Source organism: Haliotis rubra, unplaced genomic scaffold (genome assembly GCF_003918875.1).
Source record: "Haliotis rubra isolate DU_JTF1 unplaced genomic scaffold, ASM391887v1 Scf202, whole genome shotgun sequence".
Taxonomy (NCBI): Eukaryota; Metazoa; Mollusca; class Gastropoda; order Lepetellida; family Haliotidae; genus Haliotis; species Haliotis rubra.
In genome coordinates, this window is record NW_025766026.1 from 313,781 (window position 1) to 457,959 (window position 144,179).

A 144,179-nucleotide genomic window follows, 5' to 3' on the forward strand; every position below is an offset into this window, starting at 1 on the left:
GGATATGATGATATGCATCAACCAAGTCAACGAGCTTGACCATCCAATCCGCATCTTGTAAGAAGCATGGGTTGCTGAAGACTACTTCTAACACGGATCTCCACGGGTCAGATGTACCTCTTAGAGGGAGGAAGTGAGTGAATTGGGTTTAACCCGCTCCTAGCACTATTCCAGCAATATCACGGCGCCATCAACAGCAGGAGCATCGATCTACACGGATACGATGTCTAGAATCAAGTTGAAACGGCGAGAGACATTGCCTTATGTTTAACAAACACAATATATAGAAACACCCGAATGGTAAATATGACACATAGCAACACAGACAATAAGAATGCATAGTATGAAGAGAGGTCCATGACCAGCCAAAGCAATACGTCAATGACATTTATAACACGAGAGGGCAGCTTTCGTCACTGTGGCAATGTATGTATCATGTATGTATGTATGTAACATCACGGCAGCGAACACCATCCGATGAATCGAAATCGGATACTTAGCGACATTTATGATAGGCTACGCAAGCACCCCTTGTTAAAACCAAAACCAAAACAAGTGAGTGAGTGAGTATGGTTTTACGCCGCTTTTAGCAATATTCCAGCAATATCACAGCAGACGACACCAGAAATGGGCTTCACACATTGTACCCATGTGGGGAATCGAACCCGGGCCACGGCGTGACGACCGGACACTTTAACCTCAAGGCTACCCCACCGCCGTTGTTTATCACAAACTGATAAGAAAAGACGGTGACAGATCAAGGATTGTGAAGTTGGTAGGTAAGTATGGGAATCGAACACACAATCACTATGGCATCTAATGGACTATGACCATGCTGATTCCATGAGGACAATTAGAGAACAGCACCAATCGACTCCCCCTGCCGGATATATCTGTTTATCACTTTCACCCAAGTCACGCAATACAAAGTCTAGATTTAGACAAGTATCGACTATACTTGAGTGCCGAGTTTGTCTCCAGTCTCCCATAAATTACTTCATGTACTGCAACACACTACTTTGTCCCTCACGGAAGGGAGCGTGCATATATAAAGACTGGTTCTCTTTGCTAACAATATGTATATGTACTGTACTTCTGTACTGATAATTAAACCTATTGATAATTTGAATGGCATTTAGAAGTGATACACATAAGGAAGAGATGTTTTTTTAATGGATGTCAACTTCTTTATCGTGAGGAACAGAATGTTTCGGAGTATATCCATTCATTCACCTGATGAAGGAGTAAGGATATACCCCGAAACGTTGTGTTCCTGATGAAGGAGTATGGATATACTCCGAAACGGTGTGTTCCTGATGAAGGAGTTGTGTTCCTGATGAAGGATATAAACGTTGTGTTATACTGATGAATGAAGGAGTAATGATATGCTCCGAAACGGTGTGTTCCTGATGAAGGAGTAAGGATATACTCCGAAACGTTGTGTTCCTGATGAAGGAGTAAGGATATACTCCGAAACGTTGTGTTCCTGATGAAGGAGTAAGGATATACTCCGAAACGTTGTGTTCCTGATGAAGGAGTAAGGATATACTCCGAGTAAGGATATACGTTGTGTTCTGATGAAAGTAAGTTGTGTTGTGTTCCTGATGAAGGAGTAAGGATATACTCCGAAACGTTGTGTTCCTGATGAAGGAGTAAGGATATACTCCGAAACGTTGTGTTCCTGATGAAGGAGTAATGATATACTCCGAAACGTTGTGTTCCTGATGAAGGAGTAAGGATATACTCCGAAACGTTGTGTTCCTGATGAAGGAGTAAGGATATACTCCGAAACGTTGTGTTCCTGATGAAGGAGTAAGGATATACTCCGAAACGTTGTGTTCCTGATGAAGGAGTAAGGATATACTCCGAAACGTTGTGTTCCTGATGAAGGAGTAAGGATATACTCCGAAACGTTGTGTTCCTGATGAAGGAGTAAGGATATACTCCGAAACGTGATGAAGGAGTAAGGATATACTCCGAAACGTTGTGTTCCTGATGAAGGAGTAAGGATATACTCCGAAACGTTGTGTTCCTCATAATAAAGAAGTTGACATTAAAAATTATTAATAATTTGTCGAGGCAGTTTGGTTAAAATACACTGTCATATTTTCTCAATACTTAACACGTCAGTTATTCAGGTTGCTTGGTAATATTATTGAAATGAGTTCAGAATTCGTTGGTGAGTGAGTGAGTTTGTTTCTTTACTGCAATTTTCGCATCTATACCTCGGAAAGATGTAGAGGAAAGCCCGAAGCGATGCAGGTCTTATTCGTGTACCACTTTAGCGACGAGCATTGTATTTAAACAGCAATTGTAAAGATCTTTAAACACAAAATGTTTGAGTAATGAGTGTATGACCTATTGATAAACTACCAGAAAGGAAATGACTGCTTACCCTCGTTCTGCTCCAGTACAAGGACTTATTGCAACCCTTTCATTTATGTGTGTATATATATAGGTGAGTCCGTTAATTCCGCGCGTCCAGTAATTCTGCGCAATAGCGTACTTCCGTATCGAGGTATACATCGTCTGCTACCACATTTACGCTTGAAATCGGGACATTTCTACAAGGGACTGGCTTTTAATCACTAAAGGTAAAGAAATAACAGTCATTGACAGATAAATTGACAGTTTTATGAAAATTCGTTTTCTTCTGACTTTTAAACCTTTTTCTTCATTATTCATAATTGGACTTAATATGAAACACTCTTCCTTACATTGATGAAGTGATTTTGGAAAAAAATCTGGCCCTAATACGCTTCCATTCTTCGGATCTCCAGCATGATGTTATTATGCGCATCAGTTGATGCGCAGAATTACCCGGACAGCAAGCGATGTCGTCATAACGCCGGTAAGGTCAACCGTATGGCATAATGCAACGTTAGAATCTTATAGTCGTATTTCTAGGTAAATATGATGCATACCAGCATGTTTAGTCACGTAAACCACAAAAAATAAGAGACGTTAGTTGCCGTGTTGCGATCGATGTACTTAGGTGCGCGGAATTACCGGATGGCATTGTACTATATATTTGCGCCATGTAATCGTCATCATCACCTTCGTCAGCCACTGCTAGAAATCAAAGGTAACTCCTTATATCAATAGAGCACTATGGTCTTTAGTATTATCCTACACTTCATACTGCATACATATCGTGTTCATAATCGTGCTGAACTTGCTCATAGTATCTATATTTTTCTTTTTGAGAAATGTTTGCACTTCCTCATGTGTCTCAGTATAGTAAATGAGTGATTATGGTTTTACGCCGCTTTTAGCAATATTCCAGCAATATCACGGCGGAGAACACAAGAAATGGGCTTCGCACATTGTACCCATGTGGGGAATCGAACACAGGTCGTCAGCGTGCAGAGCGGACGCTTTAACCACTAGGCTACCCAACCGCCGCTGTCTCTAGTATAAGTAATAAAAACAACATTGTACTAACCTTGGGGTGTTTGACTGACTTGGGTTCAATGACACTTTGATCAGTGCTCCAGTTATATCATCGAGTGCCAGCTTCATGGGGGAGAAAGACCCGAAGTATACTTTTACCACTTGGCGGAACCAACAAGCAAGTGTTGGTTGTTTAACGGCGCGCTCAACAATATTCCATCCATATGGCGGCGGGGTTTAAAAAAGTCGAGTCTGGACCAGACAATCCAGTGATCAACAGCATGAGCATCGATCTGCGTAATTATGATACAATGACATGTATCAACCAAGTCAGCGAGCCTGACCACCCGATCCCATTAGTCGCATCTTACGACAAGCTTGGGTTACTGAAGAGCAATTCTAACCCGGATCTTCACGGGCCTCAAGTGTTTGGTGCTGACAAAACAAGAGAACTATTCAAGGCCGACTGGGACTCGAACCCATGATTACAGTTTTCTGATGTCAACTTCATAAATCAATGTCAGAATCAATAATGCTTCATTATTCTCGGCTAAGATATCTCGACTAAGATGTGTATATGTTACAGGGAATGTGTGCACCCTAAAAGAGTCAGTTATTTCGGGAAATCACTGTGACCCCCAGGGAGTTCATGTATTCCCTAAAATTTCATGGAATTTTATGAAATTACTAAAATATTGGCTCAGGTATTTCATGAAACCCCTACCAGACTTTACTGAAATAGAGAACCAAATTTATATTTCCAATATTCCACTGACATGAACCTGCCCTATTTGTGCGAGATAGGGGTTTTTATCCAATAAATGAGATTTCTTTCCCACAATACTGGAGAAATGTGACATCTACCTTCATCGTCTTTCTTCATCATAGTTGCCAACTTAGCATCCAATTTTTGTGTGCGATTTCTGAGCTTTGAATCAATACATTTCCCAGTTTATGTGATTATGATACCGAGAGATATAATTCCAGTCACATAATCGTCAGTAAAACCATCCGACCCTCTTCACAACTAAGGCTCGTATCTAAAATCGGACGTTGACATTACTTTGATCTCGGATATTGCTACAAAAACAAGGTTTACTTTGAAATGTTTTAAAACTCAGACCGACAAACAACACCGAATGTCCATATTGATAGACATTCCCCAAATATCAAACAAACTGCTTCTATAACTTGCACTGAAATCATATTTATGAGTATATGGAACGGAGGGTCCCATCAATTCTTTTTTACTAAGTGTTTTCTTTCCCCTGTTCGGTCCACAATGTCTGGGCTCTGGAACAGAAAAGGGTTTGAGTGCCCTCAATCACGCTGCGAACCTCAAAGGCGCTCTATCGCTACCAGCCATGAGGAGACCCCCTCAGTCCGCCGTGGTTGTCGTCGTAATAGAAAGAACGTAGACGTTCACAGCCGGACAGAAGCCTCAAACATACTAGTTTCAGCAGCCATCGATTGCAGGCACAGAACGCGTTATGCCATCCGAGATGCTCAGAAAGGAATGCATAGTTTTATATTTCAGACTGAAAGGCTTTGGTTTATTGAATTCTCCGAAAGGTGTCAATACTGCATTGAGACTGATGTGCTCCAAAGTTATTGGATAAAAGTAGATTGGGAAAGTGTCATTTACAATCCAGAAGACGGTTCCACTATCTGTCGTTGTTCGGAGACTCCGGGCAAGAATCGAACCTGTCTTTAAAAGTTTCCTTGAAAGCTGCAAACGATGTTTTGGCAGATAGCCACGATGAGTGCCTCAGTACTTCTATGTTGGACTCAAAGTAGTATCTAACGATTAACACAGTCTGTTATTTGTCCTTTTTTCAAGAAGGGAAAAACGCCTTAGAAGTTTCGGAAAATATTTCCGTCCGTGTGTGTTTTGGTAAATTGTTTACAAAATACTGTATCCGTATCCGTCTAAATGTCTAGCTCTACACCAACGCCTATTAGGGATTTCTTTGTAATTCATTTCAGCTTTAAAAATATTATCTGATGCAACAATCATAAAAAATAATATTTCCTTTTTGAAAGTCTTAAATACGAGTGCGTCGTAAAAACGGCTGGTACAATTTCGAAGGACAACTTCCAGAACAATGAAATCCTCCGAAACTGGAAACTAATAGCATTCATAAAATGCCTCGACAAAAGTATTATTAAGGCAAGGATTTTGTTTAACAAATAGTCTAACATGCATTACGTATCGTGATTCAAAACGCTTGTATATTCAAGATTGTATATCAAAGATTTCAGCATCCAATGAATGTGTTCCAAATTTAGTGTAATTATCCGTAGGCGGATTGCAGAGCTGTAGTAATTACGAATTTGTCTCTGCCTTAAATTTCAATTAATGAGAGTAAGGTTCCCTGAGCGGCCTTCCCTGCCACTCAATGTGGTCTTAGGGCTGTGTAGGACACAATCAGACAGGACACTTTGCACTCTAGTCCTCACCGTGAATTCACGTGGTTCATATTGATCTAAAACACACACTTGAGAGAATTCAGTTCCACTGATTACAAAGTGGAACGGCAGATTATTTTACAGTGTTTTGAAATGCAATTGAAACTGAAATTAATTGTGATATGGTTAGAGTCGATTTCTCGTAAATTTCATTAAACGCCTTGCTAAATGTGTCATTGCAGAAGGGCGAAGTCGGTCGACGAACGTATTGTATCTAGTGAAAGAATTGAAGTACGTTATACTTCATGGTAATGTTCAACTAGTTTAATTCTCACGGTGATAAAAGCAAGTGAACTGTGTGGCAAGAACCGTTTACGGACCTGGCTAGCTATTCTCGAAATGTTCGTAGCCCTACGAACTTCTTAAGCCCATTCTTAAGACATTGGCTACGATCAAAGTTAAGAATTCTTAAGGCTACGAACGTTTCGAGAATAAGGGCCCAGGATATGTGTGTTTATGTGTGTGTGTGTGTGTGTGTGTGTGTGTGTGTGTGTGTGTGTGTGTGTGTGTGTGTTTGTGTGTGTGTCAGTGCGTGCGTGCATGTGTGTAGAACATCCGTGCAGTACATTTGGAAGATGTCGTTCGTGGAATGCGGTGATTCTGAGTTGGTGCTTAACCCTTTCCACTGTAGACAGTGTCATAACATTTAATACTAATATTTGTCTCTTTATTCTTGATCTTGTTAACAGTGAAAGCGGTAAGATGTTTGTTGTTTACTATAAGTAGTAAGTATTATTAAATATTATAAGTATTTCTTTACTAAAAGACCTGTGAAAGTCAGGGTTAGAATATTTATTTTCAGTAACCCATGCTTGTCGTAAGAGGCGACTAACGGGAGCGGGTGGTCAGGCTCGCTGACTTGGTTGACACATGTCATCGGTTCCCACTTGCGCAGATCGATGCTCATGCTGTTTATCACTGGATTGTCTGGTCCAGACTCGATTATTTACAGACTGCCGCCATATAGCTAGAAGATTGCTGAGTGCAGCGTAAAACTAAACTCACTCACTAACTCTCACTCTTTACTAAAATGCATTTCAGTTATTTCAGTGTGGGGGATTAATTTGAGACAGTAACATGAAGGTCGTACAAAAAACGTTCACATGCGTGGTTAATCACACAAACTTATTACTGACAAGGGAGAGAACCGGTGCTACTGTGACACTGAAATCCTGGTGCAACAAAGGGACACAACTGCACAGACAATTACGTCTCGTTATTTGGTCTTGTCGTAATCAAACGCGAATACGACATCTTGTATCTTGATACTGTTTTAAACTCCATGTACATCGGCTGTGATATTGTTTGGATTCCTGCACATGCTGGTGTAGCTGGAAACGAAGTAGTTGACAAACTTGCTAAGATGGCTTGCAACAGACCATAGCAAGATATTCAATCAGTTAAGCCAATTCCAAGAGATTACTGGTTTGTCATTTCATCTTCAATAACTGCATCTTGGCAAAATAAATGGGACAATGAAACTACAGGTAGACACATGTACTCTACTTGTCCTGTAATAAACAAACATTTTAAAATTCGTCGGCGTTGTCGCAGAGATGAAGTTGTTTTAACTGGCCTCAGGCTAGGATATTGTGGATTAAAGGCATATAGAAGTATTTTAGATAAAGACTATCTCCTCTGTGTGAAAGCTGTAACTTACACTGCCCAGAAACAGTTCAGCACTACCTCATTGAATGTCCAGCTCATGAAAATCAACGTAAGGCTCTTAAAGAAACTGTGCTTAACAAAACCAAAAATACTTTTACAATGAACGCAATATTTGGCGATGATTTAATGTATGGTTGCATACAAAGAGCTGTATTAGTCTTTCTCGTTTTAACAGAACAAAAATATAACAATTTGTTAAGTGTTGGGCGCATATAGGCCTATTAAGGCAGAAGGTCGCCCTAAAACCTTAAATACCTACCTACCTACGTCTCGTTGTGCAGCTGGGCTACTCGTGTCCACACGGGGTTATATCAGTAAGGTGAAAACGTTTACCTTGCACGTCTTACCAACTTATCATAATCGGACCTTACTCTTCCGTGATACAAAGAAAACAACATGACATTCGGAGAGGAATGTATGAATCAGCAGAAAATACAATTATAAGCCAGCTGTGAACTATACAATAGAGTGTTCATCAACACACGACTGCTGAGGGAATGCAGCAGGAAATGATTTCGTCCATATTATGTTATGTTTCGGGCTGTAAATCGTTTTCTAGCAGACGCATTTCTCAATTTGCTATCTAAACAAGTACACATGACAAACCGGGTCAATATTCCACATGATTCATCATGTAAATATTATACTGATAATTATGGACAATACAAAATCGATTCATTGTCAGAACGGAAAAGGCGCATTGCCTGGTAATAGGAGAAAATAAAAGTGTGTCTTTTTAAGGATGCTTTTCAGTATCTGCGATTAGGGTTGACTCGATTTTCAAAACAAACATTTCAACGAAGTTAACGACTCCGGAATGTAGAAAAACTCTAAATATTGTTAGTGGAAGTATTCATTCGTTTGCGTCGCATGGGGAAACAGTTTTTTAGCAGGTCATTACAGAACGAGTTCACGGGAATACAGTAGAGAGGATGCTTGCAATACGCTTGGGCTGATTCTCGGCGCGCATCACAATTTGTCTTAACCCAAGTTGATTTTATCGCATCTCTGTAACCACGTAAAGTATTTAACTCGAAGGACGGGACAAAGAAGTTTGGCGGAATAAAAGTAATCGTTTCCTTAACGCCACAGAATTCACGTTTCCAGTACACGTGATTGGAATACGTCAAGGGGCCATTTTACATGAACTGTGTTGAAAGGTAAATAATGCGCCTGTTGTCTATACATGTCATATGTGACAAATTTGATTTACTGTCCGACTGAGATAAAGGTTTTGTATATACTTGTTGAAAACGTCGGTTCCGTTTACGTAAGCCAGGAAATAGGTATCATCAATTTTATAAAGAAATAATCAATGATACCTCATAATCTCACTGGAATCCAGTGTCGTTTCGATGTGTTTACCCTTAGTGAGTGAGTGAGTGAGTGAGTGAGTAAGTATGATTTTAGGCCGCTTTTAGCAATATTCCAGCAATACTGGCTTCACACATTGTGCCCATATGGGGAATCGAACCCGGGTCTTCAGCGTGACGAGCGGACGCTTTAACCAGCAGGCTACCCCCACCGCCCGTTTACGCTTAGCATCACATAGTGTGAGATGGGATGAGTGAGTATGGCTTCACGCTGCTTTTAGCAATATTCCAGCGATATCAGGATTTCAATAATCCAGGAATGAGGTTCACTAATTATATCCACGTGAGGAATCGAACCCGGGTCTTCGGTGTGACGAGCGAACGTTTCAACCAATGCGCTACCCAACCGCCTATGGGTGAATAGAGATTAACCCATGCACCGAGAGCGAAACATGTCGAAAACTGGACATTACCACGCCGACAACAAATGGTATTTATGTATCCGCGCACCAATACTGGTTGGTATGAACCAATTCCGGGCCCTGTTTGTTGTCGGCACCGGCATGCACACTAGGCAGTGAGAAACCGGAAACTGGTATTCTGAGATTGTGCTTGCTGTGGTATCATTGTAATGCATTTTTTATATACTTTGAACAGAGAGGCTTCCAAATCTGCCATGAACTTAAAACCAAAATGTTGTGAACATTATTTTTTATAAGACAGACAGTGTACTGTATTATCAAGTTTATAATACCTAAGGCGTCTCAATAAAACCACATTCGCTTTGGTTCCCTGTTGGCATTCCATGTGAGTATATAATCAATTTTGATGTGAAGATATTTATATTGTTAAACTAAATCAATATTTTCTAAATCAATAACAACAGGAAGAATTTCTGTCTTTTTGGTTCCTAAATCTAAACAAATCACTTCCTTTGAAAACATTTGGAGTGAAGAATTATTGTTGCACCATTGGACAAATTTTTAAAATTTAGTCAGATAATCAATACCAGACTGCTTTATGAATACCGCTAGCGCTGCGTCATCTGCAAAATGGGTAAACATGTGTTAAATTCACTGATACAGTCACTTGTACACAAAAGAAATAACACAAGAGAAAGCACACAACCTTGAGGGGCACCCATTGGCAGTTTCAATCTGTGTTTGGTTTATCAGAAAAGATTCTACCCATGTAATAAGTGCTGAATCAACAGATATGATAGATATTTTTGCATACGCAGGCACTACGATGTTACCAGCCGATAAGTAAACAAACACGATACGCACAAATGATTGTTGGTTTGTTGTTTTACGCACAATCAGCAATATTCTAGCTACATGTCGGTGGTCTGTAAATAATCGAGTCTGGAGCAGACAATCCAGTGATCAACATAATGAACATCGTTCTACACTATGGGGATACGATAGCATGTGCCACCCAATCCGTGAACCTGATCACCCGATCCCGTTAGTCGCCTCTTACGACAAGCGTGGGTTACTGAAAACCAATTCTAGCCCAGATCTTCACTGGTCTCGTCACAAATGAAATGGATGTGGATATTTTTAAACAGTGTAATCGTGGCATCCTCTACTCCGTTACGGGCTCTGTGGGTCCACTGAAGTGGGTCAAGTGAATGTTCAGTTTGTATTAAAGTATTGTTTAATATAATGTTCAAAGCATTTCATAGTCATGGGTATCAAAAGCAACTGGAAGTAATGACATTAGAGTCAACAGGAACTTGAATTATTCTTTGAAAATATGACAGATTTGATCATGACATTCTATCAACACCAATACCGCATAGATTTTCTGAACCAGTGGTTTTTGTGGCCATCGATTTCGGAAGAAAAGATTGTACACATGAATGGTAACGTTTCACAAGTTCATAGTGTCCAATCACGCATAGAACATATTCAGCTTTTTGGCACAGTTCAAACTATCTGCACAATCTATTTCTGTTCGTTTCTTTTCTGTCCCAAATAGTTTTTTTACGCCTTTCAAGTCCGTCACAATCAGCAAACTATGTCTTTCTATGTATGCTTGAACTGAAGTTCATTTCTGTTTCTTTTTTAACGTCTTGTGTCTGTTCAACTTGTCCCCTGCTCGGACTGGAGCATATTTTGCCCAGGGATTATTGTTTGAATAGGTCTGCATTGTTTCTGTGGTCACAATGCTGTCAACAGACGTTTGTGTGATGAGCGACAGCATCAAGCAGCTCGTGAAATTACGCGAATTCTCGAACACGTTCCATCAGTATAACTAAAGTACCCATTCAACTGGTTCAGAGAATGAAGTGTCCATCAATTTACAAATAAACGTCTTTTCAGATTTTCTGGTGTAATTCGGCATGTGGTTTGCTGGTGTAATTATGGCTTACCCAAATGTTTCTATGTCCGGACATCGATTGATTGCACAACAATGCCCTCAAACATATATTGATATTAAAAAAGGCAATTGTTACCAGTGCATTTCCGTAGCCCTCTTACCCGAACTTTCACTTGAGAACCACCATATCGATGACCTACGCATCCATGTATATACCGAAGGATTCTAATAAAGCCTTAGAAGACTCTTAGTGAACGCTATCGTCGCCCGGCTTCAAAGCATCACAAGAGGTCTCAGGCTACCTCAAATGCACTGTTGGTTTGGCTTCGAAATGAGTGACGTCATATGTCTCATTATAATTACTTTACCAAGTCTGGGTGGCAAAATTTGGCAAAAAACAGCGAAATCTATTTTTCCAAGTTAATATACAATTAAATAACATTAGGAAGCCACTGGTATATATATATTTCAAATTGGGAATGGAGAAAGAAAATATTTTATCAAGTGAAAAATCAATACAATATTTCTGAGACCCAATGCCATTTAAGAACCTTCAAAAACCATTCACAATTGCAGCACACTCTGTGTACAATTGTATGTACATTGCCATTTTAACTATTTAGTGGACGTAGGACCCACAAGGTATTGGACGAGAGCATCGCTCGGTTGTCCCGTTATCGTTTTTAGTAGTACAAGGTATGAATGAAAGGATTATAGTACAACCTTAAGCACGTATTAAGCACAATTATGTAGTCTATGACTACAGGTTGTACATGATCCAATTATACAACCAAGCAGAATATTTAGGGGTATCGACGTTACTTGGTATTCTCTCCTGATTAAACTAGATCTAATTGACCAAGGTGCTTTCACCATGAGCAATGTATCTCAACCTGAAGTGTCTCCAATATTTAGTTATTATGGTGTCATGGTGGTAACTATAGGGAATGTCTTCTTTCGCTACTGTTCCAAGGTCCTGATCAGAAATTATCCAGGTGATCCATATCTCATGAGAATATCTTTGGAGCAGATACATCATATTTTGTTGAGCTATGTACAAACATGTATGGACCATGGGCTCACCCTATCAGCAGGAGTCTAACACAAAGCTGGTAACTGCAGTGGAATCTGAAGGAGAAGGAAATCTGTGCGATCAAAAGGAACTGAACTATCAAGCGAAAGGTCAAATAACTTATGACCAGTGTCATGGTCATGTGCTTCGGCGACTGCGGGGGAATACTCAGAGCAATATGTCATGGAAACCTCATGAGAGGTGTCTTGTTTTGCAAGGACAATGTACCTGTCCATATCTGTCGTCGCCATGGCTGCAATGAATTAATATGGCTTTGAACTTATTGAACATCGTCCATATTCACCAGATTTGGCAACCTGATAATTCAACCTCTCCAACGTTCCAAATAAGAGGAATTGCCTTGAAGTTGTCATCCATGAAGATGTATGTTTCATTTTCGACTCACCAAATTCTAAATGCTGATGAAACAATTAGATCTAAGCACTGTATACCAAGGAAAATGGCCGTAGTATCGCATCTATGACGTTACAGCTCGACTTCGCCAGAAGCTGGGATTACAATATGCATACGGGATTGCTAATCGTATTTAGGCAGTTATTTGTTATTTTTTTAGAATAGAATGAAAGCAAAAATGTCTTTTTGTATGTATGTGTGAATGTATACTTTGTTTGATCCTTTAGAACTGCGACTAACGGGATCGGGTGGTCAGACTCGCTGACTTGGTTGACACATGTCATCGGTTCCCAATTGCGCAGATCGATGCTCATGATGTTGATCACTGGATTGTCTGGTCCAGGCTCGATTATTTACAGACCGCCGCCATTTAGCTGGAATATTGCTGAGTGCGGCGTAAAACTAAACTCACTCACTCCACTCCTTTAGAACTTATTTCAAACAGTGACTCAGTATATCTCCTTTAAGCAAATGACGACGAATTCAGTTCAGCTGTGGAATACGTTTTAGAGCGTCAGAAGGCGGCCTTCCAAGCATCCTCAGTTGCAGTGTCAGCAACCAACTCCGATTACAGAACTAAATACCACAATGCATCTCTGTCGAGCCTTACAGAGAGCAAGCTTCAATTAAAGAATGTGTACCTGGTTTTGATATGATGTCGAATTCTCAAACGATTGGAAACGTAACTTAACAATATCGCACCATTATCCGTTATTACTGTGGGTTCGAATCTGTTTTGGGAAGCGCCATATCTGTGTTCAGCGGTTTAAACCATATCGTGAACCTCATGGAAATATTGAAAAAATGACTTACATAAACGAGACACGCACGTTGGTTCATCTGTTTAGTATTTCGAGCTCTGGTCAATTCAAATTCAGAGTGTCTACAACAGTTACCTATTAAAAATTCAGTTTGACTACTAACCATTATAAAGCTCTCCAAAAGACATGTCTCCATTGTGTCGAGTAATTATTGTGTACATTCTCGAGTAAGATCTAGAATGGTCATGTGTGACCTACGACTCTTGCTCCAAACATATTTGATCAGGGCCTTATAATCAGTGAAGTTTTCAAACTTCTTTGGGTGGCATTTTCAGAAGTTGGAGAGTCAGATAAGTACCAACTTTATGGATGAACAACTTCCTTATTCAGGTGATGCGATGTTTCGATACAGATTCTTGTAACGCTTTGAAACGTTTTATGGCAGGCGCGTGGAGGTATCATAACTGTTTGGTAGTCATTCACGAGTTTTATTGTGTATGTTTTTCAAAGTTATACATCGGACTCTGCTTTTGGCGGAATGTTTTATAATTATAGGAGAGGTTGTTTCCATTTCATTGGAAACTGTTACGTAACTCTGCTGTTATTTAAGTGTAAAATGGTATGCTATGGTATAAATAAATGCCTATTTGGACCTGCAGAACGTTTATCTTTGCTATCTGGATGACACATGATTCAAAACTGTAGCACTTCCTACGCACGTTTCTAACTGTGTGGGGGTGGTGGGATAGCCTAGTGGTTAAAGCGTTCGCTCACGCCGAAGGCCCGGGTTGGGTACAATGTGTGAAGCCAATTAATGGTATTCCCGGGCGTAAACTGGTGGGAAATGTATAAAAGCGGCATAAAACCATACTCATTCACGTTGAATGTGTGGCATCTGCGCTCTTTAAAGCTATCATGCGGATACCTGGCTCCCGTTATCTGTTTGGAAGTTATTCAGTGTTATGGATGTTTCATACTCTGTTTGAAATTTCGAACAATCAGTCAGTTTCAAGAGCCAGTGCCTACCGTGTTAACATGACACAACACGCGCAGAAACAAGCATACTGATTTAAACAGCTGTCGCCAAACCCTTCACTGTCGACTATGGGCGCTTATAAATATAATGATAGACTAAGGTGAGGAGCTAAATCCTCCATCATTACATCTGCAGGCTAGCATGCGCGGTACAGATTTCCAATACATTTTCGGTTTGAAGGAGACATTCAGCAGCGTAATGATAATCAATACCGGGAGAGTATTTGTGTTCCTGTTAGTGTCAGCATGTGCCCAGTCAACACCTTTTCACCATGGTGTTTGATAACATATGTATGCTTGATACTATATGTTATGTTAGCGATTTGTTTTCAAAATGTTACTGAATGGTGGGATAGTGGTTAATGCGTTCGCGCAGCACACTGAAGACGCGGTTTCGATTTTCTTTGTTTTGAGGGGAGGTGAGGTGAAATTGGGTTTAACGTCGTGCTTGAGAATATTTCGCTCATATGACGGCGTGCATGCGTGTGTGTGTATGTGCGGCTGCTTGTACTAGCCCAGACTTAAGCTGGTTTTATAGTGCTAGCCCACTGAGATACCATGCCGCAGTGAAGCATGAATACCCCACTCAGACACATTATACTGACTCCGAGCCGACCAGTCCTTGTTGTAGCCATTAATGCCGAGCGCCAGGCAACGACCAACAAGTACCATATTTTAAGGTCTTTTGGTATGACGCGGTCGGGGATCGAACCCGCGACCTTCCGCTCTCCGGAAGGCGGTCTCTTTGTTTAGAGGGGTGGTGGGGTAGCCTAGTGGTTAAAGCGTTTGCTCGTCACGCCGAAGGCCTGGGTTCGATTCCCCACATGGGTATAATGTGTGAAGACGATGTCTGGTGTCCTCCGCCGTAATATTGCTGGAATATTGCTAAGAGCATACTCACTCACTCTTTATTGGGACGATGTGCGAAACCTATTTCGGGTGCTTCCCACATCCTATTCCTGGAATACATCTAAAAGCGGCGTACAACCATACTCACTCACTCAAGATGAAACTCTGGTATAGCATATTTTGCGTAAGTGATGCGATCTGTTTATTTTGGACAATGTTATAAAACGGATTCTGATTTCTGAAAGATTTCAAACTTTTCTCCTTATATAAAGATTTTTCTTTATAATGCTTTTGTTCCCAATCACCAGTTTGAAACAAAATGACTAGGCGATTCGGCTTGCCGAAATGAAATATCAAATTAATCAAATCTTCATTTTTCATAAATATGTTTGTAACTCTCCCGCTGAAGTTCAAACTGTCTTATAACACTAGCAATAGGCTCAGTTACACAGTGGTTATAACCAAAGCCCGCTTGCAATGCATGTACTGTTTCACTGACAATTAATGAAAACACGCATTGCGTGTGGAGGAGATAGATTACTGGGAGGATCTAACACTCTTGATCCCAGCAACCCTGTTATTAGCCTGACGTCACATGGCAATGTTTCGCTTATGTATATTGCAACAAAATAGTGGTGAAGGGGCCTGTTCCTTAAAGCGATCTTAGCGCAACGGCAGTCGGAAGTCTGTGTTAAAAATTGATCACCATATCACTGTGTTAGCCTTGTCAAAGGGACTCTGAATTCTAAAGATAGGCAGTTGCATGGTATATAAATACGTGTCACCTTTTGACATGTTTGACGTATTATTCCGTTAAATTCAATTAGATTATGCTGTGGATCGTGTAGATGTGTCTTGTTTCACACGACAACGATTTTTAAATGTTATTAATATAATGCTATTATGAATTTTAAATAATTATATGACTGTTTTCCTACGGGAAGTGATAGATAAAATACTAAATTCGCTCCTGTGTAGTAACAATTTCATGAACAAGTGAATAGTTCTGGCATCGGACGAACCGAGCGAGGAGCTCGTATTCTGTTCTATATTAGAGCGTCTTGTTTCCAATGAAAATAACTTAGATACATTTCCATGTCGATAGGCTGGAGGTGGTGTAGTTTAGGTTATGTTACTGAATGTTACAGGCCAACAAACATTAATAATGCCAACGGTCCAAAATCTAATTTGAAACAGATGAAAAACAACATTTGAAAATACATAATTTTGAAATATCAAATATGCAACATGTTTATTAAATTCAGGAGATGGAACTTGATTGTACGTGTATTGTTTGCATAGTTCATCTTAATTCGATATTTGTGGCCATATAAACGGATGCCCCTCTGTACAATTGGAAATTTATATGCTGATGAACATGATGCTAAATTTTTAAACAAAACATCCACTAGTGCTATATTTTTACTGTTAATGTTTTATACCTCGGTATATTATTTACGTTTCTTCTCGATTGCGGAAGATCAGACGATGGTTCATAATTACAATCCGTTGACATAACTGTATAGATTTGGTGTCAATGCTTCATCAAAGAATGAGATAATAGCTGAAATATTTTGATCAGAATTGTTGTTAAGCTCACCGAAATCTATATGTTCGATAACCCAATCCACACCACCATCCACTGCACCCATACAGATTCCGGGTTAAAATAGGTCCCATATAGATCAGGGGTCCTGTCACGAAGCAGCCTCTACCAAGGTTAACCTTAAGTCCCATTCTTTAACATTGCACTAAGGTTACCTCAGCTATAGTGACGTACGATCACCTTATTGCTTTGTGAAAGGAGGCCCAGGTCTTCAGGCACGTGTGAGGTGTTATTGTCTCATCGCGGCGACATGGAACCTCCCATGATATTAAAATAGGTTTGTCTGGTCAAGTATGAAATGTTTACAGGTCGACGCCTTACAGCTGGAGTACTCCCGAGCGCCGAGTTAAACTACACACAGGAAACCATGGGTGTACTTGAATGTCCAGTTTCAAGCCACACAGGACCAGTTCTGTATTCAAGGACTGATACATGGCAATACAGACCAAGGAGTAACAGTAATTATACATCCTGTCTCTGCACCTGCACGTGTCCATCTGCATCAGGCGCTCATTTAAAGACAATGAACGTTACACCCGTCCCTTGTAAACGTCTGTAATATCCCATCATTGCCCGGGCTAGCATACTAAAGCACAAGCACGCTGAAATTAACTGGAATTAGTCTACACCTTGTAAGAGTTAACCAATGTCCAAATTTGATTACATCCCACGTACAAGCAGATTAATTCTACCTTACGGCCATCCACGTGGATCAGATGATTCTACACATATTGCAAGGATGCGGACACGAAGTTGTGGCCTATGGATTACTGAGCGTAATAGAATTACAAGAGCAATAGATGAAGGCTGAACTGAGGGCAGACAACTCTTCAAGGCGTCATTAGTAGGCAATTGACGTTGTAATAACCCATCACGTTTTCTTTTAGTTTTGTGTACAATATGTTAATCAACAGCGAGAAGAAGATTAAATGTGAAATTGAGTGGTTTGACGCAAGTGATCCCACACTTTTGACGTTTTAAACGATCATCTGCGCATAACTGAAATGCATTTTTTATAAAATATGTGCAGCAGAAAACGGTATAGTTAATGCGTGTCTTTCAAGCTTTCAAGAAGAAAAGTTTAGTTTCCTTCAAATGTTGACACTAAACTGACTATAATAGGTTTCATTGTGTATGGAAATTATTCAGGTAAATATGGTAAAAATGTCCAGCAACAATGCTACCTTTATAGGCAAGAATATTCCCATAAATTCAGAAATGTTAACCTGCTTTTTGGAAGCGATCTCACCACTTGACGTACCACTGCCCGATTACTGAAACCCCAATTGAATTTGAACTGCCATTCGATGCCAACATTTATATTTCTAACCTTAAAAACTTAATACTTTCTACAAACATGTATGCTGTCAGTAAATAAAAAAGACGACTTCGAAGAGCATTCGTACAATGACACCTTTTCTTTTTTAATAATGAAAACACGAACATCGTCATTGTAAAAGGTTTATTTTTTACCATGAACATGATGCTATATATGCGGTGACGATTCTCGCTGTTCAAAATGACCCACTCCACATGGTCAAATATTCTCCCATTTATTAATATATACTTTACATGAGTGTATATATAACTAAATATATACTCTCGGCATACTAATAACATTGCAAATAAACAACTGTACAATATGATATTACAGGTAAAATGAGTTTGTAGGCGAAGGTTTAACATACAAAGTCAAACTTTTACTTAACTTAACCTTTTACTTTTTCAATACGGTGGAGTCAAATTGTTTCTCCGTGACATGACTATTATGTAATCTTGACAGAATAGTCACTGTCTTAAATTGTCACTAAACTAAGCGGACCAAGGGAATTACATTTTACCTTTGAATCGTTCCTCGTATACTTACTACGTTTTGTCTATACACTGTAAGAACACGTAAATTCATCGAAAAGACATACAAATATCAATTAATGTACCAATAGGGTGACTGAGGTCCGACTTGTGGTGATGGTGTAATCATAAATCTTTTCATCAAGAATGTTTTCAGGACTGTGCCTCCATTTCCAAACACCTTTTAAGCATAAATTGTCTGTAACCATTAACAACATAACCAATCTAGTGAACAGAGTCAGTATGGAAGGAGCACGGTATAAACCATGCCCATAAAAAACAAACTTCAAAATAGGACAAATATGACCATATGTCTGTACGGAAAGTGATGCGCACAATATCGTACACAGCTGTTGGCCATAGTCCCTAATACTTGTACTGGTTCCTGTGTATAGCAGTGTATTGCTACTATGAATATATTACATACATCTGTTTCATGAAATTGATTCAAAATACTCCACTGTGTACAGGAACCCTTTCAAAGGAGGTGATCACTGTGAATAACCAACGTCATTTTCAAATTTGTTTACGATTAAAACTTCAACACGGTGTGGAAATGTTATAGAGACCAACACGGTGTTGAACATGTTATGCAGACCAAAGGTATAATGAATATGAAGCAATCAGACTTTGAGGATCATATTACCAAACGGAATCTTGATTTTAAAACAATTACTCATACTTTATCCAACGTATAGCATACTATCAGATATCCAAGCAATGGCATATGACAGGTTTGTGTACCTTTGATAAAGGCTTTGGAGATAAAATATAAACGTGATATTTTGTATAACAGATTTTCTAGTTTTCAAACACAACATAAATTGGCTCATAAACCTGTACATGTATTGCATTGTTGGAAACACAAAATATCGGTACAGATACAAAACTGTAGAAAAGCACTACTGTGTTCGGCTGAGCTCTCTATGTACAATGATGGCAAACCTCAGTGTAAGCCATTACAAATGTGACTTTGTTAGCACTTTTGTGAAAAAAAACCTATAATAATTATTGCAAAATATCTTGAAAATGAAAACATGGCATAAAATCATTGATCATATTTGCACTAATTGTGATTGTGATGACTACAGTGCAGGTCGATATGTATACTCATGTTCAGGTCAGTCACACAATAAGCTCATACAGTGCAGTCTCACAAACCATGTATTCCAACATGTGTAGCACCAGACAATAACAATCTGCCGGTGTCTTACAAAGTTGTTATATAAAACTGATTGCTTTAAATTTGTGTTTTAACACCGCAACTGCAAAAACTAACTGCCTCATTTCTCAAAGGGCGTCATCGACAGTGGATGTCTCCGGTAGATTACTCAACTTTAATATGTAGAAGGGTCAAACGCCTCATAAACGTGAGAGTGATCGCCCTTTCATCATGGACATGTCAAGTGACCTTCAACTTTCCTGACTGTATCCTTGACAACTCGGTGGGAAGACTTTGGTCATGTGACCTTCAATGTGCACCATGGCAACAACTAAATTGGGCCAATGGCAAGACGTTATAAAACCAGAGTGACTTCTTGTTTTGTTTCATCTTGGAATGAACTTCGTGGCGTGGATGGGTGCGATCATCATTTGATGAATGGAGCCTCGTTTTGGAACACACCGGCATGTAAGGATCTTCCAAAACGCTCGGCGAAAGTTGACGTTACATAGAGCGTAACACAGTGGGTTGATGGTGCTGTTTATATAACACAACCAGTAACCTGTGGAATGAAAACAGAACTCATTAATAATCATTATAATTTATGAAATCACAACATGATTTCCAAATCTGAGGAAAAAAATACAAACAAGAAGCAAGAGAAACTCTTTAATCTCCACTGTGACTTAAAACCCAACGAAGTTACGTGAGATGAGTTGGAAAACATATTTCACCTATGTTTTTATTATTTTAAACAATATATATATGAATGGTTGACTGATGAAATGACCGTAGGTATGTCCTGTAAATGACGTTTTTAATATGGGCAACGAATTATTTCATAACCTTCATAATTGCATGAAGCAAAAATAATGATTCTGGAATTTTATATTTTGATAATACCACACCACATCTTTATCCCTATTAACTCTCGATCTCGTTTTCTCTTGACATATATATTAAGATGGGTATTGCATGCTCACTACATTGTCCTCGTATTTACCAATACAGTATGTTCATCATAATATAACATAAATATATATTGCATATCAATCCCTATACTACTGATAACGGATACATGGTCATATTGGCAGATTCCGGCAGAATCAACATGGGAACCTCAAGGAGGCCAATGTAAACCGATAGATGTCTCAATTGGTTTCAGAGTTTCTGTTATCGACTGGAGAAGGTAATTACACGGTCATTGGGTTTGGGATTGCGTACAAACATCCAGAACAGGAGGCGATAGTTGAGGGCGCTTCGATATTTGGCGGGGTGATTAGCGTCTATAACGGCTGGGGTACACAAAGGGAACCTAGTATTTGTCAAGTCCAATATTTAACAAGTATCTTGTCAGGTTAATGTTGCCTCATTTATCAGGGATGCAAATATCAACATTCATACGACTACATGTTTACGATATCATGTGGCCTTTTCTTTATATATTTTTCGTATGTTGTTACGACTTCTGCAGGTATTTGTTAACGTTGTGGACTCGCACAGGAGTGGATGAAAGCTGGTTAACGTCTAAATCAATATGACGTTTCTCTAAGATTGACAGTCAAACTAGTCATTACATGTGAAAGAGCTTCTTCAGACGTGGGAACGTCCATGTCAGGTTTGAAGACAAATTCGATACCCCAGATCGTTCTAAATATGCCCCCGCAAAAGTAAGTGATTTGCTTAGGGCAGTGGACATTTTCCACTGTGTAACACGGACCTACACATGTATCACTTCATATCAAAATAAATATAACTGCAATGTATCGCAATGGAAATATTTAAAATAGCTTCCTTGATGTTGACTAGAAATACATGGGCCTGAAGAGCGACCATTCTCTGTGAAGAGTTGCATCAGTCCCTTAGGCAGGATCGTAGGTTTGACTCCTAAGATATCCCATGATAATGTTCCCTGCAGGTTTGCTACCAGTGGTCCTGATTCACCGCCAGTAAATGTCCAAGAAGGTCTGCATTACTTCGGATTCCATTTAAAGCTTATATGATCGTAAAGACAGTATGCAGACTCACTCATATTTTTCTTCTCCCATCATTCTGACCTTTCGATTCCCACTTTTGTTGTCGCCTAAACATCTAATGTAATGAAGCCCGTTTCTTTAGGTGCCTAATACAGGTATAAATTAACAAATTAGCAACTCCAGTGTCCTCCAACACCAAGACCGTTATCTAACATTCATTTGTTTGTTTGTTAATTAACACCTCACTCAGCAATATTCTCGTTAAACGACGGAGGATTGTACATAGTTGTGTCTGGAAGTGACAATCCAGTGAATGACATCATGATCGTCGATGTACGCAAATTGGGTATGCGTAGATATGCATCAAGCTCGTCCACGATCCTGACCACACGACCCCGTTAGTCGCCTCCTATCACAAGCATTGGCTGTTGAAGATCAATTCTAACCCAGATCATTCACTCTACGTTGGCCGGAAATGATATTCTAACATTCCATGGCTTTCAAACTGATTAATTCATCGCTTAATTATTTTTTTTACTTCCAATGGCCTTAAAATGATGTCATTTTTCAAAGAAATGCATAGATTAAATACACGACGCTGTTGTATCGACTGCCTCAGATTATCATTTTCGTAGACACTGGCAATGTCCTCGAATTCATATTTCTGTTCAAAGCCTTCCGTAACTGCCGCCTTCAGTCAATACACGACATCGCATTGCCACAACGGACACGCAAAACAGCATGTTTTATCCACAAGCCCATCTTCAGAAAAACACAATCCTTAGAGGAACGTGATTCATCTACCATCTGAAACCGTAACTGCGTCTGAAACAGCCATATTATTCTTTAACTAGCAATTAGATTTCAAGATGCAAGGGACAATTGTCGTGCCCTAGTGCACTCTATAGACTGTTTATGACTATCATTTGCACTATAAAATCATTTTGCACGTTGTGAGAGTTCAATATACCAAGTACAGCTCAATCAATAGCTTGCTGCAGTGTTCTGTTGCAGGAGTTGCTTGCCAGTGATGTTCTCACAACATCTGTACTTGTCGCCATGTGGTATATTCGGCGTGCTGCCGTTGCCGGTGAAATAAGTGCTTATTGAACGTGTTTCGTGCTGGTATTATCAATGAAAATACACCATAAACATGTACTCATTGTCTTGATATTGACGTTATGTTTTATAACGCAATCCTCGTGACAAGGGTATAGACAAGATGATAGTATGAGAGACGCTTAAAGTCTAAAATTGATAAGTTGTATCTACAGGTGGATGTTTTAAAGACAAAACATATTGTGATAAAGGGTATCGAGCTTTTGTTGTTTCGTTGTTTTCGTACAAGGGAACTGTGATGGAATGAAATCACATTGTAAATATTTTGCAGTCATTCTTAGTGTCCATATCTAGAAAACAACTTTTCTATTGATATATTTATCTTGTGATGTTTCTAATGGCACCCACACGTCATTCGTGAAATACACCTAGGTGATGGATTCATCTCTTATCCTGTAGCCTGAAATGACAATTCCTAAACATTTAGGCATTTCCCTTCAAAGTAGAAAATCCAAATCAGTGAAATTATTAGAAATGCTTGTTGAATGATCAACTGCTTTAGGAGCGTTAGGAAGAGGCTACTAATACATACGTTTGATGTTGTGTATACATCTATTATCATGCCTACGAACAATAATAATCACTCGAGAATGTGCATTTGAACGCACTGAGAACTTATAATGAAGCAGCTCGTGTTACTAGTCATACCAAAAGGTAAGAAAGAAGACACCGCTCCAAACGTAATACATTTCACAAACTGAGAAGTTGTATATCATCTAAACATCTCAACGGTTTCATAACAACTTATAATCTTAGAATTCTAACTTACAAACGATCACATATAGAATCCAGTCCCATGCCAAGTCATTTCTTCCTGATACGATTAAACTTTGGAACAATCTAATTCACGAAATATCTAATGCTAATTGAAAGAATTTAAATCCTTAATGTAGCGTCCTGATACAATCGTGAAAACAATTGTGGTTTCAGGTTTTGCCACGATAATATCAGAATGATGTAATTTTAGAATGTATGGGTGCGATCTAAACATGGCAGTCGTTCCGTCAGTAATAGTTCAATGAACATGGTCATCCAGTCTGTTCACGACTTCACTTTAGTGTCGAAAGCAATATTTTTGAAATTGGAAAACTGTACCATTACATTTCACAGACACCAGTGTCAGCAATGAATCGGTTCGTGCTCTTCATCGGTGTACTTTCCTACATTATGTTGAGCACAGTCTTGCGTAAAACCAGCCGTTGTTAAAGTAAGATGAGGAGGAGCATTAATATAAGCACGTGTGGTTTGTTTACTTATCCAGGTATGTTTAAACCATAGCTGCTTCCTGACAATCTTACACATAACACATCTGGCAATGTCGGAGATGAGATACCCGTAGACAATGGACGTTCAACACATGCTGTTCCACCAAACGTCGTACATGAGTTACATATAGAAAATAGATTCATTTTATTCTATTTTCCGAAATGGTTTGACCTTATTATACCCTCACCCTGGGTGTTTTATATGGGATAAAGAGCTACAGCCCATTGCGTTTTGTGGTTATAGTTTGTCAGACTTAAGCGGAGATTACAGAAGGATGCTTCTCGAGTGAACAGGGCTCTATAAGATGGATGATAGGTAAATACTTTTAAGATGACCGACATACAGAAAAGTTACATGTTGCGTGGAAACTATCTTTGATATATCGGTGTTAGTGACGTCGAGTGTATAAACTATTTGTACTGGTCACGCCATCAGTGTAAAGGGAACATGATCAAGTTTGTTGCGTCATTTGCAGAATTTCCATCATAATGGCAACAGGTTTAGAAACAAGAACACCGGAAAAACACCGTACACTAATGTTGTTGTGAAAACGACATTCCAACCACAATCAACAAGGTCATCACGACTTATAACTGTAACCTTTCAAGAACTACTGGCAGGCACGTTGAAGCAAATAAGTTAGGTTTACGTGACAATGAAGACGATGATCTGCTTCGAGATGTGAAAACCTGGTAGAGTGTACTGGCCAGTCTGTACCGATCTACATAGCTGCCCAGTACTTCCATCTGATGTAGAGGTTAATGTTACACCATCCTACACTCAAGCCTCTGCTGGTGGACATTTTCTCCTACACCAAGATGGTAAGATGCTCATCAACCATCGACAACCCGAGACATCTATCCATGTCCGATAAGTACTTCAGCAACGGTACCTTTGCCACCTGCCCAGAAATCTGCAAACACGTATATACCATCCTGCCGTCATCAACGACACTTGTTACCATTAGTCCACGAGCGTCTTCCTGACAAACTGGAGGCAACGAAACAGAAACTATTCTAAACCGTGAAGCAGAAAGCTCTTGAGATCAACATTCATCTGGCACCGATGACGACGTTTACTGCGAGAAAACTGCCCAGAATGCCGCCCAAAATGTATTTCAGCGCCAGCTAAAGGAATGTTAATACATTGTAAGTGAACCAATGCCTCCAACACTACAAGCCATTTTATACATTTCGATTTCAGAATATAAGTTTCAAAATATATGTGTCTGAAGATACATGTAGGCGTTAATCTTGTAATGCAAAACAATGCGTAGTCAATTGAAATAATTACTTCCAATACAATATCCATCTTAATATGTTTCTTGGTATGTATCTTATTGAATGTATCTTTACCCACTGTGAGGTGTACCAACACATGCTCCAACACACACACCGGACCGGCATATATTAATTACATGTATTCCAGGAAACGTCAAATGTGTTGACATGTACGGAGATACTGAATTCATCATGAGTTATATTGTCACATGTCATCCACGAATAGCATAAAACCGGAAGATTTCCTCTTATGTTCTGTCCCAAAACGTAATATTTGTTGAGTTGAGGTTTTTTCTCATTTGTTTTTCCGACACGTCACATGAAATTTATGTATTCAGTTAATCGATATTATGTTATTTCAGTAAACATCATTCACATAATACACGTTACGTATTGATTCATCTTATGCAATTTCCGTAACTGCCATTGATGGGATACAAGACAATGGACTTTCATATGATGCTAAAGTTGCGTCCTCAAGGAAAGCCGGAAACCTGTATGATTGGGCGTTCTAATCGCGCCCTCCCGTGTAACCGATTCATCCTTCGTCTTATGGTCTTATATTACCTACAGCTTGATAGATTAATGACATAAACGGTTTTAAGTCTAATGCTATTTCCTAAAACTGTAAGACGAAATCTACGCAGAGAATAGATTCAAATGTTCCATTTCCAAAATCATCATACTTGTTGAAATATACACGAAAAGGATTCATTTATATTATTTCCAACGTAAACCAAGTTCCATGGAAAGTCAATGTCTTCACTGCAATGAATGCGACGTTTCGGTTTAGATACTAACAGCGATATCAAGCTTGTTAGTGTCTACACTTGCCGAGCTGCAGCTGTTGGACTGATGTTGGGAATCTATCCATGACATTGACGAGCGAATGTGTTAACGTATACGATACACAGTCGGGTGTGTCTGTAAATAGTATTAGTGAACCAAGTACCATATACAGGCATACAGAAACTAGGCTACCTTACCCAAAATAGTCATAAGGTACCCGAATGATGACGCTATTCCAAGGAACTATGTTACCTAGTCTTAATTTGTTTATGTTATACAAATGGACAACCCTATACCACCTTAGGAAACTAGGTAGACTAACGACTAGTCTCTGAAATGAACATATTTTACAGAAAAAAGGCTCGTAGTGAAAAACACATAATATAATAAAAAGGAGCCCTGAGACTTTCTTCAAGCTGTGGAAATCTAGACGTGCCACATTTTCTAGACTTGCGTGGGATTTCTTGGATATATTTGCTTCAGGGTCTGTATGGCAGACTAGAAGTTAGGCTACCCAAAGCCAAAATGCCCTGAAGTAACACAAGTGTTGAGGCTACAAAAAATGGAAGCATTGTACCCAACTAGAAATAACCCTAAGTAATACAAACTATTAATCTTACGCCACATAAAGTACTTCGGGTACCCCGCCCATAATAGACAGAAGTAGCATTAATGATGAAACCTGCACTCGAATACCTCCAGGTGACACGTACGTAAACAGTTGTACATGTTCAATGCATCAATTATAATGTTTAAAAAATTAGAAACTAATTTCATCATCTATACCATGCCATATACAGAGAGTGAGTAAAAAATAAAGATTTATTTGCCTAAAGGGCTGCGTCAAACCATTTGCCTGAACAACCACAACGCAAGCTGCGTGTAAGCTTAATGATCGAAGTGCCGAGACGTGTCTAGCAATGGAAATAGGTAATCCAATATTTGTATTAATAATTAAGCTTAAGCGGCACTTCACACGCACAGGATATATCTATATAGGAGCTTAGCTATAACCCAGGACACCCTGCTCCTACTTATAGTCTATCATCACAACATATGTATTATTTACATACAGGATCGATATTATTGATCTCACTGTCACCTGGTAAGACATAACAAGACTCCAGACAGAGACCGACAGGTGTTACTCAAATATCGCTCCCGGGTGTGCATGGTACAGCCAGGGATATAGTAAATCGAAAACTTAAAGGTATATCATACATCCTGCTTGTAAAGCCAAAACAGCAATATCAGAGTAGAAGACTACAAACATTCATTATATACTTATCTGCATTAAAAACGTAACGCTTTGACATTTTTTTCAAAACACCCGTTACCAATTCCATGTGTCATGTAACACGAATGTTATGTAATATTGAGAGACTTTAGTTTCCTGAGTGAGAAATGGGTTTTAAATAGTTCATCAATGATGGGAATCAAACCCGGTCCGGCGTAAAGAGACAACTGTTTATAGACAAATAAGGAGTTGTAATGTAGAGTATTTACATTGATAGTGATATAACAGTCGCAAATATCTGTGCATGGTTTATACACCCTTAGAAGTATCAAAATGTTGCGAAAGAAGGCTTGTTTTTTTGTCTGACACCGCAATATTCCAGCTGTATGTCGACGGTCTGTAAAAAATCGAGTCTTAGTAATTGTTTGTCTGGCTCTCGGCAGGGTTCATAAAACACTATCCAATGATACCTTTGAAATATTTGAACCTAAGAACCACGAACTTCGAAACGCTTTGAATACAAAAGAACCATCCCAAGTGTACCGCTTTCATTCCTTAGGCTTGACCCTCTCCTCTACTCTTTCAAAATACTTGGATTGACCACCAACTAAACTAGGTCTCTTTTACTACCATACCTTGGAGACATATCAGAATAAGTATCACCTTTGAGTATTATGCAATCAACTCAGAACACCGTGGACATCAACAACAGTATGATTGCCACTGTTACTCCTGCTGTCTAAGTCGTGACTTTCACATCAAAAGCGGACCAGGCTTGCTTGGGGATTATACCCAAAATAGGCGTAATCAAATGTTTCCTGAAACTATTTGCCTCCTGGAGTTAGTTGCTGCAAAGGCAACGTTAATCCTCCTGCAAGGGATGAAAGAGTTCTTGTGAGAAGGTACAAGTAGATCGTTGACAGGTGTTTGGACTGACAGCTAAATCGCAATTTCACTTCCGCATTATAATCAATTTCTTTAGATGTATAATATTTTTATTTGTTGTATTTTATAGTTATCCAAATGCCGCCTATGACGCACGTTTCGCGCGTTGATCTTGCTCTTGTTCTTGAGGGAGGTCAACGTATGTACACAAATACATGTCATGAAATTCCTTAACATCGGTACAAGAATGAAAAGATGTGTGTAAACTTTTATCTTGATTCTCGTACGAATGTGGATAATATTCAGTGATCAAACTCAGCTAGCTCTCTGAATCAAATATCAAATATTTCTGATAAGATATCTCATCGTTACACAAATCTAAACCTTAATTTAATATTTTATCACATAGGTGTTATAAATTTTATTATTCACCGTGACAATTATTCAATACTTCATGTGTATGTGTATGATAAACTATCTGTTGACAACAGTAACAAAGGGACGCGAACTTGCTGATAAAATAGTCCATTACTTATTGCTCGTGTCACTCTGTCCCCTAAGTAAGTTCGTGTCTACGCCGGCACTTTTAATTAAAGTCCAAACGATAAGATTGATTAAAGCTATTTTCAACCTGCCTGACCTAAATAGACTCATGGTAGATGCTTCATGACAAATTACCGTAAAGCAGTATTCCCATGAGGAAGGAGCCACGTTCATCACAGCCTGGAACCTAAGTCCCCACTGGAACACTGTCACTTAGGTACACTGTCCATTGCATTCAAAATATTAAATTGGTGTGTTTTTAAATTATATTCAGCTCTGTTATACAAGTATCTGTGTTTCTATGTATTATCCTTGAACATCTACTGACATAATTATATAAACGCACATGTGTGTGCTTGCGAAAATGGATATACGTTAATATTCGATTTTGGAATAGGAATTCTAGATCGAATATGTGCTGTTTCAGGATAGTTAACACCTGACAAGTGGGTTTTACAAGCTTAATAACATTTAAGATTTGAATCATTTCAGGCATTCCTCCATTACAATGCTGACACGTTGTTACGCAATACTGTCCAAGGTGACATTAAACCAGACACACTTACTCACTCACTCCAAATATCTGCTGAATAGGTTGCAGGCTGTATTGTATGGCTATCAAACTCCACTTTCACACTTGTTTATATTAAAATATTTTATTTTTTATATCACCCCAGAAAATATCATTTTTTCGTTCCTTTTGACTTCTTCTAACCTTTTCTCCCACTTCTAAGAATTTCCCTTAAATGTGCTTTCTTTAAAATGCTCACAGACCTTATCGCAAACAATATATTCACCGGCTCTTGTAAGCGCAAATCTTACCGAAATCCTTTGCACAAATTTCATATTCTCAAAAACTCAGGGATATTTTATTGCACAGGAGGATCGTTTATCATCTGACACGGAGCCACGCTTGGTGAGTCATACGTTCTTGAAAAAAAATACAATCTTAAAGCCAAAGCTAAATTGTTTTCAATAATAGTTATACAGAGAAAGCCGTCTCAACCAATCAGGAAACGAAATCAGATTTCTCATTTTGAAGCATTTACTGTTTAAAGGTAGGTGAAGTAAATTATATCTATTCATTGTTCTCGTTGCACTTGAAAAATAAACCACCACAGCGATCATCATGACTTCCAAGTCATGGCCTGAGTTGAACAGTTACTTGATAAAAGCAGGTTACAAAATACTTCCTTTTGAGGTGGACTTTGAATCGCTCTACATGCTGCTGCTTATGTTTGGTGTAGGTATTTTTGAAAGGGACTACCTCACTACCTCTTCGAGTGATTGCTCGTTTTAGAAAGTGGTGTTTGAGGATTTTCATCAAACTTACGCCTGTCAATGCATTTAGCCATGTTATTGTTTTATACATGCTCGGTATATTATGATGCTTCGGTAGAGCTTCTGACTGCAAATATTTGTGAACTGTCAGTATGGTTAAGTTAGATTTGAGCTTATAACTGCCCTGGCGTATAATTCATTTGACTCAACCGTAATGTAGTTTGCATAATTATTGCAAGCTCAATGTGACATTTGATAATGATTACCTATTTGTCACTAATTAACCAGCCAAAGCAAGTTCATATGATTACAATGCCGTGTCGAATCAAGGAAAGCAATAATTTATTGCTATACTGACGTACAAAAGAAAGTACACATCTGATGCTTTGGTAAAATGTTTTCCTGAAAACAGCATAATATTTCGAAAAGTGTTTTGATTGCGACTCACAAGTCACAAACATTGTGTACGTGTTGCAATAACACCATAGATATCGTACCCAATTGGGTACATTGTTAGCAAAATATTTACGTTGTTTAATAGTCTCAAAGCTTTCTTTTGTACATCAGTATAGTTGAACTGGAGGTAAATCACTGGTCATTGCAAGGGAATAAAAAACATGTTACACTTTACCCATCTTGGTAATAATAGAATGTGCTTCATCAGATGAGTAGTGTACAGAGGATGCGCGTAATATCAGATACAAGAATAGGTGATATATAGAATGTGTTACATGTAGAAGGTTAATATGGGGAATTTGTTTTGTTTTGATGGGTTATTTAGGGACGTGACATTAACTATATGTAATATGTAGATTGATGATATGGGGAATTTGTTTTGTATTGATGGATTATATAGGGACGTGTCTTATTCAGATAGTAAATATAAGGAATGCATTCTATTCAGATGTGTTATATAAGGAATTGGTTTAATCCAGCTAGGTAATAGTTATGGGAATACGTTCTATCAAGAAATGTGCCATAAGTAATGCATTTTATCAAGTTGGGTAATAATATAAAATGACTTTTAAGCAGCTTGGTAATATACGAAAATAATTTTATGCAGATGGGTTATTAATTAAGTGAGCGTTCTCCAACTGGAATATATAAGAAATGTACTCTCTCCACTTGGGTTAATTGTGGAATGTACTATTACAATACCTACATTGTTGGGAATGAACTCCAGCTTCTCAATCTGGTTGCAGTTACAGCTGCCACATGACATAATGACTATCCCATGATGGCATACAGATGGTTTTCATATGGCAGATATGACACGAAGATATCTTACACATGAGACAAGACGAAAAATGAATCTAATTGACAGCGTCAATCAAATCCAAAGCAATGACGCAAACATTAAATGTTATCAATGGAACCGTATATATGTTACTGTATTCATAAACGGTAACATAATGACCGCACTAAATCAAAGATACAACGATGATTCCAATAACTATAAACGGGACAGTGTTCATACAAGTGCATGAAATGTAAAAGAAATATTAATTCCAGATTTGAAGGTGGTATTATATGATCGCTAATGTCAAAGGACAATCTGGACCAAAATGGTATTTTGAAATGAGACCAACCCAACCCAAAGTGTTACCTACTCGCCACCTTGAGTTTCAAATTATCACTTCCATGTGAATTATGGTGTCAGTCCCTGCCCCGGGCTAGGCACTTACTCTTCCAAAGGACAGACGACATACGAGCAACACAACGTAGTTAAGGGATAATCTTCTGCACTGAGAATTGAGCGACGTGTCTGCGGTAAGACTGGCCGCAGCAACTAACTAGAAGCAGATGCTGCCTTGATATCAAGAATAAGATAACTTAAGTTCCACAAAACAACCGTGAAGGTATCTAAACTTTGGAGGTGTGACGATACGGAAATGTCACGATACGATACGTATCGCGATATCTTGGAACGATACGATTCGATTCGATTCGATGCAAATCACGATATGCTATCTTTAGTTATTTTCTTTAAAAATTTAAAAGGTATATTCTGATTGCAAGTAACAGTGTAAATTTTTACATAACCGTCAATTTCTAGTAAACATTAACATCTTTTAGGTCAACGATACATATCACGATACGAACAAAAGTATCGATATACATATCGTCAGATAAAGTTGAACGATTATCGATACTACGATATATCATCACAGCTCTACTAAAATTGAGTTTAAAATATACATATGATCAGGTCTTACAAGCAATTCAGCACATTGAGTGAGTCTTGTTTAACGTCCCCTGGAACAGTATTGCAGTTAGTCACAATGTGTTAGCATGATGATGGAGGAAAGCACGATGCAGATATAAGACATTTCCCACTTGCTGACTAACCTAGAAACACAATCGGGACGAATCAGGAATCTAATCCACAGTGCTCGGGTTAATCAATGTGTAATTTGTTTTAGGGGAGTACACACATGCACGTGTAATTAGTATCAATAACGTTAATCAAAGCTACCTTTGTTGCATTGTTTTGCGAACGATAAAGTCAGAAATGTACCTCAACGAACTCGCAATATACAATGACCAAATGAGCCAATCTTCTCCATATTTTTATGTAGACAAACTCGATACCGTGGCTGAACTTGTTTTACATTTGTGAAATACAGCGAATGAAAGCCGACGAAGCATATGCAAATATGGTCACTTATATAGTCGTAGTAACTGACGTTAAATGGTATTAGGGTCGCTTAAGTACAAAGAATGTCTATTGCTGCAGCAAACAAAATCTATCAGTAAATTCATCAGGACAGTAAGGTAGGAGATTATGCAAACGAGTCACGGTACGAAATGGTTTACCGAGTCACGGTTACCGGTTTATAACTGGTAACAGAATGCGGTGTGGGGGTAGGTTTTGGTCTGGTTACCGAAGATATGCTTGTACAACTTCTACCCTTTCACTTTAACATGCGTAACAGTTACATATAGAGCGTACCTTAAGCAAACAATTCTTCGTGAACAGAACACTCATGTTAACATTCCAGCACACGTTTTACCTTATCATCTGTTCCTTCGTTGTAACCGTTGCGGTTTAGCTTCATAGATTTAGATTTCATTTGAAATACGCATCAGAGATAAGGCAACTGCAGATCCTGACATGGCTACGGTTCTTACGAGTATCCAAATAGGCAGTGTTACCAAGATGTAGATTAGGGCCTATTTGGCAGCTTTCATTACATCCTGGAACACGGTGTTACTATGCACCGAACACGCATACAGGGCAGAATGAAAGGGCTACAACTTGACACTGATTTAAACAAGATCGTATCTGCTTCTCTGGATAATCAGGAGCTCTATTGCCATTGTGTTTATGTGTTAGAACCAATATAACACAGTTAATTATGATTGTGGCTTATCCATCTGGTTTAACTCAAATATTAGACCTCAGTATAACTCTACCAGAAACGAATACCAGAAGATAAGAAGGAAATTTAAGATGGTTATCAATATGTTCAGATAAAACAGTTGAGAACAAAGGATAATTAAAAATCACATTGCATTCGGCAATGTATGCTTTGTTGTGGTGGAAAATGAACAGAAAAGAATGATATATATATAATTCAAACAACGAATGAGGTGTATAAAACGATGTCATATATGATCTGGTAATATATTTACAACTGGCTGAATACACGTCGCTGAAAGTACTGTTACTTCAATCACTATCAACAATCAAATAGTTTATGGCAAGTTCTAAGCTTCATTTAACCATGAAAAGTCTGTCTTCAATGCTCACAATGGTGACTGGTGCTTCGTATCGTCTTTATGATGACCACAAAACCATATCGAGGAGGTGCTTTAGGCAGTGGCTTGTAGTAAAGCTCCTCCTCAAAGCCCAGTTTGCTTTGATCATATGTAATACACCATACACATATGCTACAAATGTAGTTTCAGATTACTCAGCTTTTCCAATTATTTAATATGGTCAAATGTTAAAGATATTAATCGACGACTTATAATGTATGTACAAAGTGCTTAAGCAATGAGCTGCGAATATCAAATAAGACGAAATGGTTTACTGACGGCGCTCTCGGGCAGGGGCGCTGATTAAATTTCATTATCCGATAAGATAAGTAAACAATTGAATTCCTTGTAGTTCATAGTCATAACACGTTCCCTGTATGTATTAAAACACCACTTAAAAGTTTGTAATCACATATTATCATCTATGTAGCTGTACATACAATGACTAATGAATAAACCTTCCAATGTCTAGGAAAATTAAATGCTTTCATCTTGTTTTTTGATTGGGTGGTGCTGCCAAACATGGACCTGTTACATAGAATGGATGGATCGCATACCTATAGAAGCGTATTAGTGCCACAATATAAACAAAATTAGCATCTACGTACATGACACTTGACGTACATGACGTACAATAAACTTTCATCTACAAAAAGATTCTTTCATCTACGTAGATGAAAGTTTCATTTACAGACTGTGGCATTAATACGCTTCCAGAGAATTAACAACTTAGATACCTATTTAACGATTTTACAACACAGAAATGTATTTCGCAATTTGTGCTAAAAACCTCTTGAGAACGACCCATATATGATAGATGAAGTTTAAAGGTATTCTCGAAAACCTTTCATTTCAGAAATGTCCTTTAACAAAACCAAAGAATATCTTATACCTGGAGGAAAATATAAATCAATCTTACCAATGGCATATAGAGTCTCATCTATACATCCATTGCAGAAAACCATGGTGACGGCAAAGATGTTATAGGGTGTCCACGTTACTATGAAAGCCAACAAAATGGCCGTCAGCGTTTTCGCCGCTTTTTGATCCTGTCTCCGTTCGTGGCGCTTTGAATGCATTTTGTGTCGTGCTCGTTGCTTCCGAACTTTGTTGGCTACTTTCATTGCCATGCGTTGCTGCATGGCATGTCTATTCTGGTCATTGCTTTGAGCCCGCCTTCCCAAGGCAGGGGTTCCTTTTGGTGGTGGAAGGGGAGGTAATCCCCTGTCTCGGTCAAGGTCGTCGGAGTTGTCCGCTTGGCTGCCGTCACTAGAATCACTGTCAATGTGGCGTGGAACAGAAGGCGTCAACTCACAAATACTATCTGCATCGCTATCGGGTATCATTCGTATAGACGGTTTGTTTTCCGAATCCGTCGAATCGTCCCGTGGAAGTTTTATCAGGACAGTGTACATTGTCTCCTTTCTGTTGTCTGATGCACAGTCTTCATAAAGAGGAGGGGGCGCAGACGGCGCTTTGTTTTGGCGGGAAAATGATGTAGTGATGTCGTAAGGAGGCGGAGGGCCAGGTGAAGGGAACGGAGAGGGCGTCTCCACCGGAAGTAAGGGAATCATTGATCCACTGCAGCTCACACCGTCTGTTTTAGGGGTCCGGTTTAAAGCTAAACTATTGCCAGCACTATTTTGTCGGAACCGTGACGGAAAATTGGCCCGTAGAATACTTTGACCAGCACTGGTGGTTGATGTTGTCACCACGTTAGAATTCCCCGGCGAGGCTGGAGGGTCACTTGTACTGGATTCCTCTATGTAATCCGAGTCTCTATCAATTTTGAGACACGACAACAATTTACTCCTACACGAAGTTCTTTCAGACCTCCGAGAATACTCCTCGATGTCTTGAAGTTCTGGGGAGGAATGACTTCGTTTTTCACTGACGCTTGAGTAACCCTCCTCGTCGCTGGATATGGTGGACTTTTTGCTGCCGTAATATCTCTTAACAGCCTGGAGCTTAGGAAGATCCTTCTGTCGTTTCTGGGTTTCAAGAAAAATCCTATAATAAAGAATCACCATGATGGACACGGGAATATAAAAAGCCAGTGCTGCAGTTATGATCGTGAGGTATTTATTTGTTTTCAAAAACTGAATATAACAGTCATTATACTTAACGGTCCTCCGCCCCTCGATATAGGGCCAAGCAAATATCCATGGGGTCCACATCATTGCTGATATGACCCAAGCACAGAAGATCATTGTCAAGGCCTTCCTGGAGGTCCTGTTGGCGCGATAGGTGAGAGGCCTTGTCACGGAAAGATACCTGTCAAAACTGATGATGATGAGATTGGCCACGGAGGCATTGCTCATGGTATAGTCGAGAGACAACCATATGTCACACAGCTCAGGACCCAGAGGCCAGTATCCCATCACAAGATAGACAGTATAAAAAGGCATGGAGACGACACCGATGGTAAAGTCTGCCACAGCCAAACTTAATAGGAAATAATTACTGACAGTTTGTAGTTGTTTCTCCACCTTAAAAGCTATGATGACAAGCAGGTTACCTCCCGCCGTCAACACACACAACACTGACACCACGATAGAGATCACAACCACCTCTAGGGTGCTAAACAACGGCCCTGTTGCTGTCGAGTTTGATGGATCGGTGAAATTAGTTGAATTATAGTAATCAAACGTGAGGTTGTCACTTATGGAAGTGGCTGTCGTATTCCATTGCGTAAAAGATTCCGTGAAGTTAAGAAACTCCGACACGGTACTGGTTTCCAGAGGGGCACTTGTGTTAACATACGCATCCAAACTTTGAAAAACTTTTGTCGCATTGTAAAACTCCGTACTAAGAGAAATCTCGCTGACCGGCACCTCAGTAGTGACCGATAAATCCGTCGTATAGCTGCTTTCCGTTCTTCCGTTATGGCTACTGCCAGAATTCCTACCTGACATGGATGACACATCGTAGGTAGTACTGTTAGAGTGTTCCATTGTCCGCACATTGCTATCACTCGATGCCGGACAGAGAGCGAGGCACTAGTTCCGAGGAGTTGATTCCCTCCGAGTAGAGCATGAACGCTGGAACATCGAGCTGTTGGTTGGTCGGCCTACAGTCTTGCGGGCACAGCCGATAATCTCGCTACTCGGTCGACAGAGCAAGTCCCCTACTGCACTGGGCGATGGGCTCTCATTTACTGCTGACTGCCGGCGTTCGGATGACATACGGAATCTGCAATCCAGAAATTAATCAAGATCGATTATTCATTACCACATCATATTTTCCTGTCTAATTTTGCACTAAAGCTGTCATGTTATAATACAGTGTTATTCGACTATCAGAAATGTTGCAAGCAATAACAATAAATTGATTTTCTATCCTTTTTCGATAATGTTTATCCCATATTTCAATGTTTACTTTTGTACTGAAAAATCATAAACAAGTCATATGTAAATATGAAGAGTGCTCAGTTTGGATGAAGTTCCCATCACAAAACACAGTCAGCTCACATGATTGTTCAAATAGTTTTCATATACCAGTCGTCTTATCCTAATACTCCAAATACTCCATAGCCAGATCATTGACCTATACCTCTATATAGTTTGTGTGCAATAACCTAATGTTCCAATGTCAATGAGTAACTTGTGGGCATTGGCACTTCATTAGGGTAATTGCAGTTGTACCAAAGTAATGCTGTTGACCGATTGACCCCGGTATCGTTTAACGAAGACCCAAATCATATTACCTCTTTTAATACACCTGCATTATCCTGTATATAATACATAACCTCGTGAGTTTCAATTGAAAATTGTTGTGTGATAAATATACGACACGCTTAACCTTCTTTCGCTAATTTCGATCTATTTGCCTAAAGCATATGCTTACAGACTCTTTGGCGCAAGGGAGATGAAATTATCTAAGCTTCACGGACAGAAAGGTCCTACTTTGGGTAAAATCTACAAAGGTTCATGTAATGCAAAGGTAGTAATTTTCAGTTGGTCTTCCGCACCATTTCAGCATCTTGTCGGAGTGGAGATGAAATGTACTGATTTTCAGAAGGAACTATTTTCAATCATCGCCTGAGTAGCTGAAACGTGAACGGTGTAGATTAATGACATTTCATACCACGAGATATCGATTTATATTAATCAAAGCAGGCATAATCATTTTGACATGTGACGTTTACAACGAACTTTCAGATAAACCTTATCTGTCCCTGGCCTTTTGAAGGTGAGGCAGTTTTTGCAAAACAAACCCCATACAAGACCTTCATGCATGATCAGAATTCAGGACTCAGCGGGTTATTTACACATAAGTAGCTATTACCTTGAACATACAGGTTCCTTTGATGGGACTAACGAAGAGGCGCTCCCGGCAATCTTGTACAGTTTCTAAGACTTGTCAAAGACATATTGTAACAAGATTACATGACGCGAGGGACATTCAACGCTTACAAGTCTGCAGCTGACGAAGCATAAGGTCGATATTCATAGTCACATGTATGACACGTTTCATAGAGGGAGTGAAAGTACATTGGTTTAACACCTCTCCTTGTGAAGCATTTCAGTTTTACACCGCCTGTATGCTGACTTTGGAATGAAGATCTCAGACCTTTACCAATTTGTAAAGTGAGTGCGTTTAGTTTTAAGTCGCACCCAGCAATATACCAACTGTATTGCGGCGGTCTGTAAATAATCGAGACTGGACCAGACAATCCAGTGATCAACAGCATGAGCATCGATCTACGTAATTGGGACTCGATGACATGTGCCAACCATGCCAGCGAGTCTGACCACCCGATCCCGTTAGTTGCCTCTTACGACAAGCATGGGTTTCTGAAGATCAATTCTAACCCGAATCTTCACGGCTATACCAATTAGTAAATGTAAAATATATATGACGTCATTATGCCACAAACTGATATTTGAAACATAACACACGTTTACAAGACCATATAACTGGTTCATTTTCTTGTTTTATTGTTGTTTAAACAACATAAATTGCATCGTCACTAAGGAGTGGCGATTAATTTTCATATAATCTTCTCCGGATGAACACTTGTTTATAAATTGATAATTACATATCCTAAGTATAAGACGCTCTAAAAACAATGTATTGATAAAACTCCTAACAATAACTAAATGTGTGTGGTATTTAATAACATGAGCGTTGGTCTTATCCAGTGTAACCATTTGTGTTCTCAAACAGGATCTCGCTAATATCTCGCGGCCTCACTAAATGATAACAGTTTAGAAGCGTTGTTAATATTATCAGTTTCTTACTGCCATTACCCGAGGGGAGAAAACAAACCTTGAGCGAGATAATACCGAACATATGTTACACTAAGTTACGCATCCCTACAGCATACACACTGAGAAAGATCATGTGTCGTAATATCATAGTGAATTTGAATTGCTTGTCTTGAGGGTCTCAGGTGGCCAAGTCGTCTTAGCTGGTCGCTATATTTGTAAAGCAGCCGTCGTTAAATAGCAGACCTTGAGGCCATTCGTTAAAGGCGACGCAAACCACCGAGCAAAGTTGAGTCTCTAAGGAGTCCCAGGCACCAATGACAATGGGTTCGAATCCCGGACAGATTATGTTTCCAGGTTTGGCGGCACCAATCCCGTGATTGTAGTGTTCATCCAACTGGGAATACAGACTCTCGTGTACAATCATCAAACTAGGAATGCAGACTCTCGTGTACAATCATCAAACTGGGAATGCAGACTAGTGTACAATCATCAAACTGGGAATGCAGACTCTCGTGTACAATCATCAAACTGGGAATGCAGACTCTCGTGTACAATCATCAAACTGGGAATGCAGACACTCGTGTACAAATGACGAATCGCGTAATCATGTATTGTCCACGAGAGACTTGGGAACTTATCACAAAACAAATGATCCGAATTAAGTACAGGATGATTTCCTACGTTTATATTGCCACAGCTGTAAAATTCAGAATTATTCTGGGCTCCAATGGGATTTTATGTTCTATATGGAGTGCATATATATATATATATATATATATATATATATATATATATATATATAAACGCTGCAACAACTCGCATTATTCAATTTTTCCGGGATTAAGGCAATGCGACATAATCCGCATCGGAGATCCACACAAACGCCGACAAAGACGCTCACTGATTTGAGTAATCACTATTTCTGAATGTATCTCGTACATACATAACCCTATCTGATTCATCAGATATACAGAATTAGTTTCAATCAGTTTCAACAAGCTCATTGGGGCTGACATTACTGACTCGTGACCAAACCATCTTTAGTTGTCAGCAAATCTTAGTAGAAACACAAAAACGTGGACAGGGAGTATATGAATGGCTTTGGTCAAATGACGCATAGATAAAGTATTTTAGTTATTTGTGGCGTATCAGCTTAATGTGGGAGAAAAACCCGAAGTAATGCAAGTCTCAGACGTTTACCGCCAGCGCAGATATGATGCTGAAAACCTTGAAACATAATCATGACATGATTCGAATGGGTGAGCGAGTGAATTTAGTTTTACGCCGCACTCAGCAATATTCCACCTATATGGCGGCGGTCTGCAAGTACTCGACACTCGACCAAACAATCCAGTGATCAACATCATTCTACACAACTGGGATACGATGACATGTATCAACCAAGTCAGCGAGTCTGACAAAACGATCCCGTCAGTCGCGACCCAATGATGATAGGTTCCTGACGTGCCTAAGGGACGTCACCCTGCACAGTTAATGGCATGCCTTAGACGACTGTGCCACACTTTGTAAATGTAGACAAAGTATAGCTGTATACATGTGTACAATAACAGTTCATGAGTTTGTTTGTTGTAGCGCCGCGTAAGAGACTGTAAAAGACTGCCTTATCAGAAGTCAAAGCTGGATCAGACTAACCAGTGATTGAGAAGACATTCTCGATGACCAGAATCCCAATATATGTTGGTTTCACAGTATTTCTGTATCAGAGGGAGTCGCTCTGACACAACTGTAACTGAAATTAATTACCCCTCAGGACAATAGAAGCTGATCATGGGTGTAATTAAAATTGTCTAGCCCGCTGCTGTACATAAGGTGGCACCAAGGGGGTTTATCGTTCCTCCAGTTCTTTCAGGGAGATGAGAAGTTGGCCAAGGACTATCGTCCACGAAGGATACATTTTCAGTGGCACGCTGGGACTGTGGCGTAAATCAAGTAATGTTTCCTACATTAGTAGCTTGGAGATGTACCGTGTGCTTGAAAATATCTTCCCACATAATTCTAGCGTTGTATGTTATAGATCGATATATTATCCTCAAGTTCATCTCAATCATTAGTCAATTTTCTGTTAGCGCGGGCTTGAGGCTTGGCCTACATCCCGAACAATGGGAAATTCAAAATTGACTGTAAAATCAGTGTCATAAAATTTTGAACGTAAACGATCCCACACGGGCTCTCTATAAACTGGGACTAAATATCTGAGATATTTCAGAATGAAAGTAACAATTCCGGACCTCGCATTTTCAGTAAAGGATTAATTTATAAGGAACGAATCTGGCATTTCTTTCAAAGCATTCCAACACTGATCATGCAAAATGGAGTACATAAAAGGAAAAGTAATTTCACAATCTATCTTTTATCTCGCGTCAAGTGTGCCTCAGTTTGCAAAATGAGTGTTGACGAAGGGATTCGAAATTTGTGCGCATACGACTATGCAAAAAAGATCATTGTCAAAACGGATGATTGCAGCCCTCGTGGATACAATTTCGGAAGCTCATTCTCAGCGGCCCACTCTGTGATTCAGATTTGATAAGAGTGAGTAAGGTTTTACGCCGTTTTAGCAATAATCCAGCAATATCACGGCGGGTTACATCCGGAAAGGGCTTCACGCATTGTACCCATGTGGGGAATCGAACCCGGATATTCGGCGTGACGAGCGAACGCTTTAACCACTAGGCTACCCCACCTGAAGACCAAAAAGCAGTTTAAAACTATGAGTTAACTCACTCGCGTTTAAGAAAACTATATCTAGCTTCGTCAGTTTTCAATCTTCCTAACTAGCACCAATACGTGAACGACTACCATAGCCATTCATTCAAGCCCCTTATACACGACAAATACATATGTCCAATACAGCAATGAGATTAACGCTAGGCAGTTTGATGAACGTCATTGGGTAAGAATTGAACCATCTTATCTTGATCGCTAACGTGTTTCTATCATTTGTACAAATGTATTCTTTGAGGATGTATGCTATCTGTTAAACGGTTGATAACATGTTTTCTACTTTATTTCGAAATATGTTTGGTGGGGTACGCACTTGCGTACCTTCAGGACAGTTTCAGAGGGAACAGTTTGAGTCAGTTCCTGAGTAGAAACTAGATGAAATAGGACACGCACACTTAATCTAGTATGTGTATTGTCGCCATTAATAGAACAAGTTTTGTGTATCTAACAAGAGTTAGCAAACACAACCAAAAATCATTTATCAGAAAAACAGATCATTGATACAAGAGGAAACTGAATCATTCTCCTAGATAATACGTTGAACATATCAGATATCGGTCCAAGGGATTATTAGGGAAACAATTGCTTTAATGAAGCATGATTTTATCAAATAACATTCTCCCCATTATTCCCATGGGGGCATACAGTATTTAAGAGAAGCAGATATGCTTTTGTTCAAGTTTTACGGGAGTTTAAGTGTATGTGGAGGAAGAATGATCAGTTATGCGTAGAAATATAACGTTCGGTGGGAATGGGGTATCTTAACAAAGCTGACATGATATATATGTCCATCGTTTCAATAAAACCATGCAGATTCGGGGAGAGTCTACATGACAGGGCTGTAAGAAATACGTACCCATCGGCTAAGTCTTCATTAGGAAACATGATGTAGATGTAATGGATCTGAGGGGAATTCCCTTAGTAGATAACCAATTATGCTTTTGTGTGTAATGGTCTTATTTATTTATCAGACAAATGACCACGAACAGGTCATAAACAGACATGACCATCAGAGTGATCAAGTGCCGAATAAAGAGTTTGTTGTCACTGTTAATAATCGGCAAAACAACATTTACGATAAAAGTGAGTGAGTGAGTGAGTGAGTGAGTGAGAGAGTATGGTTTTACGCCGCTTTATCAATATTCCAGCAACATCACTGCGGGGGACACCAAAAATGGGCTTCACACATTGTACCCATTACGATGTAGGAATGAACTTTAAATATAAACATGAGGAGAAATTAACCTTATGACCTAAACTGAATGTTTATAAGCCTGATATATGTAATGTTGTGCACTACACCATGTTTTCTGCGTTCATTCAGCGTTTCACCTCGTTCACATTAATTTCAAAATTGAAAGTAATTCATCATATCTCTTGAAAACCACTTCATATCAGTAGCAGTAGTTATCTTTAAAACTCTGCAGTCATTTCAAGTTCCATGAAAACATGCTGAAAATCCAATGAGGGTTTTGTGTAATTACGTGACTAGCATGTGATTGTTGAGTTGTTTCTAAATTGCGGACTGTATCGTTCAAGATGGACACTGTAACATGAGCTGTATCGTGTGTGATTGCGATCCCTGTGAGTAAAAATGCATATTCAAATAAATATACATGAAATCTACATATTGTTTTCTTTCATAGTGATATGTGATGATATGCCCTGGTCGGATGTCTCGAAGTTCGGATAACTCGATATCTTTTCTTGGTCCCATGAATATCGAGACAACGGTGCTTGACGGCATTTCGACAGATACACAGTTAATCAAAACAACAGTTGTCCCGTTGTTAAACCAAGCGCCAGTGTCCCTGTAAGATCTAAACAACGAGCGTTTTATGTGCAATTCTAACATGGGACCTGCATGATACTAAAATAAAATAATCTTTTACAAAGTTAATACGATTTACACAATACCATACGTGTTTATTAGTCAAAACCATCATCAACAATACCATCACATCGACAAAATCAAGAACCCATTATCTCCAACAATCCATACACGACTGAGATACTGATTAGAAAGGATCTAAGGTGTACTTTAGAGGTCTAGAAACCGTCTCTAATCGAATATAAATATGACCATGCGGCCTAGCTGGTTAATTCTCTCAGAGCCCAAACTGGCAATATCAGTCACAGATTTCTACATAGGAATTGAAAATTGGTCGTTTTTTGTCGCTTCTGTTGGGTCGACTTCGATTTGCAGACGTCATACAGCGGACAGATCGTGTTACATCCCCTGAACAAACATTGTCATTATATGAGGTAAGGACACAACACAGTCTTGCTGGTGTGGGTATTGACTCAAGGTGCTCGTGTGGCAGTTCATAGTCACTGGCCTACATAAAGTACTTGTGGAAATAATCCTGCCCCACTGAAGTGCTAGCAGATAAAGGAAAGAATGGACAGGGTTGGCACAGTTGTTACAACTGGGCACTGAGCATCAAATCCATGTTCCATAGCATTCTTAAATATGATTAAATATTATAGCAGCCATGGACAACTTCGGCTCAGGCGTAATGCAGTGTATTGATCTTGGGCAAGGAAACTGCCTTTTAAGACAAAGTAAAATACATTTTACAGTTAATATGTATAAAACATCTCCCGCGTCGCCACAGTCTGGATTGACCTTGCAAGATACGATAAATTACCTAGCGATACAATCCATGCAATCTTATAGATTCCTAGTTTATGAATGGACAGGCCGACCACAAACAGTAACAAATGATGCTTATAAAATTAATGTAAAGATCATGCAGTCATCACAGATTGTATTCTATCTCATTGTTTATGTAATTAATACAGGAATAGAAAGTTGTTTAAAGTAGCTATGGTTCCAGGAATAGACGGCGTACTTTATCTTGTCAATGGAAGCCCTGCCAGCGAAACCTTGTTAATTCAAAGACCACAGGAAGCCGACTCACAACTGCAGGTTTGCCAATATAATCTTCTCTAATAAATTCATCCTTGTTATTGTGGTCGTTGTCCTGACATGGGCATGTGGCCTGTGGCCTTGTCTATAGACATGCTTGGGAACAAGGATCCCTGGCATAATTCTTGACAAGCTCCATTGAGGAAGTGATGTATTAGAAACGCCGAGTCTAGCCAGCCAGGAAGTTATTTGGAAAAGCTTTACAGGACACGAACCGGAACGGAGCAGGCTTTTAACCAAATCCCAGGAACATTCATACTGAATATGTTACCCAGATTGAATGTTTTGTCACTGAGATATATTGCCAATGGAACACATGAAGATGTTTGGCGTCGCTGGCAAACTTTGCTGCTTTTCCAAGGTCCTTAAAACTCCTCGAAGGGCCAATAAAAATAATTTGATAGAACAGTTACTTAATTTTGATGCAAATGATTAAAGCATAAAAAGTCTGGAAAGTTTGTGGTTTCCAGTATTGTATGAGAAGCTGGCGTGTACGTGAGGAGGCATTCTTGTTTGGCTGGGGCATGCATCAGTAACGATAAGACACACATTGCCGAAACATACAAATGGGAAGGTTCGTGTGATGTTCTTATGTCCGTGGTATTAGAACATCAAACTCTAGCGATAAATTTTCCGCGAAATGCTTTATTTGTGGGTGTGAGTTTGATGCCACATCAATGCATTATTGTTGGATATCAAAGATATTATCAACGAAAAAACAAACTCCTTCTAATAGGATTGTTCCTCATTGGGATTCAAAGCAGACCAGTAGCTAGGCAGAGAGCAGGCGGTTCTTCTCTGGGCACAAATAGGCCAGTGTTCCAGGGTGACAAGCACGATCCTGCTATGGATGTTTTCTTTGTTCCTGATTTTCCTGGGACCCCTCAATTAAATCCTATGAAATAAGCTTCGTTAGCAGATCCTACGAAATTGACTAAGTGAGTATTTGCAAATTCTACCCCCTTTGATTTGACGGATTATCTGATTTGGCAGAGTACACGGAAAAATCATTAATTAACTGAGATCATTCAAAGCTCTCGCCGCCAGTCACAGCAAGAATCAAATGTGCATTCACCTAGACTCGGGGCCCCGAGGGAGGAGAGGGGGGGTGCACAACTGACGGGCAATGACAGAGGAGGAAGGGAAGGGGATCGACCGGGGCAAGGAGTCAGATCCTGGTGTAGCTCCTTTGTTGACAAACACACATGGACCTCTGGGTAAGTCTTGTCAAGATGCAATTAGAAAGGTTCCGTCAGTAGAAAGTCCGACTAGAAGGCCTTGAGTGTTTGCTTTCGCGCTAAGTATTGAAGACGTATGCCAGGAAAGCGTATATTGCAGCCAACTTTAGAGCAGGTCCTTTATTCACTCTGCGGCCATATATTGAATTGTGCTTGTCGATGTGGAAACGGTTTCCAATAAATCGGGTTTCGGAGATATAACTTATATCACATTATTTATCAGGTTAGTATTCTATATTTCCTCTCAATTTAAAGGACCAGGATGTTTAAAATGACATGATAATAAAACGTATAATTTCGTGATCTATAGATTGAGTATTTCGGGGTGTAAAATCGGATAGATTCATCAGTGTCCCTTAAATTGTTGTTCCAAGGGATGAAATGCTCACTCAGCACAAAAAAGAGTCATTAACAAGAGTGAGTGAGTCTGGTCTAACGCCCAGTAAATAACCTTTCTGCTGAAGATTATTATTGTTCCTAGTGTTAAGACGCACGCCGACTGTGTTTCCTCTCTTCATATGGCATTGTTCGAATCCATAATCTGTATTAAATGGACGGTTCTGTCATACCAACTTTCCTACTGTTAACTTAACGCTTAAGGTCGTGATGTGATTTCACATAAGGCTCAAGACCGGGATGCCAAATGCCTAAATCTTACAGGAAACCCTTAGGTGTCAGACACATTCGACACATCACCAAGAGATGGCACCATCACAGATTATATTTTTTCCATTCTTAAATCCCATAGTGTACTTGTCGACATCGCATGTAATGTCTTTCGATTACTTAATTGGCAATACATTCAACACCATCTGAAACTTTCAAGTGATGCTTGTCACCGTTGACACCTTTACATACAAATGATCTACTGATATTCGTATATGCTGTAAAATGAGGATATTTTGTGTTTCGGGAAATGTGTACTTATATGCCTTCACCTAATTTCCCTTTCTCTTGCGACCGGTAATTACGTTGCTGACGTTATTTGACGTTGAAGACGAAATTAAAATTGAAATTTTGTAGGAATCAATACTTTCCCCAACTTTATATTGATTTACATAGCCACTTTCATTATAAACATAACGAAAGTTCCTACATAATTATTCACCGCTGACATCCTCACCCGGAAGTGTGTATTTGCATCGCTTTATTTAATAAAGCATCAATATGGTCATGACCTCTGACCAAGTCTGCTTTCCTTCAATTAAATTCAGAGACGCTGTAAGAACAGAAATCGGCCGCTCCAAATCCCTTTCTCGTAGTCACAGAGGGTATTGTTCATGGTACCAGAAGGACCGAGCAGAGAGAATCCCCCTTGCCACGATTGTTTTGTCCCTAGCATCGATCACACCAAACTGCGGACTGATATTCCTCTGGCCTGGGGTCGCTGTCTTCCATAAGGAACTTCATTGATTCACATCGTCAATATTGGCCACTACCTTATGCTAGTTGGACTGATATGAGGTATAGGGTTTTTCTGCAATGCTGACTATCCTCTGGCTAGTGCGCGAGAATTACAAGTCTGAGATTCTTTTTATGATGCAAAAAACGGGAATGCATTATCGGTGCCGTGAGAAAATTGACAGAGTATTTTTTCGATTATAAAATGCATTAAATATTTTCGATTTTAAGTCCGTGTTTTTTTGCCATCTTTTTATGCTTTAGCATCTCTATCAAACAGGCCTAGATGAAGCGAGGCAACGTGTATTTGATCTTGCGCAATAACAGCCCATTATTGGTAAGAAAAACCTGAAACAGATCAAATCTTTCATACTCCAGCATCGTTGCTTAAGCTTGGGGCTCCGTGGTCCTGTCATCCAAGAAGAACTCTGAATGTTTTAGATTTTTTGCTGTATTCTTAGAGATAATTATATTTCAAAGAGCGCCTATTACAACCTGACACGTGTTTTAATAGGGTATGACAGATGACTTATTAAGACTGATTCAAGACTGATTCAAGATCTCAGCCATATTAGTTCGTTTCTTCTTATCAACCAGCATGTCCTTATTTCTTTGTGGCTTCAACATTTTTATGTTTAAAATTTAAATTTCAAAAGGTGACATTTTTAAATATGTCATATAACGATGAGAAAGCCGAGGACGTAGCATGTACAATCAGCAATGTCTTGTATCTACAAGAATTATCTGACTTTTTCACTATTATGTACTTGAATGTTTCCACCTACCAGGAAAGATCAGCTCAAGGCTGATTGGTTGGTTTGTTGTTTAACACCGCACTCAGCAATATCCCAGCTATATGGCGACGGTCTGTAAATAATCGAGTCTGGACCAGACAATACAGTGATCAACATCATGAACATCGCTCCATCCATTGGGATACGATGGTATGTGTTAACCAAGTCAGTAAGCCTGACCTCCCGATTCACCTAGTCGCCTCGTACGACAAGCATGGGTTACTGAAGATTAATTCTAACCCCTGATCTTTACGGGTATCAGCTCAAGGTTGTATCTAGTCAATACCATTTGAATTATGCATTGAACTGAATTAATATAAAAATATAGTTTCGTGCCAAAATATTAATAATAAACGGAAGCACCTGTTTTGAGTCCTTCCTCTGAGATTAAATAAATCATAGTTCGTACTAACAGGTATGTAATACAACAACGACATGACTTCTCGACCACGAGGTTTAGAGTTGGTCTTCAGCAAACCATGCTTGTAGTTAGATGCAATAATGTGTGGTCAGGGTCTCTGACTCGGTTGATGCATTTTAAAGTAAACCAACTCATGATGTCAATCTCTAGTTTTCTAGACTAGACTGGCGTTATACAGCTTTAAATTTATTCAAACCAATATTCAGTAATTTCGAGGCCGTTTTCCCCTGGGAACTGTGAAGCTTTAACCTGTGTTAACGCTATAACACAAGATCGTGGAAAACAGGAAAATCACGATCGTATATATGATTAATAAATTCTGACTGTACTATAGCTTCGTGCCCATATGTCATATCACGTAACAAAACCTAACGTAACGTGTAGATGTGGTCAGTTTCGATGGCACACGTACCTACGATGTTCGTTATTAAATCGTTCCTCTTCGCAAAGACTCTACAGAATCTTCGCACATCACAAGAGAGTTCTCTAACCAAACTAAATTTAGATACACATTCGAACGTGATCAATATTTAAAAAGTACAATTACAAAGTTAACAATTACCACTGCCAGTCTTTCAATCAAATCGGAATCCGTAGCAGATGGACAAACGAGTGCCAAATATCAATTACCAGTCTAACACACGGGCGGTTAGCTAATCTGTGTCGATGAGCTTACGGGAACCGTCCGCACAACGCCGGTTGTAAACTGAAGCCAGATAAAGCAAAGTGCCATCACCCTGTTGTTTATCTTGCCGGCTATCTGAGCTACCTGTAACGGAATACATCTCAAGTGTGTATACATGTGTTTCTTCACTTCCGGCCATGTGGATCCAGAGCGCTTGCCATGCCTAACACTAATATCACGAAGCGAGGATTCTGCTGATGAAGAAATATTCGGGAGAGAGTTCGGCGATGATTTGCGAAACTATTGTAGTTTCAAATGTGTGCCTTGAACGATCTCTGGTCTGGAAACGCGCCGAACGTTAACGTGCATGGATTTAATTTGAGGGTTCTGCATCTGTGTCATTTATTGAATATGTGTGAAGAATTAGAATTTATCGTGCTCCAAACATTGTCCATCTTGCAGAATCTGTCCAAGCGTAATATTGTATTGTGTTGTAATATGGTATTCGTCAATGAGAAGTAGTCCATATTAACAATTCATGTTTGGGTCGGTAAGACCTGATCGTGGATTGGTCGGCACACGTTACTTTCCTACCTGTATCCCTACTGCTTAATGCTTCTATTTTGTATCATAAACTGACTTATAGACCTGGTCTTGGATGCATACAGGAATTAATCAGCTACTGCATACAAGTTCTCCCCTGCTGAAAATGGGCTCGTCTAACTCATACTCATAACTCATGTGTTTCACGTGCCAGGATCAGTTGGTCACTAACTTTATTTCATGATATTGGTTAGATTCTGGGTTACAATACTTGGTCTCAATACGGGTTTTACAATACTTGGTTTCAATACTGGGTTTACAATACCTGGTTACAATACTGGGTTTACAATACTTGGTTACAATAATGGGTTTACAATACTTGGTTGTTGTGAACTGTGTATACGCGTGTTTGCCCAACAGTTTTTACAATACTTGGTTACAATACTGGGTTTTCAATACTTGGTTACAATACTGGGTTTTCAGTACCATACATGAAATATATGGTTTCAGGTTCGACTCACGTCATGGGTTCTTAAGATGAAAAAATATGCACTGTCAACCAGACAAAAATCAACATAAGATCTGAATAAACTGATGTAGATCAAACGTAAAACATCAAAGCAGGTTTTATTTATAAATCAATGCAAAACATTTGATCTTACGTGAAAGAAGTGAAACGTCAAGACAGGTATTACATGAACGCAAGCAAGCCTCTCTACATAATTTAAAGTGGGCCCCGGCTTTCATCCTGATTGAGTCCATTTTTTATGAAGAAGAAATTCCCGATGGGATGACGTAACTGGAGGTCTATAAGTAATGAATAAAGATGGATCTGAAATGTGTATGAAATATCGTCCAACTGTAGGTTTAAAATATTACAGGCTACATTTTTATTATGTCTTTCAGTGGCATTTATGTCCAAGATATTTTTTATGGATTAAACTTCTTTTTTAATTTCTCTCACAACGTTTCGAGACCATTCCAGGTCCCTTCATCAGGTGAACTGGCAGTTAGGACTATGACGTCATAACTGAGTTACATTTTTATTGTATACATCACTGATACGTAACATCATATGTGAACAATAAGTTAAAAACTTGCTTGAACAATCTCTTCCACTACACGAAATAAAACTTATTGTCATTTTCTATTTCTTAAGACAAACTGCCTCATAGTTCATTACATCATTTGGATGGCCAGGGAATCAGGTGCGTCGCAATTTAATGTGCAGAGTTGCGTCCCTTATGAACGCCAGGAACATATGACTAGGTCGAATCCCGTTTCACCTGATTATGTTTCAAGGTTTGCCAGCACCTGACCCATGACAAATCAATGTGGTAAACATCTGAGACTGCATGACTTCGGGTTTTCATCCCCCATTAAACAGTCACGCATTCGTACAACTGGGATACTATTTCCCGTCCTTATACCAAACCACTCACTTCACATGATGGGAAACATAGAAACAGTATTGACCAGCACCTCAATCATAGCAATCAGGAGCATAAGTACATTAATTAACTTATGTGAATATTTGATGAATTGTTTGATTACTGTCCAATGACCAGGCTTAAATATATCAATTATCACCACATACATACTTCATTTATTGATGTTGTTCGTGCGAGTGAATAGAAAGCCCAATAATTACTTTGTCTAAATGCCATATAGGGGAATTTTTTTGTATAATTGATGACATAGAGATAACGACGAAAGCTTAGAAATTCTCTGACAACGAATCACCATCATACTTTATAACACCCGTGAAGATCCGGATTAGAATTGATCTTCAATAACCCATTCTTGTCGTAAGAGGCGACTAACGGGACCGGGTGGTCAGGCTCGCTGACTTGGTTGACACGTGTCATCGTGTCCCACTTGAGTAGATCGATACACATGTTGTTGATCACTAGATTGTCTGGTCCAGACTCGATTATTTGCAGACCGCCGCCATATAGCTGGAATATTGCTGAGTGCGGCGTAAACCTAAACTCACTCACCCACTCATAGTTTATAAACTAATATCAAATGTTTACATATATTTCCAGGGTTAGATTAAAAAGACATGAATGAGAGCCAGTGTTATAGATATTGTCAATATTCTACTTATGTTCATATCGACATATTCACTGTGACATTCAACCTTCTTCACCAAAATAAGATGTTAGTTAATGTATTATCATCAAATAACCAAACTGAATTGTAACCAAATATATACTTCAGCAATAACCGAAAATATTAGCGGATCCTTGTCCGCACCAGTCAGTGGCAGTCACAGAATGACAGGTTGCTGGAATAAATGCCCACCTTGTGCAATTTCGCGCTGTGAGAGATTTGAATATTGTGCAAAGGCCAAGGGGGATACGACTTTATGATCGGCCTCTTACGCAAACGACCCTATTCATCAGTAAGAAGATAATGCCAAAGCTTTGCACGGTCATGGCAGAACATCGTTACGAAGATGCAACTATTGATCTTGCAGGTCAGTAGTTTAATACATGACATAACCTGGACATCCCTCGGACATTTGAGAGAAATGGAAGAGGCAATATGACAGCCACACATCTACTTCTGTTCCATGGTGTTTCTGTCAATTTGTTGTAGTTTGAATCCTGCCCCTTCTGGGAAGGTTCATTCAGTTGCTGGTTTTGTTTCTGGTCGGGAAAGACTATAACATATTCTTCTTGGTCAAACAGCTCCCTGATGCCTGATGACTGTTAAAGGGTTTCTGTCTAGCCACAGTCTAGATTGAATTTCAATGTTTCTATTGTCACAAGCCAAAAAGTAAGCAGAATTTCAGGGAAATAGAGGAGTCTTGGTTCCTAGCCCTTTAGTTCACCCTACAATCAATGGTTAATTTATCCTCTGTATTGAACAGTATGGAGATGTGACGAATCCTTCGATTTTTACACCGTAAGCCAGAAATCTGAAACCAAGCACGAGGCTTTGGGGTCGATTGGGCACTTTGTTGACATTACAATGTCTTTTCGCCATTTTGATCCTTGTCGATATGACCCAGAGGATCCACAAACAGGCGGTAGACCGCTTGCAGATTGATGACTAAGTTTGGGAGGCTCAAGCAAGTGTATCAAAGTAGTTCGTGTCTTGCGGGTGAGTTCGCCATTGTGGTGATGATAATTGAAATTTCTGTTGGGTGTTTTTGTTTGTTTAAACTGCATAGGGCCAAAAACGAAATCGTCTTGAACTGAATGAAGTGAGCTTCATATTCAGTCTGACAGTCTGTTAAAAAGTTACGAAGATTTGATATTTTCCACTGTTGTCGAATTAGAGCGTCCGCCCCGACCGCGTCATACCAAAAGACGTTAAAATATGGTACTTGTTGGTCCCTGCCTGGCGCTTGGCATTAATGTGTACATCAAGGACTGGTCGGCTCGGAGTCAGTATAATGTGTCTGAGTGGGGTATTCATGCTTCACTGCGGCATGGTATCTCAGTTGGCTAGCACTATAAAACCAGCTTCAGTCTGGGCTAGTACAAGCAGCCGCACATACACATACACACGCATGCACGTCGTCATATGAGCGACATATTCTCAAGCACGACGTTAAACCCAATTTCACCTCACCTCACCACTGTTGTCGAATGTCTAAATATTGAATAAAAATCCCTTTCTCACATAAATCAGTACTTCAACATTTATAAATGATTTCTAATTGTTCCAAAATGAAATTCTTCAAAATAATGTTTCATGTATATTTTGTTTTTACATGACGGAAATGCATATTTTACAACAGAAATTATAACAAAGAACGGTATTTGCCACTGGCATTTTTCAGAAATGAAGCAACAAGAGTGAATCCAAAGTCTCTATTTGGAACCCTCGGCCCTCTCTACAGTACAGTCCCGAATCAGGCAAAATGTAGTCGTGAGGAGTACTGGGATTGTTAGGCTTGTTCTGAGCTCCTACCCAACATCGAAAATAGGTTAGATCTGGTGTATCCTCATGCAAGTGCAATGTGATCCATTTGCACAGTAGCAATTTGGTACCCTGTCGGATGAGAAAGGTCAACATTCAGCTGGCGTATCGTCTCCAGCGGGTTGATCATGAGGTGACATCTAAAATGACCGGGTTGGTTTTTATATGAAGTCGTGGGCATTCATTTTGTTAATCGAAATGGACATAACCGTCATCATCATCATCATCAGCAGCAGCAGCAGCAGCAGCAGCAGAAACTTCATCATCATGCTAATGACATGGTTCAAAGCGTACCATCGCTCCCGACGGCGTGCATTCCTGGTCAAAACTATTAGCCACCTTGTATAGCTTAAATATTGGTGAGTGTGGTGATAAAACACAGACATAGACACCGGGTTTCCCTTTACCTCCACGTTAAACCGACGCCCCGAGACACTGTTGAAAACGGCATTAAACAACGATCTGACGCACTCTCTCAAGTACATGTACCTGTTCACCTGGACCCGACGATCACAAACCTTCTCCTTGTTAGATTTGCTTGTTTATCCTAGTGCTCATAGCGTGTGGGTTATAAGTAGAAACTAACACACGGCCAGGTGGTGAAAGTCTGACCGCCTCGACCCAGCGATTCACAGGGGGCAAATGAATCTGATCAGGAACACGTGTGTACAATTCTATTGCCACAATGGTACCAGATTCCAGCAAAGGCTCACAGGCAGTGCTTTTATTCGCTTAATTCGCTAGAAGATACCGCAAATGAAAAACTAACAGGATCTAAATGTCAGATGTTGTATGAACGTTATGTACGAAGTCCGCTAACGTTAAATATAGTGTTCGTGTCTTATGACAGAACGTAGAACCTCGTCTTGTACAACAATATCATAAATATCAATAGGCGTAAAGTATAAGTAGTTATGATTTTTACTGTTAAGTTTGACTCAGATTTTGTGCCGATAATTTAATTAAGATAATGTAGGAGTACATTTTTTTCCTTGTTCAGTTACCGTCTTAAAGTTATGCAGTGCCTACAAATGCAACATTTAAGTAGAAAGGAACCACCATGATTAAACAATGAAGACATTTACTGCATTCTTGTGCAGGTTCCTGAAAAAGTACATGAAATGAATCCTTCTCCTAGATTGATTCCCGTGCACTGTCCCTGAACCAACATACTCCAGGTTGTTTCTTCCTTATACAACATACCTCTTCCCAGATCAAATAGCGACATCCACAATAAAGGAGGGAAGGTATGGCATATTTCCCCACAATATATATATCAACATAACAGATTTGGCATTCCAGTTCAAGGTTTGCCGGTAAGGTGAAAATGGATAATACTGATACCTTTCTTTACAATTATATAGGGGACGGTGGGGTAGCCTAGTGGTGAAAGCATTCGCTTGTCACGCCGAAGAGCCGGGTTCGATTCCCCACATGGGTACAATGTGTTAAGCCCATTTCTGGTGTGCCCCGCCGTGATATTGCTGGAATATTGCTAAAAGCGGCGTTAAAGTATACTCACTCACTCATTCACTCACTAGAATTATGTAGACGATTTGATGAATATTTCACAGTAATATATGAATAATTATAGAAACACAAAATGTAATTATTTCATGTTTTATATGTCACATTTACATTGATGTAATGTTGAGTTCGCATTGATGATGGTGTACAGTAATTAATGCCAGCAGTCCAGAGAAGGTACAATATTGGCCCGGCAACACATGATAAAGAGAGATTAGCAGTGGGTTTGGGGACGATAAATACAAGGTCTTGTTACCGAGCCTTGACGAACAAATATATAACCCCTTTATAAAATGTTGACAACCCGAAAACACGCAAGTAGGATTACATCTTCGTCACATAATGTCAGCTTAAACCTCAGGAATATCAATGATCTGACACCATGCAGCGTCATTCAAATAGCCAATTCCCTCCCACAGATTAAGCCACCGGAACTAGAAACATATGATACCAGTAGACTCGCCTCTTTTGATTCATACATAGAGACAAACATGTCCTATGCAATGCACTGCTTTGACTTGCATCATATGTTTCCGTGTCTATTTCTTCAAATGAGCAATTGACACGCCTTTGCGTGTGTTTATGACGAGTAAAACCAGTGGTGCAGGATACGCTCACCTTTGACGAACAAATAGTATCATCACAATATTAAATTCATTCGTAAACCTATATTTATGGTATAGTCGGATTCGTATAACGGACAATGGCTAATGTAAAAGATTGATAATTGTTCATGGAACATTTGTGTGTCGCTTGTTCACTTATACCAATAGGTGATTGGGAAAAAAGTAACAGGAAAAAAAGAAACGGAAACACTTTTTCTTCTGCTCTTTAGCTGGCAACAGTGTACATGTGACCATCATGGCACAGATTCTTTCCTCTCTTGGAGGAACAACAACTTAATTAAGATGATCAAAGCTCACCCTAATCCTAATTAAGTGTTTTATAAGTATATATATATAAACTGTTACTTTTTTCCTGTTACTCTTTTCTTGTTACATATTTTCAGTTACTTTTTTTCCTGTTTCGATTTTTTTCTGTTACTTTTTATCCTACATTCATATCAATACCCTCATGAAGGATATGTCGTAAATAGTGTAGCACCTATTTCATCATATGATTACCAACACATTACATGTTCCTCAAGCCACTTTCACTGTTAACATATTTGCATTTTTTATGATATATCCCAGCATCCTTTGAAAGGTGGAACAAAAAAAGCGTAGAGATACTGCATTCGAAGTGTGCACATCATTCATTCGTGAAAAACTCATACATAAACACTATCTTACACGTTAAACTGGATTGTAATTAATGAGCAACTACGCTATTAACTACTTACACGTTTCCTGGTCATCAATTTCAAACAGACATTTTAATTAACGTATTCATTTAAATGTGGCGTGGCTTATGTAGTAACTGATGCACTTTTCAAATAAGCATTAACTGGCCAATATCGACGTAATGTGACATCCGGATGCATCTGGTGCACATGCACATCATGTTGCATCCTAGTTAACACATAACCTTGCAAGGGATTTACATTTAGGTCGCACTGGTAAAACTGACACTATCATGTATCGTATAACATGTCATACTCTACAACATGCAGCCGCCTCCGTGGTGTAGTGGTAAGAGCATCCGCCCGGAGAACGGTAGGTCGCGGGTTCGATCCCCGGCCGCGTCATGCCAAAAGACGTTAAAATATGGTACTTGTTGCTCCAACAAGGAGTTGTCGCCTCGCAGTCAGTATACTGTGTCTGAGTGGGGTATTCATGCTTAACTGCGGCATGGTATCTCAGTGAGCTAGCACTATAAATCCAGACTATGTCTGGGCTAGTACAAGCAGCCACACATACACACGCATGCACGTCGTCATATGAGCGAAATATTCCTAAGTACGACGTTAAACCCCATGTCACCTCACCTCACTTCTACAGTGTGCTTAAAGGGTTCATTGCACTCAGTGTTCACTAGAAAAAGAATACTATATGTATGACTCATATCAGCCCCCTGTAACAACGATATTTTAACAAAGGCATTGCTATAGCAATGTGATTGCAAAATAAGTTCTCTTCAATTCATATACTCTTTAATTTATTATTAATATTATTTTGGTTATGGCTGAATGTGACGATCAATATTATCGGTGTTGACATATTAATGTGTCTAGCGTTACCCCGACACGGAGAACATGCCTTTGTGTGGACGATAAACGTATTAACGTAACGTACTAAACGTTGTAGTGATGAATGCAATGCAACACATAATGATCACATTCCTGTAACGATGCAATATTTTCCTTCAGTTAACAGTTATTTCATTATAAAGAAGAAACATATTGCCTACAATATATATTTACAACTGCATGTTTAAAGACAGCGACCCCACATATATGGATACATTAATGTAATTACAGTATTGGTCGGTATTTCAAAGCAGATACTTCTCAAAGAAAATTAAAGCAACTTACGTTTCAATATATCATATGTAGGCATTGCACAGCCCTAATCCATAAGTCCATGTTCGACAGTTTAACCTATATGATAGGCGTTCGTTGGAAACTAATATTTGGCCGTATGTCTGCCAAAGGTCATAGACAGTTAATCCGAACAGCATTGTCACTTCCTGCCCGCAGACCGTGTTTGTCGCTATTAGAATAGACGACTTCAATTAAATGAAATCATTTTTCAGTAGTCAGCGTATAGGATTAGCCTATTTTGTCCTTGTGCTAGTTCATTCCCTGTATAGTAAAAGCTAGGGCAACAGCTATTCCAGGAAGATATGTAACCTTGAAGTGTTGCCTTTATAAGATGAAGGACATGGCGGAACGTAAAGACACATATTTCAAACAAAGCAATCAATAACATTATCTACAAACATACATTTGTTTCATATATAAGTTTGTTTGATCCACGAATGACTCAGTGACACGAATGATGGTCTTTACTGATGATATTTCAGAAACTTTGCATGTCAATAGGCAATTGTTTACTCATAAGACCCTGTATACCTGTACACCATGATATCGATAAAATCTGCATTAGTGACATACATCATTTCTTAACCATTTTGAAAGTTTAATAGGAGGGTTGTGTCTTCAGAGGCGATGCTATCTTTCATGTCGTTCGGAAGCAAGGCGATAGTGACATTTAAAACGTAAATCTCCTCCGATTTTGATTGAGACTGTCAATCACCTGCCAATAAATGTTGATAGCATGTCGGTATCTGGGGACGCTTGAACGTAATCGGACATCACCGGAACAGATGCATTAAAATTGAAAGCGATCGAAACGAGGTTGGAACGAGCGTGACAAGGCAGTAACTGAAGAAAGTATGGACTGAGCAAGTACGTCTTTTATTCGACCACATCAGGGGCTGCTAGTCATTCCACCATTTTCATTTTAGTAGAAGGGAAACTGGATCTGTCTGATGTCGAGCAATTTGTATCAGTTAAGGTTACACTGGCCTGACAACATCTATTGATACAAGACAAGATTGCTCTCTGTCGTGTTTTATCGTGGACAGACAGATAGTTTTTATTTCAGTATATAAGGCCATGGCCCACATTACAGAATAATTTTACATTTTATTTGATGCTGGTAAACCAGTAACAGTCATACTTTATTGCCTTTGTAAACTATGGAAACATTTTTGCACAATGTACAGGCATAATATACCCTTCTATAATAACATGTGGATCTTATGTAAGCTTTTATCAGAAAACCTAGTAATACTTATCAAAACATTATCCTTACATGACACAAGTCTAACAAAACTATCCTTACACGGGTTACCAATATATAGATATGGTGGAAAACATTCATTCTTATGCATCTTTTAAACATTGACAATTAAATGGTATTTATCTTCAACTACTGATATGCCTTTGCAATACCAATATTAACAGAGTCTATTACAGTACAGTGTAACAGTTGGAGGTTGGAAGCTATTATATCTGGACTAGCTTAAAACATGTTTATAATACTGTAGAATATATCTAAGGAAATATATCTTTCAATTTGCACAAGTGTCATAAAGTGACAGTATGTTGTAACAATCATACAAGTTTGCTTTGTAAAGTGTCTGACATTTTTGCACAGTGTTTAGGCATAATATATCAAAGAAATAACATATGGATCTTAATGTGTAGAATATTGACTGAAATTTATGCATTTCTAATTTTACGAGCCTTCATCAGAAACTTAGCAATACTTATCAAACCATTTTCATCCTTACATGACATAAGTCTTGCAAAACTTTCCCTACACGGGTTCCTAATATAGGCATGGTGGATCGTGTATCGGGCAATATCTTAAACTAACTTTGGAATTTCATAACCGTTGTGGGATCATAACCATAGGTGTTTATATAATTTTATAAATCATTGTACAGGAGTTCATGTTCAAAGTACATATTTATCCCATGGCTAGTACGTGTTACAGACAAACATATTTGTGTTCATTTATATGTCACAACTAAACCTATTTGTGTTGACTTAAGCGACACAACTTAACCGATTTGTATCCGTTTAAGTATCACAACTGAACCTATTGTGGTCATTTAAACATTACAACTGAACCTAGTTGTGTTCATTTAAGTGCTACATCTAAATTGATTTCTGTTCATGAACCTATTGTGGTCATTTAAACATAAAAATTGAACCTATTTGAGTTCGTTTAACTATCACTACTGAACCTGTTTGTGTTACAACTAAATTTACTTCGGTTCATGTAAGTGTCACAAATAATCGTATTTGTGTTCAATTAAGTATCACATCTAACACATATTTAAGTGTCAAAGCTAAAGCTAAATCTATTTCTGTTCATATAAACATCACAACTTAGCCAATTTGAGTTCGTTCATGTGTCACGTACAAAAAAATAAAACTAAATTTCCATAGTAGGGCATTTCCACAATTTTTCAAATGTATATTGCTTTGAATGTATGTGCTGACTTTATCCCCATTTCATTGACCTTATCCCGATTCCGTTGACCTTATGCCCATTATACATCATTAAAGGTTAGAGTCAAATGCATCGCAGCAGGCATGAAAATGGTTCCGAATGTCCGGTCTGGTTACATGCATCCTCTGAAGGAGCGTCCATAGTACACCCACTGCTGTGTCTGGACTAGATATTGTTTAATGCAGCGTTAAACAAACAAACAAACAAACAAAAAGTCCATCCAGACTGTCCCTCATACCGATACGGGCCGGTGGGGTAGCCTAGTAGTTAAAGCGTTGGCTCGTCACGTCGAAGCCCCGGGTTCGATTCCCCACATGGGTACAATGTGTGAAGCCCATTTCTGGTGTCCCCCCGCCATGATATTGCTGGAATATTGCTAAAAGCGGCGTAAAACCATACTCCCCTACTCACTCACTCACTCATGCCGATGCACCCATTTACAACAGCTCATCAACCCTTCCCACCATAACCTTCAGAGGAAAAACCAAACACGTGAACAATCGATCGGGAACCGTTCACAACTGTCACTCAAACATAATTCGGATTTGCCTAAATCTTTTGAACCATCCTCGTGTAGTTTGAATAAACAACATCCTGGTAAAAACGTCTTGACTACAAACATGAGACGTCCGAGCTGACAGGGAAAATCTCACCACAGCAGATTACTGGTGGTAAGTAAAATCTTCTTCACGATCCATCACGTAATTAACTCACTCACTAAAGCGCAAATGGCAAGGAGAGGGCCTATGAAGGAGCGAAATATAATGCAGCTCACCCCCCAACCTTTGTCAGGCTTTATCTAGCTAATTTCTCTGACTTGACAATCTCCGTATCCCCTTGTCTGAGACCTCCATCAATCAATACCACTATCACTGGCGGTATATAGCAATATGTCACTTGTTCATTCCGCTCCATTAGATAATGAATTAAATGTCTGCTTGTGTTCAGAGGATAATAAACTTGATTTAATAAACAATGGTTAACATTTATTGCCCTACTTGGGGATCCTGTTTCAAGATGAAATCGTAAACGAATAAGGCGCTTTGATAGTAATCTTAGAAGTCCTACTTCTGTTTGCTTCGTGTTGGTACTAAATCTGCTTAAGGGCTTCGAGTTTACTGTACAAACCAGATAAATTCTTTTGATGTTCCATTTTCTTAAAATTGGACTGAAAAGGGTGAACACATAATACTAGGCTTGCATTATAACGTCCACAACTTATAGTCATCCTGGGAGGCACTTCTTTCACGTCAACGTGAACAACGACATAGTGTCACAATCAGCGTGCTACACGGGTTGCAACATCAGTGTAGTTACATGTTTCTTTGTCATGGGATCAAAGGTCGACAAGACTTCATCTTCATCGTTTAAAAATTGTGCTTATAGTCTGATCTCGATGACTGCACTTTTACTTTACACGTTCGAGCAAGTGCCCCTGTATATATATAATTAAATTGTCGTTTCTGTATCGAACGGATATCAATCGAATGGTTCATATACATTCATTCAAAGTAATATATGCTGCCACTCTTACTCTGTGAAATTGGATCATGCAGACTCACCAGAGATTGGCTAAAAACGGTGTTCTTTAAGCGTGAGAAAACCGTCGAAGGAATTATAACCCCTTGTAACATGATCTTGTGTTTGAACAGTGTCACGGAAATACACCAAAAGGGTAGATCCGTGTTCTATAATTTGAAAATTAATTTCTACTTGTCATCAATGTTAAAATTTACACGAAACAAAATGTACTCTTAAGTATGCACATTAAATCGGTATGGTCACCGATCTTATAAATACGTCAACCACGCATCTTGGGAACACAATACTTATTGTTTTAATTAGTTTCCCCGATCCCTTAACGATGATTCGACGTATATAATGACAAAAATTAAAACCGACATTCTAACGACGATCAATTATTTGCTGCTGATGTGTTCAATGCTGGAAACGATACCATCATTTTTGGGTGAGTCAGCCATTGATGGAGATGATATTTCCATGTGTCTTTACTTGTTATGGAACAAACGTCTGCGTAATTACAGAGTATCCAACACTTTTATTATCCCCTCTTCCATCCAACTATAGTTGTCATCGTTTGAAGATGCCATGATATGTTATCCTTGGAATGCAGTGTTGCTGTTGAGATCATCCTGATTAGGAAGAATCAGCAGAAAGCCATTATGGTCTGGTGTATCCACGATAATCGACAGCACGTAATCAGCATCCTTATATCCTAATCTAAAACCACGTTATGTAACGAAGGTTGTGCATTGCCCAAACATATGTTTCCCCTCAAATATATATATTTTTACAATAATTATCAGAAACCAAATCGTCATATGTTTATTATATGGCTGTATCATTGAACATTCTAGGTGATTAACTCACGGCTTCTTTCTTTGACAACATCAGATGTTATGTAGCTTCTACGGAGTTTGAAACATAAACGAGAAACATAAGCACCGGGGCTTCTGAGATATTATCTAGACCTTGCTATTTTGCAGTTAAGGTAGTGAGTATGGCTTAACGCCTTTGACTAATATACCGACAGGAAAAATGACGCTGTACCCATGTAGAGAATCGAACTTTGGTCAGCAGTCTAGCGAGGACATTTACTACTTCGCTAACCTATTTCCGTCTGTTACTTCAACAGTAGTTTTTTTCAACATCTGAGACAATATATACAATATAAACGACTATCATATATATTGGTTTATTGTGTGTATGTGTAGATGTAAGTACATATATATATACACAATGTGCTACAAACCACAGTATATAAAAATAGAATTATCTTGATCTGTAAGTATGTATAAAAGTACATAGTAAAATGTGTTGTATCAATGTCTCTGCAATGAATCAGTTGCCCGCTGTGAACACGAGTTACCCCTTGATAACCTGATATTGCTTGCGTTACGACCCTTCTAAATCGGGTTTTATGCATTAATGCATTTTGAATGTGTTAATGCACCTTTAATGTTGATTGAACGGACAACGAATCCAGGTAACACATTCTTAACACATTCACAACGGATATATATCAGTTCTTGACACATTCACAACGCTTTCTTAATGCACAATAGTTTATCGAGGGTTCATATATAGCTGAAATGCAATATGTACACACAAAGACTGCATTTAACCCCGTTCATGGAACGTATCGCATTCATAAATGTTTTATATGCATAACTTTTTCGATTTGATGAAAATATGTCTAAGTTATCCCTTCAAATATTAAGCGACGTGACTGGTAATAATAAATTAATGAATTCAGTTATAAGATCTTTTTTCTATATACCCTACTAAATATCGCCCCAAGAAAACCTTTGCCAAGGAAACTAATCATAAACCGATGGCATCCAACATTCGATATTTTAATGAAATAAAACGGACAGATCCATATATAAAGTATATACTTTCAAGACGATGTTCATACAAGTAACCGTCTTCTTTAATGATGTGGACCAATGATCCCTCTTGATTAAAAACTGTATTTCAAATCGTTTTTTCCATCATTGTCCCTCCATCACCACTCGATGGATGCTTCCCCGAAGGGTGCCCTCGTGCCAGTAATGTACAACCTAGTATCTCCTTCTAGTGGAACGCCCCTGCAATAGGTCGCTTCAATCATGCCGATATGCTAGGATTCAAGAGCACTTCACTCTCTACAGCCAACAAAATGAAAGCCTACTTCACAATGTAATGAAAGGAAATCGGTGTTGATTTTCACGCCCACTGTGTGAATGAAAGTTTCATTTGCTTATGTGTGCATATCTGCACGGGAACGTTACCAGCTCTGCTTGGAATTCGATAGATGAATGATTAAAAAACTTTGGTAACTGATCTAATCTGGAAGCTCCTGAGGCACCGAATTGTAATATTTACTTTCATTTCTGTATTCTAAATCCATACCCGTACTTGAATTTAGTTCGTTCAGTTGGGAATCTCGTGAAGATCCGAGTTAGAATTGGTCTACAGAAGCCCATGTGTCGGAAAAGGCGACTAACGGGATCATGTGGTTAGGCTCGCTGACTTGGTTGACACGTGTTATCATATCCCAACTGTCTGGTCTGTAGATGGCAGTCAGATGACGTCAATCCTCTAGTAATCCTATATGTCACTACAAACGTGTAGGGGAGGTGGGGTAGTCTAACGGTTGAAGCGTTCTCTCATTACGTTCTCTCATGGGTACAATGTGTGAAGCCCATTTCCTGTGTCTCCCGCCATGATATTGCTGGAATACTGATGAAAGCGGCGTAAAACCGTACTTACTCACTCACTCACAAACGTGTAACCCTTCTCTCAGTTCGATAATAAGTCCAAGCTGTTTTTGTTCGTGTCTGTGTGCAACAACAAACCTTTCAAATGTGTAAAGGTATTTCGTATATTTCCAATAATGTGTCTTATTATAACTAATTAACCGCTGTATTCCTTTATCTAAACCAAACACGTTTTAAAAGATTAAAAGACGTTATTCTTGTTTGCAAACTACATAAAAACAGCTTTTGTGAAAAATCATTCGTTACTCAAATCAATCTTCCTCTTTTTCCTTGTTTGACGTCAGAGAAACCGAAGAAAGGTGGTCCCAAAGTATACCATAACAAGAGCCTGTCCCATTTAGCTTGTTTATAGCTGCGGACATTTATACACTTGAGACCTCAAGAGACCTTACATATTTTGAAAGAACAGACAGTTACATATGTTTCTCCATATAAGTAAGAACAATATCCTGCCAGGCAGCCACACAGTCAACTGACGTCTCCTGCTTGAGGTTTCGCTGTATGGTAATACAGACAATAGAAATCTCCTTAATACATTCACGAGAGTTACTCACTTGATGTCGAGATGTTTAGCTACCGTCAGATCCTCGAGGTGCCACTTACAGCTTAGGCCAGACAAAGACATCCAAGCTAATGCATTGCTGCTATTAAGACCAATCCCCTGGGCAATGTTGACCACTGGAAGATATACCCGAAACGACCACTCTTCGGCACTCTTGATCTCACCTAGAGATACATTAACTGACCAGCTGCTGCACCGTTGACGCAAACGAATGGAAAACGAACTGATCATCCCATCTAGCGATGTAAAATGCATCCACTATCCAGCTGATCCCATTTAGCCATATATAAACAGACCACTCCTCTGCACTGTTGATCCCATCTAGCCAAATATAAACAGACCACTCCTCTGCACTGTTGATCCCATCTAGCGATACATATACATACCACTCCTCTGCACTGTTGATCCCATCTAGCGATACATATACATACCACTCCTCTGCACTGTTGATCCCATCTGGCCATACATATACATACCACTCCTCTGCACTGTTGATCCCATCTGGCCATACATATACATACCACTCCTCTGCACTGTTGATCCCATCTGGCCATACATATACATACCACTCCTCTGCACTGTTGATCCCATCTGGCCATACATATACATACCACTGCTCTGCATTGATGATCCCATCTAGCCATATATAAACATACCACTCCTCTGCACTGTTGATCCCATCTAGCCATACATATACACACCACTCCTCTGCACTGTTGATCCCATCTAGCCATACATATACATACCACTGCTCTGCATTGTTGATCCCATCTAGCCATACATATACATACCACTGCTCTGCATTGATGATCCCATCTAGCCATACATATACATACCACTGCTCTTCACTGTTGATCCCATCTGGCCATACATATACATACCACTCCTCTGCACTGTTGATCCCATCTAGCCATACATATACACACCACTCCTCTGCACTTTTGATCCCATCTAGTCATACTTATACATAACATTCCTCTGCACTGTTGATCCCATCTAGCCATACATATACATGGCGCTCCTCTGCACTTTTGATCCCATCTAGTCATACTTATACATACCACTCCTCTGCACTGTTGATCCCATCTAGCTACTACTTCTCTGCACTGTTGATCCCATCTAGCCATGCATATACATACCACTCCTCTGCACTGTTGATCCCATCTAGCTACCACTTGTCTGCACTGTTGATCCCATCTAGTTATACTTATACATACCACTCCTCTGCACTTTTGATCCCATTTAGCCATACATATACATACCAGCCTTATGCAATGTTGACCTTCCAAATATACCCGCACTGACCACTCCTCTGGTGTCCCTGCCAAGTATACCCTGCACTGACCACACCTCCTCTAGAGTCCCTGCCAAATATATCCTGCACTGACCACTCCCTTGTAGAGTCCCTGCCAAATATACCCTACACTGACCACACCTCCTCTAGAGTCCCTGCCAAATAGGCCATGCACTGACCACACCTCCTCTAGAGTCCCTGCCAAATAGGCCATGCACTGACCACACCTCCTCTAGAGTCCCTGCCAAATAGGCCATGCACTGACCACACCTCCTCTAGAGTCCCTACCAAATAGGCCATGCACTGACCACACCTCCTCTAGAGTCCCTGCCAAATAGGCCATGCACTGACCACACCTCCTCTAGAGTCCCGGCCAAATATACCATGCACTGACCACTCCCTTGTTGAGTCCCGGCTAAATATACCCTACATTGACCACACCTCCTCTAGAGTCCCTGCCAAATATACCCTACACTGACCACATCTCCTTTAGAGTCCCTGCCAAATATACCATGCACTGACCACTCCCTTGTAGAGTCCCGGCTAAATATACCCTGGTCTGACTTGTCCTCCTGGGGTGCCCCTTTCAAATATAACCTGCACTGACCACTCCTCCTGTGGAGTCCCTGCAACTATACCCTGGACTGAACACTCCTTCGGGAGTCTCTGCCAAACATATCCTGCAATGACTTCTCTTTCGCTGAGGAGATAGATATCGTGTGACGAGCGCACATATTTTCTTTGTTGACTCCTGCTTGAAATACAGTTTCCAAAGTAGGAAACCATCACTTAACTTCTGACTATACCTACAGTTGTTGCCTATAGAAACAGTGACGATACGTTAGGCTGGAAATCTGTCCATACGTTATTAAATCATTAATTTATTCCTAAACGGGGTGATCATTTGAGAAGGTTGCATGCGTAGGAGATCCACCATTAATTAATCAAACGCAACAATATCAGGCACTCCAGTCTAAATTCGCTATGCATGGATCATCTGGATTACGACCTGCAGTTCCTTTATTGATCTCTATAGCTGACGCACTGTCCAGGTCATCCCGTATCCATTTTGGAAAAAAAGGAAACGTATTTGAACTCACAAAAACACAGCTAGGAACAGCTTGGTGTATAAGCACATCCAGTTATCACCTAATTCTGCCTGCGTGATTTTTCGTGATTTTTTTGTAAAAACATGGACATAATTCCTGAATGGCATGGTTCATTATTTTTACTGCAATATTCTTTTGCAACCGTTTTATGATAAGCACGTTTTAAAACTCCTTCACACAGTATGATGGCCATATCAAACACAATCCAACGTGTAATTATGTATCACTGAGATTCGATTTTGATAAGGCAAAATCAAAACTGTGTCCTTGGGAATGTATACACAACCTCATCAAAAGTTAATATTATATTGAATAAATGACAAGGCTGGTCATTAGAACTACAATTGTCTGTACAAGTATTCTTTGCATCATATTTACACAGTAGATACACATTCAAACCTCAAAATTGTCTCCACATCCATCAACCCTGATATAATACAGCGGACAGCTCAATGGCATAAACAATTCCATTCTGTCATCCAGCCAACACGTTTTTGCCTTACAAGGGACGAGGTAACTCTCGACTTACCAAATCAGATGCTCTTTTATTTCATGACCAGACCTAGTCACGCGGTAAACTAGCAAGTGAAGCCAAAGTGAAACCTGGTAGTTTCTTCCCCATGTTATTACCGACATCACAATACAAGCAGCTTCGCATGACAACCTTTTGTTGGCAATCTGGGCCAATTTGTAGCAAACAAACACGAAGCATAACCATCTGCCCCTCGGGAAAGGTCGAAACGAAGAAGCCTTTTCAACACCAGAAAGCTCAGAATACATCTCACAAGCGTCAAGAATGAATCCAGAAAGAAATGAGATGGCAACGTTGCCGTGTAAACTGGCGGCAGACTCGGCTGTTTCGTTGAGACTGACGTAAAGAGACGGGGCCCTAGTCGCTTCATTGCCACACACCTTGCATTACAGTCCAGGACTTGATGGTGGAGCAGGATATCCGAACTAATTAACTGGCTCGGAAATAGACATTGGGGAAATTAAGGCGCTTAAGCCAGTGTTAAATGTGAGTGTGTGTGTTTTGATTAAATGCAAAAGTAACTTGGTGAACGGTGTGTTCAGCCATTGTACGTTCAACGAATATACGCTAATTAAAGTTTTGGAAACGCGACATATATTCTCCAATTTTCAATGAAGAAATCCATTATTTTAAGGATTCTATACGAAAGGAAATGGTCGTTTTAACTGAAACACAAGTATACGTGTAATTCTCAGCTCCCTTCGGAGTATACAGCTCAAGCTTCAATGTCAGGCGGGAGAAGTTAACAAACATTACCATCTCATCCAACCGGGTTTGTATCTATTTGTATTGATAGTGGAACAAAGGAGTGAGTGAGTTTAGTTTTACGCCGCCCTCAGTAATATTCCAGCCGCGACGGCGGTCTGTAAATAAGCGAGTCTGGACCAGACAATCCAGTGATCAACAGCATAAGCATCGGTGTACGCAATTGGGATACCATGACATGTGTCAACCAAGTCAGCGAGCCTGACCACCCGATCCCGTTAGTCGCCTCTTACAACAAGCATGGGTTGTTCAAGACCAATTCTGACCGGATCTTCACGGGTTGGAACAAAGGCATGCATAGAATAATGTCACTTTCCTGAAGAGACACCGCAACAGTGGGGTACAGAAGTTGAACACACGGATTCATTCAAATAGCAATTGGGCTGTTTTGACTGATGCCTTCTTTCCATGTTAAAAATATACGCAAATTTACAATTTTCTATTCCAATCAAGCATATTTGACTGAATACAATGTCTCAATCATTCCAATTCAAGACATGCATAAAATACGTATCACCTTCATTTAGAAAGTACAATCGATTGGTCTGATATTAGCGGCCCAATATAGAAATGCATTCTGTTTTTGATACAGGCATCATGTCAAAATTACATATAGTTATCTTCAAGAGAACTGTCAGTAAACAGTTCCACAAGGTAATGGATCTATGATCAATAAATATTTTTAAAGACAACATGAAAATTATATCTTACAGTAGAAACTCTAAGCGTAGAATACATATTACATCAGAAATCAATGTTTCTTATGTCATGATCGTGTATGAAATAAATTATGTTATTTTCTGCTGTTATGCACAGCATCGGCAAACTGGTTGCTCGGTAATTCCAGGCGCCGTAATTGTGGAGAGTTGCGTCCCGTAGGTATGCCGCTGGACTTTGCTTAACTTCAACTGATTTGTTACCTGAGCTCTATACGCAGGACCACACACCACAATTAGGGTAAAAGTACAACTAAGGCTGCATTAGAGTTACTAGTAGAGATGAGTGAAATATTTTGCGCCAGATTACAGCTTTAAACAATCCGATTTCTACTCGTAAAGAGGGGTTGAGGTGATTTTGAGCAACCACTTCTTGTTACAAAAGGCAAATCATGGGATCGGCTCAGGCTCGGGATGGTACCCCAGGTGGGTAGACCAGTACTCATGAGATCAATCACTGGTTTGTCTTATCCAGACTCGAAGCTTTACTTACCGCCATCACGCAGACACAATATTGCTCAGTGCAGCTTTAAACAAACAAACAAACAAACCATTCGACCTCATGTTTGTGGTGTTTACCAGCATTCGAAGCGATGGCTAGGTTTGTAGGTAATGCGTTTGCTCGTCACGCCGGAAGGCCCGGATTCGATTCCCCACGAGCATAGGCACACGTCCATTCCTTCCGCCGTTATAGTCCTCGAACATTGCTAAAAGCGCTCAGTCACCTCAGAGTCCTATTTTACTCTAAAATCCCTACAAAGAATTTAGACTATACATGGTTTAAATGCATTCTCAGTATAATCACACTTTCTACTTGTTGTTATGTGCTAAAACAATTAACATCATTTCTTGTGGCACCATACGTGTTATTGATGGCAAATTACCACGAGTGACACAAAACGCACTTACGCACTCACGTACTCACGTACCGTCAAGGTGATGACTTACCAGCCTCCCAAGTGATCGTATCAATATCATTGGCCTACACTTTATATATACACGTCCAGCATGCAGTGTAATATGTATTGAAGAAGCTAAATGCTATTCGATTCTGATGATCAGGGCGTGATTCAAATGAGCTTGTAATGAGCTTTTGACCAATGGCACCGGAACTCCATAGCTTGGTAGAAAGACAATATTAGGAATTTTGCTTAAAATTATTCATTAACATAGCTTTGCACTGATCCGGTTAGGGTTCTGTCAAAAGTTTATCCATGTTAAAAAGGGTCGGGATTTGTGCAAACCAACACCGAGCAATCGTTAAGATGAGAACGTGAGGTACAGCGTATATTTCCGCATTGAACGCATGATAAAATGGCCTTGCGAAGCTTCTCTAAGATTGTAGAGAATCAATGAATGTCTACAATGTCTCAACGGTCAGTATTCCACATATTGGAAATGTCTACAACTGAAAATTGACTTGTTGAAAAACATTTACTGAAGGTCCTAAAATGAAAACAAATACTAGTACCATCCACAAATTTTGAGTAACGAATCACGAACGTACAACTAATTACCAATTAAACCTCTAGATATAACGTGCTACAATTTCGTCATCAATAATAATCTAATCGTGCTAGAAGACTTGTGTGTTGGTTCAATTTCGAAAACTGTCTTGGGAAATATGCAGAAATTCACATATGTGAATCACGAAAAACTTCTTCGTGTCATATTCACTTGAGATACTTTATTCAGTTCAATAAGACCTTGTCATCAGGATATTGGTACAGAAATATGTCTCTGATTCTGATAACGTTCCTGACATTCCTTACCTTACCGTTCTCGGAATATGGTAAACTGTTTACAGAATCTGTTAATTCCAATGTTGAAGATAGCCAGGCGTAAAAACCCGCTGTCGATGTGCATGAAACAAGATATTTCTTAAATTGATTTTCATTATTGATGCAATGGAAAACACATAATGATGGTTACATCCGCTAAGAACTGAATTATTGACTGGAAAAGAATTTTTTTGCCTCTGACGCAATTTTCGTCCTATCATTATCAAGTCATAGTTCTCGTTTGCAAGGATTATCGGGGTAATATTGATGAATATTTTTACTCGGAAATGAACACTGGAATCCTGATTCTGTAAAACAGACGTGTTATCTGATTTTGGTTCACACTACTTTCACTCCGTTAAGAAGACTGCTAAACTTTCGAAACAGATCCTTATTATCATAGTTCAGAGCAATTAAATCAGAATTACCCGTTAATGTATTTTGCTCTGTCTCACTCTCTCTCTCTCTCTCTCTCTCTCTCTCTCTCTCTCTCTCTCTCTCTCCTCCCCTCTCTCTCTCTCTTTATTTCCCTCCATCAACAGTTTAATCGCAATAATTTGTAAGTTTTAATTGCTGGCTAGCTTTGCGTACAACCGCTAACAGCAGAAAGTAAGTATTTAAGTATTGTACGTCCCTAACTTTGGTTGCCGGCGATCTATAGCCCGATTTTGTACTGTGTTGTTGAAAAATGATTTAGCATTTAAAATGAAACTAGTTTTAAATAAATAAAATAATCTGTAATGATCTAGTTGTCATAGTGTCTTTCGCTGACAGTATTTTAAAAAGTATAAATATATCAATTCTCAGTGTATGATCGTCGCCACGATCTGGCCGAATTATAGTGAGGTAAAATGTATTACTCACTCACTCAATCGCGCTCAATCTTCCTCTCCCCCAGTCTTTCAGTCTCACGCCCTTTGTGACTCCCCCACTCATATGTACATCTACCCGTGAAGGTCCGGGTTAGAATATTTATCTTCAGTAACCCATGCTTGTCGTAGGAGGCGACTAAAGGGATCGGATGGTCAGGCTCGCTGATTTGGTTGACACATGTCATCGGTTCGAATTGCGCAGATCGATGCTCATGATGTTGATCACTGGATTGTCTGGTCCAGACTCGATTATTTACAGACCGCCGCCATATAGCTGGAATATTGCTGAGTGCGTCGTAAAACTAAACTCACTCACTCACATATGTATATCTTTGTGACTTCTCTCTCCCTGCATGTATGTCTGTGTGTGTATGTATGTATGTATGTATGTATGTATGTATGTATGTATGTATGTATGTATGTATGTATGTATGTATGCATGCATGCGTGTGTATGTATGTATGTATGTATGTATGTATGTATGTATGTATGTATGTGTGTGTGTATATGTATGTATGTGTGTATATGTGTGTATATGTATGTATGTATATTTGTATATGTATTTATGACAGTATTTATACACCACTGACCGTCACAATTGTTATGAAATGTATAACTGCGTATCACATAAAATCAGTGATGACACCGGGTGCTCGTCCTACTTGTAACACCAACCACTCACACACTGGCACCAAGTTTCCATTGCCAGGATTCGCTCAGCAGCACTCCTGCAATATTAGACGGTGTCCTATGAACAAATCAGACAATCAAATGATCGATGGACCAGAAAATCCATCGAGACATGTCGCGTCTACACCAACACCCCCGAACCTGAAAGATCGAGTGAATGTTGCCTATCTCCACAGTCGGCACTGTTCCAGCCATATCTGAGCAGCGCGTATGTACTTAACCGATGCTTCGTCAGACAGGCCAGTGGTGAATAATTATACACCCGAGTCCCAAGCCGAGGTGTATGAAGATACGAAGACACAAACAAGGCGCCGAGTCTGACCACTCGATCCCATTGCCCCCAAGGGAAGTCCGTCACGAAATCTGGAGAAGTGAGAAGGGCTGCAGATTTCCAAATCATACAATTACATATGTCGTAACTTTGTTAAACTCTTAGATGTTTTATACTATGTATCCAATGTATTTTGATTGTATATATGTTATATGTATATGGGCATGTGGCCTTCATGCACATTAAAGATCTTTGACTTTGACTTCACAAACAAAAGAGACAAAACTCTTTCCATATCCATCTGCTGGAAGCAGATTTGAACAATTCCGACTATATCATGGTCATGTGTTTATGATCACTTTTCAAATACTACAATTATTTTATATATCGCCCATTTAAGTATTCTTTAGGTCTACTTTCAGAGAAGCCAGGCATGAATCTTTCAATCAACATCACGGCAAATGTAGATCCCATTTGAAAGAATTACACTACAAGAACGAAACGTGTATTAAATTGGACCATTAATAGGGTTCGTTTTGCCTTGCAAAGTAGGAAACATCCAGTCAGCTTGCCGATATCAAAATGATCTTTCGCTTCCAAAAAAATGTAGGTCCGATCCCAAAGGGCCATTCAGGTATGGGTGTTAGAGCATGTGTCACTAATACAAAATCCATAAGATTTTCCTGAAAGAATTAAGGACCGAGAATCTATGTACAATGTTAACGACAAGGAGAAAAGAGTCATTTAAGCCTGTAATATATTGGCACTGCATAGATTATCGAAAACTGGTCAGGTTTCATTACTACTGAATCGAAGTTGCTGCGTTTATAGTACATTAACGTGGGTACGTTATGGCAATTGGGAAAACCAGGAATGTCACACACACACACACACACACACACACACACACACACACACACACACACACACACACACACTCTCTCTCGCTCTCTCTCTCTCTCTCTCTCTCTCTCTCTCTCTCACACACTCTCTCTCTTTCTCCCTGTCTCTCAAATTCTCTTTCTTCTTCTCCCTCTCTCGCTCTCTCTCTGTATCTCTCTCTCCTCCGGATTCAATTTAGCTAGACAGGCTTTGACCTAAACGCACACAACCACCGTTTTCCATGCTTCGTAAATGATGTTTTCGAGACGTATATGACCGAGTTCTAATAAGACCTGAACCGTATTCTAACAATTAATCCCTACAGTAAAATGTACCCGTCCCCATACCGCACTCCACTGCCATGTTCCTCCAATAATGAGCAATGTTTAAAGATGCGCTCACTGACGTGTACATGCGTAGGGAAGAAAGAGAACAAGTTGTAATTGAGTTACACGCCTTTTCACAGGACATATTAAAAAATCGAGATCAGAATTAAAGTAGACAGATTCATTATTCGCTCTAAACAAGAAAATATTGGCTCTGTACGGCCATTTTCATCAGCTACTCGTTTCGCTGAACATTTCCGCCTTCCGAGGGTTTTCTTTGCCAAAATATTAACTTATACCACACACAAACGTAATATGAAATTATTATTCGACATCAAAGACCATATTCATCAGATGTATGGTTGGTTGAAGTAGGCCTGAAGTCATATGGAAGATATATGGGCTGAAAGTGACCTTCCCTTAGCGAAGAATAATTTTAGAATTTAATAAAAACACCAAATATCAATATAGAAAACCCAAAGCTGTTTTCCAATGTACGGGCTCAGTGACCTGTTCTAGACAAGTCCTTGTTGCGATGACATGATATTTGTCTTGTTTGTCTTTGAGGACTAAAGTAATTTAGTTCAATATTTGAAATGATAGGCATGTTTCTGGAATGTCCTTTATGAGAATATGAGAATAGTTTGCGCAGCTAGGTCGTGATTTAGAACGTCTCAAAGTAATGACCCAGAGCCACGCAGACTTGGTGCCTTCCTGAGGGCAACAGAAAACTGTCGTTACAAGACTTACACAATTATTGTCTTTGTGCTTTCGAAAAGAAAGTTTGAAACAATAAAATGAATATTACATTCCCGATACCCGTTGAACCATGAACAGAATTCCCCCTTCTGAGACCGTGAAGATCCGGGTTAGAATTGGTCTTCATCATCCCATACCAGTCGTAAGATGGATCGGGTGGTCAGGCTAGCTGACCCATGTCATTGTAGATCGATGTTCATGCAGTTGATCGCTGGAATGTCTGGTACAGACTCGATTATTTATATACCGTTGTACGGGTTGAAACAACAAACAAACCTAAGCAAACCAAATCCTTTTGGAAAACAAACAGGGTGGCGATGTTTGACATGAAATAATGAAGAGAGCCGACGAAACTCTGACGGGTATAGGTACATACTATCTGGAGAACAATACCCCTTGTCCAAGCCCTTCCCCCAGTGCATTACACCTTACAGTACCACTATTAAATCTGTCTGAGTTCAGGAAACTTTCTCCTTGTTCAACAATCCAATTCATTTCATATATATACATTTTACACAGAATACATTCAGCACATGTTTTCTTCTTGAACATAACACATCAACGAAACCTTTGAGAGGACAATTTAACTAAAACTGTAAAACATAGTTAATCAAATCTAAGTAAATCTGCAGTTTCTATCTTTTCCCTTTATGTGAACTTATCTGAATAAACAATCTAGCACAGAGACACGAGCGTTCCTGCTATTTTACCTTGAGTATCATGAACAACAGTGTTCATCAAAGCTAAAATCTAACATTTCAGATCAAACATAGTACCTGTAATTATTTTCCTGTGACCAAAATGACGAACTCATGCAACACTGGACAAAATTAATCGCGTAAAAATGAAAGATGATTATGGATTCTTTGATTGTCATGCTTAAAAAATGCATTGTGCAGATGAAAAAGTACATCCTGAACTGGAATTAATTCTGCAACCACACTCCTTTGACTGTTAATGCCATCTGTACATGCAGATGTTTGATACTGCCGTATGTACATCCTCCAAAAAGACATCAATTACTCTCTTTGCGAGATTTCATGAAATGCTGAAATTACATTTCCTAAAAAACACAGCAATGCTTCAGAAGAAATGGATTTATAAGACAGTAATTAGTTGTGTAAGCGGCCTTTTGATGATTCACTTGTGTGATATGTGTATCAAAAGTGTTTCTGACACAGAAACTTGTTCAAATTAGCGTCTGTTTGTTAACAAAGAACTACGTTTTATGCATAGCCTGCCTTTGCCATGACTTGTTCTGTACTGAAGCTCCTGAGATCAGTCTGACAAATTGGCTGTTTTATGTTTCTTCAAACAATAGCTATTGTACATAATTTTGTATGTTTGGCACTTGATTTTATATACCTAGACATATCTTCAACAATCAAACAACCATCTTCAAGATAAACGGTCATGTACATCGCGAATCCAATGGATACGACATGATGTCAAGCCAGGAAAGGAATCTCACTCAGAGTGTGAACCATATACTTTCAGCGTATCGAAGGAGACGGAGGAAAAAGGGATTGCGGTTACCTGTCATCATGGCATTTTGGTTGCTGATGCCAGAGTCTGCAGTGATGAACTTGGTCTGTTGCTGATTACGGCATATATGTTTTTATTACGTCGTTACGGTAAGGACATATTACGTCCGTGCTATTTGCTTGTTTACTGATATCGCAATGGCTTTGTACGACGTAGTGTCTTGGCCAAGCAAACCAGAGACTTATATTGATGTTGTTATCGGAGTATCAAACTCAATCAACCAAGTCACGGAGACTGACAAGGATCCCCAGGTGGCCATAGGATGGGCCTACAATATCTACCTAGCGTTATATACGAGGGGACCGTTGCAGATCCGGGTTAGAATCAGTCCTAAGCAACGTATGCTTGTAAGAGGCGACTAACGGGATCGGGTGGTCAGGCTCCCTGACTTGGTTGACACGTGTCATCGTATCCCATTTGTGTAAATCGAAACGCATCATGTTCATCACTGGATTGTCTGGTCCAGACTGAATTATCTACAGATCGCCGCCATATAGGTGGAATATTGCTAAGTGTGGCGTTAAACAACAAACAAACTAAACGAGGGGTCAGGATGCTAATAATGGATGAAAGTTACATTTACAACTTTGAAGAGTGCAGGTCTCCTGAATCTCCAACAATTTAATACACTGGGTGTTTTCTTGTCATGTATTACACGTGCATGGACTAAACCAATGGTTGGATTTAAGGTGCGTTTTGGATCGTTTTTTTCATCATTTCAATCTTGAACATTTCATTGAGTTTAAAAATCGTTGTCAATTTTCCAAGTTTCATAGAAGCATCAAAACGTTGTGACACGCATACACAACATTGTCTTTAACAGCTACTTACTTATGGACATTCAGACCTTTGTAGCTTGATTAATCCATTACAGACTCGGTAACCATCAGTGGAATGTGCATGGGACGACATGGACACAGTAGACATGACCTTTGTAGATGGTCAAATGGCCCGCCCTTCATACCATGGTTACACTTTAATGACGGTGAGTATATAACTGACCATATAAGGACGCATGACGTCAGAGCTCATCAGGTGACCTCTGTTCGTCAAGTAATGCGATGAATACATCGTGCTTTGATCAATTAACCCAGTGTGTTGAATGTTGATCACTGACCTCCTGATAGCCAACTGGCTGTTTCAGTTGTGTCTAATGATTGTTTTACCTTTGACGATGATCATGAAGTCATGATCCTGTGCTATTCAGTCCCGTGTTTGATTTGCAAGCGTTTTATGGTGCGTTTATTCATGTATAATAATTACTATAAGTTATTTCATTGAGTGCGATCATTTGAGATGCGTGGAACTCCTTAGGGAAACTTTGGTTTTAAATCTCCTGTTAAAATCAAATCTTCCAGCCACGTGCATTGTTTACAGATGGAAAAGATTCAGATTACTAGTAGTATTTAACAAAAAGTAGCACATTTCTTACTTATTCATTTACACCCCTTCTGCAACACATGGTTAAGCAATGCATGCACGGGAACAATTAAACACGTGAGTATTCTCGTCATTTAAGGTGTGTTCTAAACGTGTCTGTTACCTGTGCGGGGTTTGGATAAAGAACGATAGCGATAGCGACAACGCACTATGTTGTACCTACATCGTTGTTAACGTCAAGCAGTTAAGAAACGTAATCTTATTACGAAGTAAATACACTCAGTTCAGAGAGTTGTAACTTGGATTATAATTAATCTACCTGCTACTATTCCCGTTGCACTCGCAGTGAAATAAAAATACGAGGAGAATTTCTGAACCAATGCTCCGACTTGCCCCAGCTGTGTCGAAACACTTGTGAGATCTTCAGTTAAGGAGTCCCAAATGTTGAGAGGGTCTCTTCAAACGGAGACGGGAACCTGTTAACATGACCACGTGACCTAGACCAAACTAGTTCTACTTTCGACCCCATACTTGGAAGAATCAAATTATTCCGAAGAATAGCGAGGGTTACTTGATTAAAGATAAAGGCGAAAAATTTCCTATTTGTTGAGTGAGGTTTGCGACATCTCCGAATGAATGGACGCTGGGATCAATGGCGGTCAATTTCTACACAGTACTAAGCTCCTTCCATGTCGTCCCTTGCACATTCCACTGATGGCTACCGAGTCTGTAATGGATTAATCAAGGTGCATCGATCGTGAACAGACGCTTGTGTTCAACCACAGATAATGAACTGATTAAACATACGACAGAGGAACACGGAAACTAACACTGACCTTGTAAGGAGACCACTGATGGTGTTCTCCTCGTTCAGGGAGAATGGACATTTCAACTTAGCCATTCTGAGAGGAAACCATATGGAGAGTTTATCCAATGTGTATTAATGTCTGCAATACTTTATATACTCAGACAAGTATCTAGCTTATTTAAGGGAGCTATATTTTCGCTATCCCTTTTAATCTTTCTTTGTTGTTCTTGACTTTCCTTTCTCAGACGGACTAAATTGACGTGATTACCATAGTTCTGTACCAAGAACATTGTGTTTTTATACATCTTTGCTCTTGATCTTTGGGGAGAGTTTCCTTTCATTCCATTCACGATTCATTCACAAAGCTAACATCTAATTGAATTATCACACTCTTCTGCGATCTGACCTTTTATTTCTTTTAAACACTATAGCCCTGACTCTCTAGGAAATCTATATATATCTAAATCGGATACGGCGTATAATTTGCAGCCCAAGTGTCACCTCCAGGAGAGTAAGATCTCTTCACTGCTCTGATTTCACTTCTGATATCAATAACCTGAAAGACTTCAAGTCCCTTGGAGTTGGACATTCAGCTCGTTTGCCCGGTGAAGATGGACGAATGTAAGATATCAAGTCTTGGTATCGCGGCAGGGCCCTGTTTTCACTGTTCCAGTACGCTTCAATAAACTGCACACGACATGGGTCAAGTTTACCAACTGATGAAATATTTATTATCATTTATTGTCTGTCTTTGTCAGCGAAGTGGGAAACACGGGCATTTCGGAATACAGTGTCGTTGTTGATGTGCAGATAGTTATGATTACAACATCATGGGATACTCAGTTCACCATAGTACAAGGTTTTCATATTGGTATATGATGATACGTCTTAAGAACTGATGATAATGTCTGTTGATAAACGGGAAATGGGGTAGTGTAGTGGTTGGAACGCTCGCTCATTATCACGATGGCCCGGTTCGATTCCAAACACAAAGTGTCTCAGCCACTTGGTTTAAATTGATGGACATATAATAATACTAATAATGATTAATTTTTATAGCCCCTAGTATCCATCTGTGTAGTTGCTCGTTGGCGCATATGTAGGAGTCAGTAGAGTGGGAAATGTCAACTATTGTAAGCAGTTTTGAACAGAAGGGTTAAAACGGCGTAAAAAAACTATTCACTCAGTTACTTATATGATAGTGCCATTTTTGTTAGCCTCAAGCTTCCTTCAATAATAACAGACATTTTGACAGTAGCCTCTGACCCAATACTTAACGTTCATCTGCCTATCCTTCAGAAGCTACATCCACAGTAGTAGGTCCTATTCCCAACGACCGTTCATCAATCAACGCCTAGACAAATAAATATTTTAAATTCCACACGCATTGATAGTCCATGCGATATACAGCAGATTGGATATTCCAGGCGAGGATATTTCCAGCTGCACTATAAGTGGTATAAACGTCAAGTTTAGTATTTCCAGTAAACATTGTCGTGTATCTGATAGTCTTCATATGGGAATCTGCAGGCATAAAGAACACCGTAAAGGCTCGCCACATACCATCAGATAGTATCCTTTACGGAGTACACTTACAGTAGAACACAGTTTACAATGAGGGGGTGATCCTCTCGTATTTACTTGAGATATATAAGTTCAACTCACTTGCTCATATATACAAACACGAGAGGAATTTAATATAAGAGATTCCACACTGGAAGGATGTTCCTTAAGTGAATACTGAATATTGAAGTCAGCGGTCGTGCTCATGCTTTGGGGACTAATGTCTATAAGATTCAATACTCGTGTGATTCTGTTTACCAGGTGATGTACTGATATGTTGGAGAATAATGAAGTGATGTGTGTCACTTGGTGTAATCATCTCTTTCAAAACGTGATATATACTCTTAAAAAAAGTAGGGGAACTTCATTTTTAATTTACGGTTGAACAAATTGGGAGATATATCGGAGTCAATCAATGTTGATATGATAATAATGAATGTTTCGAAATAGCATCACCACTTGCAGCTATCTTCCTTATGACCAGAGTCGTTTGTACAGTAATCGCTCGTAAAAGATCATTGGTGTATGACGTGAAATTTGCATGTGTACTATTTTCATTTTCAAACAAAACAAAACCGGCTAGAAACAAACACTAACAAATGTGTGATGCAAGATGATTGTCAAAATTAATGGTCGACAGTGATTTCTCGACCTTCTTGAAAACCGTCAAAATCAAGAAGGGCAGCCCATCCATGCATGTGTATGGGGCGACTACGTCGTGTACGTTCATCCCATGTGTTGTGTTTAGGGGATAAAGAGAAATGGTGGTGGGTTCACCAGATGTCTGTCTTTGAAAAGTTTGTTAACGCTTATACTTCCTATTCAAATTGAAAGTTTAGGTTCCCCTACGTTTTTAAAGAGTATATATGGGATGTTGTAGTTGTAAGAGTATGGGTGGTAACGTCATATTGTACGGTATACTTTTATGCCTAATGAAATCATATCTACAGACATATGTACAACTTCGTCGAAGGGTGATATCGCGATACATGTAGGCTGGTGTATGCATGTGTTTGGAAGCATTAAAGTAATATCCGAAGACTGGTTGGCGGTAAAATGTGATTTCTCTGTGCTAATTGATGTGGGAAAATCAAGTGCTTATTGTGATTGTTGTATTAGTAGTGGGCGCTGCCATGTTGCATTTTGTGTCCAACGGAATCTGTTTCGTCAGATCATTAGGACTAATAGTTGTTTGGCGTTGACGTCATATTTATCTATAAGCTGATGTGTTTCTGGCCAGATTGGTAATGTCGTTCTGGGTTCAAAGGATGTCCTCATCATGAGATGTTTATTGGCTGCTGAACTTACGTATCAGGATGCAATGGACTGAATTTCTGTTTCATGGGTTGACTTAGGGTGAACACATGTAAGTGATGCTTGGTTTGGGTTGTTCGTTTACGCCGCACTCAGCAATATTCCAGTTATAGGGCGACGGTCTGTAAATAATCGAATCTGGACCAGACAATCAAGTGATCAACAGCATGAGCATCAATCTAAGGCAATTGGGATACGATGACATGTGTCAACGAGCCTGACCACCCGATCCCGTTAGTCGCCTATTACGACAAGCTTGGGTTAGTGAAGATCAATTCTAACCCGGATATTCACGGGTATGTAAGTGATGTAGACACTGGGAAGAACGGTGCAGTGATAAGTTTGCTTTTTATCAAGAATGGAGATACAAAGTGCATCACTTTCTGATGTCGCTTTACAGTTCATCAGCTTGTGCCAAAATGTCTCAACTCCAGACTTTCGAGTCTACGTTTTTCATCTTTTCAGGTACAATATTCAAGGTCAGAATGACCCATTCAATAATGCTTTGGTAGACATGCTTCGGTGACCAAGTGATGTCCGATGGAATTCTTTATGTTGGATTGTACCAAATGTTCCCTTCTTTTTGTTCCAGATGTCTTTGCATGTGTTTACGCTGACCATTTAGAGAACACCTGGTGTCATCACTAGTCAGCACATGCTCCTCGTGATATGGTGAGAATAGTACCATGGGCTCTTTTAGCAGAGTTTTCTTATGATTTTGAAAACAACTGTTGTAGCTTATATGTATGACGTGGTTGAGTGCTTAAGTGAAGTGTGTCAAGATGGCGGCATGCTGTGTGTCAAGATGGCGGCATGCTGTCATTGGACTGAAAACGTGGGCGTTGTTTTATGTCTGCGTGGATGATTTAGCGACAGCGGCATTAGATCTGAAATAACGGCGTACACTTAATGGTCCTCAGACGTCTACAGTCGTGTGTATGGTACCCAGTCAGTGGTGTTATGACATGCTGGTACTATGGTCGACATAACGTTAGCCTTATCTTGGAAACCTGAACAGCCAAATTGAGGGCACGTGGTGCCGGTTCAAAGAAGGGATAATCAGCTAATCTCCCAGGGACGGGTTTATTGTGTAGCTGCCTATCTTATATGACGAAGTTGGTGTGCGTTAGACGCATATAATACCTGCAATAAAGCATGTTTACACACGGACCGTTATACCTATAATCTGAGAAGGATACATCTGAAGACTAGGCTCCTCATTGTCTGCATCATGTCTGAGCCTTTTGCAGACATCTTATTAATTCAGTTCAAAACATCAAAGAAACTCTATTATATTGAAGCAGCTTGTGCGATCGCTGAGACATGGCAATAACACATAATATCATTGTCCCGGATAATGTCGCGGCCACACTCTTTGTCATGAGGTAAAGTGGCAAATTAATAAATTCACTTGTAAATCTCTTCAACATTGTCAGTAGGATTTAACCTACAGATTGAAGAGGGCGTGATTGTGTGTCTATTGGCACCAGTGGTCAATGTTAAAGTGCCAGTGTTGTGTTGGTACCTGTGGTCAATGTTATAGCATAAGTGTTATGTTGGTACCTGTGGTCAATGTTATAGCATAAGTGTTGTGTTGCCATCAGTGGTTACTATTAAAGCATCATTCTTGCGTTGTCACCAGTGGTCAATGTTAAAGCATAAGTGTTGTGTTGGTACCTGTGGTCAATGTTAAAGCATAAGTGTTGTGTTGGTACCTGTGGTCAATGTTAAAGCATAAGTGTTGTGTTGGTACCTGTGGTCAATGTTAAAGCATAAGTGTTGTGTTGGTACCTGTGGTCAATGTTAAAGCATAAGTGTTGTGTTGGTACCTGTGGTCAATGTTAAAGCATAAGTGTTGTGTTGGTACCTGTGGTCAATGATATAGCATAAGTGTTGTGTTGGTACCTGTGGTCAATGATATAGCATAAGTGTTGGGTTGGTACCTGTGGTCAATGTTAAAGCATAAGTGTTGGGTTGGTACCTGTGGTCAATGTTATAGCATAAGTGTTGGGTTGGTACCTGTGGTCAATGATATAGCATAAGTGTTGGGTTGGTACCTGTGGTCAATGATATAGCATAAGTGTTTGGTTGGTACCTGTGGTCAATGTTATAGCATAAGTGTTGGGTTGGTACCTGTGGTCAATGATATAGCATAAGTGTTGGGTTGGTACCTGTGGTCAATGATATAGCATAAGTGTTGGGTTGGTACCTGTGGTCAATGTTATAGCATAAGTGTTGGGTTTGTACCTGTGGTCAATGTTAAAGCATAAGTGTTGGGTTGGTACCTGTGGTCAATTTTATAGCATAAGTGTTGGGTTGGTACCTGTGGTCAATGTTATAGCATAAGTGTTGTGTTGGTACCTGTGGTCAATGTTAAAGCATAAGTGTTGTGTTGGTACCTGTGGTCAATGTTATAGCATAAGTGTTGTGTTGGTACCTGTGGTCAATGATATAGCATAAGTGTTGTGTTGGTACCTGTGGTCAATGATATAGCATAAGTGTTGGGTTGGTACCTGTGGTCAATGTTATAGCATAAGTGTTGTGTTGGTACCTGTGGTCAATGATATAGCATAAGTGTTGTGTTGGTACTTGTGGTCAATGATATAGCATAAGTGTTGTGTTGGTACCTGTGGTCAATGATATAGCATAAGTGTTGGGTTGGTACCTGTGGTCAATGTTATAGCATAAGTGTTGTAGCAATAGATCGGTCAGTGTTATCAAATATTTCATTTCATTCCGTGTATATTAAAATGGTTTTCATGTGGCGCAAGAATTAATTTATATGTTTTAATGTTTGATTTTATCATGCGCTTTTTGTAGTGGTACCTTTCCTTAACAGACTGCAATGTTAATGAATAATGAGATTAGTTTGTCGTTTACGTCAAAAGACTGCAGAAATGTTTGGTTCAAACTGTTCATAATGTATTACCATTGGTCCGACACATTGGCTGCAAAATGTAATGCAATGTAAACTTCCCCACGTGTGGCACTTTTACTTGGATTTATGAACTAATAGAATCAATCTTCATCTACTACATCGCCTAATAATCCCATCGTCGCGTGTACTGATCACTGTTTTGATTGATAGATATTGAGTTGTACATCATTAGACTGAGAAATTCTTCATTAATAAACGATGGCATTTCGTGTTTGCAGGAGCGGAAGAAAAACCGCCAAACCAGTGATACATATTCAAAGTGATACGGAGAATAACTAACAAAAAGCGTTCGGTGGGAAAATACAGAATTGATTTATTCTTACTATAAATCCTTACTCTCTGACAGATCGTGAAATCTATCTGAATGGTGAAATTAAATTTCCTTTTTCAAATTGGTTACTCCTTGCGTGCAATAAGGAATACATCCCAGTGACGCCAATTGATAACTCTTTAGGCTTATTTGACATTACCTTCTGTCTCAGCAGCGCTTTGTAAGTCTGAAGTCTTGATGATTTATTGTCGGGGCATTGAAATGTCGATATGTGTTATAACAGAGCATTTAACTGCAAAATCATTATCTACAGAAAGTTTGCTTTAGTTTTTGAATACGAAACACCACTTTATCCCTGTGTCATTCCATGGACGTTATGTAGCTTTGATTTATGTTCTTGGTCATCAACTGAAATACCATAAACAAAATATGAGAAAAGAAGAATCCTTGAGGTGTAAACACAAGGCTTAAAGAATTCTCTTTAAAGCAATAAATCAATTCCATATAATTTTTTGTACAAAAATGCAAGAGATTCTATAAGAAGGCTCCAATGGAGCATGAGTGAAAGAACACATATACAATCTAGGCGGATTCAGACTCATCATAAATTCCAGAACGCATGAAGCAGAAACATTTGTTCAGTTGTTGAAAGGAAAATAGCGAACAGAATTAAATACAATATTGACCTGTTTTATACTTCGGAAGGGTTATATCACAGCCATTTATCAACGTTAAGGAATCTTCTCAGTGTAGATTTGCGGTTCTGGGATGTCAGTATTAGCCTAGAGCTGCTCTGTTCAGTGATCTTCTGAGCATAAAATTGTACCAAAACTGCAAGCCCTCCTGTTCTCCTAATGTCTTCCTCTTGTTTCATTATACAAATGCAACATCCCAAGTTGATCATAGAGACAAGGGACTTGTGGGCCCCGGAGGACGGGCGCTAATAACAGCGACTGTTAAAATAGATCCGACAAAGTCCCTTCTGAAAATCTACACTATAAGTATTTAATAAGTCTGTTACCATAGATGCAAACTGGCTTATATGTTTGAATTGTCAACACGTGTTTGAGTTATGTTCAGTAGTTCTATGACGCATCATGAAAGTCAGTAACATAAACCTTTTGGAAAAAAAAATCACATTTCTCTTCTGTATTTGATGATATTACGTTAAGTCCGATATATGCAAGTGTAACAGTTGACATGAAAGAGATACATTTCTTCATCATGAGAACACTTCTGAAAATTTAAACATTTAAAAAGTATTTCTTTTTAAATTTTAACGTAAGCAAACCAAAAGGGATTGTGGTCGTATCTTGTGCCTTTAATGGCGTGTATTTTTTTCGATGTCATGTACAGCCAGGCCGCGGTAATCCGGTCCTCGTTAATCCGAATCCACCGACTTCCGAACGCTACTCACTGGGCACCAAATCATCTCCCTATATATTGTATATAATTGACACCTCGTTAATCCGATGATTCAGTTTCCGCCTCCGAACGCTGGTCAGTCGGAACGGATTGGACTAATAACGTTGTAAACAGCTGCGTTAATCCGAACGATTGAAGTTGACCGCGCTGCTGACTGGTCCACCCAAAGTGACACTTTACGTATAGGTAGCGATTTCTTGCTTAATATGTTCAAAATAGCATTATTTTACCCAAAATTCGTCTAAATCTAAAAGTTTTCGTTTACGAGGACGGTATCCATTGCCGTAATATGATTGGCTGCCTTAGGTCACGTGTCTGATTTTGACCAATCACGACCCTTATAGCAAACTGTAGTAAAAAAAGCGTCATTAGAAACCAATTTGTATCCAATAAAATCGCTTCTTACAACTGTGAAAATACTCTCGGCAAGGGTTCAGTGATGTTGTTGATGTTCAGAGCTTTCGAACGATACCCGACATCAAACGATTCGCCTCCCTAGTATGGCTTATATGTTGTTAGGTGTTGACGTCAATAAAGTGATCTTATGAAACTGTTTACACAGATGTGACCATTCGCACTTTAAAACCACACCATCAGTAACTGTCCATAGAGGCATACACAAAACTAACCAGATGAATAACCATTGCTTCATCATGACAGGCCGCGAGTCCGAACCAACGTGATATCTATATGTAGGAATGCTCTCAGTGTATTTTGAAACCTTCCAGTGGAGTTGAAAGGACTAAAAATTCAACGATACTTTTACTTATTACCAGGCCTTCGTTCCATAATTGTAATTGCAGCTGTCTTTAATTCATCAATGAAGCGTTATCATAATTGCCTTTACGTACCCATGTAACCCTGAATTAGTTTCCAATGATGTCATGCTGCTAACTGTTAGTTGTTTGACGTAAGCAATACTGGGCTGGGACAGGCGCGTAGCACTGTGACGCAAGTTGAAACACTTCTCCAAACCTTTCACCTTTTTATATTCAAACCTTTTTCCCAGAAACCAGCCTGTATGGAATTAGATCTCCTGAAAATATTAACAAGGTTTTAATATGTAGATTAGAGTTTACTCATTTTGCAAAATTATGACGGTTGTTTCTCTCGAAGGAAATAAAAATGAATACGGCAGTTGTTTGACATTTCACAGATGGAGGTAGGCAGATGTTACAATAAAGCAGTAGGAAGAGTGTTCATGGGAACCTGATCTATGTTTAAAGGAGTTAACTCCTGAACAGTCATGTCACGTAATGTAGGCTAATGGATAGGGATCCTAAAGAGACGAATGCCGTGACCACTTACAGATGCTGACAGAATGCAAGAATTATAATCGAGTGAAGAAAGAATTCAAACCTGCCATCAGTAGATTCTAGCCACGTGACGTATATGACTGTTGGACACATGTCTACTAAGTCCCTGCTGAAGAACATGCATTTGCCTGTACACACAGATCATGAAGTCAGAATCAAGAACAGGACATGGAACAAACGTGTGAGCATCACTTCTCGTATGCCAGTAATTCCTTCCTTATTTATTTAGGGTACTCCTGTTGTAGTTGCATGCATACTCAATGTGAATACGTTCTACTCAGTGCAATGTATCTAATGCATTTGCAGTAAGGATTTACACTTGCTATACTCAAAGTACAAAGTTCAGACATGGTTCTATATCGCCGTCCAGATGTGTTTCCTCTTTGATGATAATTGATAGCATGAAATGTTTGGAGAGATGTACCCACATAAAACCTTTTCGACCTTAGCTGAGCACCGCCATTCACATACATCTATGTGCTAAATTACATGTATTGTGTAGTCTAACAGTCCATCTTACACGCACCCTTTTCCTAACAAATCTCATTTTTGCATGGCATACATACGGACGTTTTGCCTTCTTGCTACCTTTGTTATGCATGATTTTGTTGCATGTATGCCGCGGGGGCTTGGGAGCTCAACTCGGGTGACAAATGCATTTATTAATCCGCGGAGGAATTTCCATTCGGCACGATTCCTAAAACGATTGACAACACAATGCCAAAGACGCCATGACCGTTGACTTCAGAGATGTACATGATCACATATATTTCCCCAATTTGTTTGAGGTTTATGTTGGGCGTTCAATGTGAGAGCCGACATACGTCGATTTTCCTTGTTGTCTTTTTAAAAGCTGTATTAAAACCTTTTTACAATTAAATGAACTGCTCAATCCTGAACGATTTCTTTTCCAGTTTCAGTGTGTTGAACTTATGTTCTTCATTTTCAGAATATTACTGTTTTGTGACTATGCGCGAGAGCTTTGGTACTGCCAAGACACTATTGAAAAACCGAAAATTAATTAGAAAATCACGTAAGCGTATGCTACATTCATTCTATAAGTGAACAAACCTTTTAAGTAATCTGCAGCACATAAGGCAAACTAATTCATTTTCAACATCAACCCCGAACATGTATATATGGAGGTGTGTGGTCCTGTGCATTGTGCTCAGGTCGCGAGAATCAGTTAAAGTTAAGCAACACTGAGCGCAAAGATTCCATGGATAGGTGACCGTGTTTGGCAGCTTGACTCCTGAGAGTTTCTAGGACTTCTAGTTTCGAAGCACATGTGGTCTCACGTTAGGCAAGTGAGTTTGTTCAAACTTGCCTCTTTTCACCCAGCAGACAATGGGTACCCGGAGGGCTTAGTAACCCGACTATAACCTTCTAGCGCTTCACAGGCAGCTAGGGTTATCCGGGACAATGATAGTTCAGATTGTGATTGTGCTGTTTGAGCATGCTTAGGCGTGGATATATGCGCGGTACAATTATGCTGTTATATTCATTTCACTGCATATCGCAGCAGGAAGCAACGTGACAAACCGCAACATAATCAACATAATTTAGCTTTCACAACAGACACAGCTGTTGGACGCATCAATCAACATATGTACGCTTACAGCATGCAACATGATGATTGTACTGTACAACAGACACGATTGCTGGAAGCATCGATCAACACTGGCTCTGTTACAGACTGCAACATGATGATTGTACTGTACAACAGACAAGATTGCTGGAAGCATCGATCAACACTGGCTCTGCTGCAGCTTCCAACATGATGATTGTACTGTACAACAAACAATATTGCTGGAAGCATCGATCAACATTGGCTCTGTTGCAGGCTGCAACATGATGATTGTACTGTACAACAGACAAGATTGCTGGAAGCATCGATCAACACTGGCTCTGTTACAGACTGCAACATGATGATTGTACTATACAACAGACAATATTGGTGGAAGCACTTATCAACATTGACTCTGTTGCAGCTTACAACATGATGATTGTACTGTACAACAGACAAGATTGCTGGAAGCACTGATCAACACTGACTCTGTTGTAGCTTGCAACATGATGATTGTACTGTACAACAGACAAGATTGCTGGAAGAATCGATCAACACTGGTTCTGTTGCAGCTTACAACATGATGATTGTACTGTACAACAAAAAAATATTGCTGGAAGCATCGATCAACATTGGCTCTGTTACAGACTGCAACATGATGATTGTACTGTACAACAGACAAGATTGCTGGAAGCATCGATCAACATTGGCTTTGTTGCAGCTTCCAAAATGATGATTGTACTGTACAACAAACAAGATTGCTGGAAGCATCGATCAACACTGGCTCTGTTACAACATGCAACATGATGATTGTACTGTACAACAGACAAGATTGCTGGAAGCATCGATCAACACTGGCTCTGTTACAGACTGCAACATGATGATTGTACTGTACAACAGACAAGATTGCTGGAAGCATCGATCAACATTGGCTCTGTTACAGACTGAAACATGATGATTGTACTGTACAACAAACAATATTGCTGGAAGCATCGATCAACACTGGCTCTGTTACTACCTGCAACATGATGATTGTACTGTACAACAGACAATATTGCTGGAAGCATCGATCAACATTGCCTCTGTTGCAGCTTACAACATGACAAGATTGCTGGAAGCACTGATCAACACTGACTCTGTACAACAGACAAGATTGCTGGAAGCACTGATCAACACTGACTCTGTTGTAGCTTGCAACATGATGATTGTACTGTACAACAGACAAGATTGCTGGAAGAATCGATCAACACTGGCTCTGTTGCAGCTTACAACATGATGATTGTACTGTACAACAAAAAAATATTGCTGGAAGCATCGATCAACATTGGCTCTGTTACAGACTGCAACATGATGATTGTACTGTACAACAAACAAGATTGCTGGAAGCACTCATCAACACTTACTCTGTTGTAGCTTGCAACATGAAGATTGTACTGTACAACAGACACGATTGCTGGAAGCATCGATCAACACTGGCTCTGTTACAGACTGCAACATGATGATTGTACTATACAACAGACAATATTGCTGGAAGCACTTATCAACATTGACTCTGTTGCAGCTTACAACATGATGATTGTACTGTACAACAGACAAGATTGCTGGAAGCACTGATCAACACTGACTCTGTTGCAACAGACTTGCTGGAAGCATCGATCAACACATGATGATTGTACTGTACAACAAACAAGATTGCTGGAAGCACTGATCAACACTGACTCTGTTGTAGCTTGCAACATGATGATTGTACTGTACAACAGACAAGATTGCTGGAAGCATCGATCAACACTGGCTCTGTTACAGACTGCAACATGATGATTGTACTGTACAACAGACAAGATTGCTGGAAGCATCGATCAACACTGGCTCTGTTACAGCCTGCAACATGATGATTGTACTGTACAACAGACAAGATTGCTGGAAGCATCGATCAACATTGACTCTGTTGCAGCTTACAACATGATGATTGTACTGTACAACAAACAAGATTGCTGGAAGCACTGATCAACACTGACTCTGTTGTAGCTTGCAACATGATGATTGTACTGTACAACAGACACGATTGCTGGAAGCATCGATCAACACTGCTTCTGTTACAGACTGCAACATGATGATTGTACTATACAACAGACAAGATTGCTGGAAGCATCGATCAACATTGACTCTGTTGCAGCTTGCAACATGATGATTGTACTGTACAACAGACAAGATTGCTGGAAGCATCGATCAACATTGACTCTGTTGCAGCTTACAACATGATGATTGTACTGTACAACAGACAAGATTGCTGGAAGCATCGATCAACACTGGCTCTGTTGCAGCTTGCAACATGATGATTGTACTGTACAACAGACAAGATTGCTGGAAGCATCGATCAACACTGGCTCTGTTACAGACTGCAACATGATGATTGTACTGTACAACAGACAAGATTGCTGGAAGCATCGATCAACACTGGCTCTGTTACAGCTGCAACATGATGATTGTACTGTACAACAGACAAGATTGCTGGAAGCATCGATCAACACTGGCTCTGTTACAACTTGCAACATGATGATTGTACTGTACAACAGACAAGATTGCTGGAAGCATCGATCAACATTGACTCTGTTGCAGCTTGCAACATGATAATTGTACTGTACAACAGACAAGATTGCTGGAAGCATCGATCAACACTGGCTCTGTTACAGACTGCAACATGATGATTGTACTGTACAACAGACAAGATTGCTGGAAGCATCGATCAACATTGGCTCTGTTACAGACTGCAACATGATGATTGTACTGTACAACAAACAAGATTGCTGGAAGCATCGATCAACACTGGCTCTGTTACAACATGCAACATGATGATTGTACTGTACAACAGACAAGATTGCTGGAAGCACATATCAACATTGACTCTGTTGCAGCTTACAACATGATGATTGTACTGTACAACAGACAAGATTGCTGGAAGCATCGAACAACATTGACTCTGTTGCAGCTTGCATCATGATGATTGTACTATACAACAGACAAGATTGCTGGAAGCATCGATCAACACTGGCTGTTTTGCAGCTTTCGACATGATGATTGTACTGTACAACAGACAAGATTGCTGGAAGTACTTATCAACATTGGCTCTGTTGCAGCCTGCAACATGATGATTGTACTGTACAACAGACAAGATTGCTGGAAGCACTTATCAACATTGACTCTGTAGCAGCTTGCATCATGATGACTGTATTGTACTACAGACAAGATTGCTGGAAGCATCGATCAACATTGGCTCTGTTGCAGACTGCAACATGATGATTGTACTGTACAACAGACAAGATTGCTGTAAGCACTGATCAACATTGAGTCTTTTGCAGCTTGCATCATGATGACTGTACTGTACAACAGACAAGGTTGCTGGAAGCATCGATCAATACTGGCTCTGTTACAGACTGCAACATGATGATTGTACTGTACAACAGACAAGATTGCTGGAAGCATCGATCAACATTGGCTCTGTTGCAGACTGCAACATGATGATTGTACTGTACAACAGACAAGATTGCTGGAAGCATCGATCAACACTGGCTCTGTTACAACATGCAACATGATGATTGTACTGTACAACAGACAAGATTGCTGGAAGCACTTATCAACATTGACTCTGTTGCAGCTTACAACATGATGATTGTACTGTACAACAGACAAGATTGCTGGAAGCATCGATCAACACTGGCTCTATTACAACCTGCAACATGGTGATTGTACTGTACAACAGACAAGATTGCTGGAAGCATCGATCAACTTTGCCTCTGTTGCAGCTTGCAACATGATGATGGTACTATACAATAGACAGGATTGCTGGAAGCATCGATCAACACTGGCTCTGTTGCAGCTTCCAACATGATGATTGTACTGTACAACAGACAAGATTGCTGGAAGCATCGATCAACACTGGCTCTTTTGCAGCTTGCGACATGATGATTGTACTGTACAACAGACAAGATTGCTGGAAGCATCGATCAACATTGGCTCTGTTGCAGCCTGCCACATGATGATTGTACTGTACAACAGACAAGATTGCTGGAAGCATCTATCAACATTGACTCTGTTGCAGCTTGCATCATGATGACTGTACTGTACAACAGACAAGATTGCTGGAAGCATCTATCAACACTGGCTCTTTTGTAGCTTGCGACATGATGATTGTACTGTACAACAGACAAGATTGCTGGAAGCATCGAACAACATTGACTCTGTTGCAGCTTGCATCATGATGACTGTACTGTACAACAGACAAGATTGCTGGAAGCATCGATCAACATTGGCTCTGTTGCAGCCTGCAACATGATGATTGTACTGTACAACAGACAAGATTGCTGGAAGCATCGATGAACACTGGCTCTGTTGCAGCTTGCATCATGATGACTGTATTGTACAACAGACAAGATTGCTGGAAGCATCGATGAACATTGGCTCTGTTGCAGGCTGCAACATGATGATTGTACTGTACAACAGACAAGATTGCTGGAAGCATCGATCAACACTGGCTCTGTTACAGACTGCAACATGATGATTGTACTATACAACAGACAAGATGTGCTGGAAGCATCGATGAACATTGACTCTTTTACAACCTGCAACGTGATAATTGCACTAACTGTATAACAGATACGACAGTTGGAAGCATCGATCAACACATGCTCTCTGGCGTCCCTAAAATATTGCAATCATCTTCAACACATGTACATGCTTAGTGCGAATAGTGTTCACCCTACTGGTGACTTCATGAGAAGACACCATACCAGAGCCTTCCGTTCTATATTATACCTTTATGCACTTGACTGTATTGAACGAAATGCAAGTTAACAACCCGTTACTCCTGAACATCTCATGCTGTAAATATCATACAGATTAGCATGAAATAGTTGCACTAATCAAGTCCCGGTCTCAGGGGTGTCACAGCGGTTTGTGTCACTCAAAATCCATTATCTAATATTGACGCAAGAGCTAGTACTGATCTCAAAAATAGTTTTATTCAAATTCTTGTCTTGACATGATACCTATTGTGAGAGCAAGTGCGCCGGCAAGGCTTTCGGAAGCACAGTCTCCCCTATCCTAATTGCCAGGCTAATTATACTACATCGATCCCCCCTCTCTGACGGAAACCCCTTCATTAGGTACCAGCCAATATCATGATTACCTACAAGAAAACGTTAGACAGTTCAATAATTTACACATTCATGCGGAGAGAAAGAAATCTAAAATAGGACAGATGAGCGTAGCATTATGTTGCCCTAGACATGTCCGGGATGCTTTGAAGAAAAATGATCTTATCGGTCCTTATGTTCAGATCGACGTATTTGTCTGAACTTTGTTTCATGTATTATTTGTCAAATACAAATTGCATAATATCAACTAATTCTACATCTTAATAAACAGCCGCGATATAGCTGGAATACTGTTGAGTGTGGCGTCAAACAACAAGAAACAAACATGATAAATAGGTACGTTAAAAAAGTGAGAGAGTAATGTTTCCTATTTCAGTAATCAAAGATTTCCTAATCGAAAATGAAACACACTTCAGATAAATTGGGGTTTGGTGCGAGGGCAGCTTAGAGTCCCCTGTTCCCACCGCAGATATGTTGTAATGTTCATGTGTAACCGGTATTACTGCAGCTGCGGCATAAAACCGTACTCACTCATTCCTCCGTATAAAATGAGTGCAATGCGTTTTACGCAGCCTTGAATTATGCATTCAGTTTGATGATGTTTTTTTCAGCTTAATGTGGAAAGACAAGAACGTTGGAGGTAACACTCGTTTGCACCTTCAGGGAAATCCAAGACCATGGATTTGACACCCACATTCCGAGGGTTGCGGAACTTGTGGCACTGGGCTGTGAGATGTGAGTCAGACTAAACCAATTTTGCAGTCTCATCTTAGCTTAGAAATGAGTGAAGTTAACAATGGGTGAATGTTTTAATATAGCCGTGTTGCGCATAATATATTATATATTGTCGGACAGCCTGATCATGCACTGGCGTCACCCTTTACGACCCCTGGTCTTGGAATTGCTACGGGCGAGGTTAGTAAACCTAAGGTACAAATATGTGAACCCGTGAAGGTCCGGGTTAGAATATTGATCTTCAGTAGCCCATTCTTGTCGTAAGAGGCGACTAACGGGATCGGGTGGTCAGGCTCGCTGACTTGGTTGACACATGGCATCGGTTCCCCATTGCGCAGATCGATGTTCATGCTGTTGATCACTGGATTGTCTGGTCTATACTCTATTATTTACAGACCGCCACCATATAGCTGGAAATTGCTGATTGCGGCGTAAAACTAAACTAACTCACTCACAAATATGTGAGCACAACAATGTTTGTTCTTAACACCAACCTCCGAGCATTCTTTCAGCTATATGAGCATTCTGTTCAGCGTCTGTGAGTGACATTTTCTGGATCAGGCAATCAAAGGACTGACAACATAGTGACATGCGACCAAGGTCAAAATGTCGCTATCACACAAGTCAACGAGCCTTTCCACTCAGCTGTATAACAGCGGTCTGTAAATAATCGAGACTACCCCATGTGTAATTATGAAAATGGTAAGCATCGGTCGTACGACAAACATATATTGGTCGAGGGGACGTGATAAAGCAGAAACGCAAAAGGAGATCATGAGATGTGTTCGTTAACTTCTGAAGACATTTTACAGCAATTTGTGTGTGAATAAACGAAATGTCATAGGCAGGAAAGAAGAGCAGAATACAAGTGCAGATTTTGACACTAATACATTAATTTGACAATGGCCATAAAGGTTCAAACGTCAGTCAACATTTTGTCATACGTTTGTCGACCTGCTGTTAACGCACTGTCGCTATAGGACGTTGGAGAGCCCTAGTCTGCAGCTGCACGTCATTCCAACGCATACCAGAGCCATGGCTTTCCAGATCTCTCCGGTTCTGAACCAAATGGAGCATTTGCTGAATGAACTCGCTAGACGTGTACAAACGTCAGCATATGCCACGGACACTAGCACAAGAATGGAGGAGAATTCCCCAGGACAGAGTCCATCCGAAGGCACGTTCAGTCTGTGCCGAGCAGGTGTTGAGCGGAGGTAACACAAGATGTACAGACTAGGTACTGATCAGAACGCCCCCTTCGTGGACGTACGTGTCTTGTGATGTCTAGAGCAATACTTATTGCCATTATGTCTACAGGACAAGTGTCATACCAGTTTCAACAACGTTAAGTCACATAAGCACTTGTCATTGAAGACATTAAACATTTTCACAGTTAGCCTACGCGTTTCTGTTCTCTCTTTCTCCCAGCTTCATTAAGACTCTGTGAATATAAACATCTGTATACAATCTGACAGTGCGAGTCGATAATACTCAGCATACAATACAATTAGAAGTCGTTTCATTGCCACTAATGACAACGTCATGTGTTCTACTCCGCGCAAACAGCCAACATGTGTTATGTAAAACAAACGTTTCCTACTTATTGACTTATCCAAAAATATCGTCTTTATTACATCCACCCATTATTTGCTTGTGATGACAAATACGCTCCGGTCGGCTTGTTTACAAGTGTGGCTGTCTGGATTCAAAGAATAGTGTACATTTCTCTATTAATATGCATTACTCGCTGGAAATAGACAATGATCAATAGTTCCCATTCTTCTCAACAGAAGCATTTGTCTGATTGTATTGTATCCTTAATACAGAGTAGGACACTCGAACCCAGTCGAGTTTTGTCGAGACATCTTGAAATCTGTGAAACACCCCATCTTTTTTCTCTCCATATATATCCTGAACTATGTTTTGGAAACACAACCGATGTGACTAAATCTTCACTCATTCACTAACTTTCACATGGCATTGATTTGTTGTCTATTGCCGCACTCAAATATATTCCAGTCTAATCTAGACTTCCAAGTGATTAACATTATGAGCATTGATCTACGCATCTTCGATAAGATGACATGCATCAACCCAGTCAGTGAGTCTGCCCATTCGATCATTCGGTCGCCTTGTACGAGAAGCATGGGTTCTGAAGACCACATATAACCCGGATCTTCACTTGGGGATTTTAATATAGCGATAAATATCTGCAATACCATCGATGCCTAATTGGTATTGATTGTACAAGTAACAAATCAGCGAAATCAATATTTTTCAAAAAGGGTAGTCAGATTCTCAGAAGTGAACAGTCATTATAAAACATCGATCGATTTTCGTGTATGTACATGCATTTTAATAGACCCGTGAAGATCCGAGTTAGATATTCAGCAACCCATGCTTGTTGTCAGAGGCGACTAACGGGATCGGGTGGTCAGGCTCGCTGACTTGGTTGACACATGTCACCGTGTCCCAATTGTGTAGACCGATGCTCATGCTGTTGATCATTGCATTGTCTGGTCCAGACTCGATAATTTACAGACCGTCGACATATATCTGGAATATTACTGAGTGCGGCGTAAAACTAAACTCACTCACTGCATTTAAATACGGATCTCCCTAAATACCTTCAGTCCAGAAATTAATGCATAATGCAATTTCAAAATCTAGGAACTCTACATTACGTTACGCTTAGCTTTGCTCCAGGCATGAATATAATTTGCATATTTCAAATCTTTCCCAACTTGTCTGCCAAGACAAAGGAAAAAACGGCATTATATCTCGTAGTCAGCTTCCACGCATGTGTGGGAGTCACGTCTTCCCCCTCCTTAAGAAGCCGGCCTAATGACTCAAGTGTCCACTGACAGGTTATGACATAGAATCGTTGTAGATGTGTTGTATTTCAGCCTTCTGAAGACGACTTAAAGTCTTAAATCAAAGGCCATGATGCCTGGCTCAGACCCCGAGGGAGTTCTTGAAATACCAGAGTTCACATTGTAGTGTTTCAAAGCCGAGTTTTAAAATCAAAACAGATTTCCAGTCTGAGACATACATGTTGTTGTTTTGTTTTGTTTTTTATCTGAAAAACCCACAGTCGATCACATGCAAATATATAGTCACGCATGCACAAAAGGGTTCTATATTCTGTGACAAACACGTTAGGAAAATGTCAAAAGGTTATTTTAGCAGTATCTCAGTTATGTGTCCGTGACTGAATAGTGGAAACCCGAAATAGACTTTTGCCACTTAGCGAACTGTGTCTAAGACACCATTGCCTTTAAAGTTATGGAGAACGGTTGAAGGAAAACTGGCAAAACGAACGGTCCACATTTGTCAAATTGAAAAGCTTCTTTAAATATGCATAATCAAACATTTGTATACAAAACAGTATGTTGTCTCACATTCATATACAAATAGGTCAACAAACAACCCACTTCACACGATGATGATACCCTTTCTATTTCGTTTATCTTACATGTTGTTGTTCTTAAAAACATTATAAGTTTTCCATTTCCAAACATTGTAAAAGTGTTTCTGTTTCCATAAATACTTGTAAGGTGTTGTTGAGCTAGAGGGATGAAAAATACGCAACAGAAAGTTCGTTGATGAACCGTTCAAAACTACCATTTTCCGTTATTCATGTCTCTGTTGTCTTATGCAATCAGGATGAAGGACACTGGAAATCAAAACATATTACCGGAAAGTAGACGAGTATGTTTATGGCGTTTCGTCAGCAAATTTAAAATGAGTGTTCTTGAAGACTGTGTGTTGGTGACATGGAGAGATTGAGTTTGAGGCACTCGACGTTACGCAATATCTGAAGAGTCCAATCAGAAGGCCACTTTTTCGTTATTAAATCCAATTAAACCTCCCGAAGTGGCGCCTGTACAAATCATTGCTGCCATATGGATAATATGTATCAAGGAGAGAGATGTATATCTTCTGTATAATAATCTTTCTGCATTAATATGAGATGGCATGTTAATGTGAAAACATACCCGGTATAATCCCATGCTCCACTGAACTAAGCTGAGCCCAAACTAACTTCGCGTTATGACTATTACAATTAAACCTTAATAAAAATCCTCTAGCCAAACGCTCGATCCGTGTCCAATAAGATGTTCGCGTACGTCACGTTGTACGGCCATATTTTCACGGTTAGTTTGGATGCTTTAGTCGTGTGATTACTTTTCCGAGAGTGAAACCGCCTCATATGTTTTCAATACTTTCTCTTGATGTCAAGCAATAGTACCAGCGTTCCAGCCTTTGGTGCCTGTATTTCACAACTCTTGAGGTAGAAGCAAGCACGATGTTTTTATGAAGATTTCAAAGAGCGTCATGAGACGCTTTCCTCAAAAGTTGTTTGAACATGGTAACAGCATCCAGGGCCAGTGCAACCTTTCAAAGTTTCAAAAGGGTTCACATTAGATACATTTGAAATTACAGTGACCAAAATGATGCCCGGTGCAGTTCCCTATTTGGACTTGAACCACATGTCTGTTCAGGTAAACGGTTGACTTGTCTTTGCATGTGTTTGTGCTTGGTGTGCCGATGGCACGGGACACGCTCACTTCTTCGCGAACAACTAGTGAGATCATTCTTTGATGGTGATTCATAAACATATGATAATAAAATAGTTGGATTCGTACATTGGACTCGAAGCCCTCCCTATGAAGATTCTGTATACAAAAATCCCCAACTGCATGTCGTGTGACGCGAATAAATGAATTTGTTGGAACGATTCATTGGCACGGTTGACTGCGAGCCTTACCCCGACAGTGTGGGGAAGTGTTCATAATATCAACCACTGGTTTTAGAACAATATTTGACCGTTGTGTGCTATCACTTTACAGCCAATGATCCCGGATCATGAAAGCAATCCTTAAGATTGTTACTTTCATGTACGTAATTAAATAAATAGTTTATTACGGCTTCAAGGAGACGTCTTTACATATTCCGAGGTTTCAGCGATGCTCTCTGAGGGATGTATATACATTAATTGTTTACCATTAGGGGATATCAGGGTGTGACCTGGTCCCATCACCCTTATCGAATAGAGGGGACCGTTAACCACAACTGTCTCAGCACTAAGGTGATATTAACTCTCACACTGTTACATGGACCTAAATCAACAATTACGAAGTGATAAGTCATATATTAATTTTGTTTTAGAAAGCATTTCATGGCATTTTGGGATGACTGAATAGTTTATTTCGCGTAGCATGACTTTATTATTATTATTATTATTATTATTATTTCATTGTCAGTAGTATCCCCCGTTGATGTAATAGGTAGACCCTGCAAGATCCTTGGCCAGGAAATAGCGCCCTCATAAGTAATATGATAGTGTTTTTGAACTAAAATTCACCTGCGTTTGAAACCATTCCAACTGACCAGAAAGTAATGTCATATTGACATTCAAAGTGATGATTATTTTTTCAAGTCTGACACAATGAAACACTGCGATTCCAGATCATTTTAACAAAGTTCAAGCAATACAAGGATTTTTCTGTCCTGTTGTGGGAGGGGATGGAATAGGATTTTAGAAATACTGGAACTGAAAAAAACATATACTACTCATCAAAAGCTTAGACTCACTAGTGTAAATGTAGTCACTTACTTCAGTCAACTGTTCTAAACTAGATTTTTCAAAATATTCCATACTTTTTAAAAGTACTGTTTACACATGAAATGGCGTATTGTAAAACAAATTTGTAACGCTGAATAGATTATTGTCAGGAGTTCAATAAATGATGAAACTCAGTGAAAATTGACGAATTCTTAGAAAACTTTACACCAAAACGCAGCTGTTCACATGCATGATATTTGCACATGCTTTTCAGCAATTTGATGCATGATCCTCGTTCTTTTCATCTGCATAGGGTTTGCAGTTGGTTTCCCCATGTTAGTGGAGAAATTCATCTTCGATGTAACCATACATCTATACATTTCATATAGTGAGTGCTTAAAGTGAGTCTAAACTTTCAACGAAGGCAGTAAACTTTATATATATACATGTATTACTGAAAGGGTACACAGTTGCCAGACAGTATACAAATACTGTAAACATGTAACACTGCATGAACATACTAACTTAAATGGACCTTGTGATACAAATATTCATGGTATTCAGGTAATATCAACAATATGACTTCCTCGAAAGGTGATGTTCACGCCGAAGATCCGGGTTCGATTCCCCACATGGGTACAATGTGTGAAGCCCATTTCTGGTGTCCCCCGCAGTGATATTGCTGGAATATTGCTAAAAGTGGCATAAAACTAAACTCACTCACTCACTCACTCGACAGGTGAGGTTCCAACTATAATATACTGCACCCTGGTCGCTGCAGTGATGCCTCATGCAAATATAAATCGATCTGGAGGTTTATATTGAATTTATGCTGGTTTACTGACTGAGAGTAATACATTATTCAAGATATCTACATTGTCTATGACTCGGTCTTGGAATATAATCCATACGACATATGCATAATATGTATCTATACATTGTGGACCTACGACTCAAATATTGATTTTGGGAATTGCTACTGTTCACACACAAATGCATATAACACTTAAAAACACTAGGTCTTTTCTTATTTTATGTACTGATTCAGCTGTAATATGAAATCTATTTCAAAGACAATGGTCTGCATGTGGTCAACTAATCTGGGAGTTCGTTTCTAAAAGAAACTTAAAATACTGATACAGAAATAACGTTAAAGTGGCATCACAAATAGAATTGCGGAATCGATGAAGTTTGAGAAGTGATGTCGAAAGGTGCTCACCTGAAGAAACGCATACTCATACGGTTAATTTAAACAATGCCAACCAGGTCCGTGTAAATACCGGAGAACTCCAGCATCTCCAGCGAAGTACGAACTTCCTAAGATGATTATAAAATAATATGTGTCACTGTTCATCAATACGTTTTATTTAAGACCATATGTTTATCCGGCAAGATGTTTTTTGTTTGACGGCTTCGCCGTAAAAAAATCAAGTGTTAGAGTTCTTAAGAAGTCGGCCCTTCACTTACATGTACAGCTGTGCAACGTTACGGAGGAAATACGTGAAATGACGTTCGGCCGAGTGAAGCTGGAGGTGTAGATTCGGAATTATGCCATTAATATGAATTATTCTGATCAAGTCAACTTAAGATAAGTCCTCAGAACCCAAGAGAGGAATATCTCAGGGCGATTCGCTTAGTCCTTTGCTGTTCTCTCTGTTATGAAATCCTTTGCTTAATAAAGAGGATGGTTATCATCCAGGACCTCCTACACATATATTCTCAAAACCTGACACTCAGAGCCTTTATATGGATGACCTTGAAATTATTGCCAGGTGAGAATCCACGCCGGAAAAAGATACTCTCCTTGTCCAGCCATGGCTATACGTCATTAGCGATGCAGATTCTAAATTAACTACAGGATACTCATATATAGGTTAAACTTTGTGCAGAATACAAATGTAGACGCAAGATACTCTCTAATAATAACAAAGTATAAAAGCCACAAATAATTACGCTGAGCACGTCCTTTGGACGAAACAGGAAAACCTGTGTATTGACAACCTCAAAAAAAGAATCTTGTTAGAAAATAAATGACGATCTGATGATTTTCATGTGAGTTAAATCAAAATTGATGGTGACAAGGCATTCCACAGCTTCTGTAAACGAAGCAAGGATGATGGACACAATCTGAATGTCAATGTTGATTTTGTTGACGGTTTTGTACTGCTGGACAGTACAGAATTTAGTGTCGACCAGATGAAGTGCCATATCAAATCAGCACAGAGTCAGGTTTTCAATGAAATGCTCTCTGAACAACCACTGCACCGAGAAGAGCAATCTCGCTGGGACCTTTGCTTGGATGACGTTGGCTGGCCAAAAAAGTGAAACAGAAAGTTTTCCGTTTGCTTCTTAAGAGGCACTTCCCATTCGTAACCGCCAATGCATCACTTTGCATCAAAATGTAAATATGAAAAGCAGATGATGTAATGAATGAAACGAAACTGTCCAACACCTTGTCAATGAATGGACAGGGTTGGCACAAACATTATACCTTAAGCGTCCATGGGTAAAGGGCTCAGTCCCTCCATTAGCGTCCTTGGCCTGCGTGTAGGACTCAGAGGTCCATCCACAACAATGACAAATCAATTGCAAATGCTTTAGAACAAGCCCGTATAGAGCCTCAGACGTTTCCAAACCAACAAGCAAGATCATGTCATTTTTGATAAGATGAATAAACTTATTGAATTTTGTGTCTCTTTAGACACACAGTTGCTTGAGAAGAGTTAGGAAAAACATGGCACATATGCGGACCTGGCTTACAAACTGTCAGCTCGCATCACTAGTTCCAAGTTGTCCGGCTCCCCTTTGCCTAACGTCCGTTACTTAGACATTGGGAGAACTGGCTTGAACACATCCCTTTTTGCACTCGGGGTAATGCAGAAGGCTGCAGTGTTGGGAAGTCCATATATTATCCAGTTCTAGTTGGGTTCGACAAGACATCACTTCCTGGGAGAAGCTGTTGATGAGCTGTGCTATGAGTGCCAGGATCACGCGAACTGTCTCTGCTGTATGTATTTATTTTAATCTGTAAAATATTAAAAATAATAAAGAAACAGATGTGTTCATCTCAATGAGATCCAGAAACTGGCTATTTCCAAATTTTGATTTAAACCATCACTATAGTTTGGCATGACATGCATGTGGACCCTGTTTTTTGTAAATATCTCTTCATCCAATGACCCAGTCGATCTCAAACTGTGCAAGTGGATGTTTTGTCAGACAACCTAATCACAACAACCAGAAACAAAACCTTGTAAATCACCGATGTTATGCATTTGTATTTAAAACACTGCCGCTGTTATTATCAATCCTGTCTATGTAACTAGTCAACAAAATAAACAGCAGAACGCAGACGGCTTGCAGAGGGAGGACGTAGCCAATGACCTGTAACAGCGGTCCTGAAAACATCACCAACAACACGGTCTTTGAACACAACTATAAACATCTGTTTAGAAAGGCAGGTACCACAGTTGCACAACGGGCTGTTTAATTCTGTTGAATGGGAGACAGCTGAAACGGCCGGCTGATGACACTTCACCGCTGTACCGCGTACTCGATGTCAATGAGTGCAGACAGTAAAACCGATGTGGGCCTTTTTGGTTACCTTTGTGTTTACAAATGAGCAGTTCCAGATGCTACCATGGGAGACAGCTGAAACGGCCGGCTGTCGATAAACATCATGTGTTGGCCAATGCCGATTCCGGGAATTCATTTGGAACCGACGGCGTTAGCCATAGGTATCAAATGAAATATTCCCCTGCTTCAAACACTCAATAACACCCGGATACTGGCCAACACATGATGTTTATCTCCTAATGCTAGCACGACATTGTGTGATACTCGATTCTGATTGGCTGAGAGCTCATCAAAACCGTACTTAAATGGCAGTTTAAGACCGCTAATTAAAGTGACCAATTCACCGCGTATGAATACAACGAACTCGTTGACCCTATTGTTTGTAAACAAACATGTCGGACATCGGCAATTTCTACCTCGGCAGCATCTTTGGTGTTTTTGAAGTAAAAAGCGATTGGTTTAAAGAAGAATTTCTTGACCCTAATCCCAGTGAAGAAACTACGAAGCTGGAAAATCCGTCAGCAGCGCAAAAGCGGCAGTATATTCAAACCGGGTCCAGATCTAGCGGGCATGACGTCAACAACACACGTCGGCCCACACTTCTAATCTTAACCTGACCGCTTCCACCCGGCCGTAATGCCTAGTCCTTCCACTTCCACTGTCCATGTATCCCACATAAAACGTGGCATGTCAGGTCTTTTCCAAAGGACAAGGTATGATAAAGGCTCTTTTTGGCCCACAAAATTTCATGATATTCAAAGTTCTATAACATGATAATTTTAGCATACAAAATGCTAAATAAATTGTTGAAATTACCTCCATATGGTTTTTTTATACGTTTTAGTGCTGTTTTTGTCCTCTTTGAAGACCTCAAAGTTAACCTATTTTACAATATCTTCGAAAAACCTGCATTTTCATATTTTCAGAGTGATAAAAAAGTGTGAGCAAAAGCTTGACCCATCCCAATTTTTTCACCACACATGAAGAGAGTAAATTAGAATGCACTCCTAAAAAATTGTGGTGGGTCACGCTTTTGCTCATATCAAAATGTTTAAAAAAGTACATTTTTTCTGTTGTATGAAATTGCCCCATACAACATCTCAAAAATAAACAGTGGCGTAAAGTAATATCTCTGAAAACTATTCGCCACATTTACACAACTATACCATGATTCATTACTATTTTGAATGTTTTAGAGCACTAAAATGAACTTATCAAACATGTTTATTAACAAATTTCAATATCGTAAGGGACTCTCAAGGCTGATTACTTTGAGGTAAACAAGGATAGTTTTTGGAGACCCTGTTGATCACTGCTGGAAAAATAAGAAGACATCAGAAGATTTTTCAAAATATGATCAGGCAGCATTCTAAAGGTGAGAATCTTTGTAATTATGCTAGAATTTTATCATATTTGTTCTATCATCTGTTTAGCAAACCCCTCTGTGTCACCTGTCACTGTCAAATAACACTGGCATTCCACTGGATGTAACTGTGTATAAACATACACATTTTAACAAAAATAATGTACCTTGATGTTTTTTTGATATATCAGGCTACATTTAATATTGTTAGAATAAGAACATTGTATCAAGGTCTAGCAGATTATGAAAAGCAAGCAGACGTCAAGTGACACATGGTTGCAAAGTGTAATATATAAGCTTAAAGTGACAAAGAGTAACAGTAGAATCTGTAGCCTAGTGGTTACAGTGATGGCCTCTCAGTTTTTTTCTGTTATCAGACATTCAGGTTCAAATCCTAATGTTTTTTTTCTTTTCATCTTTTTTTTTCTTCAAAAGTTAACTTAAACATTGTAAATTGGCTGACAAAACTTGTCCACATGAAATACAAATTTTGTAAAAAAATTTCTTAAGTTTGGTAATGTAAGTTACACTGTTCAAACAAACTTGAATTAACATCATGTAAATCTTGTTTAAGCCTGAAGACACTGACTTTTCCACTTTGTTCCCACACAATAAAGAACCTGTAGAAGGTAAGCATTGTTTCAAAATGATAGTATGGTAATTTCTTTAAGTAAATATTTACAAACTGTCCGGAGCTGTTAATTAGTGGTGCACTGATCAAACAAATAATTAGTTTATGGATATTTTGTGGGCTGCCAGTCAATTACCGATAACCAAATCACATAATCAATTAAAGCGTTCACTCTTTCTTCTTAAAAATATGTTTACAGAATCAATGACTATTGGTTTCAATTGTCATATTAAAACTGAGGACTGATTACCTTTGTTTTCATGTGCTCTAATAGTTGTATTTATCTTATATCTATAATTGATCAAAAAGTGGCCTCAACAATTGATTATGCTTTTGGAGGTCAATTCCCTTCCCTATATAACTATACTATTGACATGTTTAGCATTAGAAAAATTAGAAAGCACCAATTTCTTGAACATAATGATAATTCTTTTATGATTTCAAATATTTGTTTTCAGATAAGAGAAATTTGCTTGGACTGATTTCAGGAGTGTCATTTCATGAAGATGACAACTTAAAACTTGAGGTGGAAGGTAAGCATAATATGAGTGCTAAAAATAAACAATATTTTTTCTTCAATTTTCTAATTTAATGTGACAGAATTTCAGAAATACTGATGTCTCAGTGGTGATTAAATCTGCATAAGCCTTCAAGGCCAGATTACTGACATTTGAAAATAAAAAAGTAATGTTACCCTTGAATAGATTTATAATATCAAAGTTTTAAAATAGAATTTTCTTTTGATATAGTCATCTGTTTTTCAGTTGAGAGAAGATCTGGGTATGGCAGACACCAAAACAATATGCCAGTTTCCAGCAACTCTAGTGATACACGGTTGAATGCTGCAGTTCTTGACAGTGATTCAGAAACTGATTCAGAGATTGATGACCATGTGGATGAAGAGTGAAAGTGGATGTTTTATATATCTTTGCTGTGAATGAGTTGTGAATAATTACTTTTTGAAGATTTTTGAATACTGACTTTTAACACTTACTTGGTGTTAAATCAAGCTGTGCCAAGAATGTAATTTCACCTGGAATAGGCCCCTTTGAGGTCAAGACCTGTGCTTTTTAGTGCAACATGATTGGTTATTATAACAACATGTTGAGAATGAGATGTTTACTGTATATATTTGCAAGAATGTTGTAAATACTGACTTTTAACACTTACATGGTGTTAAATCAAGCTGTGCCAAGAATGTAATTTCACCTGAAATAGGCCCCTTTGAGGTCAAGACCTGTGATTTTTAGTGCAACATGATTGGTTATTATAACAACATGTTGTGAATGAGATGTTTACTGTATATATTTGCAAGAATGTTGTGAATACTGACTTTTAACACTTACATGGTGTTAAAATCAAGCTGTGCCGAGAATGTAATTTCACCTGAAATAGGCCCCTTTGAGGTCAGGACCTGTGATTTTTAGTGCAACATGATTGGTTATTATAACAACATGTTGAGAATGAGATGTTTACTGTATATATTTGCAAGAATGTTGTGAATACTGACTTTTAACACTTACATGGTGTTAAAATCAAGCTGTGCCGAGAATGTAATTTCACCTGAAATAGGCCCCTTTGAGGTCAAGACCTGTGATTTTTAGTGCAACATGATTGGTTATTGTAATAACATGTTGTGAATGAGATGTTTACTGTATATTTGCTAAAACCGGTTGTGAATACTGACTTTTAACACTTACTTGTTAAAATCAAGCTGTGCCCAAAATGTAATTAGACCTAAAATGGGCCCCCTGTGATTTTTCGTGGGACATGATTGGTTATCGTAAGTACATGTTGTAAAATTGACCTATAGTTTATGTTTGCAAAGAAAGTTGTGAATAATGAGCTTTTTTGTAATCAATTGGCAAGTAATTGAATTACTGTCCACAATGTATTGCAACCCTAATTGGGCCCCTTGACGTTAAAACCTTGTGATTGATGTTGACATGTTTCTTCATCATGAATACCTGTTGCAAAACTGATACTGTTTGTATGTAAATAAACTGATAGTTGTATATAAGTCATTATGGCACACTGATATTTCAGATTTCTTGTTATTTTTTCATGGGAACTGATAAAACCCATTTTTGGCCCCTCTACATTGAAATTATGGCCTCAGATCATTTAAAAAATAGCTTTTTTATGCAAAACCATCTTGTCTCTAAACAAATAACATGTGTTCAGCCAATTCTGTTTGTGGGCCAAAAACCACCCTTATCATACCTTGTCCTTTGGAATAGAAGGGTGGTTATCAACAATTATTTCCGTGAATAAAATTGGCGGCGACTAAACTTAGCGAGTTCACGGCTTGAATTGGGGCGAGTCGATTGTCATACAGTAGGGGAGAACAATAATTCGCTTGAAAAAAATCAAATAATTGTACTTGGTCACAGTATAAACTGTACTTTTTTATATTTATGTATGCTACTTGCTACAAATACAAGCATACTGGTTCCTGAAATAAAGCTTTTATGTTGTTGAAAATGTCTTATTTTGTTCATTACACAACCTGTCCCTCATCGGGACGATTCTAAGCGATTTCCAGGCAAAAGGCCCCTTCACGCCTTGTGTTCTTGCGTACCAAACAGTTCGGTTTTAGAGCGCTTATCAGTCGTGTTAGAATGAAGACAAACGCGTTCGGTTTTTAAATTACATTTAGCGGTCTTAAATCAACGATAAAGGACCGCAAAATTGAAAACAGAGTAGCTTTATCTTCTAATTATCACCTAGGCGTCCTGATAATAGAGTTTGCAATTGTGAAACCAATGGTTGAAATCATGAAGAAAGGTTCATTATGTATACCCCCTTTAAGCTAGGTCACACATTGAAAGCTGCCGGTTCTCATGACCGGGATTGGATATTGGTTATCTCACTGCGCCAAAACTCCATCAGGTTTGAAGCTCTAGACAAATGTTTTTCATGCTTTTCACGTGTATCACGTCCTTTTAGTTACACAATGTGCCACACTTAAAGAATGAAATAACGTAAAAATACAATTAATGTAACAGTTCGTCTTGCAATGTGTGCAATGTTTGGTCTTTACTCTTGCGTACCTTCAATCCAAAGTGACCTACATGCACGAAATTGCAATATGCAATAATTTGTAAAATCCCAACTATGTAATTGCATATATTTCCGAACACCCAGCCTTGATGTTTATCAGAACAACATTTTTGTACTAATCGGATTCATCTGCGTGGAAAGATTAATATTAATTTGTTTATGTCTATTACACATGGCAGACTAACTTCGCCGACTATATATTGTATGTAACATCTTTTATTGTTTGATGTTTTCCATCTCGTACAGCGGGGAGTGTTTGAACAGCACGAGTATAAGACGGGCATATTCTGGATGCACTAACGGCTTATTTGATCATGGGCAGTGTTTGTAATAAAAGCAGTAAATCCCTTAGACGCACGGTGAGGGTGTTTTACGTACGCAGGTGGATGCCTCAATGTGTTTACTCCTGTTGCTTGTTCTTCGGATTGCTTCGGTTTTTGTTACGAATGTCAAACCTTTGGATAAGACCGAGAAAAACTAAGCCAAGGCTGTTGCCAGATCGCATGTTCTGCTGTAGATCAATACATTCATGGGGGCATCGATGCAAATTATGGAGCCTAAATGAATTCAAGGCGTATCACATGTATTGATTCAGAAATATTCTATTCATTGGATTTTATCCGTAATCTGTTTTTTCCAGAGAATATTACTTATCGTTATTGACTGTCTTCTTGGAAACTATTGTTTTTATCACTCCTAGTACTTTTGAGAGACTAGTAAAAGCACGTTTATATGGTAACCTTTCTTACTGGTTCAAGAATAGACACAGGTAACATACTCGATACTGATGGTTTGGCTGCTGCCAGGCGTTTTATGACTAAGTGGAAGAATGAGAAAGTGTCACTCGGCAGTCACATCGAGATTTTTGTCTTTCCGAATACGTGAATAAAGACAGATCACATGTCAGAGCTTTGTCTTTCATTATGTTGATGTGGGGACACCTAGATTATATAATTTAGGTAAATAATTTCGATTCTGTCAGATTCGATTCGATAGACTGTCAGTTCACCTGTTAGGGACCTGGAATGGTCCCGAAACGTCGTGAGGGAAATAAACAAAACCAAAAAAACAAAAGAAGTTTAATCCATAAAAATATCTTGGACATCTATGTAGAACTTCTAAATGCCACTGAAAGACATCAATTTCGAGCCTTGGTTTTCAGGAAGTTTGTAGTATTTGGTAAACACTGGATATATCAATTACGTCACACAGAGTCAGTCGGTTACCTGCGACCATCCAGTTACGTCTTACTTGTTTTATCATTGATGTATCCACAAGGTTAACTGAGGCCATCCTCACATGGATACTATATATCAGACATGCTTGACATTCTGACAAGCATCCACAACTACAGTCTTATATTTTTCCTCTGAATTGTGGTGATGACACTTTATATCCGAGTACATTCTAATCGCACCGTCATAAGCTGATTTGCTCATGAGAACATTCAATGTCTTACAAGCCCAACTCCAACCCCATTCCATCCATGTTACGGCGGGTTTTATAAAAGTGATATTAGGACAAACGAGTGGTTGATAATATGAGCAACATCATTGAATAATTATGAACTATGTGATCAAAATATCATTAACACTTGTAATATCTTTAGAGAAACATTGTTTACTGTTTTAAACTACACATTGAGACATGTATATAACTAAAATATTCAAAGCAACCCTCCCTTTTCGCTTGATTTGTCGGTAACGTGTAGTCTGTGTTGAGTCCAATACAGGAGTGAATGAGTGAAACGCCCACCACAAGCAACCGTGAGCAACCGTTTCATTAATCATTTAATCCATTGTGTTATTCATTGGCATTTCAAACTTGTGAGTTTTTTATTCACCGCCAAAGCTGTTGATCCAGTTCAACTGGTTGCCTACACCTATAAGTAATCAATCAGGTTGAAAGGAAATATGATATGTGGAGCAGATTGTGCACACTTTCCATTGTGACTTGTGTATGAGGCGGTATGATTAATTGAATCGTTTGATGCAGATTTATTTACAATGTACACATGATATTATCAATATGAAATGTAACACTTATCAAATGTGCATGTTTGAGTAAGTGTCATTTACGCCGCTTTGAGCTACGTTCTAGAAGTATCACGTTGAAGGCAACACATCACGTTGAGTGCAACACATCAAGTTGGGGGTAACACACCACGTTGGGGGCAACACATCACATTGGGCGTTGGGGGCAACATATATATACGTTGGGGGCGGGCGGGGGTGCAATACATCGGGCTGGGTGCAAAACAGCACGTTAGGGCAACATATAACGCTGGGGCAACATATCACGTGGGGAGCAATACATCACGTTGGGGGTAACATATCACGTTCGGGGCAACGCATCACGCGTTGTACCAGGCCGGGCATCAAACCGGAACCACCAGGGGAACGAACGAACGTTTTGATAGGTAGACTACCCAATTGCATCAATGATTGAAGAGTGAGCGTAAGACCAACATGGTTATATTATATCGTAGAATGCAAAACTAATACAGATTCATTACCCACAACGGAAACATGAATCTAATCATGTGCAGGTGTTGGTCTGATGTTTCCAATCAGATATGATATTGAACAGTCATGCAATAACCACATGCATACTCATTGCTTTAAACCTTGTACAGTACATCTGGTTCAGTTTCCACTGAAACCGTCAGAGGTAATATCACCAAAATATGTCAGTTTGTATGTCTAGAAACATTGCATTCAATTATCGTTTCTAATTTACTATTTCAGGATTAACCAGATTCGGGCTAGTGAAACGCAAAATGTCGATACAATAGTGAGTGGGTGAGTGTGTTTAACGCCGCTTTGATCCGTATTCGAGTTTAATCAGGGCGTCAGTTAGACGTCACGCCGAGTAACGGTAGTTGCGCTGACATGCCTAGAAACGTAACGGGGGTGAACCGGGATTCAAACCCATGATCAGCGGTTCCTGGTGTACCCAAGGGCGATAACTGATACAATACGTGTATGTGGTTGTCTCAATGCGAGTCTTGTAGCACAATAGGCAATAACATACACTGTACTTACTGTGCTGTATGCAAATGTCCATAACAATATCATATCAAATGACAACATAAAAATACATGATCAGTGGTTTCTGGTGTGCCCAAGGGCGATAACTGATACAATATGTTTACGTGGTTGTGTCAATGGGATACTTGTAGCACAGGCGGCAATAAACACACCCTGTACACACTGTCTTGGATGCAGATGTACATAATATTATCACATCAAATGATAATATATTGGAAAAGTAGCTGAGGCAAACACATTCTGGAAGACCGTAGCGCGAATCAATGTAATACTGAAACTGGACTATACGTAATGCTGTTTCATTCAGATCTGGGAAGAACACCAAGTACACTGTAATTCTAATACAATAATATAATCTTTCAAACTGTAACAGTGTTCCACGCAACTATTTGCTTGCCTCAGATAAGGAAACACGAATAGTTTCGACGTGTTATATATTTCCCTTTACAAAGGCAACTTCAACATGTCTTGATGTCCTATATGGTCCTATCGAGTCTAGTCCTATGTTTACTATCCATCTCAAGTAGTTGTCCTAGAAACTGTTTCATCAACCTTGGGGAAAGTGGTAAATTGTCATTGATTATAAGAAAAGAGGCAACCCAATCCTGTAGAGTTTGGGAAAACTAATTTATGTCTTAATTACAATCGAAACCGACATGAAGTCAGATGAAATGCATACCACTTACCACTGAAGAGACGACGGGTCTTCATCGCGCCAATCATAACAGCCTCTATCGCCAATCAATGCGATACATCCAAGTTGTCCCTCATAAAATCCATATGCTTAATTTTGTCATTTGATGCTGCAGACATTGTCTGTAAGGCAGTAACTCACTCCGCTGCAGGTAACACCACGATGGACAAAAAGACACACCAATCGATGAATCTGGATCTCTGAAAGATAAATAAAAGTGAAGTGAATACGGGCGTCTGGACGGAGACCGTCTCAATATGACATCGATGACTTTCCCGAAAGTCTTCAAACAAATCAATTTCACGTGCACTTCACGATGTCATGTGTCAACATTCTTTACAACTTATGCAATTCTTTGGTAGTACCATGCGGAAGGTTTTCTCCTTCTTGGCGGTTGTTCGAGGAACTGCCTATGCCGCCGAGAAATTCCGATCGTTATCGCTCCGATTGGCTGCCCACAGCAATGAATACCTGACAGCGACGAAGCCTCCGCTTGACTACCAGTGTAGCCGAAGTATTGCAGGTGTGTTTGATAAGCTTGGAGGCGTCGGATTGCAAACTGGTCGCACGCGTAATAAGGAGCATGTGTTGAAAAAATACCACGTGATCAGCTCGATCACTTCCGTGTGAATGGAGTTGAAAATGATAGAAAATTTGGCTTATGGATGGAATTACCGATCTGATAGAATTATTTTAAAAAGTAATAATGAGATGCCTAACGCATGGATATGTAAGGATGAATGCAACTTTGTCTGAGGTTTATGAGATAGAATGGCGTGCTGGAGTATACTACTGATCCCATTGGCATTTAAATTTTATTTACGTGTGAACTACGAACAGCTTATAACGAACTTATGGATGTGACTAATTGCTCTTTAGTCCCAACCACTTAATGAATAGTCCCAACCACTTAATGAATAGTCCCAACCACTTAATGAATATTTAATCTAAGTGTATATAACGAACTTTGGTTATAACGAATTACATTTCTCGTCATAACCTTAGTTTACTGTGTTTTTCTCTACGTTAGACCTGTTTATTCGTCTTACGATGCGACAAAGTGAATCGGGTGGTTAACATGGCGGATTAAGTTTCATTGCACCCGAGGGGACTGTGGGGTAGTCAAGTGGTTAAAGCGTTCGCTCGTCAGGCCGAAGACTCGGGTTCGACTTTCCACATGGATACAATGTGCGAAGTCCGTTTGCTGTGTACCCCGCAGTGATATTGCCGGAATATTGCTGAACAACCAAACTCACTGGACCCTAACGGCTTTTGAAATTCACAATGCTCATAATGTCAGTCACGGGGTCGTCTACAGTCGAATTATTTATCCGCACTATTTAAACAACACCTGAAAGCAAAATATATATGTGTTGTTTCAGGAAAGAATTGAGTTAAAACATCAATGAAGGTGTCTATTCGTTCATTTTATTATCCTTATTGTATACGTTATATTAATGCTGCATATAGACTACATGGGGTTTGGCTGAAAAGTTCTGAAGGTAATAGGTTTTCATGTGTTTAGTTGAATAGATTCCTTCCTTACAGCCTGCATTTAACCAAGTGTGCAACAGGGTAACATATGTCTCCAGTCTTCAAACTGACAAGGTATTTTCTTTCAATGTAAACTAAAGATGAAATTGGTGGTGTCATAATAAAAATAAGTCATCTTCTATAGCGCACAGTCTCCAAACACCAAGTTGATTATTATTACCCCGGATAACCCAAGCTGCCCGTTCGGTGCTAGAAGGAACGTTATAGTCACGTGAGTTTTTCCAACCGTGTACCCATTATCTGCTGGGTGAACAGAGGCAATTTTGAACAAACTCACTAGCCTAAGGTGAGACCACATGTATCACATGTGCTTCGTTGTAGGGCAGGACCGAAGTCTTAGAAACTCGCAGGAGTCAAGCTATCAAACACGGTCACCCATCTAAGGACCCTCCGAGCTCGACGTTGCTCAACATCAACGGATTCGTGACCTGAGCTTTACGCACAGGACCAAACACCGCCACTCGCGTCATCAAGCATTTCCAACAATCGCCATCCACGCAGACATGGTGTTGAAGGGTTGACTCTGTTTCTACCTATGCAACTGTAAGAGATGGGTAGCGGGGTTCACAGTGCCAGTTTGACAAACAGATGAACGGGAGCCCCTTGAGTAATTAAGTTGGAGGTCGAATGAAGGCTATACTAGTAATATGTACATGGTCAAGGCCGGTATTGTAATTGGACGAGAGAGTATATTTCTGTTACTGAGTGACCCCCATGGCGGACACGCTGCGTTTTTAAAGTGGTACGAGGGTTATCCAAAAGTCGGCGTTAGTACGTTTGCATAAATATTGTTTTTCCCAAGCTTAACAGGCTGCATTTGAACCGAAACTGGGGCAGCATTGCAGTCTATTTCTGCAGGCATCACAGTGACAAAATATTCTCTGTTCATGAAAAGGGACATAGTTACTGCGCTATTATCACGTACAATTTACCTCAGACTGAAATTGCCCCAACAGCCATCATGGAATCAACTTCATGGAATGATACCCCATTTGTGCCACTGAAAAGAGATGGGCAGCGGAGTTCTACAGAGGAAGAGAGAGCCGCGAAGATCCAAGGTCAGAAAAAACAAAACTGCCACAAATAAGGAAAATACATGATATTCTTACTGATTATCGACGACTCACGTGACACATAGCCATCACAGGAGGCACCTCTCATTTGAGAGATTTGAAGAGATTTGAAGATTCCCCGTAATGAACAAGGCATGGACGCATGCTGGGGGGCTCTGACTCCAGATCAGAAACGCTCCAGGTCTATGATCCCTTCTGGGAATTTACGTCGTGTTGAAGCAGACCCAGCGAAGAGTAACCATAGAGGTGTCTCGGTTCAACACTATAAACCACAGACGACACAACAAAGGATTTGTGGAACATCTAACGGCTCCTCTTCGGAAAGAAAGCAGTGTCTGTTCCATCAGCTGTCCAAATGACTGCTTCGGGTTTCTGGTATTCAAAGACCCTTGTGGTTTACTATGAGACGACTAAGCATTAATGGTCAAATATGATATGAAATTGATAAGCAAGCGTATGTGATCGAGGATTAAGGTCGTATGTTTGTTTCACCGGGACAATGCCCTGTGTAAAAGCAATGGAAGACTCATTCATTGAACACACTCGGTATCTACAAGACATGGTACAGTTAGATTTCCACCTCTTCCCATAAAAAAAGAAAGAACTGTCTGATAGTCGCTATGCAAATGACGATGGCGTCAATTTAGTTGTAGGGAATTCTTCACGGTATTCAAAGCCAGAGAGATCAAGACTCTCCAGCATCATTTGCAAGCGCATGTTGAAGGCTGTATGTTGAACAATAGCCTCACGTTGAGTCCATCATCCATTTTTTAGATATATATCATACACCCGTTTGTTCATTATAACAAACACCGCCGTGTAATCATTATACTAAGTAATGAAATATCGATTCGTACATGTGTGGCGTATTATGCACATTTTACATCACTCTTTAGGCAGTACGCTTGGATGGCGGCCTATTTACATATTCATATATGTACTTTGGCTCTTGTGTGACATTCAGTGAGAGAAAATTACTTATCACAGACAGAATGATTACAGAGAGAGAGAGAGAGAGAGAGAGAGAGAGAGAGAGAGAGAGAGAGAGAGCGAAGATAGAGCTGTTTGAAGTAGTCCGCCTTCCTGCCATTTCTGTAATGCTTTCTCACTGAGATATCATGTCGGCTTTATTACCTGGATACCCCATTCAGTCACATCATGTAGGAGTGTCCTACCACCTCTTGGGGCCGGACCACCGCCGTGATATTGCTGGAATATTGCTAAAAGCGGCGTAAATCCATACTCACTCACTCTCTCTTGGGGACAGTGGGTTAGCCTAATGGTTGAAGCAGTTTCAGCAATATCACTGCGGGGGACACCAGAAATGAGTTTCACACATTGTACCCATGTTGGAAATCGAACCCGGGTCTTCAGCGTGACGAGCGAACGCTTTAAACCTAGGTTACCCCATCGCCCCTTTGGAATAAGTAACCTGTATTTGGAATAAGTATTATTTACCAAGCGAACACAGTTATTATTTGTTTTTTTCCTAATATAATTGCATATTTACATTGTTTACGACTTTGAAGGTCCTCATCCGTGCAAATTACAAACACAGATTTTCTGTTACGTAGATTAGTATTTTAAAATTGATAACACTTATCGTAAATTTTGACTGATTTAACCACACATGACCCTATCTGATTCAGTTGGCTATGTATCACCGAAAACGTCTCTGTCAAATATGCACATTGAAATGTCAACACGAATTTGCAGGCATTACTGTACTGAGTACATTACACGTACATCATCTTGGGACTGCTGGGATAGCCTAGTGGTTAAAGAGTTCGCACGTCACACCAAAGACCCGGGTTCGATTCCCCACATGGGAAGAATGTGTGAAGCCCATTTCTGGTGTCCGCCGACGTAATAATGCTCACTGTAGCCATGGTTATGTGTCCCAAAATATCAGCATTATACAACACTTGGAAGTGTTGTTTTCACGCACTGTAGCCATGGTTATGTGTCCCAAAATATCAGCATTATACAATACTTGTGTAATAAACATCAGAAAACCTAGTTCTCACATGTCGGATATCATTCACACTAATATTTCAAAATAGTCAGCAACCTAAGTATTTGACGTTTAAGGTGCGTCCAAAAAGACAAGTACTTAACTCGTACTTTCTCATCAACATTCTAACGACAGAGGAACGTTTGTCGTAACACATGTCGTACAAATCAATGTCTACACTTGGACCTTATCGTGATTATATTCTCACCAGACTAGCGTGTGTATATACATTGTACACACCTGGCTTTCAATGCTTACACTAATCAATATTAACATCTGTTTTCTCTCAAGTTTGTTAAACAACGTCCAAACCAAAAACCAAGTGGGGTAACTGCTGTGTAGTGAGGTGAGGTGAAATTGGGTTTAACGTCGTGCTTGAGAATGTTTCGCTCATATGACGACGTGCATGCGTGTGTATGTGTATGTGCGGCTGCTTGTACTAGCCCAGACTGAAGCTGGTTTTATAGTGCTAGCCCACTGAGATACCACGCCGCAGTGAAGCATGGATACCCCACTCAGACACATTATACTGACTCCGAGCCGACCAGTCCTTGTTGTACCCATTAATGCTGGGCGCCAGACAGGGACCAACAAGTACCATATTTTAACGTCCATGACGCGGTCGGGGATCGAACCCACTACCTTCCGCTCTCCGGGCGGACGCTCTAACCACTACACCACGGAGGCGGTCTTGCTGTGTAGTAACGTGGGGCCTTGTATTCATCTGATCTCGGGAAAGTCCTGAAGATCACATTACATTTCATCTTGGCCTCGTGGGTATTTCACCAACTCCACCGCCCATCAAAACCACTATGCATGTACAGCGCCTTGAGCATGCACTAGTGTGTGGATATGTGCTCTATATAAATATCCAATAATAATAATAATAAATAGCAAATAAAATAAAAAATACTTTCAAGTTCACCACCGCCTAATGATCTACCCACTCACCCTTGAACACGCTCAGCTACCCACCCACCTACACGCAAGCCCATCTATCCACATGCCCAGCTACCCACCCACCTACACGCAAGCCCATCTATCCACATGCCCAGCTACCCACCCACCTACACGCAAGCCCATCTATCCACATGCCCAGCTACCCACCCACCTACACGCAAGCCCATCTTTCCACATGCCCAGCTACCCACCCACCTACACGCAAGCCCATCTATCCACATGCCCAGCTACCCACCCACCTACACGCAAGCCCATCTATCCACATGCCCAGCTACCCACCCACCTACACGCAAGCCCATCTATCCATGCCCCAGCTACCCACCCACCTACACGCAAGCCCATCTATCCACATGCCCAGCTACCCACCCACCTACACGCAAGCCCATCTATCCACATGCCCAGCTACCCATCCACCTACACGCAAGCCCATCTATCCACATGCCCAGCTACCCACCCACCTACACGCAAGCCCATCTATCCACATGCCCAGCTACCCACCCACCTACACGCAAGCCCATCTATCCACATGCCCAGCTACCCATCCACCTACACGCAAGCCCATCTATCCACATGCCCAGCTACCCACCCACCTACACGCAAGCCCATCTATCCACATGCCCAGCTACCCATCCACCTACACGCAAGCCCGTCTATCCACATGCCCAGCTACCCACCCACCTACACGCTAGCCCATCTATCCACATGCCCAGCTACCCATCCACCTACACGCAAGCCCATCTATCCACATGCCCAGCTACCCATCCACCTACACACTCGCCAAAGTATGTTTTGATCCAGCCACTCATCTACCAACACGCCCTCTGACCTATTCATAGGTTCATCTACCCATCCACCTACACGCAAGCCCAGCTATGTATAGGCCCATCTACCCACCCATCTACACTTCCGCCCACCTATGCACATTCCCATCTGCCCATCCACCTACACGCCAGCCACCTATGTATAGGCCCATCCGCCAATACACCAATACACGCTTGCCCACCTATGTATAGGTCCATCTGCCCATCCACCTACACGGCAGCACAGCTATGTATAGGCCCATCTACCCACCCACCTACACGCCAGCCCTTCTATGTATGGGCCCATCTATCCATCCACCTACACGCCCGCCCACCTATGCACATGTCCATCTGCCCATCCACCTTCACGCCCGCCCACCTATTTATAGGCCCATCTGCTGATCCACCTACACGCTCGCCCACCTATTTATAGGCCCATCTGCCCATCCACCTTCACGCCCGACCACCTATTTATAGGCCCATCCGCTGATCCACCTACACGTCAGCCCACCTATGTATAAGTCCACCTACCCATCCGACCGCCTCCGTTGTGTAGTGGTTAGAGTTAAGTTAAAATATAGTACTTGTTGGTCACTGCCATGCGCTTGGCATTAATGGGTACAACAAGGAGTCGGCTCGGAGTCAGTATAATGGCTCGCTGACTTGGTTGACACATGTCATTGGTTCCCTATTGCGCAGATCGATGAACATGCTGTTTATCACTGGCTTGTCTGGTCCAGACTCGATTATTTACAGACCGCCGCCATATATCTGGAATATCGCCGAGTGCGTAAAACAAAACTCACTCAGTCACGATTCACCTATTAACTTACTCATCCACCCTATCCCTGTTTACCTATTTACCGATCCCACCAAAACATTAACCATCTGTCTAGGAATTCCCACCCATCTACCCGCACACCTTCCTACCCACGCATCTATCTTCCCTCCTCCCTAACCCACCTCTTATTCAATCCACCTACAATTGATCCACCTGGTACTGGTTACCAGGCGGTACACATTCGTATCTGACCATAAATAGTAGAGCAGTAGTTAACAAAAAAACATTATCCTTGACGTATATTGCAGTAATTGATCAGAGTAACGTGTAGACACACAGGTCAAAGCTTGATTCAAATTGGACATACCTATGAAAGATAGAACTTTGTATTCTTGCCGGGAGTACATTTATCACAGAAATGGACAATGCTTCACAGAACGATGACAAAGCATTAATCAGCATTATACAAATATCTACTGTCCACCTTTGATCCTCGTCGTACAAAAACTGCTAGGTTCTCAAAGTGCAGCTTAAAGCTATACGTAAACGTCGGTGTAATCGAATTGAAGCAACAGAACTCATGTTCGCAGTGTCGAGCGGAGAAGAGGAAGCGCTTGTCAGTCACGGGTACCTGAGGCTAGCTGTATAGTCGACAGGATCAAACGTTACTTGATCGAGCCTTCTGTGAGGGCAGTTTGTCCACTCTGGTGGTCAATAGAGTCTAGACAGCAGTCGAAGGCTCCGTATATTCTTTGTCAAGACGCTTTATGTCATTACTTCCACTGTAGAGGCAAATCTATGCCGTTGTCTGAAGAGAGGACAGCTACAAGAAAAAGTTAGATGATTCGAAAGTGACACGATTTATCTTGTTTCGGTTCTCAAATCTTCGTGTTTATGTAATGGTTACTTGCGCCAAGGGCATTCGGTTTGGAAATTCATTTGCATTTCTGTGCGACTCGTCGCAGGTTCTCAGATCTGTGCCCGAAACGATTCGGCTCTCTAGAAAAGGAGGAATACACTGTGTAATCATACTTGCTTAAACTGCGGTATATCTGTTAACAAACTCACACCGCGGGTTACTTATTGTTGCAGTACGTTTACCTACAAACCAGGGACCCGTTTCACAAAGCTATGGTAGAGCTACTACTCTCGTAGCTCTATACTTTAACATAGATGTACGACAGTCGTAGCGCTAGGATCGCATTGTGAAACAATCGCTAAACGAATGATTTAAAATTGTTGAATAGAATTCAGAACATATATGCTCCTTTAGATCCGGTTATTAATATATTGTAAATCATTGTATATGGGGACGTTGTTTGTTTGTTGTTTAATGCCACACTCAGAAATATTCCAGCAATATGGCGGTGGTATGTAAATATCGTCTGGAGCAGACGGTACAGTGATCAACAGCATGAGCATCATTCTACGAAGTTGGGATACGATGGCATGTGCGAACCAAGTCAGCGAACCTGACCACCCAATGCCGTTAGAAATTGACGACAAGCATGGCTTGACGAAGACCAATTCTAACCCGGATCTTCACGGGTGTACATGGTAATGACTTACTCAAAGGATCAGCATGGTAAAATATATAACTCTTAGAGTGTGCCACGGCTTGAATGACGTTATATGGGTATGACAAACGACGTGTATGACGTTGTACTTAGTTGTCCATGTTTGCCTGAAGTTTGCCAGTCTCTCACAGATGTGAACGGTGCCATAGTTCTGAGTTCAACGTAAATCATTTGAAGCAATCTTCTGGGAGATAATATAATTGCAATACATCCAAAATCGGGCAACAATTAAATTCCAGGCTGAGTAGAAGTTTTATTCAAAGGGGGAGACTAAAGGGGGCCATTCACTGAGAAGTCGTTCAATTTCGTTGTCCATAGTTGCGTCCCTTGGTCGTACAGGATGCTATGCTGGTGGGTTCGAATCCCGCTTTGCCTGATTTGTGTCATACGTCATCCTGATGGATGGATGGATTTCACCAATGCCGTTAAGGTCTAAAACTGCTTCACTTCTGTCTCGTTTAAAACATCAAGTTAACTCTAGACATATCTGTTTAAACAGTTGAACTAAACCCGCGCTCTGACCGCGCCCAAAAAGCCTAATCACAATACATATAAAGTTGGAGTTTATTAAAGTTTTAAGTGTATTACTATTCCATCATTCTTGGTGCTTTCTTTGGCCTTCAAACTTGGAGTGAGTGAGTGAGTGAGTTAATATTTAACGTCACATCGGCTATATGGCGGCTATATCGTGACGAAAACAATTTATACAATAAAAAGTGAAATGAGAACATTTGACATTGAAATGGAATATATGTACGTTATAAAAAACTGTCGACGAAGGACAGTAAAACAACTAGAATATCACAATCACAACTAAAACTAGTATGGAGAGTTAAAACTGATAGCACTATTTGGACAATACAATATAAAAACAAGCTATAGATCGCCAACACCAGAAGGTAGATCACCATACCAGGGACCATGGGGACTTACAGTACCTTGGCTACCTGCATGGACCCTAGTTGGATTTACACCATCCCTTCAGCTGCTGGCGATTGTAAGAAATGTTAGCCAAAATCAAAATGACAAGAATGCTACGTTTAAAAATCCTGGCAAGTTTAAATTGACTTTGAACATTTTGGGACTTACGTACCCTCTCAGGAGGACAATAATTTTACACTACTTCAACTCCCTTTGAGGGTACAGCCACTAACAATCTCAGTTACTAATCTAAACTACCAATAATAAAATATGTATCTATTTACAAATGTATGCAATAATTAAATGAGAACTTAGATTACTAAAAAGACCCTTCATAGTTTGTGATTTGAAATAGATATCCCTTGTGATGGAATATTCAACACAGTCAAACAGGACATGCTTGATCGTGATTCTTTCATCACAAGGGATACAAAACGGAGGATCCTCACCTTTTAATAGCTACTCATGAGTATATCTTGTGTGGCCAATACGACATCGTCGTATGATGACCTCTTCAAATCTGGACTGACAACCCAAGTAGGTGTAACCAATAGTTGGTTTTATTGCATGTAATTTATTGATACCTACTTGGCTGTCCCACATCTTTTGCATCAGATCACGGATATACATCATATAGCAGCTTTGTAATCAGAGTATGGGATCAGAAGTGGTGTCACAGATTTGTTGAGTGCTGCCTTATAATTAGCAGCAAGATCAGCCATAGTGTTACCAGAAATGCCAACGTGGCTGGGTAACCAACAAAAGACGATGTCGCATTGGCCAGTAGCAAGCTCATTATACAATTCAATAATTTCTAATAAAAGTGGATGTTTACAAGAAATATTTTTAATAGCCTGAAGACACGAAAGAGAATCGGAAAAGATTATGTATTGTTTATATTTACGGTGTTTATTAATATATTTAAGAGCTGTTAATATGGCGTTAGCTTCTGCTGTGAAAATAGAGCTGTTATTTGTTAGCCGAGAAGATATTGTTCGGGATCCAATGGCAGTGGCACATGCCACCGCGCCACCATCCTTGGACCCATCTGGAAATAAGGTTTTCTATGTATTATATTTATTTTTTAATTGATTATATTCTTGTTTATATTGTAATTCATTAGTTACAGATTTCTTAAACTTTGTCAGAGTTAGGTCAACTTCAGGCCTCACCAGTTGCCAAGGAGGAGAAGAAAGAAGACGTGAAGGAGATATATTTTCCAGCTCAATGCCGGCAGCAGAAATGAATTGTTTAATTCTCAAACGAAGAGGCGGAACAAGAGAAGGCTTTTTGTTGTACAGATCCTCATAAAGAGAATTAAAAACACAGTTAAATGCAGGATTTGACTCATTAGAATATAGTTTTGTTACATACTGCAAGGATAATTTTATACGGCGTTGTGTAAGAGATGGCTCATCGGCCTCGACGTAGAGACTGTCAACTGGAGAAGTTCAAATGATCCAAGACAAAGTCTGGGACCTTGGTGGTGGACAGAATCAAGTAGTTTAAGGTTGCTTTTGCAGGCTCCGCCATATACGATCGAGCCATAATCAAGTTTAGATCGCACCAATGATCTATATAAGTGAAGGAGGGTAGTTTGATCCCCTCCCCACTTTGAACTGGAGACAATCTTTAACAAATCGAGTGCCTTCAGGCATTTAGCTTTAAGGGATTTAATATGTGGCAGGAATGTTAAATGGGAATCGAAAACATTAGGCCCAAGAATTTGGCCTCCTTTACAACTTTGATGGGAGTGCCATTTAAAGATAGTTCTGGGTCCTTATAAGGCTTACATTTACGGCAGAAATGTATACAATTAGTTTTTGATTTAGAAAATTTAAAGCCGTTTTCAAGACACCATTTGTTTATTTTGTTTAAACGCAACTGCAGTTGCCGTTCAATAGTATGCATATTTTTACCACGACAAGAAATATTGAAATCATCCACAATTAATGATCCATCAACTGAATCATTTAAAACCGTTGATAAGCTATTGATCTTGATGCTTAACAGTGTGACAGACAAAATACTGCCTCTTGGGACACCCTGATCCTGATTATAATGATCAGACAGGGTTGAACCCACTCGGACTTGAAATTGCCTGTCTTTTAAAAACTGTGATATAAAAACAGGCAAACGGCCTCTCAAACCAAAATCATGTAAATCATTCAAAATGCCGTGCTTCCAGGTCGTATCATAAGCTTTCTCAAGATCAAAGAAAATTGGTACAGCATGTTGTTTATTTACTATAGCATTTTTAACAAAGGATTCTAAACGTACCAAATGATCAATGGTACTACGATTTTTCCTGAAACCACATTGAATATTTGTTATAAGGTTATTGGTTTCAAGATACCAAGTTAATCTATTATTCACCATACGTTCCATGGTTTTACAGACACAGCTAGTTAGAGATATCGGTCTGTAATTCGACGCATCTGTATGATCCCTGCCAGGTTTTGGTATTGGGACTACAATAACATTACGCCACGAAGGAGGAAATTCTCCAGACGTCCATATTTGGTCAAATATATCTAAAAGTGTCATCAGACATGGTTCAGGTAAGTGTTTCAGTAGCTGGTAATGGATATTATCATCACCCGCTGCAGTGTCATGAGCTTGCTCAAGAGCAGTATGTAGCTCATGTAATGAAAACACTTCGTTATAATCTTCACCGTTATTTGATTCGAAATTAAGTTTTGTCTTTTCCTGTTGTTTCTGATATCTCTGAAACTCAGGGACATAATTTGCCGATGATGAATTTTTGGCAAGAGTTTCGCCAATTTTATTTGCAATTTTAGACTTGTCAGTAATTAAATTATCACCATCTTTAAGATGGTTAACAGGAGATTTTGAACCTTTGCCTTCAATTCTTTGAACCATGTTCTATACCTTAGACATTGGCGTGCGTGAATTTATTTTTAAGACATAATTTCTCCAATATTGTCGTTTGTTTTGTTTAAAGGTACGACGCGCCTTTGCATTGAGTATTTTAAATTTATTTAAGTTATGGACAGTTGGATGATGGCGGAAATAACGCTCGGCCTTTTTCCTCGCTTTTCTGGCTTGTCTACAATCTGTATTAAACCATGGTTTTCGTACATGTGGAGTCGTAGAGGACTTTGATATACACTCATCAGCTATTTCATTTAAAACGTCAGCAAAAGTTTGAATGGGATCAGTTATATCACTGAAACATTCAGGTCGCAGTTTCGATTTACATATAGTTTGATATAAAGACCAGTTAGCCTTCGAAAAGTTCCATCTTGTATACGATGGAGAATCAGATGGAGTTATTTCTGAAAGGATAGTTGGGAAGTGGTCACTTCCACAAAGGTCATTATGAACAGACCAATCAAATTCATTCAGGAGGTTAGAATCTGCAAGAGACAAATCCAGAGAAGAATAAGTGCCTGTTGCAGGATGCAGATAGGTGCTTAAATCATCATTAAATATGCACAGGTCATTATTGGAAATGAAATCTTCAAGTATTTTGCCTTTAGTATTAGTGTTAGTACTGCCCCAGAGTGGGTTGTGACCGTTTAGGTCACCCATAATAACACATGGCTTTGGGAGTTGATCATAGAGTGATTGAAGATCAGTCAGCTGAAGGTTCGATGAAGGCGGAATATACAGAGAGCATAACGTAAATGCTACACCCAGAGTAAGTCGCACTGCAACAGCTTGGAGATTAGTGTTAAGTGTAACAGGGCTGTGAATAACATCCTGTCGTATAAGGATAGTAGAACCTCCAGTGGCTCTATCACCTGGAGGGGAAAAATAATGATACGTTTCAAACTGACGTAAGTTAAAATGATCTGTCTGTTTCAGATACGTCTCTTGCAGACAGAACGCTGATGGTGTTAAATCCTGGATTAATAGCTGTATTTCATTAAAATTTGTCCGGTGTCCTCTACAGTTCCACTGCACGATATTGTTAGATAGACCTATCTTTTAGGCGGATTAATTGGGGATAACCCGCACCGTTTTGGAGGGCGACAAGCTATGTGCCTTAGAATGGACGTTTTCGGACACGTCCATGTCCTTAAGTGATCCGTATTTGTTATATAATTTGACTTTATCATCGGAACCTTTTGGGGCTCTGCCACTTTGTTTTTTCAAAGAATCTTGCTTCGGTTTGCCTTTGCTTTTGACGATTGGTTGAACGTTACTGCTAGACTGAGACATTTGAGACGCCTGAGAAGATGTATCACGATCATAAGTTGCTTCTGAGTGGGTTTGGGGCGTGCAAGGAAGTGGTTCCACAGTTTGTGTAGACATACATGATTCCGAAGTATGTGTAGAACGCACGGATGTGACAATTTCTGGCTTGTTCGTTTTGACCCAAGTCAAATCTGTTTGGCAGGTTACCGACGATGTGGATACTGGCGATGTATTTACCTTTGGCCTGATTTCAGAGGGTGTCTTAGCGACAGATGCATATGTATCATTTGGCAATGTAGATTCAACCAGTTTTTTTGCATCAGCAAAGCTAATGTTTTGTGTGAATTTAATTCTGTTAATGTCCATTTGTTTTTTCCACATTTTGCAGTCTTTTGAAAAAGAAGAATGGCTACCTGAACAGTTTGTGCACTTTTTAAAGTCACTGTCACAGTCTTCCGTGAAATGAGACGTCTCGCTACAATGACCACATGTTACTGGCTTTGTGCAAGTGTTTGCGCCATGACCATATTTTTGGCATCTATAACACCTTAACGGATTTGGAATATAGATATCTACTGCAATATTACAATATCCTGCCTTTATTGACTGCGGGGGATTCGGGGTTGAGAATGAAAAAGATAGGTGTTAGTTGGAATAGTCTCATTGTTTTTGCGGGTAGTGAACCTTTTGACATAGGTAACTCCTTGGTCCTTCATTTCAGACACAATATCTAGTTCCGTCATGTCAGTCAACAAGCGTTCCCTGTCTCTGATTATGCCTTTGCTGGTATTCAGTGTTCTGTGTGCAGACACTGAGACAGGGACGCCCACAAATGATTCAATTGACATTAGGGTTGATGCTTGTTGCCTTTTGCTACATTCAATTAGCAATGCACCTGAACGTAAACGTTTAATGTTTTTGACGTCTCCCGCAATGCCATGTATACCCTTTGATACAGCAAATGGGTTTAATTTCAGGGGCGTTTTATCAGGACTTTCCAGCACCAGGAAACGTGGCCAGTAATCGATAGATTTTGAAGGTCGTCGTTGTCTAGTGAACGTTTGGGTTTTTTTAGGGGTTTGGTACTCCATGGTTGTTTATATAATGGTTCATCATCCGAGCTCCCCACCCGCCACGGAGTGTCATAAAGACAGTGCTAATAACAAGTGGATCTCCGACTTGCAGCACCAGGGATACCCGGATGATATACTCCAGCAGAAAAATTAAAGAATTAATTAATCTACCAGATTGGCCCATGAGCCACCGCCTTCTGGGTATATGACTCTAGGCAAATAACAAAATTAATGAAGATGCACTTGAAATTCAAGTGATAGATAATTTGGCCAAGACTTTTATCAAAACAAGTTAAAAAGTTGAAGTATTTTGTGAAATACAATAATACTCAGGGCTTGGCATGACCAGCCGATTGGTTGAACCGGGCCCATTTAACCACCCGTCTAGGTGAAATAAGGGGCGAAGCGGTGTGTTGGGCAAAGGAACGCTGTTCCTGGAACCAGTGCCCTCCACCACCAGACTCCCGTCCTCCACCGACACAGGGGCGCAACCCACGGCCAACAGGTTGGTGGACCAAATATACCCCCGGGTCCACAACGGGGGGTCGAAGAGCGCTTAGCATTACCCAGCACCCACCACGAGGAGGTGGCTCTTCATGGGTGCCTTCCAACTTGGAACCGTGAAGCTACAAGATTACATGATTTACAGTGTTAAGAAAGGAACAGACGGTTATGGTTCATTTGATAACAATTACACTACTGTCTAAAAGTTAATTCCCCTTGAACGCGTCCAGAACGCGTGTAATACGTATGTGACACGGGTGTGCAACGCGTTTGAGTCCCGTATCACATGGGTGTGAAACGGGTATGCAACGCGTTTGGGTCCCGTGTCACACGCGTTTGCAACGAGACTCACACGCGTGTACCATGCGTGTAACACGGGGCCAAGTATCAGTTGAATTTGACGAAAAGCGTTATGGTTGCATACTTAAAATTGTAAGAATTTTTAATTTGGAAATATGTAAGAAGTGATCGTGAGCAGCCTAGTCTTGGCCCGCAGCAAGCCCTGGTCAACTGCTATATATCAAACCTTAAAGGTCACGTGCAACTTAAAACACAACTTTTCAGATTCTGATACCTTTTGGTATGGACTTACAGTAACAAATGATCAAAAATGCAAATTCAACTTATAAAGTTGAATAATAACGCGATGAAAAAAAACCTGCGAAATCGGAGTTCAAACGATTCATAAATTCACCCCAGCTGGGGTGAAAAGCGGTTCAACAGCTGTGCTGCGCTGCGTGGCACTGCACTGCACTGCGCTCATGGCGCATGCGCAATGAATAGGTTCGCGCAGCTTGGGAGCAGGATGTGACCTTTAACATCAACGTCATTATTTAGCATTGTCAGAATTTCTTCCTGTGATATAGAGATTGCCTGGCAAAAGTCCCGCAGGACCAAAGCCCCACAGACAAAAGCCCCAGACATCTCAGACAAAAGCCCTATATGATAATATATACGAAAACAATTCAGATTTAACAAGATTTATTAACATTCTAATATCAAAAATCAACATAGCATTTGAGCACATAGTTTCTGAGCAAAACTACTTGTCACATCAAACCACAAACAATCAGCATTGCCCTATCAAATCTGAGAATATTTTCTTTTGTCTCATTTGTTATTTTTGCTAAGGGGCTTTTGTCCAAAAGGGCTTTTGTCCTAGGGGCTTCGGTCCTGCGGGGCTTTTGTCTATCCACCGATATAGATATGTCTCTGTCACAGACAAAATTCAATGTCTGTTTTATTGACACCTATGTGTCTGCCTGCTTGTCTGCAACTGACAATAGGCAATACACAACTTCGATCATTGACCACATGCAATTTGAACTTAACACCTATCAGGCTATACACCATAAAAAAATCGCATTGATTTATGGCCCGTGCACCCGAGTTCGGTCTCTGTCACATTATGTAATTACACAGACAGGCAGGTGTCTGTTGATTGCAAAATGTTATACACAAAAAATGAGCATGTATTTACAAAACCCAACATCTCTATACACACATAAAGAGTGTATCTGCAAATGAACCAGCCAATGAAATACTTCGTTACACTTCAGTGCACTCCCACCCGCTCTGACTGGGTTTGGTATTCCAGGTGCTTTGTTTGGAGGGAAGTAAACCCAAGTACAACATATTGCACTTTTGATTTGCGAGTGTACGCTTACAATTTTGTTTTTGTGTGGTTTTGGGTTTGTTTTTTTCATAAAAAGCAATGTATATTATACGTCATGAATAAGAGATAATTGTGTTTTATTTATGTTTGTTTGTTTTTGGTTGCATGTGCCGTTTAATGCATCAATTTATCATTGTATCATATGAGTAGGCAAAGATAAGTGCGAAAGTACAAAAATTAAGAGAGTCAAACCATCCAACACCCTTTGCGTCTTTTGTTTTGGTATGATCCAATGTTTTAATAACTAATTAATAGCTAAGATCCTCCAGCAGTAATCGACGCTCATTAATTAAATGCTGCTCTTCCCAGCGTCACGGCCATGGAGCTGACACAAAATGACCGTATACGTAGCCACCATAAAGTAATTAAGATCCAAGATACACCGGCGAACCTTATGCATAAACTCACTGGAATCATGCCGAGTTTGTTTAATGCGAATTTACACAAACCTTTCTATGACAAGGACACAATGTCAAAACATGTTGAAACAAAAAAAGGTCATATATACCATTAAAAAAGTAGGGGATATTCCATTTTGCCAGCATTCCACTAGCCAATGCTAATGCATACGAGACAAAATAATATGTATCCATACAGATGAAACATTTCCAAAGGAATGGAATAAATTGTCACTTTTTCCCGTAATTTCTCTTCATCATCTCTTTCCTTCTTGGCTTCATCATTTACTTATTATTAATCTTGTAAATCCAATATCCCCTACATTTTTTAATGGTATATATAAGATGGGTCTGACTGATCAAATCACTCTTATTTTCCTGCAAGATCACATCTAAAAAGACTTCATTACATAATTTTAAATTGATCTCTCTGTTACGACCTCTAATTTTAGGTTAACATGGGTCCTCCCTTAGACAAAAATTTGTTCCCTCCGAAATGCGTGTGTCACGGGTTGCACATGAGTGACCAACGAGACTCACACCCGCGTACAACGCGTGTCACGCGGGTCCCACACGCGTGACCAACGGGTTCCACATGTGTGACCAACGCGGCTCACACGGGTTGCGTCACGCGTTCCCCCGCGTGTATGGGGAATGAACTTTTAGGCAGTAGTGTACTCTATAATTTTGAAAATGGTAGAGGACTTTCGCAGATAAATACCAGTGAGGGCTTTACTTTGCAAAAGACAAAGGTTATCATCTTAATTGTCTGAATAATACCGTTTGTGAATCTTCACAAGACCAATGCTTTCTGGACGTTATACGGGAATTAGAGAGATCACCAGGCACAAATTCAACCACCACACTACATAAGGGCACGAAGCCATAAACCCATTATCGTTCTTCGTGACATCCCGGTAATGTTTTTCCTCAACGTATGACAAAACCAGTCGAGCCAGTGAAAGGTCTTATAAAAAGCAGTTCCAGAAATATAGTGCGGAAAGAACACGTCTGGCTTAAATGACCACTTTGCAGGAATAACTTGGCTCAATATCCCAACATCAGTTTTGACGACATACTATTGATCCGTTTAACGATCAGTAAGCAATCCCCATCCGTTTCATTATTGCAATTCCAACCTTTGTAAACACGAGTCTTGAAAATTCCAGCGTTGTGAAAGGCTTACACTATTTCCAAGTAACCAATTGCACGTGAAAAACAGATCAACGTGAAACGGCGGTGAATTGACGTAGAGAGTCCTCAAGCGATGAGTGGTGTCGATGGTTGCCAAACAATCGCCCTAGCGGGTTGCCATATTTTGAAATTTTGCAATAGACAGATGGACACTTGAATTGGGTGTAAATTAGACAGGCACTTCACACGTGCAACGTGATTTGGATATGTTTATGAGATACTCTCGTTCCAGGGTCTGTTTTTAATCAACCGCTATTCTTGGCGTTTTTGTAACGAGAGTAGGAAGACGCGTTGAGTTTCTAATGATAAATGAAGATAGATTTTACTTTACAGGTAATGACTACGTTTATGTTAAATGATGCATTTCTATGTCTGCGTATCATGAAATTTATCTTTGCAATTCAGGAAACATTATAGCAACATAATTGTGCATGAGTACCGCAGATTTTATCACCGATATGGCGTTACTGTAATATTGCAGATCTAACGTTGAACATTTGATATACATTAACGACTCGCGATATATTTAATCTGCATCATGATAGTAATAAACCTGTATAAACGTTAACTGGGTTTGACTGTATGCAGTACCAATGTAAACCCAACGCCCACGGAATTCCGAGTGCACAGCAAGAGTTCAGTATCTCACATAAGCATATTGATTTTCATACTTACATAATGTTACTTTCCAATATCAGTTTTACTTCGACAGTAAAGGGGTTTAGGATCGGGGCGGGTGGCAGTAACAAAGTTTCGTTCAGTTTATGGTCATATCAAACCCTCTTGTGTGTCATTTACAACATGTTTAGTGTATAAACAATAATTTGCGAGACTTTATCCTAGCTTTACTCGTGGCAATGATTAGATCGTCTAGACAAAGTGCTGGATATGGGATCACATGCGGTTCTAGTAGGGTGGTGGGTGGTTGTGGGTGGGAGGGACGAAGCTTGTATAACATCCCCTATGAAAGATGAACTGTATAAACATAGTTGATGCACTATGTTCATAATACATCTTGGTTTCAATTTACAATATAACGAGTGTTTATGAGTATTTTGTAACACAGTGCAGATCAATATTTCAATATATGGAGAAGATATAAGTGTTAATTATAGATACTCGTAACCGATCAGTAAGTAAACTAAAAATGAGCACACGAGCGTTCAGCTCTTCTCCACACATGTATACACTATATCAATAAATGGAATCCCAATTGGATGTGGCTTGATACACATGCACTGTAGTCATCTCAGGTGCTTCTCAACCAATTTACTCTGATGTAATCAAGGGAATTTAATATGCACCGTTTTATGAGTCCAACATCATTTTGCTGATAATCAGAATAAGCAATGAATATAAATTGACAATTAGGCGAATAAAAACAAAACACCCAATAAATATTATTTGGGCAGCCCTTTGAAGGGAGTCTGTAATTCTAAAAAGAACTTGTGTGCAAAGTTCATTATATGAAACAATAATAATTTGTTATGTCAGAGGGGCCGTGGAGCAGCTTAGTGGTTAAAGCGTTCGTTTGTCACGCCGAAGACCCGGGTTCGATTCCCCACATGGGTACAATATGTTAAGCTCATTTCTGGTGTCCCCCGCTGTGATATTGCTGGAATATTGCTGAAAGTGGAGTAAAACGATACTCGCTGTTATGTCAGAGTACCTTGCGTCATCATGCATCATGGACAGAAGAAACACAGTATCTATTAATTAATTCCATTCTTTGATTACTGTACGTGATTTCTGGCCATACCTACTCTTACCTACTGACTTGACTCCCATCCTCGGCTAAATGAACAGACAACTATTACCTTGCTGGTCGCGACTGGCTGCGTGATCTGACTCTGTGATCGCCGGAATTGTCTGGGCAGAATCGTGCCCTGTGGTTTCATGTCCTATGTACGTCCTGGTGGTGAGTGGTTGTCGTGGTGAACGTCTTCGACCTGAGATGTTCACATTGTCAATCACTGGTTTGAAAAATGTCAAGTGCTGGCGAAATTTTCTGGAATTATCAGAGTCATCAAAATGCATCTGTCTATAATAACCTATATTTGGCGAATTCTATTTTAAAATAAGCTGAAATCTGCCTTGATCACGTTGAATACGATCTTTCCGATGAGAGGATGAAGGTCTTGTGCCATTTCAAATTGCTGCACCAATCAAACGATAATATCAGTGTCGTAGTATCGCAGTGTATATATAATTAATATGCCCAATAATATAAAAAAAAATTCAATATGACTTACTTCTCGCCAAGGAATAGCCCATGGTGTGTTCACATATCAAAGAAAACAAGCTGCAATACATCAGTGATGAAGGACATAACACGGTTAGCCATCAAACACTGTCAACCACCGATGCCATACAACATCAGTGAAGACCCTGCAAGCCTAAGATTATTCTCTAACAGAAGAACAGAGGGGATGTTTCAACATAAAATGTCTGTGAATATCTCTTTGCCAAGACAATTGGCTTTGCTTCATTACAAGTTTGTACATTCTTTTATGTAACAGTCACCAGACAAAAGGGAGAAAAAATAAGTACGGCGGTTATGGCGGTACTTCCAAGACATCCAAAAATACAGGAACATTGACAACTCTTGTTTGTAGAGATCTGTTATGTTGGGTATTTACTTCAACCAGGAAAGGCATTGCCATTATATGACATCACATTATCATTTTGCCGATTTAATGAGATGCATAATACAATGAAGAAAATTAAATCATTGAATCACATCTATTTTTAGCTGTGTAGTTATTTGGATTTCAATCAGTTAGCTATTGATTCGACATGTTTAGTAACCACTAGGGATTAATTAGTGATTGATTATTTCCTTCTGTTGGAGATGGGCTTGGCTTCGCTCTAAAGTGAGAGAAAATCTGAACTTTTTCATTATAGATCATTCACGCTCAAGGGGTGATATTGGCTACGAAACCGGGCAGATGGCAGTACTTCAAAGTAAGGGGAATTACGCGTCCTTTATAAGATAACGGTACATAGCATGACCGGTTAAGTTAACTTTAAATATGTGGCATGAGTGTATTCTATTTGCTGTTGTTGTGTGCCTGTATTAGTCGGTATATTACCAGAAGCACCACAGAATCAAACTGGAATGTTAATGTAACGCACGTACTTCAAACAATATCTCAAAAGCTATGTGTGTCATGTTCACGTACTGGGAAGCCGCCAAACACACTAGGGCATTGATATTTATTTATTTGTGTTTTATTCCAGAAGTCATTTGCTTTTAAAGAAATATGAGTCGATAGTTGTACAAAATGCATAACTGATCGTTTGCTATTTGACCGGGGAGATCCTGGCATCGTATTGCGAAACACAATTTTTCAAATAATACTTTTATACTTCATGTTGGAAAAATTGTTTCTCGCCTAATGTGTTTTATATTACTTACACTTTGCTAAGGATCACAAACTTAAACGTAGATTCATAATTTGAAACTGTATCCATTTAAAACTGGATAAATAATAATATGGTTACCCCTCTTTAGACAAACAGTCACTTTAATCTAACCTTATGCACTTGATACATGAGTAGCCATAAATCATAACCAATCAACCATTTTGCAAATCATGGAACGAGTCATTGACAAGTACACAACACCTGTCAGTAGCAGGTATTGGTTCCACAAGATGAAAGGACAAACTGAAACCAAGCATCCATGCTAGCAATAAGCTTAGATATTTAAACCAAATTTGACCCCACATCATAGTTTCCTGTTGAATCCATGATTTGATCCTTAGCAAAGTGTGAATAGTATATTTCCGATCTTAACACCTATGGTTTTAATTAGACAATTATGTGATAGACGAATGGGGTTTATGTTAAACCTGGCCATTGTGGGACTGATGTTGGCATGCTTCTTGTGTTGCACGTTCAGCAATGGACTGATATTTGAAATAGCTGGCAACAGGGATATGTAATTGATGCCAAACTCCACAAAGTTTATTGTGACTTTGAGAAGTTAATGTCTCCAGTTCAATATACTGCACACGTTTGATGTGTACTTACAGGTTCCGTTCACATTTTAGTTCCGACCTCAATGTGCAATGAATGAATCGCAAAAACCGTTGTCATAATCCCATACATGACTTTTGCAATCAAAGGGTTCGTTTGCAAATATTTTCCAAACAACCAGTGTAACCTTAGGAACCAAATCAAATTATATATTCTTCTCTATGCGAAGAGTCGCTACATCGCTGTGGGGGAGATCTGGGAACAGAGTGTCGAGCGGTTACGTTGCTTTAATCAAACAAAGCAAATTCTGTTCAGTGGCGTGGAATGAAGGAAAGCAGATGCAGGGGTACTGGAGCATTCTGCCACACTGAACAGATGTGACCGACCTTGGCTGACACGGTCTTCAATCAAAGTCAAGAAAAAATGGCAGAGTTCAGTTTGTGAAACTAGATCTTCCGTTTGCCATTGTTTCTCAGTTAGTAGCAAACCGTAGTTGTTTCACACAAACGTATGAACCTGCTGAACCAGATATTTGTAAATTACGTCCTAAGACACAGGGAAAGTTGAAATCTGTTAGTTGTGAACTGGCAGCGTAGGCTGGTCTTCAGATCTGATCTATGATGTAGTGATTTTGGTATATGGTGTTTATCATGCATTTGTCAAATGGAACAGATAGAATGTCTTTTTCGAATTCATAGGATTAACATTTCCAGGATGTGAGTAGTCTTTTACTCTGTTTTCGTATTCATTGTGAAAATGTGGGTCAATGGAGAATAGCCAGCAGCATATCTTTCTCGTTGGGTCGGGTCAGTAAGGGATTTTGTAAGAACGCACAAACTGAGAAAGTGGAGACCCATAAACTTTTAAACTGGAATAAGCAATCCAACAAAAAGAAAAAGTCTGACTGCCAGACATGTAACGTTTGCGGCTGTTCTCTTTGACAAGGGCTCATATATCAAAACCATGATATGTGAGCATAACTTCCCCTTATGTGTATGATCAAAGCTCTTAGTCTATGTGGCATATCAAAACACAACCATAATGTTAACTGAGTAAAATATCTGAGAAAAACACGCACCTGTTCTATCAACATTTGGCAAGCCTAAAGACATGTGCAATACATTTTTATACAATATCGATTCACAAATGTCACACAATGGGCTGTAATGCTGGGTCCAGGCAATGAATCACCAAACACATGTCGTAATCACAATCCTTAATACAATAAGGAAGAACTTTTCTTATATTTACAGAAAATATTTGTGAATTCGATTTTATACCTTGTTTATTCTCGGAAATTCTAAAGATTTGATTTAATCTTTGCAATCTCAGAAAACAGCAAATCTATGTTAATGTTTTTTCAAAATAATGCACCATTATGCCAGTTGACGAGCACATTGGAAACTTTTTCAGTCATTGATCCAAGGAGCACTATTTACTAAACGTATTGACATAGGTATAGATACACCTCAGGTTCAGGATTAGTTGTCAAAACGTGAAAGCAACGCACTCTGAAGTTTGATGCTGAAACAATATGAACATCGATGCAGTTAAATAGGGAAATATCAGTCCTTTGTCGAAAAGGCAAGCAGGTGCTGGAGCATGGGTTCACTATTTGATACCTTCTGGATACCGAGACATAACAATATCACCCGGATGAGGGCAAGACCCGTCTCGTTAATTCCTTGTAGTACCCGGATGTGGCTCATCACAGTGTGTGACCCAATGCTGCTCCGACATTTAATAATGCTTCAAAGTTAGATAAATTCATGGGACCAGTAAAGTAGTTAACCGAAATTCACTTTCATTCCACGTTCCAAAATCTGTGTCTGGTCTATGACAATACAGCATTGAAGTACATGTATCTGAAACAGATAGAAGACATGAACTGAAGCTGATTTTATTCGATTAGGATTTTTTCTGGACAGTCCTTGACTTTAACTGTCGTAATTAAATGATACCTCGAGGCTAAGACTGCCTCTCGTCCTACACTGCGGATATTGTCCACTAGATGAGAGCTTCAACATCACCTATTGTCAACATGATGTATCTTTATAAACGTCTTGACTGTAACGTGTGATGACAAATAGTCTGGCATCGGCTCCTGAGGCAGTTGCATCCGTCTTCAATGTAGAAAAATGTATCCTTGATTCCACATTCAAAACCAGGATTGCAAACGAGCCTTCCTAGCGGAATTGAAGTATGGGGTCAAATATTTGCTTCACTTGCTAAATGGTTTGAATTTTAACTGGTGTCCTCATAGGAATACGATAATGTTTACAAGTTTTGTATGACTGGGAGTGAGTTCAATGAGAGTTCATCAGATTCAACGGTTGGTTAGTGTGCGTCACATGTTGTATATATAGAAGTTAAGTACAACAATGTATGTGTTCCTGAAATATACAGTGAGCAATTAAGATAAAAAAAAATGAATGCTTTTTTTTCAAACTATGTTATTTGGGGGATTTAGGGATAAGTGGAAGCCAAGTGAATACATTTACAATATTACAGCTACACCATGGTGGCAGATGCATGAAACACTGATGCAGATATTGCATTAAATGAGAGACGATCTCACTCAATCGATATCTGTTGCAAAATCCATTTCTATATGTTAACTTGCACACCTTGGCGGAAAACGACATTCACTCGCAATCACATTATGTACTTCAGAAATTTAAATCAATTCCGTTCATTTCAAGATTAAAATAAAACAAAAACAATTCTTATTGGAATCTTAATCACTCTTTCTGCTGATTCATCCACATGTAGTTAAGAATGATGAACATTACACCACACCTAAAAATACCAGCAACGGACCATTCATAGATGGTATTGGGATGTGGGCATGGGTGGTTGAGACATAGGGATGAGCAACGGGTGTTTTTTCTCCAGATAGGAGAGAAGATATATTTTTCCAATTGAAATTTTACTTGTGAAAGGAATGTTGAATTTTTTGTTCACGACATGATCGAGTTCTTCCATTTGAAATTGAACCTGAAGAATGAATATTGCAATTTTCTCACTAAACATGGAAGTGTTTTAATGCGGGTGGTTTATTTTAAGAATTTGTCTGTGTGTGTATGTTTGTTTGTGTGTGCGTGTGCGCGCTTGCGTCTTGTCTTGTACTTTGACTTTCTCATCTTGTTTTCTCTTCTCACACGGTCGCTTACTCGTTTCATGCTATCTCATTTTCGTCTCTCGCGATCTTGAAGTCAAGAAAGCGATGTTCCCTCAGAGTTACCATACATATAAATCAGTGTTCAATATTCCTTTTCATTTATTTTAATGATACGAGATACAGGTAGAAGATGTTAATAAATTAAGGGTGTTTAATATGAAATTTACTGCCACAATCAATTTTAGAAGCACATGTTATATGAATACAAACATAGGCACCACAAAGAACGTTAACATGTGTTTCATTTAAATGTTTCTGTTGTTTAATAGGTTAACTTGTTGAAATACACATACTTAAATGAAGGCATCTTTATTAGTATTCAAATATGAAGAATACAACTTTATGGACGACAACTTGTTTTTGCACAGAGCGACGGTTCGATGTAGATTCTTACACCGTTATCAAGTTACAAGTTTTAGCACTTATAGCTTGTCACGTGTCAAGAACATAACTTTCTTATTTGGTAACATGAAGAACTGTAACAAACCCCGAACGTAAGCAAATCTATTTTTTCTTCTAAAACCACCAAGGTATTTGAAAATTAGATAGAATGTTGCTGCCATGCCACGTCTTGCTAATTGTGGAGATTTCAGATTTTGAAAGAAAATGATTTAACTGGTTCCTGTTTCGTCTCGGTCAGTCTGTCTCTTAACTATCTAAATATCTTAGTGGTGCATATTCTATTATTAGCTCAATTTTTGAAAACTGCTCAAATTCACACATGAGACAATATATTGATGCTTCAAGTATTTGAAGAGTTTAAACAACCAATGTCATTGTTACTTTTGTACACATATATGTACTCGGCTTTTTGTAAGTACGTACATTTTTTCAACATAAGGTCTGTTTTGAATTACATAAACAGTGACCCGTGAAGGTCCGGGTTAGAATATTGATCTTCAGCAACCCATGCTTGTCGTAGGAGGCGACTAACGGGATCGGGTGGTCAGGCTCGCTGACTTGGTTGACACATGTCATCGGTTCCCAATTGCGCAGATCGATACTCATGCTGTTGATCACTGGATTGTCTGGTCCAGACTCAATTATTTACAGACTGCCGTCACATAGCTGGGATATTGCTGAGTGCAGCGTAAAACTAAACTCGCTCACTCACAAAAACAATTTTACATATAAAAGGCCAAGAATGAGTGAGTGAATATTTAACGTCACATTGGCAATATATCAGCCATATCGTGACGAAAACAATTTAAATAATTCAAAAATGAAAACATTGTGAAGAGTTAAACCTGTCGACGATGGACAGTTAAATACTAGAGTATCACAGATATGAACATAAAGCTAGCATGTAAAACTAAAATAGTGTAATGAAAGAAGACAATACAATATAAAACATGGGCTATAGATCGCCAGCATCTGAAGGTAGATCACCATACTAGGAACCATGGGGACTTACATTACTTTTGCTACCTGCATGGAGCCTAGCTGGATTTACACCATCCCTTCAGTCGCTGGCGATTGTAGGATAATTAAGCCGAAATTTAAAAGAACAAAAATACTACGTTTAAAAAGTTGGTACGTGAAAATTTTACTTTGAAAGTTTTTGGAACTTACGTACCCTCTCAGGAGGACAATATTTTTACGCTACTTCAACCCCCTTTGAGGATACAGCCACTAACAATCTAAGTTGATAATCTGAACTACCAATTATAAAACTCATTTAACAAATCTATCTCTTTTCAAAAATCAATGATTAAATGATAATTAACTTTATTAAAAAGATCCTTTACTGTTTTGATGTTAAAATATTTATCCTTTATGATGGGGAATTCAACACAGTCAAGCAGGACATGCTTGACCGTAGTTCTGATGACCTCTTCAAATCTGGACTGACAACCCAAGTAAGTGTAACCGATATAGGGCTTTATAGCATGTACTTTATTGATACCTACTTGGGTGTCCCACTTCTTCTGCATCAGATCACGGATGTAGGTTCTAATGCTAGCTTTGTAATCAGAGTATGGGATAAGAAGTGGCGTCACAGATTTGTTAAGTGCTGCCTTGGCAGCAAGATCGGCCATTGTATTCCCAGAAATGCCAACGTGGCTGGGTAACCAACAAAAGACGATGTCGCATTGGCCAGTAGCAAGCTCATTATACAATTCAATAATTTCCAATAAAAGTGGATGTTTACACGAAATATTTTTAATAGCCTGAAGACATGAAAGAGAATCGGAAAAGATTATGTATTGTGTATATTTACGGTGTTTATTAATATATTTAAGTGCTGTTAATATGGCGTTAGCTTCTGCTGTGAAAATAGAGCTGTTATTTGGTAGTCGAGAAGATATTGTTCGGGATCCAATGACAGTGGCACAAGCAGATGCGCCACCATCCTTGGACCCATCTGTAAACAAGGATTTGTATGTATTATATTTAGTTTTTAATTGATTAAATTCTTGTTTATATTGTAGTTCATTAGTTTCTGGTTGTTTAAATATGGTTAATGTTAGGTCAACTTGTGGCCTATCGAACTGCCAAGGAGGAGAAGAAAGAAGACGGGAAGGAGATATATTTTCCAGCTCAATGCCGGCAGCAGAAAGGAATGGTTTAATTCTTAGACCAAGAGGTTGAACAAGAGAAGACTTCCTGTTGTATAGATCCTCATAAAGAGGATTAAAACACAATTAAATGCAGGATTTGACTCGTTTGAATATAGTTTTGTTACATATGCAAAGATAATTTTATACGGCGTTGGTTAAGAGATGGCTCATCGGCCTCAACATAGAGACTGTCAAAAGGAGAAGTTCGAAAAGACCCAAGACAAAGTCTTAAGCCTTGGTGGTGGACAGAATCTAAAAGTGTTAGGTTGCTTTTGCAGGCTCCACCATATACGATGGAGCTATAATCAAGTTTAGATCGCACTAATGATCTATATAAGTGAAGGAGGGTAGTTTGATCCCCTCCCCATTTAGAATTAGAAACAACCTTTAGCAAATCGAGAGCCTAAAAGGCCAAGACCAAACATAGCATATATACTAAGGATGTCTTTTACGGTATTCTTAAATGCAAGGGTTCAAGAATTATTTACAGACCGCTGCCATGAAACTGGAATATTGCTGAGTGTGGCGTAAAACTAAACTCACTCACTCACTCACTCACATGAGACCAAGACCAAACATATTATACATATGAAGGATGTCGTTTACTGTGTTCTTAAATGCAGGAGAAAAGTTCAAAACGTTCAATACCTCAAACTGGAAAGTTTGCTAAGTTTATTGTTCAACAAAACGATAATACATGTTTTGTACTATTACGAAATGTAATCCTGCAGCAAATTTAAGTCGATTATTGCACAAATATTACAAAACATGACAATGGAAATGCTTCATATTAAATGGTAACTCAAAATACCATTATTTCAGTCACGTGAATAACTTAATTACGGCTTCAGTTGATGCGGAATTCTGAAATTCCAAACTTCACTCACCAAACTAAAGTTTGAACAATGAGGTATCCCTCTACACGGTGATTCAGACTTTAGTTTCGATTACTTCATGCAAACTGTCTTTCCTCTTTAATTCCCGTTCCACGCTCAATCGTCCCCTTCTCAGATCCGACATCTCGTAAAACCTCTTGCACTATGCCCAGGGTTCCAGACATGGTTTAAAATGCAATCAATCAAGATCGGTTTCAATATTTTCGAACCGAAAATCTATGAGCAGTTCAATACGGTTCCACTAATATCAATGTTGTCTTTGTGTATTTTCTATTTCAAGCCATGGCTTGATGATGGCCAAAGTAGTCTGATGACTAAAAGGCACGATGTCATGTCTCTTAAAACAGATTCAGTCCAGTTATTTTGAGTTATTCTTGATGGCACCACCTTTGCGGAGGTATCCGATTTCTCCTTGAACTTTGATTCACAATTAAACCCAAGTGGGACTTTCCTTAAGACCACTACTTCAGGAAAAAATGCATTAACAAAGATAATTTCGTCCAGGATGTATACGTTTGCTATCATTCCTCGGTGCTTCATAATTTGCTAAAACGAAAATGAATAGCCATTCATCGCAGTCTTAGCCATCGAAGAAAGCACTGTTAGCCACCATCGTATGCAATCGTTATAAGACTTAACCTGGAATCAGCGTACTTGGTCGTTTGGGCGCCGCTAAGATAATTAGCAGCTTTAAACTGTTTCGAGTGTATTTTCTTCCAAAAAATATTGAATATTTGCTCTGTCATAGCATTTTATATACTAGGCGTCATTAATAAATGGTCAAATGATATAAAGCACATGTAAAGAAAAGTTTCTCAGAAATAATAGAACTAAGAGTGTCATCATAATGTTTAATGTGTTGACGAACGTGACACATCGGGGCATACAGACAAAAAGTTCAAAAAGAACTAGCAAACATCAGATTTATAGACCAAACCCCAAAAATGAAAATGACAACCATGAAGCACTCGGTCATTCAATGTCTTGTGTACCCTCTTCGCGCGTCCAAACACAGGAGCACCTTGTTCTCATGCTCCTCGTCAAGTGCACAGAGAAAACTTGCTGAATCGCCTTCCTTTCCTCTACTAGAGCTCTGCAGAGTCTTGGGAGATCCACTGGTGCTGGGTGACGTGTGTACGCACGTCGACCGAGTTCATCCTAGGCATGCTCAATTGGGTTGAGGTCTGGCAAGCATGCTGGCCGCTTCACCCGCTCTACACCCTGCTGCCTAAGGAATTCCGTGACAATCCTGGCCCTATGAGGCCTAGCGTTGTCGTCTTGCAGTGAAGAGGGTCGACCATAAAAGCCATGCCTATCATCTCATTAATGACGCCGAGTATAAATACAATGTATTTGTGGCTGTTTTTCGTACATATAAGCACAGAGTGGATAAACCATATTCACACATGATGGGTATCTGAACACTTCAAACGCTTTTTTATGAAAATTCAACTTTTAAAGTGGCACGACTGCATTTGAGACGTTTTTGAGAACTGCCCAAATAATTTGAAAACACTCCATCAAAACATTTAGACACCTAAGAATTTTCATCGAGACAAAACTGACCGAGACGAGAGAGCAAACATTTACATGATTTTCTCTCAAAATCTGAAATCTCCACAATTAGCGAGATGGGACATGGCAGTGACATCTTACCCTTGTCATCGTAATGGTAAA

General features: G+C 39.6%; 1 protein-coding gene across 1 annotated transcript; it reads right to left on the minus strand.

Moving 5' to 3' along the window:
• Nucleotides 1–18,353: 18,353 nt before the first annotated feature.
• On the minus strand, nt 18,354–113,689 carry LOC124275749 (muscarinic acetylcholine receptor M1-like). Its single transcript, XM_046711405.1, has 4 exons — nt 113,561–113,689; nt 113,188–113,395; nt 34,976–37,248; nt 18,354–20,480 (listed from the first exon to the last, which is right to left on the minus strand). Exons 3-4 carry the CDS (start codon nt 37,008–37,010, stop codon nt 20,305–20,307), a joined length of 2,211 nt encoding a protein of 736 aa, XP_046567361.1. The 5' UTR covers nt 37,011–37,248; nt 113,188–113,395; nt 113,561–113,689; the 3' UTR covers nt 18,354–20,304.
• Between the last annotated feature and the right edge of the window lie 30,490 nt (nt 113,690–144,179).

Bases quoted from the DNA above. Each gene is read 5' to 3' on its own strand.
- LOC124275749 (XM_046711405.1), bottom strand. From the start codon at position 37,010: ATGGAACACTCTAACAGTACTACCTACGATGTGTCATCCATGTCAGGT. The intron at 20,481-34,975 runs GTAAGATTGATT...TTCATTCCACAG, and splicing joins TGAGACTCTATATGCCATTG to GTTACTGGTTGTGTTATATA.